Genomic DNA, 140,810 nt, shown 5'->3' on the forward strand with positions numbered 1-140,810 from the left:
GTTGTACCGTAGGTTATTCAACCAGATCTCCTACGGGTGGATGTTTTGTAATTTCCAGCATTCTGCAGTTAAAGTAGTGTTAAAATTGCATAATGTCTGTTGCCGGGGCCAGTGTTTTGTGTGTGATGTGCACCTGCGTATTTCGCACTGTCCAATATTGCACATGTATGGGTGCAGATTTGGACCAGGATGCTTTGGCTGTGGCCCAGCCACTGACTGACTGACTTATCCTTACAAATGCCCCGACTTCTCAGCACCTCGTTTGTGAATGGGGATGAGAAACAGTCCTCTCTCCAGGGGTCACTGTGAGGATCAAATGAGCTAAGGTGCAAAAATGCCCAGAACAGTGCCTGACACGTGGGAAATACTCAGAAGTGCCTGCTGTGTAGACAGTGTTGGGGTGTCCTGCCCCCCGCCGGGCTGGGAGGTGGGCAATAACAGGCTTAAAAAAAAAAAAAAAAAAAAAAAAGCCCTGAAATGTAGCAATTGCCAATTTCCATGGTGTAAATACTCCCACATGTTTGATTTCAAGCTGAATGCATGGTTGTCACTCAACACGGAGTTGGGAAGCTTGGGGCCTGCAGTGTCCGTCCCTGGCGAGCTAGCTAGCCCCCGCATGCTGCGGTGTCCTCCAACCTCCTGCCCCGTTGTGCACACACGGCTGGCGGCTGAGGCTTTGTGTGGGCCTCTCCCCGCTCCCGCCTGGCTCCCCTCCTTTCTCACGCCCCCGCCTCCCCACCCGCACCCCCCGTCCTCCCTGAGAACTTCCCTAATACACCCCTTCACACAGAGCTGTGTCCCAGGGTCTGCTCGCAGGGAGCCCACCCAAGACTGCATCTCGAGATCTTGTTTTCCCTGAAAAGCCTGGAGTTTGAGACAGTTTCCTACACGAGAATACTCAACAGGCTTGCGAGTCCTCTTTTCTCTTAACCGGGCTGGAACGTTCCCCCGGGTTTCGTCTACATCCGTGCCCCAAGGTGTGTCTGTCCGTGGGCCCTGACTCATGGAGCAAGGTCCTCTGTACTGACTCAGCAATGCCATTTCCTGCCCACAACCTTCTAGAACTCTTGCACTTTTGACACAATGGAGACCAGCCCACCCCTGATTCACCAGCTCAGTTTTCTGTCACATCCTGTACTTTCCCCGAGGATTTTTCTGTTCTCCATCTGACCAGGGCCAGCGCCAACCAGCCCACAGCACCAGAGAACAGAAACTCGGCCAGGCCGACTTCAGCATGGTTCAGAAAAATAAAGAGGCAAGCGTGGAAGGTCTGGACGTCCTTGGCCCTTCCCTTGTTGGAATCGACTTTGCCGTGTTGAAGCGGGCATGGTCTCTGAGTTCCCCTCCTGATAGCCCCCAAAAAGGCCATGGACGGGGGGACCAGGTGGCGTTCCATGTGGTAGAAACGTGAAACGATCGCCCGCCAGCGAGTGTAATCGTTCTGGAAACAGTTCAGAATATTCATGTGTTCTGTACTTTTTCCTCAAGTAAATAAGGTGGAAAAGCACCAGAGGAGAGTCAAAGGTTCCTGCAGGAATCCAGACCACAGGGGGGAAATAGTGAGCTGACGTGGCTCAGCCTTACAAACAGCTTGTCCACAAGCCTCGCGTGGACTCCCCTTCAGAGAAGACACCAGAGTACCTGAGACCGGCCTCCATGATGAGCACAATGAGGGGCCGCCCCCAAAGCGACCACCCTCAAATTCCAGAGGAAACAGCTAAGTCAACAAAGGAGAAAGAAGATCCCAAGCGGTCGCACTTTTCTGAGAGCTGTTGCTGAGCGGCCACGTGGCCATCCACGGACACAGGTCCTCTGCTCTGCCTCAGGATCACCCCATGAGTTCCTGATGGATCAGCTGTGGGCACAGACATGGGCTTTGGGGTGAAATTCGATTGTTACTGCTTTTTACAGAGTTCACAAGAGCATATTTTAACATCTAGGCCTAGATGGCATTTCCACGCCAGTCAAGGAGTAGGCAGCCCATCCAGGGGCAGACGGGAGCCGCGGTGTAGACTGCGCATGCAGGTCCCTCCCTGCCGAGCCGCACTGACCACCCGGAACCGTGGTAACCAGAATACTTTGAATCAGAATTCTAAACTTAAATCAACTCTCTTCTATTAGGTAATTTTTAAACAAAACCAAACCAAGAAGCAGAAAGAGAGCAGGAAACAGCAAGATGTTTTCAGATACGACGCCTCCCTTAACAAAAGGCAAACTGCAGGACGAGCCACTGGGAGGTGAGTATGCGCACCTAGAACAGCATGTGTCCAGAGTTCCTCCCCCGTCGGTCTCCTGAGATGCTTACATTCGAGTGGGTAGAAAGGGGATATATTCCAGAGAATCTTCCAGATCTGTGAATGAAATGCAGTGATTAGGAGCACATGCTTTGGACTCAAAGCCTGACTTTAAGTCCTCAGTCTGCTACTTACGGGACATGTGACACGTGTAGAGGGCAAAGCCTTTCCTCTCCCCACGTGGGTCGCGGACCTGACAGGTGCTCCGAGGTGATGGCACACGGGGCATTGAAAGGCGCTTGCCAAGGTGTCGTCTGCCTGCCGAGCGCTCGGCATGGGGGCTGCTCTTATTCTCCTGACTTGCCCCCTATTGGAAATAGATTAGTTATTGAAAACACAGGGTTTGTGTTCTCACAGCTTTGTAATAATGCACAATAATTCTAGACGATGCACACATGCTCACGCACACGTGCTCACACATGTCTTCAGAAGGGTAATTTTCTCCAGACCACACTTTAAGGGCCTGTGTGATTGGGGATTCTCGCTGGTGCTTTCCCAGCAAGAAACGTTGTCTGAATCTGTTTACTCTCAAATTTATATGAAGAGCTTCATTAGCAGCAGCATGGACTGCGTGGCTGCCAGATGGCACAGAGACAGTCTGAGGATGTTGGTTTCCCCAGTTTTGCAGAGTGATTTGTTTTTAATGAATTACGCACAGTGATCATAGGCTCTGCTCAAAGCCTCATTTACTCTGGAAATGCCTGAAATGGCTATTCATTTTTCCAAGTCCTTTTTTTTTTCCCCCTGAAAGTTCACAAACACCCTCTGAAAAAGAAAAGCATTAACGTACATACTTTTGTAGATTAGGAGACGCAGATGATTTGATAGAAAGCAGGTTCGGGGTGAAATATTCCTGATAATGAATCAGCTCTCTGGTGTTCTTTTTTTTAATCTATGGAAAGCCTGACAGCAAAGAAACGTTGATTAAATAAATTCACAGTAGATTCAAGAGTGCTCGAGGACAAGGGTCTGAGACTCCTCTGGATTAGCTCACGGTGCCGATAACATGATGGAGCTCAACAGAGCTGTGCGAATGAATCAATAAAATCACACTTCCAAACAAGCTCTTCAGGAAGTCAAGTGAGGAGCTGACCCTTCTCCTGGGCATCATGCCCGCGGAGCCCGCCTGTCTGAACAGTGCAGACACACTCTGAGAAAGACGGTCTTCCTTTCTGGGGACCAGACAATGGCAGGATTTCTGGATTGTGTCTTCTGCACATTTGCAGCAAGGAGACATGGTGGGTTTGGTGCTAACCAGCATCCACAGAGAAGATGAGAAAAACAGCCCACAGGCCAGGTCCACCCCGGCCTCAAAGACCACAGGCACAGACAGAACCCCAGGGGTGAGCACTAGGCTGGAAACTAAGAACAGCGTGGGTCCAGTCGTCCCATTAATGAGCGTTAATGTAACGAACCACAGTCCAGCGGTCCGGCTTTGAGATGGGGCACAGGATGCAGCCCAGTGTCAACCAGGAGTTTGATGGTTCTAGAACGGCATTCAGGCCGTGGGCATCTGAATCACCGTGGGGGTGCAGCCTCCCTCTGGGACCCTCTCCCCACCAGAACACAAATGCTCACGGACACAACCCGTGGGGCACAGTCTTCAGGGGGCTCAGGGACCCTCCCTGCCCCAAGCTTATCCTTGAGCCACCCCCCCCCCCGACACACCGGAAGAGTCTCTGAGTTCAGGAGAAAGGATATTGCTCCCCTGGTGTGACCTGGGGGCCCTTGGGCAGATCATCCACACGCTGAATGTGAACCGGCGATTTTCACAAGATGGCCATACCAAGCCTCCCTCGGACCGTGGGAGATCCGAAGGAACAGCGTGACTCTCTGGAGCGCCTGCGGGATCTCTTCTCCGGCCGCCACCACCCTGGTCCAAACTGCCCCCTCGCCCCCGAACCATCCCCCGGCATTCTCTCCGTCTCCCGCCCACCGGCTCGCCTGCCGCAACCTGCCCTCCACTGAGCAGAGCAGTGAGGGACTCTACGGTCTGACCAGGTTTCTGTGCGGAACCAGACGGCTCTCTGTCCGTCTTCGTGAGAGTGAGACGTGTGCCCCTGCCCACGAGGCCCGAGTGGGCTCTCCCCTGCTGCCCGCCCAGCCTCCTCCATGGTTGCTCCTCAGCCATGCCAGGCTGCTTCCTGCCTCAGCCCCGAATGTTCTTCACCTGGCCCTGCCTTCCCACCTGCACTTCCCAGCTTGAGCACCCTCAGGAACCTCCCTTCCACAGCTCTCACGACATCCCCTTATTTCCTCCTGTGTGTCTGGCCACACCTTGCCAGTACCGTGAGAGGGACAGAGGCTGCACGGGAAGCCCCCGGACAGAGACCGGGCTGGCTGGCTGGTTGGTGGCAGCATCCCAGCCTGTGCCTACACACAGCAGGTGCTCAATACACACGTGCTAAGTGGGCAGGTGGAGAGATGGAGGGAAGGAGGGCAGCATGTATTAATAAGTAAATAAAGATGCCCAGCACAGCAGGGCTCCCAGAGGGAGCTCCGGAGGCACCTGTTCTGTCAGTCTGCAAATTCCCTCCTGTGGGCCCCAGTCACTGAGAGGAAGCACCAGAACATGAACCACATCTTCTGTCTCGGACGGCCGAAAGCAGGTTTCCCAAGTGCCTAGAACACACAGTAGGTGCTCTGAAAGTCTGTGGAGTAGATGGAATCCCATGTGCGTGGCACCATACACAGTCAAATGTATGCAGTGGGTACCATTTGTAAATTAGGAAGTCAGGCGTATTTATAATAAGCATCCAAATGAGTTATATTCTAGGTAGTGCCTCTCAAAGTGTGGTACATCGACATACGCAGTCCTGAGACTGAAGTACAATGTGCAGTTGTCTGAGTTGGGCACTGAACAAGGCTTTTCTTCTCCACGGAACACCATTTTTTCTTGAAAGAACAAGTGACTGACAAATCATCGTTATTCAGACTTAGATGACTGGCAGGCATCTTCCTGAAAGGAACAAAGCGAGCCCACTGTAACTTCAAGGAAAACAACCTGACCGTTTGCTGCAATGCCAAAATGTAAACTGTCAGGTAAAAATGAGAGTTTTGGGAAATGTGTATTCACCACTGCAAGGTCAACAACTTCCTAATTCTTTAAGACTTCTCTAATGATATCGGTGGTGATGTTGATCAACGTGATAAAATACCATATAATCAAATGCATCCGCCTGTGGAACATCTGAGCCAGCATTTTCTAAGCGACCCAGGCATCCGCTGTTACAAAATTATTCCCGGGTAAGTGGTGTGCTAAGAGTGCCAGACACCCCAAAGGGCTTTTTTGTCACAGAGAATGCACGGTTGTTCTGCATGATTTCAGCTCATGCATTGCAGCAAAGCTTTGAGGCACGGCCGTTTGCTGAATTTTGGTGTAATATCAAAGGGGCAAAGCTCTGATTGTCTGGAAATGCTTACCAGAGTGTTCCTCCCTTCTCCAATTCTGTTCGCCTCTGAGGGGGGCTGATTTTCTGCGTATGCTCCTGTCAAAGCAGGGCGACAGATGGAAGTCAGAAGCAGATGTAAAAACTGACCATCTTCTATGATCCAAGCCACTAAGGAGATTTGCTCAAGTGTAAGACAATGCCAACTCTTCTCACTTATTTTCTTGTTTTGGAACATATTGCTATTTTTCCTTTAAAAATGATTTATTTATGGGCGCCCGTCTGGCTCAGTCACAAGAGCATGAGACTCTTGATCTCGGGGTCGTGAGTACGACCCCTACATGAGGTGTAGAGATGACTTAAATAAATAAAACTTCTTTTTTTTTAAGATTTTATTTATTTGACAGAGACACAGCCAGAGAGGGAACACGAGCAGGGGGAGTGGGAGAGGGAGAAGCAGGCTTCCCGCGGAGCAGGGAGCCCGATGCGGGGCTCGATCCCAGGACCCTGGGATCATGACCTGAGCCGAAGGCATATGCTTAACAACTGAGCCACCCAGGCGCCCCTTAAATAAATAAAACTTAAAAAAAAATTTTTTTTGTTAATGAATTATTTAGGTTATGGATTTATTACTGTCATTTTTAATAAATTAATACACTAAATCTCTGTTTTAAACTCTAATACAGTGGATACTAATAGACATAACCCACCCAGACCAAACTCTGGGGCTCTCAGTAATTTTTAAGATTGGAAGGGGGTTCTGAGACCAGGACCTTTTAGAACCGCCCTTCAAACTATGTGCCTGCTGAGATTTCCCCCCAAGCTAAACTCCATCTAGGAATGGCTCCCAAGAAAGCTGGGTGAGCTTCGGTGAGTGATCACTTAGCCTCTGACTTCCTAGGGGCCTTCTGTAGGATGGCTTTTGCTCCCTGGATCTCTTCCCAAGTGCTGAACAGACTTTCTGAAATCATTTGCAGAGATTTCTGGACCAATAAGAAGGACCACGATAAAATGGGCCCGTTATTCGGGTGGGGACAAAGAGAGGTTGAGATCGTGCCAGAGAGCAGACCCGGCCGGGGTGCAGCCACCCTGCTGTGGGTCGGGGAGGAAGCCAGCCCCCCGAAATTCCAGGAGCCCCAGCGCCGGGTGCAGGGTACAAGAGCCGGCCTTTCTCATGACACATCCATAGTCGGGCCTGCGGTGTCGCTGCAGTCATCCTGGGAATAGCTCGTAGTATTCTGGCCCCTGTGCATTTCCGTCACCACTGAAAGCAGGAATTATCCAAGTGGGTGGAAAAAGAAAATGAGGGGCAATTTAGGAAACACGACATCAGAGGTAAACAAGGGCCTGCCCTCCTCCGAGTCTCTTCTCTGCGAATTTGTTCCCAACGTCGCGTTGCTCGTCTGAGGAGTGAGGGCCACCCCGGCTTGAAACAGCAGGGCGGTTTAAAGGGACGGGCGGGGCCCCTTCCCCACTGTCTGTGAGCTCGGAGCCGACCCGCCCGCCCCAGTGCAGCCCCAGCTCGATTTCCCACACAGGGCTCTGCAAAATGACTCCCAACACCAGACCGCAAGGGGCATTTTATCTCAGCTGTCAGCCTGAAATACATTCAGAACTCAACGCAATTATGGAAACATTTGGGTCTCCTGAACTTCTCTCTGCTGGATTTCCCTCCCAAATAAAATGAAATGAAGCTTAGTTCTTTGGGGATTAATATAAACAAAGATCATAAAGGCATCCAGTGAGCAGGCGTGGGGGCGATCACAGGCTGAGAACGGGCACTCCGCCTCGCATTCAGCACTGGAGCGTTGTGCCTCCGAGGACGCAGGGGTTTGCAGGGAGCCCCTCACCATGAATACGGTTAATTCTTTTAATGAGAGCCCAGGAAAATGTTGTTTCAGCTACCCCCCCACCCCACCTCACTCTGTCAATCCACATCTTGAAGGTCCTGAGTAGTATCAAATGCAAATATCCTTTAAAAAAAGGAGGTGGTCAGAGGGTCTAGAGGGAAGAAGGGATTTTTGAAGTATGCACTAAGTCAACAGACCCGTGAGCAGTGGGACAGTAAAATTTCACAGCCAGGCTTTGATCTGAATTTCAGAAAAATGAAGCCATAAATGTAGAATGTTTTATGAACCCAAAAATAAGAAACTCTTTGTCTTTTATCTAAAATGTCTGCTGAGAAAAATCAGAGGATTATCTAAACTTCGAGCTCATTATATTTTATTTGTGGCAGGGTAAAAAGAGAGCACAAACATATTTACCGAGGTTTATTTTAACTCTAAATAAACTAAATGTCGCTTTAAAATACATACATACATATATTTCGAATGGGTTTCCATGGATAAAACCATCAACCCACAGAGGTAGAAGTGAATGCCTTTAATTGCCGAAACTGAAATTTCCCCTCCGAGTCTGCCATGACCTCAGTGGGAGTTTCATCCTGCAGTCAGCCCCGCAGGTGAAAATCCTCCCTCTACCTTTGCTACCTGCCAGGGACGCTTCCTGGAGACTGCTTCTGGACGCGGGACACCGTGGGTTGCACACTGAGGGCGGCACGGAGGCACTCAGGGCTCCCTTCTGCCTGGAGTTCCTGTGTTCTCGCAAAGAGGTAGTCGGGGAGAGAGAAATTTCTAAATTACATGCCCCCTAAACACGGCTGTCCTCAAAGAAGCAGGGACAGTCCTCACCCAACAAAGATGGGAAGGGGGCTGCCTGCTGGGCCCTGTCTCCCCTGCGCCGGGAGGAGGTCCTCGAGGTCGTTGTCCCCAGCCGGACTTGGGGCTCAGTCTCCTGGGGTGGCCGGAGCTGCCTCACTGCTCCGCACCTGGGCCTGCACCTGCAGAAGGCCGTGCCAAGGTACCCACCTCCAGGCGTCTCCAGGGAGACACTGCCCGTGGCGGCACCTGGCGCGCAGGGGTCCTCCATCAACAACATCCGCTGCCGTCCTCCCACGGGGCCTGGGTCCACAGCGAGGCTCCATCTCAGCCCTCCCTGGGCCCTGTCTGTCCATCCATCCATCCGTCCAGGACGCGAGCCCTCTCTCCTCAGAAAGCACAGCCACTCGTAGGTGAGACTGCTCAGGGAAACCGAGGGGCCCTGACCACGGCTAACCCCGCAAACAGACCCAGGCTCCCACTCACTCGGCTTTCCCACTGAGCAGAGCTACATTCCTGGAGAATGACTCGGTGCCCAGATGTTTTCAGTAGAAATGACCCTGTGATTCGCTGCGGCGCCCCGTGAGCCCCGTGAGGCAGCCGTGGCCACCGGGAGAACCCCACTGAGGGATGTGGAGCAAGCTGCAGGCTGTCCCGCCCCGCTGTCTCAAACACAAACCCCCGCGTCCCAAGGCTCATTGCAAAATCCTCGGTGTTTATTAAGACACTTTCTTTCCCTGAAGTGTGTGATCTCCTCGCTCGTGGAAGGTGACGCCGCTGCCTTCTAAAAGTCTCGCACACATTATGTTTGCTTATTCTGTTTCGGCAAATGGTGGGAAAATGTTTTTAGTTTAACGTAAATACCCTTTCAACATCATGTGAGAATATCAGAAGTTGGGAGAGGTGGTTGTGGGGCTTTTCTTCAATTTTAAGTATTAATGATAAAAAAGAAAAATAATAATAAAAATGAATCCTTGATTAGAATCCTGTCAGCCACTAAATTCTTTGCACGATAGCAACCCTTTTACTACAAAATTTTTACTGCAAAATTCTATTTCTGTCCCTCCTGTTAACTGGAATAATGTCTGATATGTTGCAAGTTAGTCCCCAAATCTCCAAGGAGCTGACGATCTAATGATAAATGACACACACGTGACAGATGACATTACAATCCGAAAACCAGCCAGATGCCCCGTCAGCCCCTTACATACATCATCTCTTTTACACTCTGGGGACCTGGAGCCTGTTTTAGTAGCTGCTCAAAGATCACCAGCCACCTGACTCTTTGTCAGAGGCCAATCCTCGCTGGGCAGGTGCCACTGCACCTCTCCTCCAGGTGAGCAAACCAAGGAGAGACGAGTTTACTTAACTCTCAGGGTCACCCCGCCAGCATGTGGGCTCAAGGGACACGTTCTTTCTTCCTGCACCACCTGTTGCCTGTAAGTTAGCGCGGAAGTGGGGACTAGGGTGTGGGAGCAGCCCCGAGGGAACATGGAAATACCAGTAGAAAGTGGGGGGAACAGCGATCTGGACAGAGCGCCCAGAGGAGGGGGGAATCCGCATTCCAGGTACCTCCCCCCGGACGCACACGAGCTTGAGAGCGTGAAACGGGCCACCCGGGCTCTGAGATTGGAGAGGCACGGCCCCAGACCCTCTGTGGCGCGTACCTGCTGCTGGGGTTGACGTCACTGCCTCTCCCACTGTGAATGCACCTGCATGGAGCCCACCGAGCCCCGGGTCCCCACGGACTCCAGAGACCCCTCAAGTGCCCCCGTGGGCCCTGTGTTGTGCCATTCTGCATTTGTCCGTCCCAACTGCTGGCGTAGGTTGCTTCCTTCCACCTCTCTTCTCAAAGTGCTTTGCCCGTGGGCCACTGAGCAGAGCTCCAGGCCTGCAGGTCATACGGGTCATAACGTGGGTCATGGAGTCAGTGTGATGGTGATAGCCATTTTTTGAAAAAGTGGAACAGGGTAGAAGAGAATAGAATAGAGTAAGAGAGAATAGTGTAGACCAGAGGACATTTCACTTGGGAAGACGAGGCGTTGTTTTTGAAACATCTGTATCTGTGCTGCACGTGTGCATCTGTGTGTGTGTGTGTGTGCGTGCGTGCGCACGTGTGTGTGCATGTATGCATGTGAGTGTGTAACCCCGGGCACGTGCGTCCGGACACGGGCTATGCTGTTGTAATAAAGAGACCCGGATATAGTGTATCAACCAGTGGGATTTTGTCTCCCTCTCCGCACTAGTCCAGCAGTGGGCAGGTGGGCCAGGGTGAGCGGAGGGCTCTGCCCTGTGGGATCATGTAGACACCCCCATTCTTCCCATCTTGTTCCCCATCCCTTGGGGTCACCTCCACCAGCCTGGCCCAGCCGGCTCACAGCCCCAGGGCTGCTACAGCCCAGAGGCGGGGATGACGAGCAAGTAGAAGGCAAGTACTTTCCTCTCTAAGGACAGGAGCAGACGGGCGCTCACACTTTCTCTCACATCCTATCGGCCAGAACTTCGTCTCAAGGTCACACCTACTCGCCCGAGAGACTGACGGAAACTGCAGTCTTCCAGTTCAGCAAGCAGGCCCCCCTGATACTCGGGAGGTTCTATCACTAAAAGAAAGAACGGGGGAACGGGGGCCAGTGCAGTCTCCACCACCCTGGATATAACCAGATCAAGGGCTTCCTATCGGGGCTGTGCACGTCATGTGTGAAAGCTGCTGCCTTATGGCACTTTCCCTTGTCCTTTATGAAACCCCCAGGGTCCTGTGCCCCAGCAGAAAGGCATGATCTGAACTTGAGGGGAGTTGGAGTGCCGTGCTCCTTGGCACCGGCTGACCGCATGCACTCGAGCAGGAACACGGCCTCCTTGCTCCTTGGGGGGCTCTGCAGCAGGACGCGGGGCATGGTACCCATACCCTCATGCACCCGGCTCCTTGGAGTCTGAAGTGAGATCAGGAATGTGAATCGCCTTAGAAAAGTGAAGGGTGCCCTCTGAAAGGAAGACATGATGATTCCCTTCCGACCCTGCTTTGCTGCTGGTCAGCCTGACACACGGCTGCGCTTCTCGCCTCTGGGGTCCCGCCTTCACTCTAACACAAGACGGCCTTGGACTTGGAGGTCTTAACGGTCTGACTATTTTAGAATCTGCTTGTTCTGTCCCTGCCCTGCGTCCTCTCTATGTGGTCCAAAGCTGTTAACTATAAATTTACACAAAGGAGCTGGACTTCTATGGGAATGCCATCGTTTTATCCAGGAGCACCCTGCAGATGAGCGTGTGCAGCATCTGTTGGGTGACGTGGTTGTGTTTCAACGTTATCACAATAAGGCCTGATCTGTGGCTAAGTCTGCTGATGTGGGGTCACTGAGGGGGGAAATGGGAATATTAAAAAAAAAAAAAAAAACAATGACAACAACAAAACTTATTCATTAGGTGACTGTATTTGGGGGACCTTGTGTCTAGCATCTAAACCTCAGCTGGTGCGGGCTGACTTTTTAAACAGAGTGACCGTGTACCGAGAATGCTTTCTTGCCCATGTCTCTCTACCCATTGCCAAGGACACCCATCGAAGTTGGTCCAAGGTCAAGTCACCACAGAGCCACCGACCAACATTTCCAACAAAAGGCTGCGACTTTGGCCCCCGTGCCATATCATTATACCTTGAAATCGAGCTCTTGACATGCTGTGCTTGAAGTGTACAACTTTTAGCTAATTAGAAGGCTAAAAAATGCAACTTAATGAATTCAAGACTTGTTTATGCGAACCTGCCAAGGCGTTTGGCAATGAGAAAGTGTGATTTGGTGAATATCTGATTACAGGCCGTGTGGAATTCCACATGCGGAGAGGCTGGGTTGGATCGGACTTTTATTGAACTGTTGTCTAGAATGTGGACTAATTTCCGACTACCTCATAAGGACTTCTAAGTAGGGTTGACAAAGGATTTATCCCTAATTATTGCTCTGGCTCGGGCCGTGATTATAAATGATACATATGTAAGTTGTGTTTATAAAGTTTCCGAGTCGCAATTAGAACACGCTGTGATTTTTCTCCCCTTCCCCTTTCTTTTCCTGCTCACGGTGACTTCCTTTAAGAACCTTGCCTTTTTTTTTTTCTCCCTCAAATTAATACCTGCCAGAGATTTCCTTTGGACAGAACAGACTCCCAGCACATACCCACACGCATTCCCGAGGAGCTTTTGATCTGCCATTTTCAAGCCCGCCCCCTGAGAAAGCAGTGCAGCTACCAGCACTTTACCTAGCCCTTCTTTTCAGAGCCACAAACTGAAAGTAATTTGCAAATGGAACTCAGCGCTCGATTCTTTTACTTGCTTAGCTCCAAGCAATTTTAAAATCACATAGTACGTCGAAGGCATGTCTAAAAAAGGAACAAAATGGGGTTCGGTGGGGGGAGCGAACAGAAGGCAGCTGGGAAGAAAAGAGAATGTGCCAAGAGTGGGAATGGAAATTTCACCAGAAAATAGGTGCCCTGTGTGTTGGATGTAAAGTTCTACATGCGTCCGCTGGAGCAAACTTAAGTTAGGAGATCATTCAAAACGCCCGCGTATGTGTTACTTTTGTCTCTTTGAGCTCTCAGGATCTAAAAGGGTGCATTTAAAAATCTCCAACTAGCGACACTTGATGATTTACCTAGTTCTCCCCATCACGCAGGCTAGTGTGGATTTATTGGTAGAACCATTATAGAATCAGGTTGCTTTCTTTCTGAGGCAAAAAATAACTTCAGAAGTGACGACCTATGTAAGAAAAAGCAAGGGCCAGAAAGAGAGCGTGGCATGGCCACCGGCGCCATCCCGCACATAGTTACCATTTGTCCTTGGCGGGAAGAACAGTGAAGATCTGGTCTGGCAGCAGCAGTGCCCAAGTGAGGGATACTGTATCAGGAGCTGCAGGCTCCAGCTGTGCCTGGCACCCACCCCCACCTGCTCATCTGATAACTGGGAGTGTGTCCCCTTTGGAACGCCTCCATTGCCATGGGGCTTCTCTGAGCCTCTCGCCTGCAGAGGAGCATTTTGAGTCCCCTGGTGGGAGGGGAACATTCAGCGGTTCTTGCAGACGTGCGTGGGCTTGGAACCCTCTTTACCTGGAGCATCCCTCAGAGGAATTAGTCCTCTTTGGAGAAGGAGCTGCACCTGGAGGCCTGGTGATTGCCCGGTTCAAATCCCAGCTCCATTGCTTCCTGCCTGAGTGACCTGGGCACAGTCCTTTCAACCCTCAGAGCTTCATTTTCCTGCTGTGAGAGCCAACCCCATGGGGCGGCTGTAGGGTGTCCTAGTAAACCATGGGGAGTGTTCGTTACCCTAGCTGCTCTTTCTCCATGATGCTTCACTGGAACTAAGTGTGAAGCTGAGGCTGAATGGCATTGGGGTTTTACATCCAAATTTCTACGCCAAGCCACCTGGGTTCAAGTGTTTGCTTTGCAACGGACTTTTGGCCCCCGAGCTTCATTTTGTCATGGCTTGCAGGGCAATGGCCACAGCCCCCAGCTTACCGGGTTGTTGTTAAAATTCAGTGAGTTAGTGTGTGCGTGTGCCTAACGCGGTGCCGGCACGAGGCTTTACACGACCGGGCACGACTGTGACCAGCGGAACACGGCCGAAGGCGACAAGACCTGCCCCCAGGCTCTCTTCGCTCGGGAAGCTCCCTGAGACCAGGAGCCTCGCCTCCCGCTTTGCAGTCCCTACACCGCGCCCCACGCTGGCCCCAGGCATGTCCTCAGGACAGGCCGCACCACTGGCAGCGCGCTTTCCTGGCTGGGCGCCCCGTCACCCCACCAGTGGACGGACTTCCACCCGCCACACTCCCGCAGCGCTGGTCGTCGAAGACCGAGGCCCCGGAGGAGCTTGGTGAGTGCGCCACACCGTCCTCAGTGCCAACTCAGCCTGGAGCCCCTGGGCTGACCGACCGGGCGAGTCCCCATCACCCGGATGTTGGGGCTGCCAGAGGAGACAGGCCTGACCTTTCCTCCCCGACATCCTGCTGTCCAGGCGAGGCCTGAGAAGCCGGAGGGGCAGCGTGGCGCTCTGGGACCTCGGCACCTGTTGGCACTGGGCCCTGCTTCCGCCGGAAGGACAAGGACAACTGTCAGAAACATGTGAGGTCCGCACAGGAGGCAGGTGGTGCCCTGAGCAGTTAAACAGCCACAAAGTTTCCCTTCCGTTGTGACTGTATCATCCAGCCCTTTCCGGTGGGACTGGGAAGAGTCCAGAACACAGGCATGGAAGGGCTGAACGCAGAGACTTTACCTGGACACTGACAGCCCAGGAGCCCTCAGCCCAGCTGGGGTCGCCGGCAGACAGTCCCTCCCATGCCAAGGGCTTCCTGCATTTCTTGGACCGTCTGAAGATATTTGCAGGATAGGCCAAAGGACCACAGAGCCAATGCCCACAGGAGCACTCCACACGGATCAGGAGATGCGGGACGGTCCCCAGTGTCGGGGTTCCTGAGCGTGCTGTGTTCCGTGCTGCACAGCGTGCCCTCTGGGAAGGGCCTCGGCTGCCTGCAGCGGAGACCACGCGGCGAGGAATCCGTCACTGCCTTTCTCACCTCCCTGTGCCCCCCAGCAGACCGTCTGTGCCATCCACGTGGGGAGGCCCAGACTAAGCTGGGGCTAACGCACAGCCTTGGGACTGTGGGCTCTGCATCCTGAGGTGCTGGTCTGAATGCAAGTGTCCTCTCGGTTCCGAGGGGCCTGTGGCCTCAGGCAGTGACGTTCTTGATCTGCAGTGTGACTATAATCATGGCACCTCCCTCCTAGTGTTGATCTTGGGATCGACTGAGCTTGCTCCTGGGACCAAGAATCTGGAAAATAGGAGAATAACCAGTGACAACAGCCCCCACAACCCCCGCTGAGAAGCTGATGGAGGGAGAAGCCAAAATACACCAGGAGGAGAGCTTATCGATCGTGATATTGATCCCATACCACCGGTGACCACCCTCCGACAGCGCCCTGGGATGCCAGCCGGGGAACCAGACGGACGAGCTGGCCGGCTGGAGTCGGCCGGGGTGGGGGCTAGACTCAGTCAGCCACTGAAAATCCCCCAGAAATGTTCCTCTGACGTGCTTCCTTGTCAGGATGCAGGAGGCACCACGCAGGGGCCATGCGGGGTGAGGCCATGATAAAAGTCACTGAAATAGTCACATTCAATGTGCAAGAGATCAAAACAGGCGTCCTTAGTTGAGCTGTTTGCTCTTTCCGCCCAATGCTCCACTCGGTGGCTCCGTGGCAGCGTGGCCCCTGGGTCCTGCTGTCCACACAGCGAGAACACCTGCCATGGGCCCCGCTCTGATCGGCTGCTTCCCCAGCGTGGCCTCACTGAGCTCCCGGCCGGCGCCGGTGGGTCCATGCGAATGCCTCAGGCAGATGTGGACACCAGGGCTCAGCAACGAACCTCCTACTCCATGGCCACGCGCTGTCTGTTCCCTGATCCCCGCTGCCTTTGTTCTGAACAAATCCTACGGGACCTCCAAGGTGAGGCCCTGCCACCCCACACACGGAGGCCTGGCCGTGACTGCCGGGGAGTCCGCCACAGGACTCACTTCTTCAGTCCTCGGCTTTTGAAGAAAATGCTTTCCTTCTCCTTCAAAACCCAATCCAAACAGCCCGTCCTCTGTGGGCCTTCTGTGGGCCTTTCGAGTACTCTGTGGCTCCCGTGACCCGTCACACTTCCTTCAGCAAAAGCAGGTTCGTCCCCCGGAAGATCACAGTGTCACTCAACAATCAGGAGTCACGTGTGAGCACCCACCCTGGCCATTTACCAGAAACTACGGTGGATAAAAATATGCTCCATCAGCCCCAGCCTTTGAGAGGCCTGCCACCAAAGCCAGGAGCCGAGAGGTGCACTCTTATGGTGCAGGAAAACAGGGCTCTCTACTCCTTTCCTACTCGAACACTCGCACTCAATCTTCAGACACCGCTGAGGCTCCATCCCCTCCCACTGGCCCTCTGACCCTCAGGAAGAGCATCCCTCCCATGTCCCCATCACCCCACCCCGGGATCGTCCCTGATGCTCTCCCCCTCCAGACTAAGATAAACTCCTGCACAGGGACTGTGAGATCGTTAACATAGTTCAGGATGCAAATCGGAGAAACCAAAGACTGTTCTGGCTCGAGCAGATGGGGGGAAGTCGCCCAAAAGACTGTGGCTGCTCGCAGAGCCTGGAGCCTCGGGCAGGAGGGCAGCAGGGCCAGGAGGGCTGGACCTGGGAGTGGGGAGGAGTTAGGACCCCCACGCCGTGTTCCTTCTGTGCCGCTCACCCCCGACCTGTGTGTGGGTCTCTCCTCCCTCGCCCTAGACCTCGGGGTGTGCAAGGCAGAAAGCACATCTTTGTACAGCCTCCAGACGTACCTTATGCAAGTCCAGCAACATGGGGTCTCTTCCCTGGCCCCGAATTCCCAGGCCGAACCAGTGTTCCTGGCAGACCTGTGTCTGACTTCTAGCCCCGCTCCAGCGATCCGTGGAGCTGAGCAAAGCTGCCCTTGGGGAGTCGCGGCAAAGCCCAGAGGGTGCACACGTGTCCCGCTTCCTCTTGGCCACAGATGCAGGTGCCAAGGCAGCAGGTCTTTGCCATCAGCTGTCACTGCCAAGTGTCCCATCGGTGCAGACGCCATGGCCACCTGGCTCAGGCACCCACTGCCACCTCTCCATGAGCCCGAGGCAGCCCTGGGTGCTGCGTGGGGGAGCTTTCTGGCTGTCCTGTCACCTCTTCACCTGCAGACACTACACTCTCCTTAGTGCAAAGCCGCTTGCACAGGGTGGGCCTGGAGAACATGCCATGGTCAGGGGCCCTGCTCCAGTGCCTGCTGCACTGGTTCTGCATCGAAGACCCCCTCCTCTAGTGGGCGGCTGCCCCAGGAGCCCGGGGTCCTGGCAGAGTCTAGCCTCGACCATCTTGCTGCCCCACTGCCCCCACCTCCTCCACTGGGCACTTCCACCATACAAAATTGAAGCGAGGGAGTCGGTTCCACAACCCAGAAGCCTCAGAGGGGACGGTGAGCAAGGTGAGCAGCCAGCTTCGGCCACCTCCAAAGCCCAGAGGTGGGGATGGCAGCAGAAGGAGGACCTCAGAGGATGGGGTGAGCCAGAAGCTCGGAGCAGGCTCAGACAGAGGAAGGCAAGGAGAGCCTCTCCCACCCTCTCCTGCCCCACTGTCCAGATGTCCGTTGGGCAAACCCGTAAGGGAGCCAGGGTGCATGGACCCTGAGAGGTGCATTCCAAGAAGAGCAGGCCATATCCGAGGATGGCCAAAGGCCCTCCTCCCTGATGGCGCCCACCATCACCCCCGGCAGAGGAAAGGAGCAATCCCTTTTCCTCCAGGGGAGTCAGCCCTCTTCCCAGACGCCTTCCCCTCCCTCTCCCTTTCTAGAGATGCTGCCCCGTCAGCCTCCAGGCTCCTCTGCCCCTCCCTCCCTGCAGCAACGCCAGAAACTTCCTCTCTCCCAAGAAAAGAGGAACAGAAGAAGCCACAGACCCGCTCTGTGTGAGAAGACACCTTATCCTATTTCCCTGCGATTAGTCCGCATCCTGCTCAGTCGCTCCCTCCTTGCACGACGTCAGCCGCTCACCAGAAAGACGAAGAAGAGCACTTTAAGCCACCCAGAAATCTATACAGTAGTCCCACGCCCCCCAGATTGTGCTGCAAAGGCCACGCATGGGCCAAAAATGGACCACCACCTACCCAGCAGCCTCGGCGAGCAATCCACTGCGCACAGCCCCTCTTCGCCCACAACTCAACCCCGGTCCCCCTTTTTTGCTCTCCCCTCCTTGCTTCGCTTGGAAGTCGACTGCCCTGGATGGGGTTCAAACATCTCTACAGTTTTATCAGCTTTTTAGAAATGGCCGTTACAGCTCTAAGGGGATTGCTGAGCAGAGATGGAGCGGCTCCAGGGGAGGAAGTAATGTGGGGTGAAGGGGTTCAGTTTCAAAGGCATCTAATGGAACGGCGGAGGAAGCCTGTGTCGGAATACAGCGCAGGTCCTCGGAAAGCCCGCGCTCAGTGTAGCTAGCCGGCCGGGAAAAGAAGGGAAAATGTCAAGTAGGAGAAGAAATTAGGGTGAGCAAGGATTTCATGGTGGAAGGAAATATTTAACTAAGTGCATTATTCATTTTTCATTGACTCAGATGCCAGGGGCTTTAGCTCATAGTGTGGGGTTGGAGAGAACGTCCAGACCCAGCAACGCTATGCAGTTAAACTTTTTTTTTCTCCCTCTTTTGTAATCTTGGGTAAAGAGTTCTGGTCCTTTGGGGTCTTTGGGCTGAGAGCAAATATTCCATCTTCTCTAGGGAGACTCTGCCTTTTTGCTTGACAGAAAAATGGAGAGAGTGGCCCTACTGGCACTCAACTCCCCTGGTCACCAGGACTGGGTGGGCCTTTAATCCCCATGGAGTCACCCAATCTCCCGGGGTCGGCCGGGGGGTCTGTGAGTCAGAGGCTTGCTTCTGACATGGGCCTGCTGTTTCTTGCACTTCCGTCGGGGACTCTGCGAGCCGTTCTGGAAATAGACAGAAATGCCTTACTTGTTCTTTCTGACGGTGACATATAACAGTTGGTTTCTCCTTCTCATTTGACATGTTTCAAAATGTCGCAGTGACTGCAAACTATTTCCCTAATTGATCCGGAATGCAGACTAATTCCCATGCCCCGAATTGGTTCATGTGTTCCAAATTTGGAAATTGTATCATACATTTAAGACAAGCCTCATTAGGACTGCAGTTTAGAGCTGGGTTGGACAAAAAAGACCAAAAAAAAAAAAAAAAAAAGTAAGGGAAGACAATGAACTCTGACCTGATTATAAATTTAAAAAAAAAAATCCTACTGGGGTGCCTGGGTGGCTCAGTCAGTTAAGCGTCTGCTTTCAGCTCAGGTCATGGTCCCAGGGTCCTGGGATCGAGCCCCGCATCGGGCTCCCTGCTCAGCGGGGAGTCTGCTTGTCCCACCGCACTCATGCGCTCTCTCTCTCTCTCTCTCAAATAAATAAATAAAATCTTTTTAAAAAAATCCTACAAACATTTCAATAATAATCTGATAATGCTAACAAAAATAGAGGGAAACATTTATTGAGACATCCACGACCTATCAGGCACCATACTGAGTATCTTACTTACAAAACGCATTGGATTTTCCCAATTCTCTGTGTGAGAGGTATCAGCACTCCCAGATACACCCACAGAGGCTCGTAGGAGTGGTGTGGCTTCGTCAGGCAGGCACAGGCAGGAAGAGGGGAGCCCAGGGCCACGGTCTCTTTGGTTAGGATTCACAGTCTTCTGAGTCGCTCGTGGGTACAGAATTTACCGGCACCCAGAGGAAATGCTTTACACAATACGGATGTCACAGCTTTGACCCCAGGGATGACCCTCCCACAGGCTTCTGGCTGAGTGAAAAGTAAGCACCAGAACCCACTGTCTTTTTTTTGGTAATCTAAAATTTGAGTTGGAGAAGCGGGATGCATATCCATCCAAGAGACCGTGGCTTAGTTCAGACGGTGGAGATGTTACTTCCGTCCATCCCCCACTGGCCAGCAGCTCGTCACATGCTCATGTCTGGGACATGTCATCCTTCCCCTTGGCAGCCACGTGCCTGCTGAAATACCGGGATTCTGTTTCCAAAGGAAAAGGGAACATGGACGCTGACGGCGACAAGCTATGTCGGCCACAGTCTTATTCACATGCTTCCCCAGCTCTCTTCCAGTCTCTGGGACATGAGTCTTGGATAAATAAACTCACAGATCACAGGTTGACAACCTCTGATAAGAACCCCCACCATCGTTCCAAGCTTCTGGAAGACCCAACGTTAAATGTAAAAATTCTCTTATCAGCATAGGTAAGGCAAATGTTGTTCATGTCCATTTACAGCCGAGGGAATAATATCCATGCTCTCGGACTTCCTTATCAGTAGGACCCCAATTTTATCCAGGGTGATAATATAGCCATTCTTCTTCCTTGCAAGAAGAATGTTACAACCTGCATGTAGATGCTCTCCTCTCTGGGAAGTAGAGCTTAACCCCACCTTTGAACATGAGCTGAACCAGGTGCCTTGCTTCCGAAGACAAGAGCACGGAGAGAGAACTTCAGGAAGCTTGCAGTGGAGAAGCCCGGCAGACACCTCTTAGGCAGGGGACAGAGGTGAACATCACCAGGACATTTCATCTCTGTGGTATGCTTCCCCAAACACAAAACTCAGTCTGATCATGACAAAAACCCAGGTTGACAAACCCAAGTTGAGGGACAATCTGCAAAACATCTGAACAGTCCTCTTCAAAACTGTCAAGGTCATGAAAACCAAGGGAAGTCTGAGAGATTGCCGCAGCTCAGCAGAGGCTAAGGAGACACAGAGCCTAAATGCAGGTTGGGATCCCGGAGGAGATCTACAGTCTGGGGTTTGGTTAATAGTGATGTACCAACGTGGATTTCTTACTTTGCAAAATGTGCCGTTGTTATGGAAGATAGAGACACTTGGGGAAACTGGGCGTGGGGTATATGGTCACACTCGGTATAGTCTCGGCAACTTTTCTATGACTCCTAAATCATTCCAAGACAAAACATCTATTGAAATTAAAAATACACAGCATCCCTAAGCAGTTAAGGGTGCCCAAATGACCCTGTCCTGGCCAATGAGATGTGAACAGATGACTGTCCACAGAGTTGGTTTCGGGGAGGGCTTGTGTGTGTGTGTGTGTGTGTGTGTGCGCGTGCTCATGGATGTGTGTGAGCATGCATGTATGCATGTGAGCGTGTATGCATGCACGTGTGTGGGTGTGTGCTTGTGTTTGCACATGTGTGCATGCGTGTTTAATAAAATCTAGACACACACCTCCTTCCCTTCTTCTCACCACCTGCTCTGTGCCTGAGATGCAGCCTTCCTCCATGTACCACGGGCGGGAAGGCAGCACGCTGGAAGGAGACCCAGGTCTTAGCAAGTTCCTTCAGCCGCTACAACGTGCAAGCCCATCTTTGGAATTCTCGTCATACGAGAAAATCAGGCCTCACAGCTCAGCCTCATTTGGTCGAGCACAGTCAAATTCCTGGGCAGCCGAGCCCACCTATCTATACTAATCTATAATACCTAATCTATAACAGGTGGAACCCCAGGAAGTTGTCAGTATGTGATGATCTCTGCCCGCGGCAGAAGCTTGTGATGATCCCAGTTGTTAACTGTTTTATTTCTGTAGCAGGAGTGTTTTTTCTGTGTGGTATTAATATGTATGTGCTTCAGTGGTGGGAAAACGAAAACTCCCAAATCCTCACTTTCTTGAGAGGCTGGTTACGTAGGGCGTCTGTATGGGGGTGCATCTATGTGTGTGTGTGAGACATATTGATTACATGATTTTGAAGGATAATAGTCTGTTGTGTGGATGTGTTTTAACAGCCAAATTAGATGTTTCCATTTGGCAAGGAAGGTAGGATTTCAGACACTCAGGCCTTGACCCGTAGGCTGGAAGATAAGACCAATTGAAGCGTAATGAAATGTGTGTTTCCGTTGCTTCTGTTGTATCCGTCTGGGGTTCATTGTCTTATTCTTTAGTGACTTTTAAAATCTTGTGCCTGAAAGTTTATTTTCCATAATTATGAAGTAGATGTGCATGCTTACATTTATGTAAAATATTTGCTGTGTAAAGGTGTTTTCTTTTTGTTTATTCTCTTTTTTTTAAGATTGTATTTATTTATTTGTCAGAGAGAGAGGGAGAGAGAGCACAAGCAGGGGGAGCGGGAGAGGGAGAAGCAGGCTTCCGGCCGAGCAGGGAGCCCGATGCGGGGCTCGATCCCAGGACCCCGGGATCATGACCTGAGCCGAAGGCCGGCGCTCAATGACTGAGCCACCCAGGCGCCCCATTGTTGTTGTTGTTGTTTTTGAAGTTTTATTTATTTATTTGAGAGAGAGAAAGCGAGAGAGCTGAGAGTAAGCACAGGGAGGGAGAGAGACAAGCTGACTCCCCTCTGAGCATGGAGCCCTATGCGGGGCTCAATCTCCGGACCCTGGAGATGAGCTGAAACCGAGAGTTGGATGCTTAACCAACTGAGCCCCGCAGGAGGCCCTTAACAGGTTTTAAATACCGTATATTACCTGGTGCCCTTGATGCTTCGGGCGAGTCAGTAAGAGACTCCCTCCCTACCTTCAGACTAGAAGCCACCTACTACTGGTGGTTAGAAGAAATTCTTATCTTCCCCACCATTTCGCTCCTACGTGTATCCCCCAAGGCCTGAAAACTGGGACTCAAACTATCCCTTGCACACGGGTATTCATAGCAACACTCTTCACAGCAGCCAAAGGGTGGAAACAGCTCAAGTATCCAGAAACTGATGGATGGATTGACCAAACGCAGTCTATGCATACGCTGGAACATTACTCAGTAGCAAACAGGAACAAGGCGCTGACACGGGTTGAACAAGGCCCTGCAGACATTACACCCCGCGAGAGAAGCCAGCCACAAAGAGTGATTCCTCTTATATCAAATGTGCAGAACAGGGAAATCCACAGGCAGAGTGCAGGTTGGTGGCTGGTGGGAAGCAATTGCTGACAGATACAGAGTTTTCCTTTGGGGCGATGAAAATATTTTAAAACTTGGGATAGAGGTGGTGTTTTCACAACATGGTTAATGTGCTAAGTGCAACTGAATTGTACTTTTAAATGATTCATTTTATGTTTCGTGAATTTCACCCCTACTTTAAAAAACTTCTCTTCAACGTGTTTAAACACGTGATAAAACCAAAATAATCGCCCTACGGCATGACTTATAATTAACATAAATAAAGTAAGGTCAGCTAGCCTGGGGCTGAGAAGCTCCACACACAGTTTGCACCTGCTGTGTGTGGTTATCTGTTGCTGCCTAATAAACCACTCCAAAATGTGGTGGTTTCACACAATGACATTTGCTTTGCTCACACTTCTGCGCAGAGATCAGCAGTAACTACCCACCGCTGCTCCCCGTGGCATCACCCAGGACCCCTCAAGGTGGAGGCTGGGATAGCCTGAGGGGGGTCTGGCACGCTTGGCTGGTGGCTGATGTTGCTGGGGACATCGGACGGGACTGGGAGCAGGACACCTCCGCGTGGCTTTTCCATGGGGCCATTTGGCTTCCTCACAGTGCAATGACTCGGGCCCAAAGCACACCCCGAGGTGCAGGCGGATGCTGCCTCACCTCCCGTGACTTAGTCTCGGCTGCCACACGCCGGGAAGAGCCTTGTTAATAATGTACGAGTAGGAATCTGATGGTAGTTTAGGGTTGATGATGGAGCCGGTTTCTGGGTTTTCACCACAGAACTTAGAGTCATTTCTCTGCACGCCCCAATGTTAAAGAATCACGTGGAATCATCCAGCAAATGTCCCATATACCACTGAACCCCGCGTTCGAACGTTGACACTCTCTGTCATCAGCTGCCTCCCATTTACAGCCACAATGAGCACCCTGTGGGCTGATTCTGGCCCGGACACAGGCGTCGACGCCACACACACTGCAAACTGACTTAAACATTAAACACATCTGTGTTTGCCCAATCGATAACTTTTCTTTTTCCAAAAAGAGAAAAGAAAAAGAAAAGCTATCCAAAGGTGTTTGGGTTAAGTGCCAGCATTTCATCTAGGGATGAAAACCACTTCGTTCTAAAGCCAGACTTCCTTGCAACACACGCTTAGGATCAGCTAGTGAATGTTTGGGGAGGAGAGAGGTACCCCGGCTGCTCAGCCTCACCCCAAAGTTCAACATCCTTCCAAGGTGCCCTGCAGGGTGTGGTAGACTTCCCTCCCTAAGGAGCCCCCAGCTTTCTGTAACCTCACCAGTGGGGTCCCATAAGTTGCTGGGAGCCTGGCTAGGAGAAGAGGTGCAGGACTAGGTGGCACCACCAAGGGGTCTTGCTCCTGTGTCCCCACTTCCCTGTTCACAGCGCCCTGCGGTGAGTGCGGCTCTGTCCCAGCGCATCTCAATCCTAGCAAGGACTGTGTGCCCCCATTGGTACATTTGGTGGGAGGTGGAGGTCACACAGGGCTCTGACCCCCAGGCCACCCTCACCAGCCCCTCTTTCTAGAACTGCAAACGAGAAGCAGCCATGTCCCGCCACGTCAGCGACCACCTAACCAAAATGAAATGGGTAAGCCTGTGCTCCGAGGGAAGGGCCCCTGGCACTCAGCCTGTTGGAGATTATGACCATCGTGGTGGTCCCGCATCTCTACTGGAGAGGCATTTTTCAAATCTGTGAGAACAAACCTCCACCAGCTCTTGAAAGATTGAAAGGCGGGCACACCCAAGCCAGTGGGCAGACTCGGCATCACTGACCCCTCTGCGGGCTGATGGCACATGACCCAGGCGAGAGAGTCCGGCTACTCTGCGTGAAAAGCAGGTTGCTCACTGGCTTTGCCCCTCCTGGCTTTAGTGGCTGACTCATCTGGAAATGCATCCGCAGGCTCAGCCAGCCGACAGCCACCCCTGCGGTGTCTCCCGGCCCCGGTGTCACTATCACCTGTCCTCAGCTGCTGGGCTCATCGGGAGCTGCCCAGGGCTGCAGGTGGAGGGAACAGCAGGAAACGTCTGTCTCTAAGTCACTGAGCCAGTGGGCTCACCTGGAAGATGGAGACTGCACTTACCTGGTCTGTTAGCCCCTTACGCTATCCTCTACCCACGTGAGCTGCAGTGATTCTTTTATTTTTTGACATTTTATTTCTTTTTATTTTTTAATTTAATTTCAAGTTAGTTAACATAAGGTGTATTATTAGTTTAAGAGGTAAGAATTTAGTGATTCATCAGTTGCATATAACACTCAGTGCTCATTCCATCACGTGCCCTCCTTAATGCCCATCACCCTGTTACCCCATCCCCCACCCACCTCCCCTGCAGCAACCCTCAGTTTATTTCCTAGAATTAAGAGTCTCTTATGGTTTGTCTCCCTCTCTGTTTTCATCTTATTTTATTTTTCCCTTCCCCTATGATCATTTGTTTCTTAAATTCCACATATGAGTGAAATTATATGGTATTTGTCTTTCTCTGATTGACTCATTTCACTTAGGATAATACCATCTAGTTCCATCCACATCGTTGCAAATGGCAAGATCTCATTTTTTTTCATTTCATTTCATTTCATTCTTTATCCATTCATCCATCGATGGACATCTGGGCTCTTTCCACAGTTTGGCTATCGTGGACATTGTTGTTATAAACATTGGGGTGCAGGTGCCCCTTTGGATCACTACATTTGTACCCTTTGGATAAATACCCAGTAGTGCAATTGCTGCGTCGTAGGGTAGCTCTATTTTTAAGTTTTTGAGGAACCTCCACACTGTTTTCCAGAGTGGCTGCACCAGCTTGCATTCCCACCAACACTGTAGGAGGGTTCCCCTTTCTCTGCATCCCCGCCAACATCTGTCGTTTCCTGACTTGTTAATCTTAGCCATTCTGACGGGTGTGAGGTGGTATCTCATTGAGGTTTTGATTTGGATTTCCCTGATGCCGAGCGATGTTGAGCACTTTTTCATGTGTCTGTTGGCCATTTGGATGTCTTCTTTGGAAAAATGTCTGTTCCATGTCTTCTGCCCATTTCTTGATTGGATTATTTGTTCTTTGGGTGTTGAGTTTGATAAGTTCTTTGTGATTTTGGATACTAGCCCTTTATCTGATATGGCATTTGCAAATATCTTCTCCCATTCGGTCGGTTGTCTTTTGGTTTTGTGGACTGTTTCTTTTGCTGTGCAAAAGCTTTTTATCTTGATGAAGTCCCAATAGTTCATTTTTGCCCTTGCTTCCCTTGCCTTTGGCGATGTTTCTAGGAAGAAGTTGTTGCAGCTGAGGTCGAAGAGGTTGCTGCCTGTGTTCTCCTTTAGGATTTTGACGGACTACCGTCTCACATTTAGGTCTTTCAACTATTTTGAGGCTATTTTTGTGTGTGGTGTAAGGAAATTTCATTCTTCTGCATGTGGCTGTCCAATTTCCCCAACACCATTTGTTGAAAAGACTGTCTTTTTTCCATGGACATTCTTTCCTGTTTTGTCGAAGATTAGTTTTTGTGCCAGTACCATACCGTCTTGATGATTATAGCTTTGTAATAGAGCTTGAAGTCCAGAATTGTGATGCTTCCGGCTTTGTTTTTCTTTTTCAACATTCCTCAGGCTATCCGGGGTCTATTCTGCTTCCATAAAAATTTTAGAATCGTTTGTTCCATCTCTGTGAAAAATGCTGGTGTTATTTTGATAGGGATTGCATTGAATGTGTAGATGGTTTGGGGTAGTATGAACATTTTAACAATCTTTGTTCTTCTAGTCCATGAGCGTGGAATTGCAGGGATTCTTTTAAAACCTGTCACATGTTGTTCCTCTGCTCAAAACCCTCCAGGGTCTGTACCCTTCACTTTGCATTAAACAGTCTTAGCAGATCCTGCAAACACGGACCACCTTGCTGTTTGTGCACAAAGACACCTGCCTCAGGACCTTGGCACTGGCTGTCCCATTCCCTCTGCCTGGGCGTTCTTCCCCAGAGAGCCTCCTTCCACATGTCCCTCAGAGCTCGCTCAAATGCCACTCCTCCGAGAGGCTGTCCCCATTCACCTGTGTCACATCAGTGCCCACTGCCCCCCCCCCCCACCACTGGCCCTGCTTTATGTGCCTTCCTGGCAATTTTCACCACTTGGTACAGTGTACGTTCTTCTATTTAGTGTTGGTCCCCCTTTGGTTTGTTCATGGCCAGCCCAGCCAGCCCACACCCAGCCTAGGACCTGGCACACATGGGCCCCCAGTGGCCCATGCCTTGTGGGCCCTGAATCAAGGCTGGTCCTAGGCGACCCAGGTGACCACTGAGGCTAGGATGCAAAAGGCCTACAGCTTCTGCCATGGGCTCTCAGAACACCTGCAGCCCTGAGCCACCTCATAGGAAATCCGGCTTCCTCGCAGCCACCATGTTGGAGCGACCTCATCAACAGGCTACATGAAGACAGAGAGATGCCATTCACCCAGTTCAGCTGTCTAGATGAGGCCCCGGCAGCACAGAGCAGAGACCAGTGGTCACCCCGAACCCTGCAGACTCCTAGGCAAAGGAAAAGACCACTTGTTGTGAGCCACGAACTGTTGGGGGTCATCGCTTATGCAGCAGCGTGTGACCAAAACACCTACAGGATGAAGAACTCAAATCTGGACCACAGAGCCAGCATCAGGGGGCCCCACGCTGTCTGCTGTGGGGGTCATGTGGATGATACACGACAGCGTCTACACTGTCCGTGTTATCAGCCTGCCCTGGGAAGCCGCGTGGTCACGGTCAGCACCGCTCCAGCTCAGTGCACCTCACAACATCTGTAAGGGGCCAGAGGGACTGGAGGCAGGGGCGGCGGGGAGGCTGTGGGCGAGGGGAGAAAGTGGCAGGAACCAGGCCTTCACAAGATGCTCTAGGTTTCCCCTGGACCAGAGTCAGTAATGAAAATGTAACCGGATGTACATATTATTCACATGAAATGATGCTTTGCCCAAGGTCACAGCAAATTAAAATCACCTGGCAGGAGGACCCCGGGGCCCTGGGAAGGCGCCTGTCCCGGGACCGTGGACTGCGGCTCCAGCTCAGCCCCAACCCCAGGAGCACGGCCTTACATCAGTGAGCCGCACATGGGGGGGGACCAGGGAGCCCACGCCCGCAAAAGAGGCTGAGAAGCCAGGATTCCGACCCAGAGTGAAAAGAACCGCACACGGAGGTGCGGCCAGGGGCAGAGAGGGACTTGGTTACCTGAAAGGAGGTTCCAGAAGGGGAGGCAAGATCAGAGGAGGCCCCAAAGGACACCCCGGGAGACGCCTGGGAGCGCAGGCCGCGCGCCACGGTGGGATCCCCGCCCAGACCGAGGGCAGCTGAGGGACCTGGAATTTTCCTGCCCCGTACTGAGGAGGCCAGGCCGCGCGGAGGCCGAGGCCGGTGCCCCAAGCCCAGCACGGCCCCAAGCCCACGAGCCACCCTGTTGGACCCCCACCGCACCCTTAGCATCCCAGTCTCCAGAGGAGCAGACCCAGCCCCAGGGGTTCGGGCGACCGCCCCAGGCCTGGCGCTGTCCGAGCGGTCTCTCCAGCCACACCCAGAGCCGTCTGCGAGCAAGGCCCGTTTCTTTCAAGCAACTTTTCCAGGACGTGATTTATGTACAGTAAAAGGCACCCGTCATACGTTGTACAGCCTGGTACATTGGGACGCGCGTGTGCGGTCGGGTAGCCACTGTCCCGGGTGAGATGCAGAACGTCTCCAGCACGTCGGGGAGCTCGAGCTGCCCTCCTCGCCACCGGACCCACCCTCCCCATCCCCGGCCCCGGGCTGTCACTCCTGATGGGTTCTGCCTTGTCTAGAATCTCTTTCCTCCCGAGACCCGGTCTATGCCCCTGGGGGTCTGCCCTCCTTCCTCAGCTCAGTGTTGTGTGAAGCATCCTTCTGGCTGCGCGCTGTCTTCTCTGCTGTATGGATGTGCCCTTCTCTGTCTGTCCGATCACCCGTGCTGGACACTCAGACTCTCCCAGGTGTCGGCCGCTAGCAAGGAGCAAGTCTGTGTATCAGTGTAGCAGTCTCACTGCCCGGGGTGATCCCTGGAGCGAAGCGGCTGGACTCTCTGCGTGTGTATTGAACATCACGGCAGGCTGTCGATCTGCTTTCCGAAGTGGCTGAGCCGTCCTTCCCTCTGATTCTGCTCCAGGGCCGCTTTGAGATGGGACATCCCTCTGCCTCTGGCACCTCTCAGACTCATGGCTTGGTTGGCTTAGTCTCTTAGGGTCTGGCTGCCTTCCTCAGTGAAACGACATGTTTAAACCCTTAGGTCAGAGCTTCAGGTAGCCACGGACGCTTGTAATTCTCTGCCTCCACGGAGCCCAGAACGTTTTGTTCACCAAACGCATCTCCCCATTTCATAAACCCGTGAAGACCTTTGTTTTTATGCAGGGACAGGAATTGGAGAGACAGGGTGTCTGGAACAAAGTGTGCAGATAGGGGAGTTGGCAGGGCCGGGGTTGACATCCCCGCCTTCCCAGCCAGCAGCTCTGTGACCCTGGCCAGGTTGCTTGGCCCCTCTGGGCCTCAGGATGCTCGTATGTAAGTGGAGTGGATGAGCGCAAGTCACACTGTGGAAGAAAAGTGAAAACAGGGAGAGAACTTGGAGCACAGTAGATGCTCAATATGTTGTAGCTGTTGTTGTGGTTGGATTTGCTTTCCTTTCCAATCGACTGTTTCCAGTTAATAAAGAAAATGTGTCTTTAGGTTATCTCTCCAGATGCCAGGGTGGGATGGCGTGGGGGTGGGGGGGTCTTTCGTGCCCATTATTGGCTGCCAAGAGGCGGTGGCTTAATCCTTAGATGGGATCCTGCCACATTGTCCCAGTGCCCTGGACTGGAGGAAAGGCTAAAACCCCTGGAGGTGAAAGGTCGTGCCAGCGGATTGATTGGGGAGGGGTCATGAGCTGACTGCCGCCACCACCCCTCCCCCACCCCACCAGGGCCAGGCACGCTGGCTCTTCCCAAGGGTAAGCCCTGGTTCCGAGGCTAGCCCCTGGGTTACTCCCGGGCTGGGGGCAGAGCCTCAGGGCACACAACACTTCCCCCTCACGGAGGCCCGCAGCTCAGGGCCCACCTGCCTCACGGGGCCGTACCCCACAGAGCAAGGCCCCACTGTGGTAGCGGGATCGGGGGTCCCCAGACGCAGAGTCAGAATCTGGGGTGTGGGCGCTCTCAGGAGACCCCCTGAGGAGGGATGTGTGTAGGGGGTGTGCAGGGGAAAAGCAGAGCAGGGGTGCAGGCTGGGCTGGAGTCAGCCTCAGCCTGGCCCCACAGGAGCTCTGGCGGAGAGCCCGTGGCACGGACGTTGTCCTTGCTCGAGGTGAGGACATGGCTGTGGGCCACAGGCCGCCCTGAGGTTGGGGTGAGCCACACAAGCCCCAGGCCGCTCCAGGTGAAGTGGCTTCAGCCGTTTTGGGGAAGGTGCAGGTGTGTGCCGCCGCTGGAGGAAGGACGTGCCACAGAGTAGAGGCGGGACCCGGGGTCAGGCAGGCCACCGGCCGCGTCCACCCTGTTACAACACCGCAGAGGCAAAGGACCATATTCGTTTCCTCCTGTAAAGGGTTACCACCAGCTTGGTGCTTCAAATGGCACAGATCTGCGACCACACAGTTCTGGAGGTCAGAGGTCTGGCACTGGCTCTCATGGAGCTCCAATTAAGGTGTCCGCAGGCTGCATTCCTTCCAGAGGCTCCAGAGAATAATTCATTTCCTTTTCCTTTCCTTGTCTTTCCTGGGTTCCAGAAGCTGCCTATGGTGGGAGTTGGCAAGTGACAGGCTGAAGGGCTAGGCCGTGGAAACTTTAGCTGGGTATGAGAAAAAGGCAGGGCGGAAGGTGACCGGCAGTGGGGAACAAAGATGAGAAGTCAAGACACAGAGGCCTAAATGAGGGTGAGGAATTCCTGCATCAGGGCTGGGGGAGGTAGAAGAAGAGCCTGTGGTCACAGTGGATGTCGGAACCAGTGATTGCAGACATGGGACCGAACGGTGGTGACGATTCTAGGAAGAGACTTCGGGGATGAGTGGCTTTGGTTGAGTGGAGGCGAAGTCACAGGCCAAGAGCTGAGCAAGGAACCACAAGATCAAGGGTTTGGGTGGGTTTCCCGAGAGGCCGCCCACTGCTCCCAGGCAGGACTCTGTTGGAGGAGTACATGCAAATTCACCCAAGAGTTGCTTCCAGATGTATGGAAGCCTACCTGTTTTCCCCACAACTGGGTCCGGAAAGCGTAGTTCCAGAACTGTGGTTACCGGGAGGTTCTGTACGTGGAAAGGGGTCTTCAGGCTCCAGAGGTTTAGCCACCATGCAGCTTTATTTACCCGGTTCTCGGTGCCAGAGGGGCAGCCAGGAGGTCGGACTTTGTTCGAGCAGGTGGGCAGGGTTTCTGTATCTCCCGCTTCCTGGCTCTGCAGCTTTATGAAAGGCACAGAAGGCTGCTTGTCCCCCGCTTCCTCCCCTCAAAGTCAGGCAGTCAGAGACCCACGGCCGAGGGTGGTCGGGCAGATAGAGAGAGAACGTGTCCTCAAAAGGTCCTTCCGGAACGGGTTTCAGTTCCTGTCTGTAGCACACGCACGATGAGAAACATGCCTTACACCTCACCCCAGAATAACCAAAACCATATTCTTACCCCTTCTGATGTGGTCTGCAAGTCTCTATTCTATTCTAGTCTCTTGTTTATTCTATTCTGTTTCATTAAAACACACACACACACACACACACACACACACACACACACACACACACACACACACACTGCTTCTGAGTCATTCCATCGATTTTACAATCCATTGGCCAGAAGTGTTCCAAAACGATGTCCCCAAAGTTACCATTTTCTTACTGATAAGACTCACTTTTCCCTAAATTCAAATGCCCTGGTCAAGGGCCTGTTCCCCCCAGGTTGGCGGGGAGGAGGGAGGAGGGAGCTAGAGACACCCCAAATCCAGTGAAAGTGGGTGAGAGGCGACAGCCCCAGAAAACGGTCCCTTTGAGTCATGACCCTCATCATACGCTCAATCAACAACTACAAATATTTTCTACACCAAAGGAAGGGTCCTTTACCTCACAAAGACACCGAGGACCACCCATTTACGGAAGCCGAATTTAGCAAGGACCCCGAACTAGGGGCTCTCAGCGTCGCAGCTCAGCAGGGCCACCCCAGGGGTTTGAAACTCTAGACCCCCATCAGACCCCTGACCTGCCCATTAAGTCAGAGCCCGGGGGTGGGGTGGGGGAGGAGCCCTGGTAATTCTTAAGGTTTTCCATGATTCCAGTTTGCAAGACGGTAGGGGAAAACACTGTTTTCAAAACAACTGGGCGGTCGGTTGAAAGTGCAGATTCTGACCAGTCAGAGGGGCTGGGTAGAGCCGGGGGCTCTGCATTTCTAGCAAGCTCCCAGGTGACTCCGCTGGCCCAGAGACCCCAGTCCCTGGCTGAACACAATAATCACCTGGGAAGCTTTTAGACCCCACCGCAGACGAATTGTACCTGAGTTTCTGAGGGTCCAGAGGCATCTCCATTTTTCTGATGCTCGGCAGTTGATTCTAACGTGCTTGAGTCAGGGCTGAGAGCAGCTGTTCCTTTGGAAACAAACACATCCAGAAATTCCTGGCTTTGAATCCCAACCCTGGCCTGGCCGTGGGGCCTCGGGTGAGTTCCTGTGCTCTCTGAGCCTAGTTTCCCCACGGGTAACAGGAGGATGGGGTGTGCGTCCCGGGGCCGTGGCCGGGATTCAGACTCAGTCAGAAGTGCTGGTGGGCAGGTGGCGACCAGCTTTTACTCACTGGATTGAAATACGTGAGGAACGTCCCAAGAGGACTGTGTCCCCGAGGCACTGAGAGCTCAGGCTGGAGAGACAGAAAAGTCGGGGAAACAGGAGGACCCCCTGTGGCCTGGCCCACAGCCTGAGTGGGGCATTGTGGGGGGGTCCCTGTCCCCACAGCACTACGGGGTCCTCCCAGGCTCTGTCCCGGCTCTGCCCCTCACCCACCTCCGGGTGCCTGAGGGCCCTGCCGTCCAGGAAGGAAAGGGGGCTGTTGGACAGTCCATTCCTTCCTAAGTCTGGAGTCAAAACGATGTAGTTTTGGAATATAGGTGAGGTTCGGTGGGGTGAGGTCTGGAGCTGATGACCAAGAAAGAATTCTTGAGACGTCTTGGGTGCAAAATGGTGGTTTGATTAAAGCACCGGGACACGACCCGTGGGCAGAGAGAGAGAGTTGCTGCCCCGGGTTTGTGAGGGGTGGCTGATTACATACTCGGGCGGTGGGGGAGGTAAGGAAAAGGGAGGTTTCAGAGGGATTTTCATACGTTAAAGATTCACAGGATACCGAAGTTCTTGCCATTGTCAGGTTAAGGTTATTTTTCCCTCTAGGAAGGCATGAGCATGAAGACAGTTGGAAGACAGGGGCGCCTGCGTGGCTCCGTCAGTTAAGCGTCTGCCTTTGGCTCAGGTCATGATCCCAGGGTCCTGGGACAGAGCTCCGCATCGGGGAGTCCTTGCTCAGTGGGGAGGCTGCTTCTCCCTCTCCCTCTGCCCCTGCTCTCTCTCTCTCTCTCTCTAATAAATAAATAAAACCTTTTTTTAAAAAAAAAGACAGTTGGAAGTTTCCTGGATGAATGTCATACAGGTCCCGCCCGGGAGTGGGGGCGGGGGAGGTTGCTGGTTGTCAGCTTGTGCTTTGTCCTCAGCTAGCCTTCTGCTCCCTCGTCAAAAAGACTTAGGCTCAAACCCCAGCCCTGCTGTGCGACCTTGGGCAAGGAACTTAACCACTCTGGGCTCCCTTCTTCCTCCACAGAAAACAGGAGCGGTAAGACAGGAAAGTCACCGTGAGGATAAAAGCGGGCCTTCTGTACACACGATAAGTCGAATGGTTAGAATTGTGCGCTTTAATGAAACAGGTATGATGGATGGAACGGGCAGGAGCGGGGCTGGAAGATGGAGAAACTAAAAGAACAACAGTTTTGGGAAGAGCAGCTGACTGCTCCCACGGAAATCTGTTCCCCAGCTGCGACGGTGCCTCCTCCCAGGCTCCCTGTCTCCGTGGGGAGGGCTGCCTTCTCAAGCAATGAGTCCTAAAACCTGCACTCAGGGCTGTCAGTGCCGAAATGGGCTTGCAGCCTCTGGGGAAGAGAGCTCCATCCAGTCTGACCAGACCTGGGGTGTTTTCCTGGGTGCTCAGGATTGTCTAGACGTGGCCTGGCTATGTCCGAGCATGCGAAACGCGGCCATGGGGCCCAACAGCTCCGTTTGGCAGTGGGCTGGGCCGAGTGGCTGGCGCCAGGACGGCAAGGATGACGAAGTGCTGAAACCTCCCCGAGGGCACCGTATCAGATGGTTGGGCTGCCAGCTCTGGGCTCCGAGCTCCACAAGCACATCCTCAGCAACCGATGAGGAGATGGAGACCGGGGTGGATAGGACACCGGGGGCCAAGGCATTATCCCTCCCTGAGTGAGCCAGGTGGGAAATGGGAGGGTCCCCAGTTACATTCATGTCACTGCTCAGGGGGCGAGACCAACAGCCTAGGAATGAAGAGTATGGGGCTGATGTCACGCGTAATGTGTGTGGACCTCACTTGCATCCTGACTTGAATAGATAGATGACTGGCTGGAGATGATGGATGACAGAGAGATAGAGAGATAATAGAGAGAGAGAGATGAATGCGCAGATAGATAATGTCAATATATTGGATGGATGGATGGATGAACAGACAGGTAGAGAGTGTGCATAGACAAAGATAATGAATGCCATCAACATACATGATATAGCTGGTGTAGCTATGGTTGGGGATGATGTAGATAAATATAGGTATGGCAGCTGGAAAATTTTGAGCAGTAACGGGATATTTGATTATTTTGAAGAGTTACTGTTTATTTTTAGGTATACAGAGAGTAGACGTGGACCAGGCCTGGCCAGTCACCATCCTTCAGGGAGCTAATGTGTACAGGCTGAGGAGAGAGGCTCCCACTTAACTCTTGCAAACCCAGGATCTGACCGCATTTGCAGGAAAGAAGCAAGTTAGATAAGATCATCATTTAGTGTAGGTTTGCTGTCTGCCATGCACTCAGCTGGGCATGGGGAAGCAAAGACAAGTAAGGCAAGGGCTTCCAGCCTCGGGACCCACTGCCCAAGAGAGAACCCACCAGTCACATGCAGCTATTTAAATCAAAATCATGAAAACGGGGTGACAATAAAAACTCAGTTCCTCAATCGCACCAGCCACATTTCGAGTGTTCCTATAGTCACATGTGGTGACCACACTGGGCGGTGTGGTTCTAGAACATTCCATGACTGTAGACCTTTCTCCTGGGCGGCACTGTTGTAGGGAGTGAAGGTCTGAGAAGAGATGCAGCTCTTATCAGGGCAATGACCCGCAGTGTCGCAAGGCACAAGTGAGGCTGATGGCCCTGTGCATGCAGCAGGGTGGAGGGGAGGAGGCCCGGGCTGGTCTGGGGCGAGCTGCCCTGCCTCCATTCCCCTCTGGGAGCTCGGGAACAGTCCCTGTGCTCCCGGAACCCACGTCTAGTGGGGAGAGTAGCATTCATTGGCTAACCCGTCCTGTTCTTGTTAAACCAGCCAACCAGGGTGTCACTGTTCGCTAACCCCCGGGGTTAGTCCCTCACTACGTCATGGGTGGCTCCGGGTCTGCGCCTGGCACCTCCCCCTCAGTACTGGCTCCTATGCGGGTCCCAGGGGGCGTCCCTGGAGTTCCATTCTCTGATACCCATCTAGTCATACCCAGCACACAAAGCCACAATGCCCCCGGTTTCCCCTGGGTGGGTGGCACCCATAAATAGCCTGAGCCTACAGCCCAGCTACAGCTCTGCACCGTCAGCTCCAGACCAGAGCCCGACACCCCAACTGCCTGCTGGCTGCTGCATCCAGTTCCCAAACGCTTGGAGCTAAACCATGTCATTCCGACACTTCCGTATTTGCTGGAGACAGGAGCAAACCAAGGCTGGCCCTTTCCAAAAGACCCACAGTGTCACTGGCCCTGAAGCCACTTGTCTTGTGCAGAGGATGGTGCCTCTCTGAGGGAGGGGAGCTTTCTCGCCCAGTGGGGACTCCACGCCCACTTCTCCGATCTCAGGTCATCCCCACATCTTGTCATCTTCGGAGGCTAGAGCACCAGAGAAGAACGTGACACATACCCCCAAATCCCACAACACCTAACATGTTATGTTTATACTTCCAGATTTTCTCTCTTACCAATAGAAATTCATGAACATAAGTTCAGGCATATGTGTTTATGTGTCCTTTTATCTACATAATTATAAAAATGTTCTTTGGGGACTTTTTCCCCCTACCTAATATATCATAATAACTTCTTTGTGTTAGTAAAGATATACGGTGATATCATTCCTTTAGTGGTTCAGCCATGTTCCATTATGTGACTATATCATCATCATTTATTAAAGAGCTGTATACATTAAGAGCGTGTTTGGCTGCAGACAACAGAAAACTCACCACAGTGGCTTTAAAAAATCAGGTGTATTTTCTCACATGACCGGAAGTCTAGAGGAGGCAGCGTGGTCAGTGGTCCAGCACTGTATGTGCACAAATTCCCTGTCTCTATGGTTTTCTCTGCCATGCCTCATGGCACAAGATGACTGCTACAGTTCCAGACATCATATCCACATTCAAGATAAAAAAAAAAGGGTGAAGGGGGAAACTCTGTGAAGAACAGAAAAGCGTCCCATAAATCCCTCCAGAAGACTTCTGCTTTCACATCATGAGCCAAGGATGTGAGGGCGATCTGGCTGCGACATCTGTCACCCCATTGATCGCCAGGGTTGATTCGGCTGATCTGGCTGGCTAGGCGGGTGTCCCCTTCCTCCCTCACCGCTCCAAGTGCGTCCCTCCCGAAGCTGCGCGCTCGGTCGAAGAGGACGACCTTCCCCGATAGAGGAGAGGACCGTTCTTCGGTCAAGGGTATACGAGTAGCTGCGCTCCCCTGCTAGAACCTCCAAACAAGCTCTCACATCATGAGCCAAGATGGGCTCACCCAGCCTCTTGTGACTGCAGGGGGCTGCAAGAGCACCTACTTGATCTGCAGCCTTTATAGCAGGAGATGGAAAGGGGGAGAGGAACCTGAAACAGAGTCCTGCATGGCTCAGGAGGGCATCTCCAGGAGCCCGTCCAGGTTTTCACCCTGAGACTCAAGCTGAAGAGGCAAACCCCGAGACAGCTCAGCTGGGAAAACGCGCACGGGAACTTCTGCCCTTCTCCCCAGGGATGGGGCGTCATGGCGCCTGTGGGAAGCCGGGGCCATGGCAGTGAGGCCAGGCGGAGTGTGGACACACAGGCGAAGGGAGGCCCAGGGCTTGGGCAGAGAGAGAGAACCCGCACGGCATGAGCAAAGGCATCGAGGCAGGGTTGTGGGAAGCCTCCTAGAACCCAAGCCATGGAAGGTCAAGATGGTCCTTTTTCCTGGTTTTCAGGAAAGCAATACAGCAACTCCAAAAGTAGTTTGCAGAGCCTTCTCATGGGGGACTTCTCACCATCCAGGAAAAGGAAGTGTTCTCCGGGGTCTTATCATCCCACGAATGTTAGAACGAGACCGTGTGTGTCCCAAGTGTTGAACAGGAAGGGGGACCACCAAGTTCCAGCTGTACCAACAGGAGAGGCGGGAGCCCTCTGGCTGTCCTGCCAGCACGTGGGCGCTCAGCAAGGCTGAGCACGTCCGCCGCATGTGCTCAGGTTGTGAGTTCAGGATCACCAGTGGGACCGGGAGCTGCTGGAGGCGGTGGTGAATGTGGCGTGTGCTAGCTCTGAAGTAGCGTCTCCTAGGAAAGGGACTGGGACTTTACTTGCCCCGTAATGACAATAGCAGTGAAAGGTCGTTGGACACAGCCAAGAGTTTTGTTCTAAAAAAAAACAAAACAAAACAGCTGTGAATGTAGGTACCTGTAGAAGTGAACGCGGTAGGGGTGGGGATAAGGAAACCCGTTTGGTAGCGCCAGCTGACCGACACAAACTTTGTGCGGGGCGTACCATCATATCCAGTACAGATTTTTTAAGGAGGCACCTATCCTTTGACTTAAAATTCTTCTTCAAGAAATTTATCCCACTCTCATAAATGTGCCAAAATAACAGCACAAGGATTTTCACTGTGGTGCCATTTGTCAGAGCAAATCACTGGAAACAGCCCAAATGTTCACCAGTAGGGGATTGGTTAAATAAACTACAACCCCAAAGAAAACCTTACAGCCATTAAAGAGTGAAAGATCCACGTGCATAAGCATGGAGAATGCCCAAAGTTGCTCATTACATGAAAAAGAGGTAATAAAACAGAGAGTAAGGTCCATTCCCATTTTTTATTAAAAAGAAATAAAAATAACGTGTCCCGGGCGTGCACACAAATAGGCTCCAAAGTCTCTTAACATGGTTATCCTGAAAGCAGGAACTGGCACTCCCTACATTATAAATTTAATATTATTTTTTAAAAAAGTAATAATTAGGTCACTTATTTATTTAAGAACATGTTTAAATAAAATAGAAGTAGATGAAAATAATTAGCATAAAATTACAGTTTAAAAGTGACTTGAATGAACGTTTTAAAAAGTAAAATCTGCTATACATCTGTAATGCTCGAACTTTTCACAAATACGTATTAATTTTGCTGTTGAGGTGGAGGGAAGTATTTTAAATAAAGTAAACTACCAAAAGAGTTTTTTGAAACTCAGCTCCTAGCTCTGTGTAAACCTTTGGAGAGTTTATTTTGTTATTATTAAACGTTTATTTTACTATTATTCTCCTGGATGCAGTTTCCCTCTCTGCTAACAATAAGGCATAGTAAATATTTGCATTCTCTCCACTTTGCAGAGAGCAGAAAGAACATTCCAGATGCTCTCTATAAGTGCTTTGAATCCAATTTAAGTAAAGAAGTGCACCAAATATTATCCGAGTTGATAACCTATGCGCTACTTTGATTTCTAATGATTTTTATGAAAAATGATTAAGCAGCTCTGGCAGGAGCCTGTTCTGGGTTGCAGCTGGACACTTTCTTGCTGTGTCCTCATAGGGCAGAAGGGGCTGGGAGCTTTGTGTGGTCTCTTTCCTAAAATCACTAATCCCATTCCTGAGGGCTCCATCCTCACCACCCAATCACCCCCCCAGAGGCCCCACCTCCTAAAACCCATCACCTTTGAGAATGGGGATTTCAACATTGCGAGTTTGGGACGACACATCCTTCACACCATAACCCCATCTTTTACCTCTGCTTTCCTGTCTATTGGCTCCTTTTTTTTTTTTTTTTAGAACAAAACTCTTGGCTGTGTCCAATGACCTTTCGCTGCCATTGTCATTATGAGGCAAGTAAAGTCCCAGAAACTGCCCTTGTGGAGGCAGCCTGGCTGCCTAAGCTCCTGCCTTGCATCCTATCTCCCTGAGCTCCCCATCCAAACAGAGAAATTCCCTTCCCAGTGGTCCATGACCACTGGGTCTCTTTGATTTAAATGCGTTCATATCCGTCCCTGGCCCCAATACTCTGGCTCGGGCATGGGAGATAATCACCTAGTTGTGAAGCCTGAATCCCCAGGCCACTTCTGGATGCAAGGGTAAAGTACCCGACCCAAACTGAAGGGATGGGCTGTGGGGGAGCGGTGGCGCCCATGGAAAATCCCAGCGCTGTTGCCAAGGAGATAGGAATACAGATACTGAACGGGCAAAACCACAGATGTCAGTCTTGTCCTTGAGGAAGGGCCCCACCACGCTGCACCCCCTCCGATCTCTGGGCACGCGGTCACCCTCCAGCGGTGTTGGACGTGTTTGCGAGATGTTGCCTGGGGGCAGTCAACATCCTCTCCACCTCCTGTACCCTAGGGCGGGAGGACAGAGCTACCCTGGCCTCCGGAGTTCTCGAGGCAGTATACGTGCTGCCAATGGGGAGCTCTCGCGTGACCTTTGGAAGGCAAAAGCCACTCTGGCTTCTCTGGCGGCCTCAGGGGATGTGTGGGCTCTGGCCAATATAAGTTTTCGTGACCGCCTCTGTGTTCCCCTGCCAGCCCCCCAGCTCGGGGCAGCCCGACGAGCCCTGCTTTCTATAGCTCTATGACCTCTGGGCAGCAACAGTCCCAACGTGTTGAGTCTTTGAATTGCTCGATGAACCTGAACGTGGGGTACAGCCTCTCCTGATTTCATGCCCCGGGACTTTCTGAAGGCTTTGAAAACACCCCGTTCCCTGCACCCAGTCTCTCTTTGAAATACCTAGTGTGGCTTGTTTCCCTAACCGGATTCTGACTATAACATTGCACTTTGGTGGAAAATCTTAAGAAGCCTTATCTACCCCAAGTTCTCTTTTTCTGATGAGAAAAGCGAGGCCCATGGGGGAAAACGGCCTGCCATGTCCACCAGTTTGCAGACTCTCTCCAAGTTGGCCAGTACTGCGGCCGCTAGCCCCATGGAGCCAACTTCCATTTCAGTGAACTAAATTGTATCATTTTTAAAGCTCAGTTCCTCACTTGCTCTGGCGCCTGGAGCCACCTGCAGCTGGTAGCTGCCCAGCAGGGGAGCGCGCACGTGGCGTGTTATAGAACGTGTTCTAGACCGCCTCCATTGTCATGCAAAGCCCTACCAGACAGCGCTGTTCTGGGTAATCAGAGTGTCCCTCTCTGCCCCATCGACGTTAATCCTCTTCTCGTTCAAGAGTAGCTCTAGAAGGATGACTTAGTTCAGACCATTTGCGTTACAAATGGAGAAGTAGAGGCCAGGTTCAAATGGGGACTCGAGGTCTCCAGAGGCCCAGCCAGCCCAGATCCACCTTCCCTCCTCTGATTTGAGTCACCTAGTAGTCCAGCTCAAAAAGGTACACATTCATGTCAAATGCGACACTAATCTTTAAAGGAGTCATAAGAGGAAAGGAAAGCAAGCAGGTAGTTATTCTTACAAATAACCCATTAACATTGATTTTGTGATGCAATCAAGCAACTGCTTTTTAGATAATACGGTGCTAGGTTGGTTTTGGTTTAATCCCCAAATTAGACCACATTGTACGCTGGATTCTAAATAGAATGTTAAAGTGATTGGTGTTGATTTGTTCTCTAAGAGGCGAGTGATCACAACCAGCGTTCATCCCAGGAATCACAGAACACATCTGTTTTCTACAAGTTGGCCACTCAGGGGATAATATCCCTTTCTGATAAAAAGGACTCACTGGGAGGATTTTTCTCAAATCTCTGTGGGAACATGTTTTCTTGCAAAGAACCACGAGTATTTTAGAGGCAAGAGAAGTTACTTCTTAGAACACGTTTTCTTCTTTCTCTCTCCCTGGCAAGAACGCACAGGCTCTGACCACCTGGGTGTCCAGGGCGCGCCCCACTTGGAGGCGGCAGAGAGTATCAAGAGACACCGTGTCTGCGGTGTCTGAAATGAAGGATGCCAAACGAGAGAGCACGCTGGACAAAAGCAATGTGCTTTTCTTCAACACAAGATTTCCTCCCCCAAAACAGCATCAGACTGTCGGAAGCTGGGCATCGTTCCAAAGGTTAGAGACGGGGCCAAAACATATCATTTTAGCTTTTTCAGATGGCCATTTCTGTCTCTGAAATGTTAAATACCGTCTCACCACAGTTGCAGACGTCCGTCCCTTGAACACAGCCCGGTGAGGCAGCTCTTAGCACTTTGGTTTCCAGACACCGGAGACTGAGAGACGAGAACACCCATCAGGCTAAGTGCCTCCCAAGCCGAAAGGTCTGCCCTGGTGCTGCCTGTGGCCTCATAGAGAAGGCTTTGCTTCCAGACACCCACCAGCTCTGGTCCCCAAACTCCCAGACGACTGGGAAGCGAGATGTTCAAGGAGCCTTGGGGGGTGCGGGTTGGGGGTCCACTCGCACGCGCCGACTCCAACCAGGCAGGCTCTCGGAGTTTCAGGGGAAGTGTACTGGCTGGGGGATTCGAGAGCAGAGGGGCTCATGGGCCCCCATTTGCCAGCCCTGGTTTCGACACCCTCTGCAGTCTTTCCGGTATTTTAGGATTTGGTCTCTTACTTGTGCAGTAAATCCTGCCCATCCCTCATAGTCATCAGTAGGACCACACGCCTGCCCATCCAGAGGGAGCAGAAGCATGGTGGCAGAAGGGACCTGACCTGGGGGGAGTTTGGAACCAAGCACACTCGTTCTCCAGCCTCTGGAGTGGAGGGGCTTCCTGGCAGGGCTTGGGGACCACCTGTGCCGTAGCCAAGGTTGCCAATGCCCCACCCGTGGGCCCTCACTGTGTCCAGGAAGCTCAACCCCCACTCACCCCAGAGCAGCCCACAGCCAATGGTGAACCAGAACCAGGGGGTGAATACCCCAGTGTCCTCACCCTTTGATGATCCTGAGGCATGTTCTAGGATCTCCCGAGTCCCCCAGTGTTGCTGAGCCCAGTGCCCTCTGAAGTCACCTCCTCATTAATGCACATCTGCTGCGCCCATCCCTTCCCTGACTCACTTCCCCACTCCCCTGCCTGTGCTTCCCGGGACTACCTCCCAGGTAAACTCCCTGCACCCAATCCTTGTCTCAGGCTCTGCTTCTGGGAAACCTAAGTTCAGGCATATATCTTATGATTGAAGGAGTGTTGGGCAGGTTCCTTCTTCCCTACAGTATCTGCTGTCACAGGCCCATCACTTAGTACTGAGTTCTGTCACAAGAGAGTCATGCCTATGGGGTTTAAAGACTGAGGTCTGGTCATCTGATCCAGCAATTCCACTTCTGGGTATACCCAAAAGAATTGAAAGCAGGGTCTCAAAGAGATATTTTCACGTCCATGTTCATAGGAACGTTATTCACAACAGCCAAGAAGTGGAAGCAACCCAGGTGTCCACTGACAGATGGATAAACAGAATGTGGTCTCTCCTGACGATGGAATACTATTTAGCCTTACAGAGGACGGGAATTCTGACACCTGCTACCACGTGGATGGACCTTGAGGACACTATGCTGGGTGTCCAAATAAGCCAGCCACAGAAGGACAAAGACTCTATGGTCTCACTCAGATGAGGTTCCCAGAGACAGACAGAAAGTGAACGGTGGCTGGGGGCCAGGGGCTGGGGTGGGGAGGATGGGGAGTTAGTGTTTAATGGGAACAGAGCTTCCGTTTGGGACAACGGAAAAGCTCTGGGGATAGATGGTGGGGACGGCTGCACAACAACGTGAATGGACTTAGTACACTTAAAAAAGGCCAAGATGGCACATTTGATGTTCTGTGACTCTTACCAAAATTTTTTAAAGTCTAAGAAACTAAGACTGAGGTCTGGAAATAGGCAAACCACAGTGGACACATCACATCAGCACGAAGAATGTGGTGGCAAGGGGCATGTCCCGGTAGCTTGTCATAAAGGCGCCAGCCGTGGGTGACATCTATGGCTCCCTCGTCTTCCTCACCCAAGGCCGTGGGTGACATCTATGGCTCCCTCGTCTTCCTCACCCAAGGCCGTGGGTGACATCTATGGCTCCCTCGTCTTCCTCACCCAAGGCACCCATCACAAAGCCCCACTTGTCCCCCGTCACCTGCATCCGCCCCGCTCTGGAGCCCCTTGAGAGACCACTGCTGCTGCAGGGGCTGCAGGGGCCCACTCAGGCCTGCCTGCCCCGCCCACACTTTCCCACAGCTCCCGAGAGCCCTGGGCCGAGGCCCCGCATCGCGGGGGTTCCTGTGTGGCCTCCAGCAGCCGCCCCCCCCAGTCAGCACCACTGCAGGCTGTCTGCGCGCTCTGACAGTCACACCCACCCTGCGCCCTTACACACTGCATCTCCTCTAAATGGACTCACCTTCATTGGACAAGTCTCCTTTATAAGAAACCTCACGTCCCTAGTATAAATGGAAAACCCATAGTGGGGCCATCAGAAGAAGGCATGATGGTGGAAATAAATACCACAGAAACCAAACACTGGTTCCCAGCCCTCACCGGACGCTCCAGCCGCCCAGGCCTCTGAGCTGAAGCTCATCTGTCTTTGTTACACATGGAGGTCAGGAGCGTTGAGAGAGGGGTACAGACAGAGCGGGGTCACTCGAGAGGCGTCCTATCACAGAGACGGGCCAGCAGTGAGGAGGGGCAGGAAATACCTTTCTGTGTTGCTCATTCACATGCACTTAGCATGAGGCCTGATGTCGCAGCTCAGCCACCTTCAGAACTCCCCGGAGAACGTGCCTCACATCTTGGAAGATGCTGATCTTTGGCAAGGAGTGCGCACAGGCTCTAACTTGCACGCCAACTCCAGTCCGCTGCTGATGGCTGCCTGGGCCATATCATGAGGATCCCACAGGAATGTGCCCCGTGAGATTCCATTTCCAGCCGCAGCAGGGAAACACTGTGATCAATTAGCAAAGTCGGCCAAGGGCACAGGATGGGGAGGTGACAGAACCTGGGCTGGGCGCTTGGCATCGCCAAGCCGAGACGTCCCGAATCCTCCACCGGCTCCTGTGATCTGGCCCAGCCTCCTTCTCAGAGCTCCTATTGGGCGCCCTCTTCCTATCTCAAAACATTCACTCTGGCAACTTGTTTGAAATCGTGTGTTGCACACTCCTCGGGACAACCCTGGGGGCAAGGTTGATGACCGGCCCGGGGTCACACAGCTGAGAAACGACAGATCTGTGGCTGCTGCTGGCCCCAAATCCAGGGCTCTGCTCAGCCAGAACCCCAGAGGGGAGTGACCCTGCGGCCTCGTGAACCTGGTCCCCATGGCCTACAACACATAGTAGCAACCAAGGAAGCTGGCGTGCGTCCTTCAGTCAGTCAGCTGCCTCGTCCTAGGGCACGGCTGTGCCATCTGAGTAGACACAACAAACTTTTAAGAACTCTACGCAACTCTAAACCAGAAGTGTATTTTTACTCCTGTGAGTCAGCCATTTATTTGTCAATAGAGGCCAGTAAAGGAAAAGGCCCAGGGGCCATTTATAAACAGACTGTAGCCCCTGGAGACATCCCAGGGGAAGCCAAACTGTCTAGAAATGAGCTTGTCGCTGAAAACCATTCCGCTGGAACAGAAGGGCTGGGGGGGGCCGTCTGGCAGCGGGCTTACTGGGGGTGCCAAAGGCTTCGGGGTGCTTCGGGGTGGGTGGGCTAATGACCGAGCGCCTGGGCCTAAGGAACGTCTGTGTCCCAGCTCCACCCCTTCAGCATCATGGGGACCAAGCCATTGCTCCACTGAGCCTCAGCTTTGCCCTCTGCAAAGTGGGCATGGTGATGCCAGCCTCACCAAGCTCTGGGAGGACTGGAGGAGGCCCAGGCCAGAATGAGCAGTGTGCGGGGGCGCCTGGGTGGCTCTGTCAGTTAAGTGTCCGACTCTCAATCTCGGCTCAGGTCCTGAGATCGAGCTCTGCCTTGGGCTCCGTGCTCAGCCTGGAGCCTGCTTAACATTCTCTCTTCTTCTCCCTCTGCTCCTCCCCCTCACCTACCTCTCCACCCCCACTCACGCTCACGCACTCTCTCTCTCTCTCTCCAAAAAAAGGAAAGAAAAAAGACGGAGCAGTGTGCAGATGCCATGTGTGCCAGCGGGTGGGTGCCGGCAGTGGCTGGGACGAGGGTGTGGCGGACAGGGGGTCGGGCAGGGCCCCTCCCCAAGCATGAGCTGCGTTAGCTCAACACGCCGTGTGTGCCAGGTGCTTACAGTGTGGTGAGCCAAGAGGAGGAGGCAGCCCCTCTGAAGGAGTGAGAAATGGAGGTCGGGAGCCCTGCCTCACCAAGACGCTGTCTGGCAGACTTAGCAAAGCGCACAGTAGGCCCCCACGACCACCCTGTGGTCCTTTGGAGCACATCCCCAACAGAAACGAGGGCTTAGGCTTATGTCCTTCAAAAAGACGTGTGAGAGAATGCGCATAGCAGCCATACTCGCGCTAGAACTGCCAACAACCCAAGCACCTATTACAATGCCATAGATAAATAGATTGTGGGATATCTGTGCAGGGGAGGCACCACAGTCCGCTTGGGCAGGGGGAGGGACTGCAGTACACTCTTGCCAGGGAGGGGAGACTGCAGTGTGCTCGTATGGGGGAGAGATTGCAGTATACTCATGCAGAGGGAGAGACTGCGGTGTGCTCGTGCCAGGGAGGGGAGACTGTGGTGCGCTGTATAGGGGGAGAGACTGCAGTATACTCATGCAGGGGTAGGGACTGCGGTACGCCCATGCAGGGGGAGGGACTGCAGTACACTCAAGCAGGGGGAGAGACTGTGGTGTGCTCGTGCCTGGGAGGGGAGACTGCGATGTGCTCATATAGGGGGAGAGACTGCAGTATACCCGTGCCGGGGTAGGGACTGCAGTACGCTCGTGCAGGGGGAGGGGAGACTGTGGTACGCTCATGCAGGGGGAGAGACTGCAGTATACCCGTGCAGGGGTAGGGACTGCAGTACGCTCGTGCAGGGGGAGGGACTGTGGTACACTCATGCAGGGGGAGAGACTGCGGGACACTCTTGCAGGAGGAGGGACTGCGGTGCACTTGTGCAGGAAGAGAGACTACAGTATACTCGTGCAGGGGGAGGGACTGCGGTACACTTGTGCAGGGGGAGGGACTGCGGTGCGCTTGTGCAGGAAGAGAGACTACAGTATACTCGTGCAGGGGGAGGGACTGCGGTACACTCGTGCAGGGGTGGAGACCGCGGTACACTCACATACGGGAACAGCACACTGCGGGGGGAAAGGAACAAACCAGGGAGCACAACTCCCTGCTGCAGGAGGCACATCACAACCTGCGAAAGGGAAGCTGGACACAGATGAGTCCATGCTGTGTGATTCCAGAGCGAGGAAATGACGGTCAAGAGTAAATAAAACTAACGCCAGCAGAAGCCACAATAGCGCTTACCTGCAGGGTGGGGGCCTGACTGGGGAAGGGCTCCAGGGAACTTCTGGGGTGATGGAAAGAGTCTAGAATAGCCTGAGCGGAGATAGGAAGATGTGCACCTGTGTACAAGTGTGCATATGCTGTCCCTACACAGACACAGAATCGTTGCCCTGTTGAGCCTGCAAAGTGTGTAGGAGGCACACTGCGATCCAGGGGTGGCAAATTCGGCAGGGGCCAGCTGTAAGGTACAGACACTAGGCTGCTCAGATTGCTACCAAGAATAAGATCTCCAAGATACAGCGTGCTTTGAAATATTGGTGAACCAAAGAAAACAGCCCACACTTGCCTGGCCTGGGCAGAGGGCTGCAAATCTGCGCCCTCCAGGCGGGTCTCACGCTACACACGCAACACAAAAGGACCTGCCCACGGTGGCACAGCCAAGTGATGGACAGCAGGCCCAGAGAAGTAGCCGAAGGTGAGCTTTTGTCCAACACCGCAAAGGGGGCATCAGGCTTCAGTGGAAGGACCTGGTCTGGGAAGTTAAAGGATGTGTTCTGACTCCTGGCTCCGTCTGAAAGCCCTGACCCCTCGGGATAGCCACTTAGCCTCCGGGCCTCAGTTTACTTATCATATGGCTGGTGGTTATGGAGTGTCACCTACTTGGGTACAAAAACTCCAGCTCGCTAACATCTGCGCAGTCCCCCAAGAGGCCCCGCACAAGGCAGGCGCCCAGCAAAGGATGCTTGGTCAAATTAATTATTCAGTCCTTCCCGGCCACACCAAGGGGATGCTCTGAGGAAGAAATGATAAATATGAAAACACTTAGCAAGTTGAGTGAAGCGGTGAGGCTGGTCAAAAATCTTCGAAGAACACATTATGGGAAAACGAGGGAAATTAGTCACCGATGTGATATTGCATGAAATTCAGGAATTTACTGTCAATTTGTGATCACGGTATTCTGGATTTTTTAAGAGCCCTTCCTTATATTTTGGAGATATAGGCCAAAATATTTAACATTGAAATGATGTGAAGTCCAGGATTCATTTCAAAATCGAGACTGGCACCGAGCTGATAATTGGTAAAGTCCGCTGGGGGTGCGGGAGGTGTGCATTCTCTACTCTCCTACACGTCTTAACCCTTCTCTGCATAAAAAAGTTTAAAATAATTCAGACTCTGTCAGCTCTACTGCAATTAAAAAAATAATTCAGACTTTATAAAGAGGTTAGCAGTCACTCCTAAGTTACATTCCCCTAAATGTGGGGAGACTGTTCCTCGGAGTATCTTCCAAGCATTCCCCCTCCTCTGGGCAGAGTCAAGGTGGTAGGCTCAGTGGGCTCCGTCACCCCCACCGCTCCCCAGCCAGTGACCACCAAGCAGGCTCCCGGACAGATGCCAAGGCTGCAGGATACAGATCCTGCCTCGAGGAGTGGGGACCTGCCGGGTCTTCAGAGGAGGGAAGTTTTGCCCACTTCACAGCCCGCTGAGAATTCGCAGTCTCCAACTGTGAACCAAACAGGAACCTTTTTTTCAGCTGGTGAGCTCATTTATGCTTGGCAAAAGGCAACATCTCATTTCAAAGCCGGGAAGGGGAGACTTTGAAAAGATTTAAAGCCCAGCTCCAAAAGCTCCTTGGACATCAAATAGCTTTTTTGAAACAAGGTTTTGATGAGTTAAGAGCAAATGACTCAGAAACACATGGATTAAATTCCCCTTAAAATCCACATGGGTTTAAAAATGGAGGGGAAGGGGTGTGGCAAATATCTTCTCAGTTTTATGAAACCCCAAGCATTTTTAAAACCGGGTGAGATGGTCAGCAAATCCAAAATGCCTCCGAATTCAATTCCAAGAGCAGGCCCAAGGAAAAGACCCCCCGAATGCAGGAGGCGCGCCAGGCCAGGGTGGGCACTAGCTTCGCCCCCTCCATCCTGCATCCAACAAGCCCCCTTCCCTTCCTCGAGCCAGGAGGCCGTGCGCTGGAAGCTCCCGCTAATGTGGCCAGAGAGTGATTCTGGCCTTTGCAGTCACCTGTTCTTTCTGGTAACTGCTTTCAAGGAAATTCAAGGAAATTGCAAAAGTCAGCATTTCCACTTTGTTCAGGTCCCCAGCCCTAATCAGAGATGCTCTCCGAACTCCCCCCGACAGCCATCTATGGGCAATGAACACAGTTCCCACAAAAGGAAGTAATTTGGTCACTGCTCTGTATGTCTGAGACAGGGCACCTGCCTCAGGCTCTGAACAAAATCAAAGTGCGGGTCCTTTGAGAGTCAGTCTGGACCCTAGAAGGAGCGTCTGTGGTCAGGCACGTGCGACGGGGGCCCCTCCCAACTCCGATGGCAGAGACCCAGGGTGCGTTACAACACAGCAGTCCTCAGCCCTCCCGGGAACCCGCTGCCTTGTCATACAGGAAAGCGAGTCCAGAGAGCACACGGCCCTGCTGGGGGTCACCCGCTGAGATCCACGGCAGTGGTGCCGGGGGTGGGGTCCAAGGCCCGATTCCCAAGCACACAGAGGCAGCCTGTCTAGATCAGGTGTTGCCCACCTGGAGGACAACATTCTAGAACCTAACTCTGCGAGTCCTCCGGGTTGGGGGGCGGGGTGTCCTTGGAGCGGCACAAGAAATGCGTCGCGGTCAGCAGACGTCCAGAAGGAGCACCGACTCTCAGCCTCGCCCCGACAGTGCACTCTAAAGGGTAGCACCATGCCCTCCGTACTCACTGAGGGTCTGCTAAAGAGAGAGTTGAGAACAGACTCCAGAGCCCGACCGCCTGGCTTTGTCTCCCTGCTCTCCCACTGGGAGCTGTGCCGTGCTGGGCAAGCTACCGAACCTCTCCGCAGAATGAGGGCAGAAGAGCCCCATCCGGGAGTGCAGCTGGAGGAAATGCCCGAGCCTCGCATCTCTACAGGTCAGGTTCTGGCTTGGCTGGGAGTCGGTGCTCAGGCGATGCCCGCCGCGGGGATTATCATGCACGCCAGTCTCTGCAGATAAATGACCTCATCCCATTCAATCCTCACTACCGCCTTGATGTTATTACCCCATTTGAGGGGTGAGAAATCTGAGTCTTGAAGAGGCTGCGTAACTTGCTAACGAGTAGTAAAGCCAGATTTCCAATCCAGATAGCTCAATCCTGAGCCACCTTCTCTGAGGCACACAGCTCAGCAGCAGGCAGAGGGCGTCCTGCTTTTCCGCCTCGACTCAGCCTCCCGGCCAGGTCCACGTAGTAAACAAGCTGCACAACCATCACCATGACCCTGCCCTGTCTGAATCCAGAGCCATCCATTCAGGTATGAGTGGAGAGAGAAGGACACGAGCCTCCCCCACGCCAGCCCCCAGGTTGAGCCCTCTCCAATCCCAGCCGAGCAGCAACTTGGTTCAAATTAATTCACCGAGCTTCAATCTGCTCATCTGTGAAATGGGCACAACATCACTACTTACATCTCACAGGCCTGGGAAAAATAAGTGACAGAACACCCGTGATGCTCTCACTTGGCAGGGTTCCCAGTGCAGGCTAATTGCTTGATGATTGTGAATGCTCGAACCCATGTTGTCACGGCCGATGTCCCCACCTCCACCTCCAGAAATACCAACCGTCTCCACAACACAGAGTCAGTCAGACACGGTTTCCTTCCCACAGCTCATCTCCTGGGTACTGGGCACACCCTGCTCACCAGAGTCCTGTCCAGGGTTGAGGTGCAGGAACGCAAAGTGCCAGGGCTCCCATCATCTGACATCTTGGGGTTTGCCTTCCTGAGTGAGCCAGCTGTATGGTGGCCGTTTTGCCCGTGAATGTGCAGATGGCTGCATCTGGTCCTGTTTCGGGACCCGACTCAAAACAAATCCCTGCAGTTCTAAGATGTCACGAAAGGCGGGGTCATCTATGGGTCACGTTTTGGGCCCATATGACGGACGAAGACTGAGATTTCCTCAACTCCAGTTTTTTATCTGCAAGACGGAGCCAAGATTACCTGCTTCTGAAGGGTGGTATTCCCACCATTGCAGACTCGACTCCAATCCCCAACTCGGCTTTATACTAAAAGCCAAGGAAACTGTAGATTCAAACCATAAGCAATAGGCAAAGGGATGAGTCCGTCCCCCGAGCTCGCTTGAGATGAAAAGATTTGCTCCGCTACATCAGGATCACAAACCTATTACACTTTTAAAACCCCAAAGGAGGCCCAGGCCCTTTGAAGCCAACGTAAATACAACTGTTTAACAGCTTATTTGAACTATCCAACGGGATCGGAGTTGCTTAAATGGATTCACGTTGCCAGCAATCTCTTTTTGCGACATGGTATTTGTTAGAAATCAGGATTTCACTTAACCAAATGTCCTGCGGTCGCCTCCGCTTTGTTTCTTAACAGGGCTGTCTTTATGTGAGTTTTCTTTGGCTTCCCAATAGAAGAGAACAGATTCCTTTTGAAGTTTTTCATTGATGAATGAGCCGCTATAAATAACCCTTCGTGGCAGCCGCCCGATCTCTGAAGTTTACTCTGGAATAATAGTAGCAGTGGGAACGAAGGGCAATTTACGGCAGCGTGTCATGAAATAGTTTAATGGGCTTCATACTGTTTAACTTAATCTTTACAGATGTAAAAACAGAAATACAATTATTTTAACAACTATTATTACATATTGCTTTGCTAATGAAAACAAAGGCTCGGGAAGCTCTCTGAGGACTGAAGGATGGCCATGGGACTCAGAGGGGAGGAAGTGCTGGGTGCTGGCAGGGTCCCCCCCCAAACTAGGGATGGAGGAAGGGGCACCGGTGGACAGTCTTGTCCCCCCAAAGCCTCTTTTTGCCACATACACGTGCATACACACGCACACGCACACGCACATGCACACGCACACGTATCGTAGTCAGTGGTCATACCAAGTGCAGCTTCTCTGAGCTGATTTCAAGCTCGGCTCTGCGGCATGAATTATGGGGCCCATGGAGAATTTCTGTTGCTGGGAAAGACAACTGCCTGCTCTTAATGGAGCTCCAAGGACTTTTCCTGTTTCTCACAGTCCGCAGCTGCTGCCCCGCCTTCTTGTTCCTCTCCCACCCCCATCCCCACAACTCTAGCTTCCCGGGAGCATCCTTCTCACCAGAGGGGAGAGGACACAACTCACTTGAAAACCTATAAATCCAGAGGTCGCGTCTGCAGTTTGAACGGTCTCCCTGCCCCTCTGGAAGCTGTGGAGATTAAACACGGAACCCTGGGTCTCTTCCACGGTGCTCCGAGGACCGCACTCCCTTTGATTCTTCGGGGAGGTTCTCGCCTGCAGGGGCGCGTCCAGAGTGAGAAGAGTGACTCTGGCTAGCATTTTTCTCATGCGCTGCAGCCTGACCCCCGCCCTGCAGACTGGGAGCTGGGAGCCCCCTGCGACCCTGCACTATATAATTTTGTGCCTCGGGGAGTTCACACCTCCTCCTTGCCCCTTGGTGGGGTTCTCATCAGGAAAACGGGGGATCTGCCTGAATTCTGAACCATTTGGGAAATGATGGGGATTGGGCCAAAAGATGTCAACACATTTACTTTAAAGGCTCGGTCGGAGAATGAGGCTTATAGCCATGGGGAGCAATAGACTTGCCCACCAGTCTGGGCAGCTGTGGACCACCTCTGCCCCCACCCCCAGACCCTCGAGAGTAAACAGAATGAGTGCCTCCCGAAGGTAGCTCACTCCCAAGGGAAAAAGCCAGACTGGGCCCCCAGCGCCCAGTTAATTCTATCCACGTTCACCTGTCAGCTAAGCCCTACCGCCGGCTCCTGGAAAAAGACACCCGAGTGGGGGCCTGGGCCTTTGTAAGACCATCCGTCTGACAAATACTGGCTTTCATGCGCCAAGTGCTTGCTTATCATAAGCTGAGGGATATTCGCTCCAGCAGGGGAGTCAGGCACCAAGGAAAACGCAAGCCTGTGACGTTTTTGGATGCCTACTGTGTGGCAGGCACTAGGCTAGCGCTTACAGAAAAACAGGAACACGACAAAAATGATACCACCTTCGCCGGGATAGAGCTTACGCAGCATGGGGAGAGACCCGCGCAGCTCTTACGACCTGCCTGCCGTGGGGACAAGGACCCTAAGGAACGGCAGGCTTCCAGAGGGGCGTGTGGAGGGGCAAGGAAAGAGAACCTGGAGCCGCCCCTGCCCGTGGGCGACGGCCGGATTCGCACCGCCTCGGAGCGCCTGCAGCGTGGCCGGCTCCGCAGAGAGGTGCCCCAAGCGCCCAACACACGCCGGGTTTCCAAGACTTAGTACCACATAAAGAAATGCTAAATACCTCAATACGTGCTGGTGTTCAGTGACTTGCTGAAATGGTCATATTTCAGATGAGTGGGTTTAAATAAAATATATTGCTAAAATTCACTGCACCTGTTTTCTTTTTCAGTTTTTTGTTTGTTTGTTTGTTTTAATGTGGCTACTAAGCATCGTGAAATTGCTTTCTTGGCTCACCAGTCTGGGAGGTTAAGAGGCCCATTAGCTTGAAAATCCAAGAGAGATGAGAAGATGAGAGAAATGTGGCTTACACCACCAGCTCGTTCTTGGTTGTGGGGGTCTCACAGAGATGCACTGTGCGGGGTTTTGGTGAGCCCTGGGGCTATCAACATGTTGAGTCAGATAACCTTGCTGCTCGGGGCTGCTCTCGGCGTGTCCATTTGCTTCCTCAGTTCCCCCCCCCGCCCCGCCCTGCACACAAAACCCTCGAGGACAAGATGTGGGCCCAGTCCACTTTTAAGCCCCTAAGGAGTGTCTGAGGCCCGGCTGTGAGTGGGCACGCCGCTGTTGGTTAGCTGAAGAGCAGCGAGCAATTCTGATTACAGAAGCCGCTTGGTACAAGCCACATTCCTGATGGTGAGAAATGTAAACCTCCCGCCGCTCTCTGCACATCCCTAAATGCACGTGCTTCCTCCACCCCACGCCGGCACACTGCTGTGTGTGGCCGCATTGAGAAGGTGTGAAGGAGGGGGAGCTTCAGGAATGGCTGGCCTCCGGTTCGGACTCAGGTTCTCCATGACTAGGTGCTCCTGGTCAGCTTCCCTTCCCACCAACCTCGATTTCTGTCGTCCATCAAGCGGGAAGACTCTAGGCAAGCTCACAGGGTTGTTGAAATGATCCAGCGGGATGATGTGTGGCAAAGATGGTGTACTCAATACCTTCTCCCTGGAGGGCGTGCAAGGAGTGATGGAGCCTTGAGTAACATCAACAGCTGGTCCGCTTCATTCAGCCCCAAACCTACTTTTTCGTGTCTTCGTGCCAAGTGGTTTTTCTGAATAATCGGGGCACTTGACCTCAGACCATCCCTTACTGATATTGAAACCACTGGTTCCTGAACTCAGCTGCACACTAGGACCATCTGGAAAGGTTTCTGACATACCATCAGAGCTTGTGACCCCACCATCAGTATTTTGTAAAGCTCCCTGGTGATTCTAGGGCTCAGTCCAGGTAGAGACCCACTGAGCACAGCGGACAACAGAGGTCCCATTGTTCACCGGCAGGTACTTCCGTAACAGCTGGGAGAATAGGAAAGCGCACGAAAGTGAAACTTGGGGTCTGGTGTGGTTCGGACACAGAAGTCAGTGTGGCCAGGAGGGAGGAGACGTTAGGGTCACTGAGCAGATCTGTCAACCGGCCATCACTTGGTGGGGGTCTCTGTCCCCAATCCCTAGTGCCAGAAATGAAAATTAGATTGCAGAATGACTTAAGAATTCTTGTACAAAATAAGTGTCTCTCACCTCCCTGGACATTTCTTTGTTCCTTCCTGTGAATCTGTAATTATTTCAGAACGAAAGGTTTTAGTAAGTAAGTAAGCAAATCTCATTTCTCCTCATCTCCCTCTGTTGCTGGGCTGTCAGAGGTCTCTGTCCCCAGCACTGCGCGTGGCCCCACACAGAGAATACAGAGCAGCTCTCCGATGACCGGGAGATGACAATGAGGGTGGTGGCAGTGATGAAGTAAAAGGCAATGTATACACATGTGTGCGTGTGCGTGTACCTCGCCTCTGTCCATCCAGAGGGACCTACCAGAATAGCCTTGAAGTGCCAGCCTTCTAGAATCTCCTGGACGTGGGATTGTTACAGGTGGTCGGGGATTACAGATTGGCTCCTTTCTCAACACTTTCCTGCATAGCCCGCACTTCTCCCGTGAACACGTAAGCCGTAACGTCTGCGTTAGTGCAGGGCACCGCGACCCAGAGTACAGAAGGACAGTGGAGGTCGTGGAGAGGAGCCAAGAATCTACTCCCATCACCTAGAAACCGAGTACACTATGACAGGTGAGAAGAAAGGATGGGCTGGTCCTTTGAGCCCCACAGACGGCCATGCCCCTCACCGGCGTGGCTCTTACTTCTGGCTGCCGAGCAGACACCCCTGAGCAGCCTTTAGAGGTGCCCCGTCCGGTCCCACCACAGGCCGACCCGATGGGGGTCCCTGGGGATGGGACACTGGCCCTACAAGGAGCCAGAGCGGCTGGCTGTCCTACAACAGAGAGAGCGGGCATCACCGCCCCCAGGATCCTTCTCCTCTTGCGTGGAAGTCCAGCGAACACCCAGAACAAGACAAGATGAGCCATGAAATGTGCTAGAAATAGATTTATTCCTCTTTAATCCTCACTTCGTCAGGTCACTGGGTGGCCCTTCCTCAGATGCCGGGGTGCCCTTAACCTGACAGTGTCTCCCACCCACGCCCGGTGGAGGGAAGGAGAAGTCACTGCCAGGGGACTCGGGCACCAGCCGGAGCCCCAACGTGAATTATTCATCACCACCCCCGACCACCACCACCACCATCAGGCTCCCAAGATGGAGCCCACAGTGCCGACTCAAAGTCCAAAAATGTGGGAAAGTTTATTTATTTCTTCAAAACATTCCTGATTTGTAATGTGCTTTCTAAAAATGTTCTAGCTGACCAAGCCCTTGCTATATTTAGCCACAGCATTTAAAGAAATGTCCCTTACACTTTATAAGGCGGGCTATGAAACACAAGAGTTTAAGGAACACTGCTCCTTGGTCCGGTCCCATTCTCCCCAGGAGAGGGCTGGGGCCTCTCCTTGACCTGCAGGAGCAGCCCTGGTGCTGAGGGCAGAAATAAAGGCTTGCATTCATTCCCAGGGCCCTTGGGTTCACAATGACTAGACAGCGGCCCTGGGAACCCCTCTAGGCTCCGGTGTGAAGCGAGGAAACGCCAAAGGGACCTCGCTCTCTTTGGCCTACGGGATTGGCTCTCCTGTGGTTTTCCTAGGATCCCCCGCCATGCATCGCTGCTTATTTTGCTTTTGGTTTCATGTTCAAAGGGTTGGATCATCTCAAGAGACGTAACAGGGCAATAAAGAGATGAAAATGCATCCCAGCCTACCCAGAGAAGTCAAACCCCAGAAGCCTTCTGCCACCTCCAGAATTACATAACATGAGCAGAGCTATTGGGTCATGATGTCGTTGCATAACTAGGAAGGCACAAAAGGGCCCATAAAACCAAAGTGTTTAGATGAGCGGCTCTGTCTGTATACAGACCTCCCATTTACTGAGCACTTTCTGCAGGAGGCATCATGGTGATTGCCATTTTGAGATGGGGACCAGGGCAGGCATTGTTTTATGAACTTATACCCATCATTTTACTTGACTCCTCAGGATGGATCTGTGAGGCCTTTGCTGATGCTATGCCCGTTTGTACAGATGAGCAAGTTAAGGCACAGAAGTGTTAGGTCACCTTGCTGATGTCACACAACACAAAAGGGCAGAGCTGGGTAATTCGCTTCTGCCTGGTGGGCACCAAGGACACACTCTTCACCAGGTTAACGTACCCCTCCCTACCCCCACCTCAACTCAACCTACTGAATGAGTAACAACTCATTAAGACAGTAATGGGAGGAATTCTTCCCCACTGGTAGGTGTGTCTAGAAACACCTGGAAAAATACGAAGTAGTACACGGTGACCAGCTACTTGGGAAAGTAGTGATGCCAGGATGCCAGAAAGGCGTGGCATTTCTAATATTTTACATTGCACATTGTGAGGACCAGAGTCATGCTTCAACTTAGTGTTGTCCAAGGTGACGCGGTCCTGTGGACACCGGAACATCCTTCCACCCTTCCCAGAGGGCTTGACCTAGATTGCTGTCCTGGGGCCCAAACACTTCATATGTGTCCCACTTCCTCTGCCCTTGGGTCAGAAGTGCCCTCCCAGCATGAGGCCCACACACCCTACAAGGGAGAGATGGCCCCAGCCGTATTCAGGACACTTTTAGTGAAAGGTGGTTTTGTTTTAGATTCTCAGTGAACTGAAAGATACCCGTGTAGCGTCATTCACAGCCCCCAGCAACTCAGGCTCGAAGCTGTGAAGGCAGAGACTGCATGGCCGGGGACAGGGCCCCCGAGAGTGAAGTCCAGACCCAGGCCGTGCCTCCCTAAGTGGGTCTCAGATGGCTCTAGAGTCACCTCTCTTGGAAGCTTGGCAAGTGGGAGAGTCAGATCTCCTGGAAGGCCAGCGGTAGCTGCCAGTACTGTCCAGGACATCCTATAGTCCTGGCTCTTGGCCCAACAGTGTGGTCAGGACAGGTGCCACCGACTGACCCTGAAGGAAGGCCCCCCCACCCCGACCGTGCTGGGCACAGTCTGTCTGCCCCGTCCCCACCCCCGTGCATTCTCAGCCCCTCTTGGCCTTGCAGGTTGCCCCTTATGTATTGCATTACCTGGGCTCCCTTGCAGGCTGGACTTCTAGCGGGGTCAGCCAATCAGAGGTATCCACATGAGGCTGGAAGGCAGGAGAGGAGAGAGGTTGGGGTATTTCTCCTCGGCTCCTGCCTGCAGAAGCTGCAACCACACTCACTCTTGCTCCCCATGGAGCTGCCCTTCCCCTGGCCCTCCCCCACATAAGCAATCCCTCTACCCTGGTCTTTTCCATCGGCCCATGTAAGTGGGCTTCTCTTTCTGGAACCCTGATTCTCATGCCCAATGGGAAAAGGTTAAGACCAAATCTCTGCCCCACCACCTCCCTTCCACTCTCCCCGCTCACCGCCAAGGTAAATAAAGACAACGGTGTTGACGATGTAGACACCCCTCAGGACCTAGGACGTGTGCTCGGGTTACCCCCTTTCCTTACAGCCACCTTCCAGGGTCAGAACTGAATCTTGTACTCACTCTCATCTGCCCACCATGCTATAGACCCTGGGCTTCAATACACATCGGGCCTATGTGCCCTTCACATGGTCTGCCCAGTAAAATTGGCATTTGGATGTCATTGGACGAGGCAAAGCCCTCAGCTCTGCCCAGGCTCCACCACCTCCTAGTGCTCACCACTAGGATGCTGCACACAGGTATGGTGTCTGCCCGGCCCTAGAGAACCCATGAGGACAAGTGTAGTAGAGAACTTGCCATTTAGCTATTCAGACATATCTTTAAAAACGGCTTGAAATGTGGATCCAGAGAATTTTATCTTTCCAACAAACTCATGCTCTTTATTTTTAAACAATGAACTTTGCTTATTATCATGTGCATTTTTTTACTCTATGGAACAAACTCTGCTTCCTGCAAACAAGATGTTTCCAGCTACCATGAAGATGGGAAGTGCACAAAGCTTCATCGAGAGCTGCCGGCTACTGGAAACATCACCCACGTCTCTGATGTTAACAGTTGCTTTCAGCTGCAACAGTAACATCATGTGTGGCTAGTTCTTTAACCCACACGTGGATACACGCTGAACCACTCTTCATGAGATGGTAGAGACCACATGTGGACTCCTTCACAGAGAGATGCGATTAGAGATCCGAAATGGCGAATCACAACCTGTTCAGGTTCCGGAAAACCTTCGGAGGCATTTGAGACCCAGCAGGGTCATTAGCTGCTACAAGAGCCAATGAACAACCAAAACCAAAGCAAAAGGCCTTTACAAAGTTCTCTTATCCTTGCACAGGTCGAAGAAGTAAAGGTCTCAACGTCGGTGTGTCTTCCAAGATTCTTTAATGAAATCTTTGTTAGTTTCATCAGAATAGTGCAAAACCCAAATTTTCAACCCTGGCTTGAACTATATCAGAAAAGAAAATCTTTCTGAAAGTATCAATACTTGGATTAATTTGAAAGGATTCAGCACTTGATCTGAGCCCATCTGTCCCACTTATATGCAAAAAAAGATGAACTTCTGCACACTCGTGTGTACAGAACATACACACACACACATACACAAATGCATGTGTGCATATCCATACCCATGCGTACATATGTACCCACTTCTGTCCTTAGTGTTGTACACGGTACCCCCGCTCCATCCCCATTATGATCGGTGTATTCATCAGTGTGTGTACGTGTGTGTGTACACTAAGCTTGAACCACAGACCCTTGTCAGAAAAACAGAATCTATTCCCTTTGTTTAGAAGGGAACACAGAGGTGTACCTTCAGATTGCCTAAGAGTAGAAAGATAAGGTTCTTCTGGTTTGCCCTAAATACAGAGGAGAGTTTGCTTTAAATAAGAGTAGAAACTTTTTTTTTTTTTTTTTTTGTCTTAGTGACCCTACAACTTGGAGCCCGTGATTAAATCCGGAGCACTGGCACAGCCGTGTGGATTGCTAAGACAGACAGGTCCTCTTTTTCTTCAGTAGGAAGGAATCTTCACGGGACCGTACCAATTCGATAGCTTCCATCACGTACCGTCCGTTCCCCTCAGCCCTCCCAAACCAGATGAATGCGGGGGTTAGTTAACAGAATGCCTCCTTGTGTCTGTATAAACACTCTTACAAAGCAGATACATACTCCTGACTTTTTTTTTCTGAGACACAAAAACATTGTTTATATTATACTTCTTGGAATTGTAACTCTAAAATGCATCTTTTTAAAATGGCAGTATTAGATTATTAGTTTCTCCAGAAGACAGCCATCGTAAATTAACAAAACACATGAGATAGCAAATCAAACACAAAAGGAAAAATTAAAAACATAACCTACACCATGGAGTTTCCATGATGTTCCGGCAGCACCCACTGGCTCCAGGCTTCTCTGCTCCTGAGATGCTGACAGGGCTCCCACATATAATCCCTGACTCCTCTCTCCTATTACACTGTTTGCTTATTCCCCCCAGTAATCCACTGAACCAGTCACGGAGAGGTTAATGAAAAAACAACTTTATTCACAGAGGCTGAGACTTTGGGATAACAAAATATCCATGACAGCCCTTCCACCACATTGTAGGTTAATCACAGTGAGCCTGGATCTCAACAATGGGATCTCATCAAAGTTCTTAAAATCAAGGACACTGTGCAGCTCACCAAAACATTCCCACCCACCTGGGCAGAATGTGCTCAAGGAAACTTACGGGTCAGTAGCACATGGCTTTAAGAATAAATTCTCAGGAAGTCAGTTCTGTGCTTACTAATTATTAAATCATTATACTTGTCTGGAATGTCCTTTCGGATATATTAACCGATAGGCTCTCTTGCTGTAAAGTTTGTGTTCATCTTTAGCTAAGTCCTGGAAATTAAAAGTTATTTGGAAGATCTATTGCAGCCTACCTCCAGAACTCTCATGACTTACTGAGTCTTTCCCACATCAGATAAAAGTAAAATAGCCTAGAGGTTCAGGAAATTCAGTTTCCCACCCAAGGCAACCCAAAGAGAAATACTGTAAGGGGTTAGATGCACTTCCCAAAAGTTCCAAGCTGAACTGGGCTGTAAAAATCTCCATCGTCTTAACCAGATCTTTGTTGCAGAGCCCTCCCCCCGCCCCCCTCCCGATCTTCCTGCTCCCCACCCCCCAGATTTCCAGTCACCTCCATAAGGTGTTTATTTAGCTGCTGGCTCTAGGCCCGCCCACCCGGGGAAGGGGCTTGGAGGGAAGAGCTGGGTGCGGGCTGGGATGCCATCAGCTGGGAATGTCTGAAAGAATCCTCTGGCTGAGCTTCCTGTTCTTTGGGGTCCAGAGAGACACCCTCCAGCAGATATCAGAAGATTCCCTTTCTCTGCCCAGCATGACCCATCTCTCTCCCAGTATCTGCCTTTTGTGTTTGTTTCATCCAACTTTTTGGATTAAAGGTGGTCCTTTACTACACAATTCTGGAAAATGTAGCAAAAATCAAACCTAGATCTTGAAAAAACATGCAAATGGAAAATCTTCTGAGTCTAAGACACCTTCCCTCCCCCTCACACACTTCCGGTGTCCTCTGCTATCTTTTGATCCCTTAAAAACAAAAGCAACAAGACAGGACGGCTGCTAATGTTGGTAACACGTCTTGGAGATCATGGGTACTGACTATCGGGCTATCATAATGCAACAAAATGCTATTATATAGAGTGTACTTTCTTAATAGAGGTTGTTACTGTAGACATTTTCACAGGGCAATCGTTGTAGTAAAAAGAGTCAAGCATCTAGCCAAAGAACATAGCATATTCCTTTTACTGTCTAGAAAGAAAAAAGAGAGAAATTCTCTATTTAAAATAAAAGTGTGGTTTCTTAGCTTCCACCTGGACATTTGTTGTAAATCCTCACCAGGCCCTAGATCTCCCAAAGAACCTGAAACACAGGGGTCACTGCCAGTGTCCCCACAACTGGACTTCAAGGACAAACCCAGCTGTGAACACCCACCACCCCGTGGACTCAGAGCCAAGGCCTGAGCCACAGTGACAACCCACGACTGAGCTGACCACAGTCAGAATGTGGCTCTGTTTGAAAGCACCCCACCATGTCCTTCGCGGTCCTGCTCCCTGGTTGTCTGGGCCCTTGCTGCTCTGGACATGAAGGACCTGTGCTGGGCATGGAAGACCACACCCTTAGACTGACCTAAGGTCAAGGAATTCTCCTGCTCTGGCGGTAGGAGGTCTGAGATGCCCAAGTCCTAGCCAGGCAAGGTCTTTTAAATCTCCGGAGGTGCTCCGGGTTCTGGGAAAGTCCGCCTCACCTCGGAGGAGGCAGGAGACCCTGCCCACCTGCGTGCAAAAGTTGGTAACACTTCCCAGGATCCACACGTTGCAGAAGAAAAGATCATTCAAAAACAAAAACAAAAACAAAACAAAAACGTGCCTCCTTCCCCCAGCGATTAGGCCCCTGGTCGCTCACAAGGTCAGCCCAGGGTAGGGGAAGGACCCCGTCACTGTTTGCTTTACTGGAAGTGAAGCACCGTGTCGGGAAGCTGCAGAGGGAAATAGGAGAGGAAAGGGATCCCGAGCTGGTAAAAGCGGCCCTGGACGTGCGGGTCGAGCATCAGGGAAGCGTTGAAAGGCGGACGGAGGCTTGAGGGGGTGGCCAGAAGCGAGGCACCCATACAGCTGCCGGGCCCTGGCTTGGCGCCCCCCAGGAGCTCGACCCCTCCGGCGGGCTTCTGACCCTGCCGTCCTGCCAGGATGCTGTCTATGCTGAAGCCCTTGGATTTGTCGGAGCTCTTCGGAGAGCCGTGGGAAGCAGGACGCGGAGGGGACCCCGGGCCATCCACTGTGCGCGCTGGCTGGCCTACGGCCAAGGCCGCTGCGCCCTGGACAGCGTCGCCTGCGTCCTCCTCCGGGGACGCGGGCCCAGGCCAGTGGAGGGGCGCCGGCGGAGAGGAGCCGTCCAGCAGGGGCGAGGGGCGCGCGGGCGCTCCCTCCTGGCGGGGGGTCGCGGGGCCGCCGCGGCGCCCTGCGGGAGGCTGCGCCTCGGAGCCGCGCTCCTGCGTCTCAGCGCGGGCCCGCTTGGCCTCCGGGGCCCCTGGGCCTGGCTTGGGCTTCCTCTTCCGGCGCCGGTAGTTGCCATTCTCGAACATATCCAGGCAGCGAGGGTCCAGCGTCCAGTAGCTGCCCTTGCCTGGCCGCCCCTTCTCGCGGGGCACCTTGACGAAGCAGTCGTTGAGCGAGAGGTTGTGGCGGATGCTGTTCTGCCAGCCCTGCCGGTTGTCGTGGTAGAAAGGGAAGCGGTCCATGATGAACTGGTAGATGCCGTTCAGCGTGACTCTCTGCTCGGGCGCGTCCTGGATGGCCATGGCTATGAGCGCGATGTAGCTGTAGGGCGGCTTCTGGGGGGGCTCCGCCCGGCCCGAGGCGGCCAGAGCGGCCGCGGGGGCGAAGGCCAGCGGTAGCCCGGGTCTCTCGGGGCCGTACAGATAGAGCATGGGTGAGGCGGCCAGAGCAGGCAGCCGGGGACCGAAGAAGTGGCTCATGGCGAGCCGGAGCCCAGCGCTGCGCTCCCCGCGACGCAGGCGACCCAGCGGCTTAGGGACTGCGCCCCGCGCCGCGAGGGCCCTCCGGGGGAGCCCGCGGTGCGTCTGCCTCCCGCTCTAACGCTCTCCCTGGCCGCTCCGTGCTCTGTCCCTTCATGGCTTTAAAAATGTTAAATAATTGTTGTAAGTTTGCTATTATATGTTGACTTAGCGCTGGAAAATAAATTGTCTATGATAAACAGTCGTTGTGTGCTCAGCCCACCCACATTAATTAAAATTTCATTGCTGAAAAACTCCAAGCTTTTCCCTCCACGTGTCTTTTTGATACCAGCCAATCGGTTTCAGGGCTATTCCTTCATTTGTTTATAGAATTAGTCTGTTGATAAGTCCGCCCACCCAAGTTGAATCAAGCTGTGTTTATTTGGAAAAATTTCCGGGCACCCAATATATAAACGCACTGATCTGATGTTTGAAATATCACGTCCACCCCTTGACGCTGTAAGCACACACAGTCAGTGAGGCAGGATGTGGACCACGGTGGCTGGGAGCGGGGTCTGCCGGGCCAGGAAGGAGAGGTGGGGATGGGGTGGGGGCGCAGGGGGGAGTTTCACCGCTGGCCTGGGGGAGCCCAGTTATCCTGAGCCTCCCACAAAAGGTCTTTTCTTCTCTCAGCCTTCATAGATGTGGAGATGGAACCATCTCATAGAATGCCTCCTGAGGTCTTTGAAAGCATTTAGATATTTGGGTGGGGGGAGCGGCGTGTCTATTTAAGAGGTCTGGGAGTCTTGGGAGAAGAGGTGGCAGCCCTCCTTGGAGAAACTATCGGGATGCCCTGCAGGAACTGGAGGCGCTCACCCGCGGGGCCTGGTATCCCGGAGTGGGCCAGCCTCTACCTCCAGGGGCTCCCTGGGGACCCAGAAGAGGCCTCCAGGAGCCCAGCTTCTCCGGAAGCCAAGGCACAGGGTCCTGGGGAGCTAGAGAGGGCGGGGGTACCTGGGCCACGGCTTGGTTGAGGGTAGTTCCAAAATAAACCCATTTGGAGAGGTCAGGGGGGAGAAGCTGAGGTCTTTCTGATGGGACTGAGGTTGCAAGCAAGGAACACCATAAAAGGGGAATTTGGCAGCTGTCGCCGGAGAGCTGGTATTTGTGAATGCGGGTCTCTTGCTTTATATTCTACGCTTTCCTGTTTATAACAAGGAGGGGGTTATAACAACTTTACAAGTGCACGCAGCTGGCCCGTGATTACATTAAGCATTTGGGAAGCCTGCTTGCTCTCCACCCACCCCCCCACCCACTCACCCTGGGGTGTAAGCACCCCCACCCTGTCTCATTTTACATTCAGCTACGTCATGCTTTGAATCAAAAACCCTGAATGATGCCGATTGAGGAGGAGCGGGCTTCTGTCCCACCGAGGCAGTGGGTGTGGGGGCGGGGGGGCTAATGCACCACTAGTTCCTGTTTATGATCTCTGCTGAATATTTTTTAAAAGAAAAAAAAAACACACTTGGGTTAATTGAATTAGCGTTTCATTGAGTAAACCGTGTGGGGATGCCAAAGAAGAGAGGGAGGGGTGAGGGCGGCAGGTGGGCATAGGAATGGCCCAGGGCCCTGCTCCGCAGGGAAGGGAACGAGAGGCACTATGGTGCATGGGGCGGGGCATGTCAGCAGCGAGAGGACATCTGCTTGCTAAAGGCCAGGTCACCCCTGGACAAGGGAAAGCCAGGACAATCCCACTCCAAAATGGGGAATCCATAGAGTAACCCCTATGTTCAGGGGTTCCAGATAGCAGGGAAGTGGGTAAGTTTGACACAGGCCATAGGAAGTCAAAATCAGGGTGGAAAAACCAGTTTGGGTGCAGGTGTAGCTTGAGGGAGCGCCAGGCCAGGCGCTGGGGCACCTCTGGGCCTCCCTCCCAGGTGCTGCTTTTCTAACTTAGGCCAACCGACCAGCCCAGCCTGGCTCTGGCCTAGGTGTTGAGGATGGCCCTCTAGCCAGGAGGGGGCGGGGCGCTGTCCTCTCTCTGGATCTCTAGATCTCACCAGAGCACCCCTTTCAACCCTGGGGTGGGGGGGGACACCTCAGTGCCCGAGCGGATGCAACCCGCAGTTCCCTAGTCCCCGGGGTCACCCAACCTCTCCAGACCAGCGCGCCCCCGGCAAGTTCAAACTTGGATCGAGTTCGATGTCCAACCTCAGCTCCCGCTCTAACAGACCCAGAGGAGGAGACAAATGGGTGTCACTACGCACCAACCCCTCCGCACTCGGAGCCCTCCCTGGAGCTTGCCCGGCACCCGAAGTCCAGCAGGCGCATCCCTGCCTCTCCCGAAAGGCGCGCCTCCGCTGCACTACTTCTAAACTCCAAGGCAAATCCGAGCTTGAATTCATACAATAATAAACACCGCCCAATTTGGGCATGGGCCGGACGCAGGCGGAGACCGGGAGGCTGGTGGGCGGGGCACTGATAGTAAAGACAGAAAGAAAGGGGAAAAAAAAAAAAAAAAAAAAAAAAAAAACCAGCTTCTAGTCGCGGTCTGGAGAGGCAAGTCCAGCCCCTCGCGTTTGCAGATTTGCAGCATCTCCGGGAGGCTCCTTCCAGCAGTAGAACTGCGTGGCGCCCCAACCCGGCTCCTGCGTGGGGTCGAATCCTGGGCTCCCAGTTCTAGGAGTTTGTAACTTGAGCCTAGGAGGAGCCCGCTGTAGGGAGGAGCCCCGCGCAGGGGCATATTTCCGGGGAGTGGATGGCACAAGCCTCTGGCGGCCGAGTGCGGATGCGCCCTCGTGCGGAAGCTCGGTGTGTTGAGGCCCTATCTGAGGCCTGCTGGGGGTGAGGGGGCGCCCAAGAGCCTGGGAGACAGCCAGGACAACTGGGTATCCGAGAGAGCCAGATGGGGACACTGAAAGTTCTCCCTAGGCTCGTAGTCTTCCGATCGCCCCAAACATGCATTCTTCTCTGCAGTCAGTGCCCGCACATCTCCCAGCCCACAGCAAAGCCCTGAGATTTCCAGCCTGCCCGGATGCTCCTGCAAGGACCGCGAGGGGTTCCTACTCTGGGGTCAGCGTGGGATGAGGGCAGAGAGTACAGTTCCCAGCCCCCAGGGAGAAAGCCAGCTCCTTGGGCGGGCTGGGCAGAGGCCAGGCACCCGGCAGGACCAAGAGGGAGGCCTCAGAGAAAAAGGCTGAGGGCAGGGGAGAGACAGGAGGTCTTCCTATACCCCACCCGCCCGGAGGCATCTACCCTTCCTCTGCTCCTCAAGTCAACTGAAAAGCAAATACTCAAGGATGATTTGTGTCACCTCCCAAATATTGGCATCACTTTTCTCCGAGCGAAGACAGTTGACAAGGTATATATACACGAAGGAACGATCTCCCATGCTTGCAGTGGGTGTGAGGAGACGGTGGGAAGATACAGGACCCACTCAGCCAGTTCACCTTACTGACACCGTAAACACATTGGAGATGGTGATGACCAGGACAATAGCAATAACTAAGATGTCTTGAACGCTCCTATGTGCTGGTACCCTCCTAAGATGTCCCTTGGATTAAGTCACTTCTCCTCTCAGCTCTAAGAAACAGGAGTCTTCATCATTCCCATTCTGTGGACCAGGACACCGAGGCCAGGAAGTTAACACGAGGAAGTGTTGCAAAAACAAGAGAACCATCCCCTTATAATAGGACTACTGTGTGTGGATGCCAGGGGCCCCGTGGAAGCTCTCTCTCAAGAACCCTCACAACATCTATGAAAGACAGTGGTGATGGATTCGCCCATTTTACGAATGAGATTTGGAATGGGCAGGGAACACCCCAGACAGTGGAGGCCATAAGTAGCCGAACAGGGTGTTGGAACACACAAGGTTTCCTGCAAAGGTGGATTCTCTGAGGTCTGACATCCTCAGGTGTCCGCAGAGGCTCCGGGAGGTGTGTCTGGAGCACGGTCTTCTGCTGCTTCTCTTGGGGGAAGTGAGCCATGAATGTAACACTCAGCCAGTCGGCTGAAGCCCGGAGAGCAGGGCAGGATTCTCCAAATTACAGATTTCTTGAGAGCTCATCTTGTTCCAGAAGTAATTTAAAAGGTCTAAAACAGGGGTGGTTAGGGCATATCAGCAAGCAGCCTGACACACACAGTCACCTGAGACCAAAGAATCAGGGTTCTCCTGGTGTTGGGGTGAATCCCGACAGCTCACAGGGAGTCCTCCCTGTGGCCAGGGCACTAGCAAAGGACTTCCCTGACATGTGTTGGGTTCATACATACATTTGATGATCCCATCACTTCTCAGTTGAGAAATGGGCCCAGGGAGCTTGAGGGAGCGTGGCCGAGGTCATGCAAACCCTCCGTTGGCCTGTGAGGAGGCCCTGAGTTGGTGCATGTGGATTCGGCTTAGAAGCTCGGTTGAAGGGGCGGCCTGTAAAAACAACAGGCAGGCAGAGAGAGAGCCCCCATGGGGCCATTGGGAAAGGTAAGACCCAGGGCCCAGGGCCACTAAGCCAGGGGTCAAAGGGGCCTCTCTGGCCTCTGTGACCTCCAGCCTGGGTGGGCAGACAGACTGAGCACAAAGCTGTCCCCCAGGCTGGGGCAGCCTTCCCCAAGCTCCCCAACCCCATCTCCTTAAAGGGAGCTGTGTGGCCAGGGAGCTAGTCCATCTGCCAGCCCACCCCCGTTGCTTCACGCCAGCTTTTCACACACAAACACATGCACACGCACACATGCACACGCAGGCACACGCGCACCCACGCACGCACACACGCATGCACACAGTCGCGCGCACACCCACCAGTCTACCACTAGCACAACCACCTCAGCGCCAGAGCTACACATTTGAGAATCACACTCTACACGGGCTACGTCCTTCTGTGTTCGCCGTGAAGCAGGGATGTCACCAAAGCCCGGAACAGGCTGGCACAAATCAAGACAGGGACGTCCATTCGGACGCAGTGGCTGTCCTCACTGCAAACTCGCCGAAACATCCCACCCCCTTCCCTACATGCCTCTGTCAAAAAGCAAACATTTCAAATGCCTTGGCGAGCCGAGGCCATGCAAAAACGAGGCAGCAGGGAATGCTCAGAGTTTGGGAAAGCATTTCGAGTATGTGGTGCCGAAAGGCCCTCTCTGGTGGCCCTGGCCCTGTGGGTCCCGCTCACCTAGAGTCGGACCCCCCAGCCATCCCTGGCCTAGCTGCACCCAAGGTGAGACCTAAGGTCTCTCTCCATGTCCACCACACCCTGAGAGTCAGGAGTGTCCCCACGGGGACGACACAGGTACCCATGCCACCCTGAGGCACCAGGCACAGGTTCCAAGACCCCAGCACATTTTGAGAAACTTGGTTCTGCCCGTTAATTAACGGGTCTCTTCTCGGGTCGGCTGTCTCCGCCCACCTCAGGTTTATGGTTATCAACAAATTCCAATCACACCAACACTGGCCAACACCCTGTTCAGCGTTTTGGATTTGGGGTAGGGGTGAGGAGTGACAAGGCAAGTGCTTGGGTACCAGGGCTAGTTTCCACGGGGGATCTGGGAACTCTGCTCTCTCGGCTTTGGATGCAGCTCACAAGCCTCTCCCAGGCCCAAAGGCAACCCCACGCAGTCTTGGGGTAAAGGAGAGGAGACGGACCCCGAAAGATTAATGAGCCAAGCACCAAAGTTCCCAGGACCCCACGTTTGCTCCTCCCTCCCACTTCTGACCTTCATTTCTTGCCAGCCAGGTAGGGGAGCGGGGATAAGTGAGGGCCCACCATGAGAGCGTGGCTCTGCCAAAAAGGAAAGTGCTGGGCTGCCCCAAATGCCCTTACACGCACCTGGTCATTTTACAGATGAGAAGACTGAGACCAGGGAGGGAAGTTGTTTGTTCTCACAGTATCACCTGGTCTTCCAGTTCCTAGCCCGGTGCGCCAGCAGTTAGAGGACACAGGTCACCACCGATTTTGGTGTGGGTGGGGACAGGCTATTGAGCCAGGGGATGAAGACCACCTGGCCGCAGACTCAAGTCCGGTCTGGGGAGAGAGGCCTGGGCTGGGCCACATACAACGGTCCCTCTCCAGGAAAGCTGTGAGCTTGGGGCATGTCTTGGAGTCTTACAAGAAGCAGGCTCCGTGGGGCTGGGAACGTGCGGGATTCTCAGAAACCACGGAGTCTTTCCCAGCGGCCCATGTCTGTCCAAACAGGACCCTGGTTAGAAACAGTCGCAGCCAAGGCCATTAGAGGGCAGGCAGGGTTAACTCTACTGGCAGTGGTCTCTCCCGCGGTGGTGGGGTTGCTTGCATTTTATTTGCAGTATCTTTGAGACCTGCCGAGCGAGCTCCGTGTTACTGGATCAGGAAGGAACGCGATTATTGGACGTGCCTTCGTGCAAATTGCGCCTGGCAGACTGGACCGCAGAGCAGCTCGGCCAGGAGTCCTGGCCGCCTGCGACCAACACTCTGGCCCTTCCATCCCCGACCTCCTTTCCCCTTTTCCTAATCGGCCCTGGGCCTCCCGAGAGCCGAGCGGCCCAAGCGACGGGAGACGAGCGAATACGTGGAGCAAGGACAGTCTACGCCCTGAGCGCAGTCTTTGCGCGCGCGGGGCGACAGACACGCAGGGGCGGCGGCCACCCGCAACGCGGCCCGGATCGCCTCCGCCCCGCGATGCTCAGCTTCGCGCTGCTGGACGCCCCAACCCCGCGGGGGAGCAACCGACGCCCTGAGGCCGCTCAGTCCTTAGGCCTGAAGTCCGAATGACTGTGGGGGTGCTGAGCCCAGGGAGCTCTGAGCGCAGCGCCTAGCACACAGGGCCGGCCTTCTGGCGGAGCCTACCGGCACCTACCCTGGCCCCCGGGGCCTCAGACTCAGGAAGCTTTCCGGGCAGGGGCGTCCCAGCGCGCCCAGGCCTTACACACCCCTCCCCTCTGCCGCCTCCAGAGGCCTGGATAAAGCCCAAACGCCATCCCTCGAGCTGCCCACGTTCCTAGGGAAATGGAAGGACCCCTGGCCATGGCCTCTATGGGTGGGAGGGGGGCCCTCCTTGAGCTACTCACTTGGGTGACTGGCCCGCATACAGGGATTTCTTTCGGAGGCCACCCCAAAGATAGAAGATCCCAGTGTGGCTTCAGCGGCAGCCTGGATCTCTAACCCAATTCTTTCCCACTTTATTTCCCGTGTGTCTCTCAGACCTCATCTGAATTCCGAATCTTGAGATGAGGGCAAGCTTTCAGGGCGGACTCTTAGGAAAACTCTGGGGAAGGAGAAAGCCAGCCAGACTACTCTCCTCTAATCCCGCGGCAAACATCATCTTAAGAACAGGAGCAAAATAGAACCAGAGTACCGAGCTGGGCAAGGAGGGTTGACCTCTTCTGCCGCGGGATAGGGGACTGTCTGTCTCCCTCTTTTTCCTAGCTGGCTGGTCGAGCTCACTCAACCAAAGCAAGGGGGCCTGGGGGCCTGCTGGAGGTCAAGCAGCAAGCACAGGGGCTCCCCGATCCTGAGCACTAGGAAAAGGAATAAAATGCTGCATTTATGTCTTACCCGCCAGCCACCTCTGGGGCTACACATCGAAAAGAATCTGTGTTGCACATATGGGGAAATGTATTATACTCACACGTCCCCCAGTTCCATATCAGCCTGACTTACAGACAAACTGCCATGGTTAAAACAACAACCCAAACCCAGGTTATGTTCAGTGCCACTGCATCAAGGAAAATCACTTTTTGGAAAACTCATCGTCACCTGAAATGTTAAGTTCACAAGGAGCTTCACTCTTAGCAAAGTACAGCTCACCTACTTGGGTGGGAAACTCGTTCCCAACTTGGAGCTCTGGCCTCAAAGTTCACACGCAGAGACCAGCAGGGGAGTTGTGCGTTTGGGCCAGTGAAACAGATAATAAAACCATCCCCCTGCCCCAGGCATACCTCACAATGGTTTCATCGCTATTAAAAATTTTTTAAAGACAAGATCTCAAAATTGGAAAGGCAAATAATCTCCGTATTACTTAAAGTCCTGAGAGTTGATAAATTTAGAACTCTAAAAGCACTACCAATTATTCTTGAAGGCCAATGAGCCTTTACAATTTTTCACTGCACTAGGGTAAGGATTAAGAAATCAAATCAAGAAGTAAAGAGGTTCTGAAATCCAACTCTGATCTAGCCACTGCCAGGAATGGTCATTAAATGCTCCAGAATCAATCTTCTTTGGACCTTCTCCTGCCCACTTCAGATTCTTTTCTGGAACACCATTACGATGGGGAAGGAAGTCCGCATTTTAGGAAATGCAGGGAAAGCAGGACTCCCTGGTTCTTAGGAGTTAGCTAATGGAACACACTTATCTTTCTCCTCCTTTGCCTCCTCTTTTGGGGATGTCTGGACAATGAGGTGTGATGGTACTCTTTGTTTTGACAATCGGCATGTTTTGTTGCATTTAGCAAAAAGCAGTCACAGCAAATGACGGGACTGCACCCAGTCCTTCAGGCAGCCACATCCAACCAGGGCTGTTTCTCCTCTGCCTAGGCCAGGGTGGGCTCTAAATTAATCGAAAGTCTTTTTCATCACTAACAAGACAATAGGGGGGTGCCCCCATTCCTCTGTGATCCTCTGTATACCTCTATGAGTTTACCCACCTGTGTAACAAAAATAATCAAAACAGGTGGATTTGCAAACGCACCTTGTTTTTTAAAAAGGCGAGAACACAAACACACTGTCCGGACTTTGGGCAGAGAAACAACATGGGTTTATTTTAAGGTAAGTACAACAATTAAGACCACATAAGACAAACACAGGTGAAGTTAAATTTTTAAAGTTTTTTTTTTTTCTTTTAGGAATGCTCGGGGAGGAATCTACTATACAAAACCATCACACTTTGTAAATAAAAAGTATCAGATACTTGACTTCTTTATCCGCCAACAACAAAAAAAATAAATTATTTCCTTGTTTTGTAAAAGACCTACCACCGGGGGAAAAAATTATATCTCGTAAGTGTACAGGGGGTAAAAACCCCACATAGGTTTCTTGAATTTTCATTTTGGCAGTTAGAAATGGTTGGGCAAGATGAAAAAAATTATCCAGTGAACTCAACTTTAAATATTATATTAATGGCTCTGAACAACAACAAAATAGCCTGATTACAAATCCACACATTTGTACAGCACGGTTAGAGAAATTTAAAATTACACACAGCACAAACGGAATCTATAGAGGCCCCCATAGACCTATGGGGGTCTCTACAGAGAGTCATTACTGGGTCTCTATGGGATTTGGTCCGTAACTTAATTTTTGAAACCCCAGCTGGAGCAGTGAGCACAACCATCCTGGTAGGGGAGGGGGGTTTAAAATCAATATTCATTTCGCTGGGCTGCGTCCCTTTACCGGGGCTTCTTAGGATCTCGGAAACCGGGCAGCGAATTAAAGTTACCTGCAGCTTCACAGAGGGCTGAGGCTGGCGCGCGCTCTCTCTGCTCCTGGGTCTGAGAAAAAGCTGGTGGGCATGTTTTGGTTCTTTTTGCGTCTCTGCAGCCTGAACTGTCTGAGAGGTCCGGGTGTGGGAGGCGAAGCCGGAGCGGGCCAGGCAGGTCAGTATTTCGTGCAGTCATAGGAATAGGGGGCGGCGTGGCGGTAGAGAGACGGCGTGGATCTGTAGGGCAGCTGACAGCTCGCGTTGGTGCTCACCTGCGGTTCCCCGAGGGTCGAGTTCTCCATCCCCAGCCGGTGGGAATTGAACATCTCCCGGACGTTGGGGAAAGTCTGCTGCTGGGCCGCGAACGTGTGGCCCGGGAGGTGGTTCAGGTCCCCGCTGTGGTTGAGATACCAGGAGGCCGCCTGAGCCGCGGCGGCCCCGGGCTGTGGCGCCGGCTGGGGCTGGGGAGCCGGCGGGGGCGGCGGCGCCTGCGGGTGGTGGTGGCCGTGATGCTGGTGGTGGTGGTGGCCCGCGGCGGCGAGCGCGCCCTCCTGGCCGGCGGCGAGGTTGAGGGCGCTCAGGGGCGACGTGGGGCCGCTCGGGTGGTCCGAGAGGGCCTCGTCCAGCGCGGGCGGGACGCACATGTGCGCGGGCCGCTCGGCACCGGTGTACAGGCTCATGGCGCGCATGCTGCACTGGTAGCCCCCGGCGCCCCCGGCCTCCAGGCCCTGCGTGCACGGCTGGCCGTAGGCGGCGGGCGGCGCGGTGGCGTAGGACAGCGCCAGTGGCGGCACCACCAGGCCCGCGCGCCCCGACGCGGGGCTCAGCTCGCCTCCCGGCGGCGACGTTCGCAGCGTCATGATGTTCTCCACGCTGAAGCCGGGCAGCCCGTTGGGCGCGCCAGCGTGGTGCTCGGGTAGCGAGCCGTCGGGGGAACCGGCGGGCGTGGAGGCCGGGCTGCGCGGGCTGCCCTGCAGCGCGCTTTCGGGGCTCAGCGTCTCCACCTTGGTGATGACCGGCAGCGCCGGCGACGCCGCCTCGCTCTTGATCACCACCTTCTTCTCGACCTCCTTGGGGGCGTCCGCTAGAGGGGGCCCGGCCGGGGCGCCCTTGCCCGCCGCCGGGGGCGGCTCCTTGAGGTGGGCCCGCTCCTCCTTCTCCTTGGGCACGTCCTTTTTCTTGAAGCGCCGGCGGCGCCGCAGGAAGCTGCCGTTCTCGAACATGTTGTAGGAGTCCGGGTCCAGCGTCCAGTAGCTGCCCTTGCCAGGTTTCTTGTCGTCGCGGGGCACCTTGACAAAGCATTCGTTGAGCGAGAGGTTGTGGCGGATGCTGTTCTGCCAGCCCTGCTTGTTCTCCCGGTAGAAGGGGAAACGGTCCATGATGAACTGGTAGATGCCGTTCAGGGTGATCTTCTTCTCGGGCGCGTTCTGGATCGCCATGGTTATGAGCGCGATGTAGCTGTAGGGCGGCTTTACGAGGTCCTTGGGCGCCGCGGGCTGGTGGTGGTGGTAGGGCGCGTAGGAGCGGCCCATGCTCGCGCCGTACTGCTCCGGGTGGCCGGAGTAGACGCCCATGGGGCTGGCCATGCCGCCGTAGCTGCCCGCCGCCCGGTAGTAATTTTGCTCGCTCAAGTAGGGCACCACTCCCAAGGCGTTGGGGTCGGACACCGAGTAGCGCGCCTGCATGCTGCGTCCGAGACGGCTTGCCGCCGCCTGCGCGCACGCACCGTGAGGAAGGCCCTGCGAGAGCGCGAGAGAGCGAGGGAGCGAGAGAGCGAGAGGAAGGGAGCCGGCGGGGGGAGCCCCAGGCGCCGGGAAGCCTTGGGGGCGAGGTGGGGGAGGCTCCGGCACTCGGCGCGCGCCTGAGCGCGGAGAAGGGACGCTCGTTGTCAGCGGACCGGGCGGATCGGCATCCTGGAGGGCGCGCCCCGGCGAGCGCAGCGCCGGCCCCTGCTCGATCGCTTGCTCTCGGGACCGGCTGGTGGCAGCCGGAGCTGGCGGCCGGGGACGCAGTGGAGACGCCACGCGCGCAGTGGACCGAGGCCGGCCGCTCTGTCCGCGCCGGGAGGGGGAAGGCGGTTCTCCTAGCCCCCCAGCAAAGAGGCAGCCCTGAGGGTCAGCGAGCCGGGGTCCAGAGTGGCTGCCCTGCCGAGCCCGGAAAAAGAGGCAAAGTCCCTTTTAGGGATTGGGAAAAGTTTCCAAAAGTCTTCTTGCTGAAAGCAAGTTTTTACTTTCCTCCGGCCACGCCCCCTCCGGGAACTTCGGACCAATAACCCGGCAGCTGTGGGGAGTTGGCACCAATCAGGGCGAGGAGCGCCGGAATCCGTCGGCTCTAAGACCCCGCTGCTCAGAACCAGACTTTTCTGCAGTTTGTCTTAACTTGAAAAGATTTTTTAAAAAGATTGATATCTTATTAAGATTTATTCTATTATCACATTTTGGTTCATGGACCCACATGCCCAGAGCAAACAAAACAAAACAAAACAAAACAAAACAAAAACCCAACAAAACCAAAACCCCATGCTCCTTTGCAGGTAAAAGTTAGTTTGAAATATAAAATCGAATTGATTAATGTAGTCGATATCTCCCCAAAGACCCTGTGAGTAGCAAAGACCCTGGGACTATTTTTCTTATTAATGAGTGATGAGGCGAATAATTAGATTTCCTAATTATCGGGGCCAAGGTGTAATGGATTCAAAGCAAGTGTGCTGGATTGGTATGGAAGGGGCCTCCCCTGGATGTTGTCATCATTTAAGCAAAAGAAAAAAAAAATCATTAATTTTCAACAGAGGGTTTCCAGGTTCAGGGCCGTCAAGAATAACCTAAAAGCTTTTAGAGGCAAATTATAAAAACTGAATGAATGTCCCTCACCTCCACAGGGGGAGGCAGGCCGTGGCGTCTATAGGGGAAAGGCGGAGTGAGGAAAGCAGCAGTATCTTTAGAATTTAATCCTCAAGTGCGCTGTAGATTCGGTAAATCGTCCGCGTCACCGTGAGCAGTTTTGTGGGGTTTGGAGAAAGAGAGTGGAATAGTTCCGCTAATTTCTCCCATTCCCCTCCCGCGTAGATGCTTGCAGCCCACCTTCTCCAGCTTTGCAGTGCCTTTCCCTTTTCCCAGAGATAAATCCCCTTTGACAAACTGACTCCCGCGCTCCCCAAAGACGGGAACAATGCAGCCAGCCACCCGGCCCAGGCAGAGCCGGGGCTCCTCTGCCCGCGAGGAGAAACCCAAGCCTGCTTTCCGCGGGGGCTGCGCCCCAAGACGCGCGTCCGTGGCGCCGGCACAGGGCGGGCTCCGGGCGAGGAAGCTGCCCCCAGCCCCGTCCGCTGGATCGCCAACCTCGGGGCGCAGTCCCCACCTCCCGCTCCCGGCAAAGCCCCCTAGGGACTCTCCAAGTTGACTTTCAGTCCGTCGTCCTTTTTGTTTGGTTGGTGTTTGATAAAGTGTTTTGGGCACCAGGGCTCCGTGGGAGGACGGGGTAAGTGATCGCAAACGGTTAAGACACCTCCAGAAGGTTATGCAGTCGGGATATTGACCTGGAGTGACTCGAAGTCTTCGCCCTTCAAAGCTCTCCCCTCTCCTCCGGGTACCCCGGAAAGTTAGTTTATTTGTGGACTGAGTATTCCTCCAGCACCTCGAACCCTCCGCTCACCCTTCCCCGCTTCCCCTTGAAGGGGGAAGGACACTCATGAGAAGGGCTGAAGACTGGTCAGAATTCTTCTGGAAGTTGTCCCTCGGTTGGGTAGGGAAGGCCAAAGATAAAAGTCTTGTATTTATCTACCCCCACCTCTCCCCTCTTCCATCGGTTGCTCACTTGATTCCCAGGAAAAGGGTGTGAGACAATCCACCCGCACTCAACTTTGGGAGGTGAAGAGAAGGCACTGGAGACATCTCATTCATTTTCAATAAAGGAACAAAAGAAATAAATATGCACGTGCATTATCTATGAATGGTATTATCTCCTGGCAAATTCTAAATCAGAGTGCGAATACAAACCCGGTTCCTAGTACCCTGAATATTCTGCTTTTGAAACGCTATTTTTTTATGGGTGCTCTGAGTCTTTCTCTAACTTGATTTTTTTTTTTTTGCAACGAAATAAAATCAAGCTTCCCAGTCCTCAGCTCACAGATGAACGGTCTGAGTGTTCCTCCACCCCACTACGACTTTATTATTTTTTAATATGTTCAGATCCATCTTTTTTTTTTTTTAATGCCTTCCTCCTGGACTGCGTGACAGGCACCTTGAGTTCTTACGATTTTACTGGAAATGCAAACTATTGATCAAGAAACACTCCTAGGTCTGTAGGCTTCCTGGAGAAATATTATTCACTCTGCTTTTATGAGGTGCTTAAAAAAAAAGTTTTATCACAGCACAGGGCAAAACCCAAAAATACTGAGGACCATGGCAAATACATTCCAAAATGGCAGTGTCCGTCTGAGTTTGTATTTACAAAGGTGTCCAGGTTTAAAATAATGTCATCTGAAAAGCACTAGGTGGAGTGGCCAAAATTATTACCCCCCCCCCAAAAAAACAGCGGTGTTGGGAGGAAAGAAATCCTTATAATCTAGATAGAAAAGGTGAGAGAGACATTTTCCTTTGCCCCTGGAATTAGGTTTCTTCTCCACTCAGTGGCACTCCGGGAGAGATGTTTGCACAGGTTATTATAACAACACCTTCCGCACACCTGGACTTTGCACAAACCGTATTTCCGATCTTTTCTTTAACCTGACAGGGTATTTTGGACGGGGGGCTTCTAATTCATTAATGATTTCTTCCCCTCCTGATCTTGTGGTCACGGAGCCGAGAGCGGAATCGGGCCCCAGAGGGTCCTGTGTGTTACTGGAATCATGAGCGATGGTGAAGGCAGGAGAAATTAGAGGCCCTACCCCCGCCGCGGTCCCTCCACACCCCCACCGCGCAGCCTCCTGGCCCCGGCGCCGCGGGCTCTTGCACCTGGACGCGGCTCGGGCGGGCCTGTGGTGTTGGCGCCATCTGAAGGCCAACCGGGGAACTGCTCCAAAAAAGGGGGGAAAAAAAAAAAAAAGAAAAAAAAAAAAAGGAACCCGGCCGTTCTTGTCGCAAGGAAGGTGCTGACACCGCATGGAAGCACTTTGGCATTGCACGGCAGGAATACCGCCTTGGAAAACCTCTAAGCCAGAAAAGCTAAATAAACTGAGTGCAGCGCGTCGATTAAGAAAAAGCAAAACATTTTCCATAGCTATGTAGTGTGTCAAGACCATGATCTGTTGGACAACAGAAATGTCTTTGAAACTTCTCAGGAGCAAGGAATCCTCTCTAGGGAGATTCGCTGAGGTGCTGAGCAAATAAAATCTGTGCCTCTTAGGTGGCTAGAAATCTAGGCATCCCTGCCCCCCCCAACTTCACCCCTGCGGTGAACAGATTGCTTATCCCTCTGTGTCTTCCCACGCCTGCCGTCCTTCTGCCCAAGGTGTGGTGTGGGTCTCAGGAGATTCATCAGAAAAACGTTTGCGCGGGATGTGTGTGTATGGCATCAGTTTGAACGAGAGTGAGAGTTTTAAACAAGTCTGCAGCCCCTTCTGCTTTTGAGGCACAACAGAGAATTCAAAGAGGCCACAAGCAAAAGGAGACTGTGTCTTCTCTCACTGTTTCCAAGACATTTGTCCCAAGGCCCTTTCAGCATCTCCTTCTGGGCTCAGAAGATGCCTTGGGTTTTAGGGAAAGGGACCGGGGAGAAGAGCAGTCCCAGGCTTCCAAAATCTACTGGGTATCGATGAACCCTTGGGATGAACAGAATCAATGCTGCTGTGCAAAAATCCATCGCAACCTGGCTCCTAGCAATGATCTTTATCCAGGACAACAAGCGTGTCCCTGATGAAAACTGTCCGAGCCCCCCGTACCAAGCATGGCCTTCCCCAGGAGTTAAAGCTGATTCGGCACTGTTCACAGATGGCGATGCCAGAAATGACCTAATAACAGGGGAGAGGACTGTCCTTGCTCGAAAGACGAAAGGAACGTAATAACTAAATGCAATACTTGATCCTGAGTGGGGGAAATTTAAAAGGCGAATAAAGGACAGTTTTGAGAGTACCTGGGAACATTTGAATCTGAAGTGCATATTAGATAATAATCTTGTATCGGGGTTAAAATTCCTGAGTGTAATCACTCTATGTGGTCAAGCAAGAACACGTCCTTGTTTCAGGAAGGTACACGTCACCATGTTTAGGGCTGGTATTAGCCCTGCAACTTCTAAAAAGATTCCACTGCAGGTGGGGGTGGGGGAAAAGGGAGAAGGAGTGACATGTCTGAAATGTCAAATGAGAACAAATCGCTGAGCCTGAGGTGTGTGGGCATTCGCTGTGCACCGTTCTTGCAACTTTCCTGTAAGCTTGAATTTTTTTTAAAGACTTTATTTATTTTAAAGATGTTATTTATTTATTTGTCCAAAAGAGAGAGACAGAGCATAAGCAGGGGGAGCAGCAGGCAGAGGGAGAAGCAGGTTCCCCACTGAGCAGGGAGCCCGATGCAGGGCTCGATCCCAGGACCCCGGGATCAGGACCTGAGCCGAAGGCAGACACTTAACCGGCTGAGCCACCCAGGCGCCCCTTGAAATTTTTCAAAATTAAAAAAAAAGATGGGAGAAAAACACCTCTGTTACTCTGAAAAATTTAAAAAGGGATGTGACACAAAGCAAACATCCTTCCATGGAAGGAGTTGCAAGACCTAATGTGAGGGCCAACTTGGCCCTGGCATCCCTTCTGCTTGTGTTCTGGACGTTCCTGAAAAATAATCATCAACAGCTAGGCGCTTTATCATATTAACTTGTGGTTGTTAAAGTAAAAAAAAAAAAAAAAAAAAAAAAAAAGCTGATTCTCTAAGGAGCTTTTCTGTCTTGTAACTCAAATATTGCCATAATTAATACAAAGACACAAGAAATCCGGTAGAGTGGTGTAGATGTTTTCCAAACAGAATGTTAAAGATAGGTATACGTTTCTTCTTAAAGAGAGTTGGTTACATGAGTTGCCCTCAGCCAGATGGCTGTGGAAGTGATTTGTCTACTCAGTGTATCGGGCCATTGAGGCTGGTGTACCCCGAAGTGAGAGACACCGCAAGTCTCCATGGCTTCCTGCTGAGCCAGTCCCAGCTCGGCAGGGGTTCTGCTCCTCCAAGTCCCTCAGGAGCCCGAGTTTTCAAGGGCTATCTCTCCTGCCATGTTGGCAGGGACAAGAGAAGGAGATCCTGCCCTGGGAAGTAAGTGGTCCCGCCTTCTAGTGCCATGTTTCACTCTCATTCAACACTCATTGGCCAGAGCCAGTCACATGGCCCCAACACGCCCAGGGAACAGGTCGTTCTGTCCGCCCTGTGCCCAGGCAGATGGGTGAGCCAACATCTGTTAGCAGCAACCACTCACTCACCCACTTCTTCCTTTCTAAGCACGTAGCGACTGCCTTATTTCTCTCTGCAGTCCCAGTGCTTGCGTGATACCTTGGCACATAATAGGTGCACAAGAATGTTGAATGAATGTATGACTTTTCCAAGACTTTTCTCCCTGATGTATAAGAGAAAGTGTAATGTGTGCGTACTACGTGCCAAGTGCTGTGCTAGATGATCTGCCCCTGACAGCTCCTTTCATCCTCTTTTGGGGTAGGTACTGTTAATATCACCACTATACAGGTGGGGTTTAAGCCCCGTCTGGAGGCCTTAAATAACTGACCCACGTCTTGCAGCTGCCACGTGACCGAACTGGGTCTCTTAACCCATCACTTTGGAATTAGGGTCAGGACCTTGGAAATTAGAGGAGACTTAAAAAGTTAAAATAGAAACTTCTATATACATAGTCTAAATGGAAACATATAGATATATAATTTTATAACTATATATACACAGTGAATAGTGTATGCACGCAGGCATGACTTCTGAACACACATGACTCAATGTCTGTGAAATTTTAGCTTTCTATATCACCAACTGGAAACCCTGTAATTAACCCTGTGGGGTAAATAGACTCATTATCGGAGCCAGTGAAAAGCAGACTATTCCCTGGGAGGTGCAGACAGGGCTCTGATTGTGTGGACAAGGGCAGGGGGAGAAAGAGGGGAGGGGGTGTGGGATGGGTGTTCTGAGCCCCAGGGAATAAGCCAGACTTGGAATCACAGTCCAGGGGCAGGTTTGAGCAGTGCCTCTAAGTGACGGCAGGGTCTCACAGTGGCAGTAATCTAGGGAGGCCCCAGGGGGACCTCCAAAGGGCTGAAGGGAGTTAGGAGTGCAGAGCAGCTCCCCCAAAGGAGTCGGACCACGGTGGGCACTGGATGCTCTTCACCCTTTCGGAATCCCATGAAAGCAAAGACCGTTCCCCTGCTGGACCCCAGCCTTTGCACATGAGTGTGCACACTGGGGGCTTCTAACGCTAGACCAGCCTGGACCCTCCACAGGGCCTTTGCATGCGCTGTTCCTTTTGCCTAGGTCCCTGGTCCTCAATTCCTTGCCGCCTTGCCACCGCCTCCGAGACCTCGCCTCCCATCTGCTTCCTCCTGCCCTTCACCCCACCCCCATCCTGATTCATTATCACTCTCTCTGAGATGATCCTGTTAGTCTGTGGTCGGCCTCGCCCCCCAGGATAGAAGTAGCAGGAAAGCAGGCAGGACCTGGTCTGCCTTGTTTAGCCACTGCACACCACACCCCACTGCTCTGCTTGGCACAGACTCCATGCTCCAAACTCAAAGAATGGATGTCACCTGGGGCTTCAGAAACACCCTGTCCCTCCATAACCACAGGCCTCATCCCCAACTCAGTGGTTGAAACCCAGGATTCAGTTCAGACATTTACTGGTACTTATTTTAGGCAGAGGCTGCCCAGGGAATGGGGAAGCATTGTCAAATGCTCCAAGGCTGTCCTGGAAGGGCTCACGGCTGAAACTTTTATTCTGGCAAAACACATACAGACCTTTTTCTTTATTAGCTTATTAAACAATTCCACATCTATTAAGTATTAGATGCGGCTCCAAATAACCAGGTATCTTTAAAGTTCACAGTTCAAGGGAGCATAACAGGAGAAGGTCTTTACTTGGCTCTGTGACAGATAGGAGAGGTGTCAATGGATTGCTCGTGGCTCAAAATATGAAAGAAGTTATACTGATTTTTTTTAAAAGAATGAGCGCCATACACTACATGGTTAAAAATCCCAAGAGCACAGAAGACTTTAAAACCAAAGGAGCATCTTCTCGACACCCTCCCCCCCCCCCACTCACAGAGACCGTGAACCCCTCCCACTGCTTCTACATATCTCGCTACCCAACATATCTCAATACAACAGGCTTTGCTGCTATTTCTCCTTGGTGAGGATGACTGTGATCCTCTGCCTGCCTGCTCTGTGTTTAAAGATGGCCATACATTTCCTTAGAAGAAACTGGCTGGTTCCCGTGTGCAAGGGGATGTTTTAAAACGTGACCCAAATGGCGCCCGGTTGTCCCTGTTGCATAACTGCAGTACACTGTGTATATTTTAAATTAGCATTTGGGTTCACCCGAGGATGCCAGAGCTCTGTGCGGCACTGCTCCGCCCTCCCTCCGCCTCCCTCCAGCTCCCGGAGGAGGTGTGTTTGGACCCAGCGCAGGTCCTCTTTGTGCCTCGAAGTAATGCCTCTTCAAGTCCATCCCCGCTTTGTTAGAGTAGCTTCTTGGCCCCCCACCCTTCCCTGCTGCTCGCCACCAGGCCAATTTGGGGTGCGGGAGGGCCTTTCTGGGATGGGAAAAACACCAACAAAAGCAGGAGAGAGAAGGGCAAAGTCGAACTGATAGAGACAAGGTTTGGCTGAGAGAGGGGGCTGAGTGTGCGAGTTGGTGGCCCCGAAAGGCGGGACAGCTGCTGAGAAGTGTGTGCTCTACGAGGTGGGAGGCCGTGGGGAGCCGGGAGGTCACAGCGGGAAGATATGCAGGGGGGATGCGGGTGGGCAGAGGGCAAGCAGGGGAGGAGGGGGAGGAAGGAGGAAGAAGGGAGGAGGGTGGGAGGAGGCAGTGCCTGGGAGCGGACGGAATTGGGAGACAGGATGGGGCGCCTGGGTGGCTCAGTCAGTTAAGCGTCTGCCTTCGGCTCAGGTCATGATCTCGGGGTCCTGGGATCGAGCCCCGCATCGGGCTCCCTGCTCAGCAGACAGCCTGCTTCTCCCTCTCCCTCTACCACTCCCCCTGCTTGGGCTCACTCACTCTCTCTGTCAAGTAAATAAATAAAATCTTTTAAAAAAAAGAAAGAATGGGGAGACAGGAGACGGTTGCTGCCCCAAGCGTGGTGACACACCCTTGGCCTGGGTGGTGTCAGCAGGAAGAGGGAGCCGACACTGTGACACTCGGGGCATCCGCCTCTTGCTAGAGTAGAATCTCCAATGACGTGCCAGGTGCTGACGGAGGGCCTCACCTGATCCCAGGATGGGTGAAGGCACATAACTCAAGAGCAAAGCCAGATGACAGAGGAAAGCCTGAAGGGAGGAGGGAACCTTCTAGCTCCTCAGGAACCAGTCTTGGCTGTTATAAAAATTATTTGTGTGTGTGTTTTTCTTTTTAGCACTCTAGGAGTTGTGTGTGTGTGTTGTCTGTGTGTGTGTGTGTATATATGATGCAGGGGGAGTCGGGGAGCAGAAAGCAAAAGGTGGCATTTGCTATGTTAAGTCTGTACCTGCAGTTTAAGGGCTGGAAGCGTTGGCGTTTCAGAAGCACACGCGGGGCGAGGCCTGGCTGTCAGCACCCCAGCACCTCGGGTGAATCACTGGACCTCATCTCTCAACACCTTCTCGTCTGTCTAACAGGATGGCGATGGGACGATGACAGCATGCTTGCTGCGGGCTGGGTGTGCTCAGACTCCCCGTGGACCAGCCCGCTCTGTCCTCTCACCGATGCTAATGGACGAATCACTTCCCCACTTTGTACAGAAAAGGGAACAGAAGCCCAGAGAGTTGGGGTTAATTACCCAATGTCACACGGCTTGGAGATCCATGACCAAGCTCTTCATGCTCTTGCCTTTTTCACGATGTGTTCCTTCTGGCTAGGCTCAAAGGGGTTGTGAGAACTCACAAGGCAATGTTGTGACAAGCTGTGAAACCCTCAAGTGAACCTAAACATGGTGTCCCAGCAGCTTGTTCGTCATCGCCAGACCCTGGGGGCCACCAAGGTGTCCTTCCATAGGTGATGAATAAACTGTGGTCCATCCAGACAATGGACTGTTATTCAGCACTAAAAAGAAAAGAGCTACCAAGCCCTGAAAAGATATGGAAGAGGCATATCACTAAGTGAAATAAGGCGATCTGAAAGGCTCCATCCTGTGCAACTCCAACTCTATGACATCCTGGAAAAGACAGAAATATGGAGATAGTAAAATATCAGTGGTTTCCAGGGACTAAGGGGGGGTGGTGAATAGGAGAAGCAGAGGACGTTTAGGGCAGTGAGACCATTCTGTCCAAACCCATAGAATGTCCACCACCAAGAGCGACCCCTACTGTAAACTCTGGACTTGGGGTGTCCACTTTGGTGTCCTTAGTCAGGTCAGGCTGCTATGACAAAATACTGTATACCGGGCAACTTAAACAAACATTTCTTTCTCACAGTTCTGGAGGCTGGCAAGTCCAAGGTCAAGGGTGGTAGCAGATTTTGTGTCTGGTGAGAACCCATGTCCTGGTTCATGGATGCCTGTCTCCTTTTTATGTCCTCCCATGGTGGAAGGGGCAGGGTGAGGGAGCTCTCTGGAGTCCCCTCTATACGGGCAAGAATCGCACTGTGGAGGCTCTGCCCTCATGACCTGTCACCTCCCAAAGACTCCACCTACTAAAGCCACCACATTGGGCATTAGGCTTCAACATATGAAGGGGGTGGGGGACACCAACATTCAGTCCATGGTGATAATGATGTGTCAGAGGTGATGGTGACAAAGGTACTGCTGTGGTGTGGGATGCTGATCCTGGGGGAAGCTGTGCCAGGTAGGGGGGCCTAGTGGCGGTGTATGGGAACTCTGTGTACCTTCGGCTCAATTGTGCTGTGAACCTAAAATGGCTCTATTAAAACTCTTTTAAAAAAACTCTTAAGTGACCCAAGGGCAAATTTACATATAGGATTGAGTTTGAAGCATTTGGGTCAAAGTTCTAGAACATCTTTTTGCAGGAGAGCCAACTCATTTCTTCTTAAGGGGTCTCTCTTTCATAATTATTCTTTTAAGTGTCTGGGCTTTGGGAGCACTTCTAATTTGGCAACAGGGAATGAAAGGGCCCAAGGGAATGTCCTGGGGAGTGCCCTCTGCTTTCTGACGTTTGCCAGGAAGGGAGTTTGTCCCCAGTGGGTGGCTTTGTTACTCTCTGGGGGACGCACCAGCCTGTCTGCCTGAGGGACTTGGGTTGGTTAGCACCCTGGGCGCTGCTCTGAGCACAGCTGGCCAACAGTGAGTCCCGCACACATTTCTGCTGCTGCGGCCAGGTCCGTTTGCATAAAATATTCTCCACAGATCCACTGTGTTTTCCCAAAAGTGGGAAAGGACACCAACCTCCCTGAGAGATTTTATTTGATAACCTTCTATTGCCCAAAGCAAACTTTGCACTCCTTTTTGCCAGCCTGTAAGAGACATGGCCCCCCTCTTGTGGAATGAAGGCCTGTTAATGTCTTTATGTATTAACGCCATGAATACCACCCAGGAATGTAGAGCTGAGACCGGGAGCCATGAGATTTATGATTAAGCACAGGCGCTGCCCTTTCCCAGTCGGGCTGCTCTGGGCAAGGCTCGCTAATATCCCGAGCCTCTGTTCCCTCCCCTGTAGAATGCCAGTCACATCTGCTGCTCACGGCTGTTGTGAGGACTGTATTTAGGTATGATTTCTAAGGCCCTTAGCCTGGTGCCTGGCACAGTTGTAGCAGTATTTCTTACTGCACTGATAATGTTCTATCTGATAAAGACAAAGGGTATAGCATTAGTTCTGAAGGGAGCTTCGATAAGTCGCTGCAACACCCAGAACCTTGTTTCCCCACCTTTGTCTTGAAGCTGGTACTAAAATGCTGCGTCTGTTTCACAAGTTTGTTGCGGGGACCTTATCAAGTATTGGATATATAATTTTGAACAGTAGCTGGCACTTCTTGCATGCTTACGATGCACGAGGTACACTGCTAAGGGTGTGCATTACTCATTAGGAGGTGGTTACTGGTGACTTGGGTTTGCCACGGCCTCATTTTGGGAGGAGGGGTCATCTTCCTAAAGCGTGAATGCACCTCCTTCTCTCTCCCGCTGGAGTGGAGCCCAGAGAGGACTCCAGCTGGGCTGGGCTGTTCAGCCCCATCTCCCGAGCCACCTCCTGGCCCTTAGATTGACACACCCTACGCCTTGAAGGAATGATACAAGCCAACAAAGGCAGGCTGCCACGTTCTTCCAGTCCCTAGGAGATACAGAGGCCACGGTAAAATCAAGAGGTGTTTCTCAACTCACCCAGCACCCAGGCCGGTCACCATCCCACCTGCAGTGAACCCCACTCCAGCAACCGGACATTTTATTTTACTTTTTTTATTTAAAAGATTCTATTTATTTATTTGAGAGAGGGCAGGAGGGAGAGGGAGACTCTGAAGCAGACTCCATGCTGAGTGCAGAGCCCGACGCGGGGCTCCATCCGACGACCATCAGCTCATGACCTGAACTGAAAACAAGAGTCCGAGGCTGAACGAACTGAGCCACCCAGGCGCCCCTACAACCTGACATTTTAAAGTGTCCACAGCTGAGGCAGACGCACACCCAGGTGTGAGCACTTGGGTGTCTTTCTCAGAGAATTGGAATCACATCCTGGAGGAGCAATCAAGGCTGGCTTCCAGGAGGAGGGGGCCTCTGGGGAAACAGAAAAGGAGACGGGGTATGTTGGAATTTGCGGTGGGCTCAGAAAGGCCAGGGGCTTCTTCGCCTCGGTAGCCCCAGCGCCGCACAAACGCTCCTGGGAACAGGCGCTCAACACAGTTGCTCCGCGAACAAATGACAGCCCAGGAACCACGCCGGCCTCCCCCGCACGTCCCTCCACCCTGCCCGCGGAGGCGCACGCGCATGCCCGCCCGGGGCTGTTCCCTCCAGGCCTCGACGGTGACGCCACCGCCCCCCCTCGCTGTCAGCGCGCAGGCGCGGGGAGAGCGCGCGAGCGGGTGACGTCACTCCGCGCCGGATTCGGCTTCTGGAGGCGTCGCGTAGTGACTGCGTCGTCATGGAGCTGAAGACGGGTAAGGACCCGCGGGAGAGGCGGGTGGGGACCTACCCAAGGACTAGGCGGGTGAGGGGCCGCGAGGGACCCACCTGAGGGGCAGGCGGGGGGCGGCGGGTGAGGGGCCGCCGGGATCCGACGGGCGGGACCACCGGACAGGCGGGAGGGGACGCGGAGGGCACTGAGCGGGGCTCGGGGGTCCAACCGGCGCCGGTCTCGGACCCTGATGCCCGACCCTGTCGGTGGAGTGAAGAGAATGGGGAGAAGAGAGAGAGGACTACTTGCCGTGCGCATGGTGGTGTCCGTGGCCCCGTGCCGATCGATCGTAACCACCACCTGTGAGATCCGCAGTAGCATACCCACGGTGCAGCGCGGGGACCACGGCTCACAGCTGGTGGCAGAGCAGGACTGGAAACCAACCTAACTTAGCCGCCGGGCCGCTTAATCGCTGTCCTCTGAAATGCTTTCCGAGGCCTCGCTGTGCCAGGCTCTGCCCAGGCGCTGGGAACACTTGCTTCGTTGCCCCTGGGCTTTAGGAGGTCACCGTCTGTGGAGAAGAGCTTTGGTGATTGTTGCGGGATTGCTTGGCAAAGACAGCCCCCAGTGCTGAAGCCCACGGCGAGCCAGAGCCTGTTAAAGCCAGGTTCCACAACTGGGAATAAGTAAACTGCCCTTACCAAGTGTGCAGCATGTAAACAGCTCGGTACAGAGATTCTGCTAATTCAGATGCCTGTCAGATGCCTGCCAAATGCCAGGACTGAACTCCGAGCGAGAGGTGGAAGGGTGAGTGAGACCCTAGTTGACCTGACAGAGCCACAACCTGTTGAGGGAAGTAAATAGGCAATTACACAACAGGGCTCAGGCATTTCAGCCAAATATATGTCGCCTTTTATTATCCTAATCATTTCCCATGTTTTTGTAACTCGTCCAAGGGCAGGGACCTGCCCTTTCACTCTAGCTGCTCCTCCCAATCACCATTATTGCTTTCTAAGTGGGAGTCACTCAGATGTTTGTGATTAATTGATTCCCCAGAGCAAGGGTCACAATTTGTTATGTTTCTTGTGTCCCACACAGTATACTGCAAGGTGTTGGGAATATTGTAGCACCTATGGGTTGTTAGTGAAAGTGATAAATATGTTAACCTTATAGTTGTATCAACATAATTGTGTTTGGAAAAAACAGGGCGCTCTGGGTTCCTAAAGGAGGGATAGCTGCCTGTAACTGAGCTCTCTGAATACCTCCAGGGGGATGTGGTGTGTCAGGCAGACCTGAAGGGAGAGCAGGTACCAAGGTGTGAAAGGCACAAAGAGATGGGCAGGTGTGTGGGAGCAGGGACCAGTTATGCTTGAGCCACATTTTAAATCCACAGCGAGGAGTGATGGGAGGTGAGGCTGAAGTGGGCAGCAGGGCATTGTAGGCTAGAGCTCCCTGTGACCCTGTGACAGAGGGATCCCCAGGCAGTGGAGCAGAAACGGGGGGGGGGGGGTAGTTCCTGGAGGTGGTGCTGAAGCCGAGCCTTGAAGAGTGAGGGTTTATCGAAGGGACAGAGAGCTGAGCAGATTTGGCAGCGGACACCTTCAGTGCACAGCTCCCAGGAGGAAAGAACAAGCCAAGTGCTGGAAACTGCCTGTGTCAGCCTACTCAGGCTGTGTCATACAGATGTGTGTTCCCTAAGCACGCCCAAATCTGCAGTTTTGATATCTGGAATGGCTTTAAAGCACAGCTAGGGGCAGGAGGCCCAAAAAGCGTTTGTAGTGGGCTCCAAGAGGCTCTGGGACTGGGCTGCATGCTATGCTGAGGAAATCTAGGCCTAGCCAGAGGGCGTAAGCAGTGGAAGCCTTCAGCTCTTGGCCCTTATGCCTTAGACTACACGTGGAGGGTTAACAAATTGAGGTAAAATGGGCGGGCAGCAAAGTGTACCTTGGTGACAAGATTGGAAACCACCTGTTGTCCTTCAGAAGGGGACTTCCTGAGTAAATTTTGGCCTGTCCCTACAATGGAATACCATGCAACCTCACAAAAGAACGGAGGTACTCTTGTATACCATGTGGCCTGATCTGCAAGATATTTGGCAAGAGTACCAATGTGCAGGGCATTGTGTGCTGTGTAGTGTGCCACATTAGCGAAAGGACATGACAGGGAGTGTCTTCTGTGTGGGCCAGAGGTACCTGGGGGAAAATTCATGAGGAAAAAAGGGCGCACTGATTGCCCTGGGGGAAGAGAGCTGGTACCCAGCAGGCAGCGAGGAGAGAGGCTTGTCAATATAGTTCCCTCTGCATGTTTTCGAAGTCCATTTATGAAAAATAAAATGTTAGAATATAATTGATTCACATGATTCAAAGCCACCATTTCAGAGGAGAGAAGCCAGCTGCCAGCCCAACTGCACCAGCCATCCAGGTGATTCCCAGCAGTCTCTGGCCCTGGGCTGCTCCCATGGGTCGCTTTTCAATATCCTGCACTCATTGAAGGGAGACTGAGGACCTGTGGGGTTGTATCTGCCCCTCCTTCCTACTCAGGTGATGAGAGGTGCCCCAGTCACACAGAGTACATGCAGAACCTCACATCTTGCCGTAGTGCACATTGGGTTCTCTGAAGAGGTTGTCTTTCACCACCAGCTTCGGAGATGCACATTCCCTAAGCCCTGTGCGTGTGTGTCCTACGGGGACTTCCAGATGGTGCAGGGTAGGTAGCACTCCTCTTCACCAGCGGTTAGGGCACGTTGGTGTTGAGAATTTACCAGTCAATGAGATGACCTCATGAGGAGTTCCTTGCCTCATGATTCTCAGTGCTGGCCGCATGACAAATTGTTATGAAAACAGCTCAGGTAGGTAAAGTGATTTGAAACAGACTTCTGTACAAGTACGAGGATATCCTTTAGAACCAACAGAAATGAAAATTCAGTGAATATTTTAAAAATGTGTCTTTGTGAAGTTGCTGGTTTTATGTTTTTCCACCTAACTGGAAACTGCTTTTTATAGTTCTCCACTCCAAGAGGAACACATGATTAATGCAAATTTTATTAAAACTGCTCCAATCAAATTAAAGAATATTTGTTGACAAAAAATGCACTTCCGAAGTTGGGTATAGAATAAGAAATTGCTATACTAATAAAGGGGATTATAATGGGTAATCCAAAATAATAGGTGGTTTACAAAGTGCTTAGGTTTAAGGCAGGCTTTCTGGGTTTACAGTCTGCATGCACTAATCATAACTATGTCAAAACTAATTAGACCAAGGATTGCAGTGCGTTGACTGATCAGAGTGTGCGTTTCCAAGCAAGGACCCGAGGAAAGCTTGGGTACCTGGCTCGCTTTGCATTTTGTTCTGCTGCTCCTATAGCTCAGTAGAGCTGGGTTAAACACCTGGGTTGTCTTGAATTTACTCTGTTTTTGGACTTTAGCAATTGTTGTGAGTTTATCACTAACCCTGATTTTTCGCCATAGAGCTGAGACGCCCTGGATTGGTCTGGCGTGACGGAGTGCTGAGGGCGCCGCTCGAGCAAGCACCCAGCAGCGCCTGTGGCCTGCACATGTGGCAGGACTCCTTTCTGCCACGTTAACTAGTCCCACTCCTTGTTGCCATAGGTGTTTCCAAACAGGACATTCGTGAACAGATTTGGGACTACATGGAATCACAAAATTTAGCTGATTTTCCCCGGCCTGTTCATCACAGGATTCCCAACTTCAAGGTACTGAAGCATTCCTGGAGCATTCAAAAGGAAAACAGGCTATTCCTAAACGAGAGAGTTAGTAATGCCGTTAACTGTCCTGCTTCATGGTGGATCCGAGCTGGGTGAACAGTGAGTAGTAGTGCAGAATCCACACCACTGGCCCGCGTGTCCTTTGTATTTTGAGATGTCCCTCATTTGTGTTCCTTAACCTTCATTACAGCCTCTTGCCTTTCTGTGCAGGGTTGGTGGGTTGGTCATGTTTTGCCACTTGACATGGAGTAAGATATTTGTCCTGGCTGGAAGCATGTTATTGTCGTGGTCCCTTTTCTCAAAATTGGCTCCCTTAAGAACAGCAAGGAGTGATGCCCTCTGAGAGGAGGCCCGGGCCAGCATCTTTGGACAGAGGAAGGCCTCGCTGGTCCCTGATGGATGACTCCAGGCCTCAGTCTCCCCACTGTTCAGAATAGAAGATAATCAAAGATGTCTGTTTATGACACTGTTCATAGGAAACAAGTTTGCTTGAACAAGCGAACATACACAGCTCATAATTTCAGCATGCATGTTTTCCACAAGGAAAACAAAAGTGCTTTTTGAAATTACACTGGTTGCTCTATCCGGCCCAAAGGGTGTGTGGCTTATTTACTTGCCATCACCCCCCATTTGGGCTGGACTTTATCTTCCCATTCATGGCTTCTTGGAAACAAGCTCCCACCCTTCTCTGGTCCTCAGCTGAGCTGGGTCTGAGGCCATCCTGGACCTTTGAAAAACTGTTATTTTTGTACGTTTTTGTTGCTACTTTGTTTTGCTTTAGTGCTTGTTATCCCAGGGAGAGAAATATACATGAAGTACAGGAAAAAGAGAAAGATGCACAGAATCAGTAAAAAATGTTTAAAAAGGAACCAACTTGGAGAGGGATGGGAATTCCAGGTTAGTGGTAACATACTCCTGTTTTAGGCAGTTATTACACAGCTATGTTCGTTTTGTGAAAATCCATAGAACTATACACTTTCTACACCTTTTTAGAATATGTTTTATTTTGGTTAAAATTAAATCGGTGCTCGCTTTCTCAGCCCCTTTCTACCCTGACTGCTTTCCCAGACTTCTTTGGGCAACTCCTAGATCTTGTCTCAGACTTAGTGCACCCCACCTGTCTGAATGAGATGCTAGACCAATCTGCTCCTGCATGCAGTAGGCCCAGAATCATGCTGTCCTGTCAGTAATGTGCAATTGCATTCGAAAACAGGGTGCTTCCCATGCTGCTGAGCATTTCCCACGTTTGCAGGCGTTCAAAATGGCCAGAACCATTAAAGTCAACCCTGACGCTCCCCAGACAAATGCTCGCTTCTTCGTCCTCGACGTAAGTGCAACTCTGTCTGTTTGCCTAACTAGGGCTCTTATCTGGCTTGCCAAAACATCAGAGATCTAGAAGTTTTTGCCAGAATGCAGGAAGTTAAAGTGGACCCCGATAAACCACTGGAAGGTGTTCGGCTGCTGGCGCTGCAGGTAATCCCATTTTCCTGGGCCAGAGCCCGGGCCACTGATAAAATGCATCCTCCAGGTGGCTGGCAAATGTGTTTAATTCATATATTTAGAAGGATGGTGCTTCTGACTCCCTCCCACACAGAATATACCCTCGGAGTTGTTTTTTCCAGGAAGAGTCCAGAAGTCTTTAATTTGTCAGAAGTCATGAATCTTCCTGAATTCAAAGATAAAGGACATTCACAACGATGACCTTGAGGCACTCTTTAATCTAATGTGCTTCATCAGAAGGGAAAGGTTATGTTTATTTCCTTCTGCTACTTTTATATTATAATTCTTTGATACTTGATAACCCATGAGTGAGAAATCTGATGGAGTCCCCAAAATCTATAAATCAGAACAGTGTTTCTTAACTTACATACTTAGGCCCCTGTTCAAGGAGAAAAAAAAAAAAAAGCTCCCCGAGGGTTGCTTTAAATTCACTAAGTTTAATAAGTATAAACAGAAAACTTGGTATAAATTTAAATGTTCATAGCTCTTATGCAGCTGTAAAACCACAATAAACCTGTAAGTTAAATACAAACAAAAGTGTACAAGCAGGAACATCCATATATCAGCACTGATTTAACCTAACAGCTGCTGCTGCTTTGTTGAGACAAGTTACTGTTGATGATATGAATCCAGATCTTCAGAGTTCCTCCTTAGGCGACCAACCACTCCTTGTGGGGCCGCTCCACTCTCCCACAGCTCATGGGGGGCCTTGGTCACGCAGTGCACCTTGCAGCCTGTGTGGAGAAGGGAATGCCAGAAAGTGATTTTTATAGGGAACGAGGAGGGTGTAGGGATCCTCCTCTGGTTCTTTCAAGGATTGCACGTAGGGGATTTTGTTTGCCGGTTGTTTGCTGATTGCTGTTCAGCCCCAGTAGGAGCCTCCCAGTCGGGCCCTTCTGGAAGCATTCTTTCTTGCCAGCCATATTTTCCCAGTCAGTAATTCACTTTAATGAACTAGAGGAAATAATAGCAGAGAAGAGCCCGAAGTGAGTGGTTGCCTTGTGTGAGGACAAAGCTCTGTCAAAACACTGCACTATATTACCTCATTTAATTCAGCCAACAGCCCTGTAGGAGTGATCTCTTTTGCCATATGACATGGAATAAGCTAGACACGGAGAGGTTAAATGACTTGCCCAAGTCCCCCATTTGGTAATGGTGGAGCTGGGATTCCGACCCACACTGTGACTCCAGAGCCAGTTCTCTGCATGTATGAGGTCCTTACCTGTCAGCCCATCAGAGCACAAATCAAAGCCTTGAGTGTGTCGGAGATTAGTCAGGACATCCTGTGGGAGGAGTGCAGCCAGGTAGCAGGTGGAATAGGGTCCTCGCTGTCCGTTTATTCAGGGGAAAGAAAGCCAGGCTTTGAGAGTCTGTTGTATTCCAGGCTTTCTGCTGGGCACAGGGATATAGTGGTGAAAAAGACATGAAGACGTGTGTGGTCCTTGGGCTGTAGGGCTACAGAATCCTCTCTGTTTCTGGAAATGGAAACTTTAGTGGTTTGAGAATCACTTGGGAAGCAGGTAAACCTGCATGCTCCACGGCACACCTAAGTATAGGCAGGGAACCCGATGTGCATGGCCACGGTCCATGCCTGGGGACATGGTGGCCTGTGCTTAGGGATACACAGTTTCTCAGGCTCAACCCCAGACCTTCAGTAGGTTTCTAAAGTCTGGTTTTTTTTTTTTTTTAAAGATTTTATTGGGGGTTTTTGTTTTTTTGCTTTTTTTTTTTTTTTTTTTGAGAGCACACACAAGTTGTGAGTGGGGGGCAGGAGGAAGAGGGAGAAGCAGATTCCCTGCTGAGCAGGAATCCTGATGCAGGGCTTGATCCCGGCATCATGACCTGAGCCTAAGGCAGAGGTTTAATCAACTGAGCCACCCAGGCGCCCCTAGAGTCTTTTTAATAAACACCCCTGATGGTTCCTTTAAGAACCACTGGCCAGGCCAGCATTTGCCAACCCTGGCTGCATGTTAGCACCACCCAGGGAACTTTGAAAATTATCTATTGCTGGTGTCAGGTTCTGAATCAGATGCTCTGAGTGGGTCTGCACACCCACTGCCCAGGTGATCTAAAGTACAAGCAGCTTCCAGAAAAGAGGGAGTAACCATCATAATGTGCAGTACACCGGAATCTTCAGACTGTGAATGAACCCAAACCTCTTTCACACTCCAAAGGAAAAGAGCACATGGTCATGACTTGTGTTGAAATATTTCTCTCGTGGCTTTAAGTAAGCCAACCTGTGATTTTACAGGTCTTATATTGGTCTCAGGCTGTCATCTCCTGCACAAAAACTAAAATATACTCTTTTTACACCGAAAATTTTAAAATTTTACAATTGCCTCATGGCCTGCCCCGGCATAGTCTGCAGAGATGCCTGTAGCAGTGGTTCTGGAACTTTCCTGGGCATCAGAATCACCTGGCAGGCTTGTGAAAGCAGATTGCTGTGCCTGCCCCCAAGCTTCTGGTCATTTCTCACAGGTGTCCAGGGGCTGCACCTGCTGGCCAGGGGTGTGCACTTTGCGAATCCGGGCTCTGGGACTCACAACAAGGTGTTTGGGAACTAAATAGAGGAAAAGGGGCCTGTGGACTCAGGTCAATACAAAATAGCAATTATAATGAGTATTAATCTCCGAGACTGGAACTTATTGAATAGCAAACTGGTTATGAAGGCTTGAGATGATGCAATGCAGGTTTCAAACGAAAGCATTTTGGGCGCCTGGGTGGCTCAGTCAGTTGAGCTTCTGCCTTTGGCTCGAGTCATGATCCCGGGGTCCTGGGATCGAGCCCCGCGTCGGGCTCCTTGCCCAGTGGGCAGTCTTCTCCTCCCTCTCCCTCAGTCCCTCCCCCTGTTCCTGCTCTCCCTCAAATAAATAAAAAAAAAATCTTAAAAAAAGCAAGCGTTGTAACTGTAGTATGTGATGCTGGGAGGGGAGGCCACAGGAAAGTTCTGGTTGGAATTCTAATGAGAACAGACCTTCATTTGGATTTACATTGTCATTTTGTATCTGTAGTGATTTTGAGTGGCAAGTAAAATAGAATTTAGGAGTTTGACAACTCACTGCCTCTTCATCCTAAGTGGGGTGGAGTAGTGGCCCCAAGTAAGATTGACCACCGTGCGTTGTGTAATTGGGTTTGCAAAGAAGTCATTTCCTTGGCGCACACCAAAAGATGCCAATAATAGTCACTTGCTTCTGCCCCTGAAATGCTAATATACACAAGAAGTTTTCTATGTTTAATTTTGTAATTTATTGATTGTGTTTTTTTAAAAGAGCAAAAAAACATTGTTGGTCCCAACACCACGACTGAGAACGGGGTTATTTAATAAGATCACACCACCTCCTGGGGCAACTAAAGACATCTTGAGGAAATGTGCTACCTCTCAGGTAAGTGCAGGAGGCCGCATCGCCCGCAAGGAGAGCGCTGTTCTCAGCCGATACTTCTGGTGAGTTAGAATGCGTACAATACACCACAAAATTGAAATTCATTTTTCACAAAGCCAAATGAGTGGAGATGGCAAAGTATTCAGCAGTCCTATTAGTAAAGGAGCCAAGTAGAAAAACCATGGATGCATGTATTCCATTTGAGTCACCTGGTTTCTATTTTGCACCAACTTGGCAGATTGTAAATTCCCTATTCAAAATGAAGAAAAAATGAGTTATCGGGTGGTCTGGCACCCGACTGGTGTTAACGTGTGCCATAGTCTGGTGGCCCATAGCATTTTTTAAGTGCCACCAGAGCAACTGAGAACTCAGGAATTTCCAAAATAGTTGGATTGGAAATTGCCTCACCAGTTCTGAATGATGGTTTTAGTAATTCAGTGATGTGGTTTTCTTGAGTGTTTACAATGTAGTAAAACTTAAGTTTATAAATACTACATCGTGGTGCCCTGTGGTGGCATTTGTCTTGTATTTTGCAGATAAAGAAATAGAATTTGGTGATTTTTTTCAGAGTCCTAGAATAGATCGTAGGTCATTTGATTCCTAATCTATTGGGAATAAAAAATAGGGCATCAAGATAGGGCATTAATCTTTTTAAAAAAGATTTTCCACTTAAGTCTGATACTGAAAAATTGAATTTTTATTGTTACTTATTGATAGTCTTCTTCCAAAAATAGAATTTGGTATAGCTTTCAAAAGTACATGTAATAAAGTAAAACAATAAAATATATGTAGAAAAAACTGCAAAGGGAAAATTAGAAAAATAAGAGACATTCATGGTTCTGGTCGGTGTTCAAAAACGCAAACTGTGTGACCGTCTGCAGTTGGCAGACGCGGGCTGCAGACAGGAGCTCACATTTCCCAGAGCCGGCCAGGAGTGTGATCAGCGGTTCTGGAGTTGTGGGTTTGGGACGGTACCAGCAGTTCTCTTTCTGGGGTTGAGGTCCAGGTCAAATGTATCTGAGGGTCCATCACAGGGGCCTGTGGTGGTTGCAGTGGTCTGTGTCGCCCTTAACAGCATCCCCTCCCCTCTGAAAGGTGACTGCCACGTTGTGTGTTGGCAAAAGTTCCCTGTGATGCGCCGGCACTGGCTGGTGCCTTACACGTGCCCCTCAAAGTGTGGCTGGGCCCAGGGTAGAGCCGGACCAGCTCTCGTGACTGAACTTCACTAGAGATTGAGCAGCAGAGTTCGGGCTCTGTCAGCACACGAGACACTGGAACCTGAAAAGGACGTTTCCGTTTTCTTGATGGCACAGGGGAGAGAGGCTTTTAGGGCCTCTGTGTGCAGATGCCGGTCATGGTGCAGTCATTATTTACGCTGCCAGAGCTTAGTGGCAGAGATACTGCCCCCATGTGGGTCAACTCTAGGAGACTCAGATGTGGCCTTGCTTTTTGGCAGAGAAGTTTCTGAATTTGTCCCTTAACACCTCTGCCACCAGTACGTCCCAGCCACCTGTATCATCTCGGTGTCTTTTTTTTCTCTAACTCAGGAGTCTTCCAGTAACCACCTCTGTGGGCACACAGAAATGTTTGTCACCTGAGGTTTTGTTGAATCAAACAGGACCTTGGAGAATCAGGGAGACTCCTGGTTGCTCACACTCTGTCTGGCCAACAGAGCAGGTGAAGCTGACCGAGGGAGGGAGGCGGAAGTCTGATGGATCGAGTTTCAACACAGGTGTCTGCTCACCGAGGCTGCCAGGCACCAAGCCCATTAAAACAGGGCTGAGGATGTGGGCCGTGGGTGTGAGATGCCAGCTGCCATGGCCATTGTGAGATTAAGCAAAACAGGCCTTCCCACCATGGGGCACAGTGGGCCTGTGACTGTGGTCTGACTGCTGAGAGCCCCCAAACCAACCCCCTGTACCGATGCCATAAGTGACTTGTCATGTACTTGTAGACGAGGCATGATACCACATGCTGTGACCCTCCAGTGCCGGGCACTGGTCTGTACAGTGTCCTAATTTGGCTCTTAGATTGACCTGTAGCCCTTGTTATCTGAGACTCATGACCATATCAGCCTCCGTACTCTGTAAATACAAGCCTCAGTTAGTGTAAACGTGTGTACTTTCAGTGCATTTTGGTTGAACAAGTAATTTTTCAGAAGTGAAGATGCTACACGTGAAGGTAACAGCCCCAGTGTTTTATACATTATCTGTCCCACACTTTTCCTGACCACGTCTTAATGTGCTAAATGCACTACCTCCATGATCTTCCCTTCCAGCACCAGTCCGGCAAGGCAGTGGGTGGCACCTCTGTCTTAGAGGTGAAGAAACTGAAGGTCAGCTTTCCTCCTCTTGAGGTCACGGGGCTAAGAGGGATCTGGACCTGGTTCTGTGTGACTCCTGAGCCTGTGGTTTAACCACCGTGCTCTTCTGCCTCATGGGAAGAAATGATTTGCTCAGTATTGTGAACTTAACATCTTACTCATTTGTGCTGTCAGTTCCAAGGGGCATCTTCCCTGGGGAAGAAACTGTGGGAAATTATCCTAAGATGGTTTCTGAGCCATGGTTTTCCTAAAATGCCATTTCCACAATGCTGCGTGTTCGTGGTAGGGCATGGGTTTGCCTCATGCAGGAGGTTGATTCAGACCCTGAGTGCTGCTCGCCTTGGAACTGTGAGGTGCGGCCGCCGCTCGCTGCCCAAGAAGCATTCAGGCACACGTCTGTGTTCACAGGGCGTGAGGAACTACAGCACTCCTGTGGGCTTGGATTCCAGGGTTCTTGTGGACTTAGTTGTGGTGGGGTCCGTTGCTGTTTCTGAAAAAGGTAAGATTAAAATCAGAAATTCCTGGATGTGACCTGCAGGTTGACCTTCCTCGGTCTGTTCATCTTTTAAACACTGAAGGTAAGTAATCTCAGTTTTCCGGACACACGTCTGTCCTCTGAAACCACTCTATCTCTCATTCGTTTTGAAGAATGAACACAGTCCCTCACACTCAATACCTTCATAGTATTTTCATTTTTCTTAGGAAAAATAAAGTGAGATCATCTTTCTTCAGGTGGTGAAAGATATTTCCTCTATTCTTAAACTACCTGGAACTGGAGCTGGATTTATTTGTAGTATGTCAGTAAATAGTTGGTTTTGGAGAATCTCCAGGGAATGGAAAAACGTTAGGTTCTAAAGCTTGTTTCTGGTAGGCAGCAGCAGCCTCTGGGCAACACAGGGTGTCCTGAGCCTGCCTGGGGAGGCCTGGTGCTGTGCTGTTCAGGCAGGTGAGGGGGGAGGGTGTCCCACGCTGCTCTCTGCCCTCTGCCAAGCCGCCTGCAGGACTTGGGCCCCTGTGGTTCCCCTGGGACCTCTTCCCCCTCCGCTGCTCTATTCCAGGCCTGGCTTGACTCTTCGGAGACGATCTGGTTATACTGCTGCTTATACTGCCACAGGCTCGGTGGGTTCTCCGAGAGGCCAGCCTGTCGCAGACTGGCGCCTGCACAGTGTGGTTTGGGCCCCCTGCTAGGAAAGCATTCTCTCTCCTCTTTCCCCCGCAAGAGGAAAAAGACCGTTCTAAAATGCCTATCCTTAAAACTGTCCCTTTGGAAATTAACCAGCCAAAGCCAAGATCTTCCTTCAAGAGAGGTTTCTGGTTTCCAACAAATGGTTGGTGAGAGATGCTCTTAAGTCATTCATTCCAAACCCCGAGCGTCGTGTTTTTAAATGCTGACCTTCATATCTTCAGCTGGAGTACACAGTGTTTGCCAGCTCTTTGCACTAGTACGGGAGACGCTGGAGTGCTTCGTTCTTTGCTTTCTCTGTATTCCCAGTTACAGCGCTTTATCTGTGTTATCAGGGAGGGGTTCCCATGAGCACATGTTTCCTGGGTGCCTGCTGTGCGCCAGGTGTCCGGCCAGCCCTGGGTGGTCACTGCCTTGGGCCCCCAGTGAGCTGGAAGAGCAGACGGCAGCTGTACTCCGGCACGGTGTGCTCGCTGCTCCACACACGTCAGAACCGACGGTGGTGGGGTCCCAAGAGCCGCCCTCAGGCCCTGAGCAGGGCAGCGTCTCAGAAGTGACCTCAGGCTTAGGTGTTTTGGAGAGAGGTGGAGCAGGAGAGGACTTTCGGACAGAAGTGGCAATGTGTTCACGTAGGATGGTCCTTCAGTAGGTTGGGGTTGGCTTTCCAGAGACTGGGAGGCCAGAGGACGGGATTGGGGTTATACTCTTTTGGCAGTGGGAAGTTAACAAAGAGGTCTTCTTTTGAAAAGATCAGGAGTTTTCTTTCTTAGTTGAGGGTATATGAAGAAGAAAACAGTATTCTATAAATGTCATCATTCAGATAACCCCCAATTAACACAACAGAAGTCATCATGCACACATGTAGAAAATTGGAATAGCACAGAAAACACCACCTGTGCTCTTCCGAGATGCCCACTGTTGGCGGTTCCTTGTGTTGACACACAGCGATGGCCCATGAGTCCGCGCCTGTCCGCCCATGCCTTGCATTCTCTGTGCAGGTTACGTTTGTCCTCGTTGTTTTCCCAGAAGGGGCAGCAGCGCATACACCACTTTGTGTCCTGCTAGATGGTGTCTGGCCAGGGTCTTTGCCCATCCTTGCAGACTGGTGAGCACTTAAGAGGTCACCAGGGTTTGGTTTTGGCTTTTCCCTTACAGATCACACTAAAGTGAGGTGTAGTCTTGTGGTAGAGTTTCTTTGTGCCTTCGAGGGCCATCCGTGGGATAACTCCAGCAGAGGAATTGTTGAACCGAAGGGTGGACTTGAAATCCTGGTGGCTGTTGCCAAATAACCCACTAGAAAGGTTGCCTACCTCACATCCCCAGTACCGTACACCTCACGTCTCTCCCTATTCCCTCGTCAATAACTAGAATCATCAGACTTCCATGTTTACCAATCCGGTATTGAACAGTGGTGGTTCATGTGCCATCTGATTGGCCTTTAATGGTGAGGGAAGGCGGTCATTGCTCACGTTTGCCGCTCACCTGCCTGCGTCTGTCTGTGAACTGTTCTATCCTTTGCCGTTTCTCCTCTGCACTGTCTTTCTCACGTTTATTTGCTCACATGGTTGGAGGTTGGTAATTGTAAAAGGAGCATGACAGATGAGAATCTCAGAAGGATGCATGGGCAGTGATGCCCTTGGTGAGGATGCTGATGCTGATGTTAAGCAGAAGTTAGAATTTCTGCAGCGTCACAGCCTTCCTGATGGCGGAATACATTGGTTCTTGTGGGAGCCAGAAGCATGGTCATGTTTTCCGTTTTGCTGCGTTCTTATGTGCTCTGTGGCTTCTCATGCAGCTTCAGCTACAACTTCCGCGGGTCCCACCTAGGAGTACACAGTATGGGACTAGCTCTGCCAGACCCAGCCCTCTTCCAGGGACTGCTGGACTTCTCAGAAGACAAGGCGATGTCATCTTAAATCACGTATTCCTGATTTTAATTTTTATTTCCCCTCCAAGAGAAATTGACTAAAAAGATTTTGGTTTTAGTAGGAATTTTTTCTTAGTGTTTTTGAAAACTACTCTTTCATTGCTTTTAAATGTGAGTTCTGCTCACATAAACACAGGTTCTGTTTCTTTTTGTAACACATCTGAGAGGCTCAGGCTTCACACAGCGTGTGCTGACCCCTGTATGTAGCAGCCGTCGGCATGCCCCTGAACCCCACTGTTGAGGGCTGCCTGTGGGCTCACTGTGGAAGTTTCTGAGGAGGTGCCAGGGATATTGAGTCCAAGTTTCTGCTTCCGCTGTGACCTAATGAAACATTTCCTTCTGAGATACTGATGCTCTGCATGTCTCTTAGGCTGGAGAATTGGGAAGGGAGAAGGTTACGCTGATCTGGAATATGCCATGATGGTGTCAATGGGAGCGGTCAGCCAGGGGACGCCCGTGGTCACCATCGTCCATGACTGCCAGGTGCTGCCCATGAACGGGCCAAGCAGAGGCTACTGCCACACCCCCCTGAGAGAGTGGGCGGGGAGGGAAGGAGACAAAGTGGTCTCTGCCTTCATTCCACGTCTGCTGTGAGTGGTGATCAGCCAGAGCTGGATCTGTGTGGCAGTGAGGCCTTATCCCCATGGGTCTGGTGAGCCCTTGGCTTCTACTGTGCAGTGCTTTGAGCGCAGGAGCCGCATTCCCTGTCAGCCCCCTCACCCACTTCTGTTTGACCAGGTCATCGACATACCTGAAGCGCTGCTTGAAGACCACGACCTAACAGTGGACTACATTCTCACTCCGACGAGAGTCATTGCCACGGGGTGCGAGCGCCCAAAACCAACGGGAATCTTGTGGTGCAAGGTGGGTCCTGTGGCCAGCAATGGCCTGTAGTTCAGAGGCATCCCCTCTTGTGTGGTATTCTTTGGCATGGCAGCTCTCCCTAGGCCCAGCATGTTTGTGCATTAGAATCATCCGTAAGCTTTTGAAAATTCAGCTCCTGCATCACGGTCTCCAGCCATGGGCCCAAGAATCTCCTTTGCAAACCTGTGGGATTCTGATAAGCAACCAGGTTCAAGATCTTCTGCTGCAAGACACCAGTTCTAGATGACAGAAGGAACAGTCCACTCAGAGGGCCAATGCCTTGACACCCTGTTTGCCAGCGGGTTTCATCTCTGAGAGCTGTGTCCCACCATCCTGGCCACAACAACGTACTGTCTCATCAGCTTTTCTGTTCTAAGTCCAGCTTGTCTTGCTGTGACCTGGGTCTCCAAGCAGTACCCACAGCTTTCATTAGCTGATGCCTTTGTGACCTCTATCTGCAGAATAGTCAGGGGCACACATTACAATAGTCTGCAGAAGGAGTTCGATCCCAGAGGCCAGCCTATAGGTTATGATCCTGCCGTGCTGGCAAGCAGCCAGAGTTACTGAGGAAACAGGGAGAGTTGTGCTTCGTTTGGATTGAAGCCGTTGTTCCATGTCTTCCGTTCCTTAAACGTGAATCATCAGAGTTGGATAGCAGCCTTCCCTTGGGCCTGGAAAACCAATAACATCCAACTCCAAGGTTGACACCAAAATGGAACACTGCGGCACAGTGGGCCTTTCCCACAAACACCACAGCCAGGCGGTTTGGGCCCCCTGGGGCCTGTGCTCCTCCTAGGTTAGTCCCGGGAAAAGCAGAGAGGAGGGGCACGCATGACCCAGAAGCAAGCGGATGGGTCTCTCCGGTGCAGGCCCAGTGCCATGGGGAAGGCATTGGCATCCTTTTTGAATATTCAAATGTCCCTTGGTGTCTTTCGTAAGAGCTTGGGTTTACCTTGGAAGTCGGGTCCACAGCTTCTCCTTAAGTGAATGCTGCTACGTGGGTCACAGGAGCGAGGTGGCATTTGCTCACAGCTGAGGGGATGGGCCTGGGGAGGCTGCACAAGGGGCTGGTCACAGTGAGGCCTCAGGTCCTCCGGAGGCCAGCACTTCATAGCCAAGGGCCGACTGCAGCCCACCTTAGGAAGATTCCAGGTGGTCTCTCCAGGAAGAGGGAGAAAGGGTGTGGCTTTGGGGAGTAGTCAGTTACCTCCCGCTAATTTTAATAAAAATACAAAAATAGCAACAGATGATGTTATTGGTCATGTGAGGTGAAGAGACTCCCTCTATGTGGAAGGAGCCACAGCAGCCAGAGTCGCCAGCAACACGGCTGGCCATACCGTGTGCAGCCCGTCGGGGCCAGTGCTGTTCGTTGACATCCCAGCCGACTCGCCCTCTTCCTGGAACATCCCATCGCTAGTGAGGCCTGGGCAAGAATCACAGACTTTGAAAATGCCATTTCTTATCTTGGGGCCCTGTGTTCTTTGTTCTTCCACATCTGGGCCTCCCTTTGCATGAATCATTTGAAAGCAGCGACTTTCTCCAGCCCCTGGGGCTTTTGTTCTGGCCTCGCTACTTATGCAACCAGAGTGAATTTTCGTCCGCATTGGGGAAACCGTCCCTGACTTCCACTGAAGATTTGGGGAGGGGTGGGGGACGTTCAGTGCTAGGGTATGGTATTATTTCACATGGACTCCTTGATACACGTTGGCATATCCTGTGATTTTTCTACCCACAGACTTACTATCGTGTAGGTAGTAGAATCCCAGAATTTGCCTCGTGTATTTTGTTGGAACATATGGAATCACAGTTCCTTCTAAACACTGTAGACCTCTCAGATGAAGGTTATGAAATACATACAGAATGTATTAACTCGTTCTTACCGCACAAAGATTGTGCAGCATTTGACTCCCTGGCCTTTGTCCCACCTTCTCAGAGATGTGCGTGGTGTCCCCGCCAGGGGACCAGGCTGCTGCGGACTCAGCTGTCCACCTATAGCTACTTCCTCAGCCCCCCTGCTTTTCTCTGCCTGTGCCTTGTGGTTTTAAAGACAGGAGACCAGATGGGGCAGTGGTTTATTTATTTATTTTTAAAGATTTTAATTATTCATCTGACAGAGACAGACACAGTGAGAGAGGGAACACAAGCAGGGGGAGTGGGAGAGGGAGAAGCAGGCTTCCTGCAGAGCAGGGAGCCTGGTGCGGGGCTCAATCCCAGGACCCTGGGACCATGACCTGAGCCAAAGGCAGACGCTCAACGACTGAGCCACCCCAGAGCCCCGGGGCAGTGTTTTAGAATGAGCTTAGAAGCTGCAGCAGCACGTCTCAGTCGCTCTATCTGTGACCTTGGTGCACCCTCTGCAAGCCCCCCATTTGTTTATCTGTAAAGTGGGGTGCTGTCAGTGCTGACCTCACAGGCAGTACACGCGAAGTGTCTGCTGAGCTTGGCCATTGTCACCGTTGTGGCTGTCACAGGTGTGAAACGCAAGTCAGTAATTGTGAGAAATGTACCTGGACGCCGTCGCTTCGGGCAGAATCCTTACAGTTATCCTCTGAGTGGTTTACTGAGCCAAGACGGGGCCTTGTCTGTGTCTCTCTGTGGCATTGTTATCACCGTGTGCCCTTTACTGCCTCTCAGTGGAAGAGAAAGAGACATTCCTTCCAGAAGGTGCGTCTGCTGTGTTCACGTGGGGTCCTCCTTTCCCTCAGGGCAGCCTCTCACCTGGTGTGCACCTGATGACCTGTAGAACTCTGGGGGACTTAGCCATGTCTGAGCTACAAGGTGCCGTGACTGCCCCACTTCATCCACAAGCTGCCTCCCCTGAGAACCTAGAACTCCCAGAGCCCCCCCTAACCCAGCAGGTCTACCCTGTTGGTGAAAGGACGTGCTTTCCCCAGGATCTCTGCCTGGCTGGTGCGTGGTGTAAGAGACCTGGCCACTGAGGCGTGTCCTAAACCTCTGGGCTGCGCTTTCAGCTCAGGTGGTGGTTCAGTCTCTGGGACAGTAATCCAGATGTCCCTGCCTGTGGACATCTGTGTGTGAGGTGATCTGCAGTGGCTCAGGAGCCATTTGCCTGCATCCCTTAGCTCTGGCAGGAGTACATTGATGGTGGCCAAAGTCCCCAGCAGCTAGCTTTCGGCAGCTCCCCCACAGCACAGTCAGTTCCCAGGGCTGCAAGGTGTCGGGTGAGTCACGACAGGGCAGTGAAGCATCCTCTCGGGAGCCTGGCTGCCTGCTGGACCCACGTGAGCGCCTGGAAAGCAGCAGCAGAATGGAGCCCTCTGCTCGGGGAAGGCGAAGGCTTCGGGCTTTCCCGAACACACACAGCCCCACTGGGCTGAGCCTCTGGACAGCCGAGACCCATACCTCTTTTATTACTTTCTGCTGAGCTAGAATGAGGCCGAGGGAAGGTGAAATACTTATTTTAAGAATGCCCTGGAGACATGGTCAGGCAGCGGGGTGTGGCTGCAGCCCCAGAGAGACCCAGGGCACCCATGAGACTGCTCCTTGCCACCAGAGCCACACATCAAAGGTCTGCTTCCTGACCCCCTTGCTCCCCACAGCAACTGTGGGAAAGGTGCCATCACTGATTACAGAGGAGAGCAGTGTGACACCATTGACCCAAATCTGGATGTCTGCCTGTCTGAATTATCTTCTTGCTAAGGGATGGGATCCTGCCCGGGTTATTCTTTGTATATAGACTCAAAGAAGCAAGTTTGTAGCGTCCACAGCTGTTTGGGAAGGTTGTCCCCAGATGGTCACCATGCCCTGTTGATTTACTTGCTGAGAATGACAGATGCCCTGAGAAAAAGGGTTTGGGAAAAGGACTTCTGTGAGAAACAGCCATTCTGGGACGTTGACACTCGCTTTCCAACCCCATATATCAGCGTTGTCTGGAAGTGACAGCCAAATGTGATCTGACACCTACCCACAACTGGGCCAGCAAGTTAGAAAGGCTGATAACTTCCATAGAGATTCACTATATTTGACCCAATACTTGAACTTCTAGGAATCTGTCCTAGAAAAATACTTAACAAATTTAGATAGAGATGCATGTGTATCCAGTATAATGTAGTGCCTTAAAGTGTTGCAACCCTGTAATTTAAGTGCATACAGCCTTTTTAAAGAGTATTTAATGGCATGAGAAAATGTTTATGGTGTAATCAATATTAAGTGGAAAAAACAGTATAAATTTATACATGTTTGGTATATCATTTTGTATTCATTATGCTGAAACGTGCATAGAAAAAAGATGGAGGGGTGCCTGGGTGGCTCAGTCGGTTAAGCATCGCCTCCTTCTTTGGGCTCAGGTCATGACCGCAGGGTCGTGGGATCGACCCTCCCTTTGGGCTCTATGCTGGGGGGTGGAGCCTGCGGTCTGGATTCTCTGTCTCCTTCTCTCTCTACCCCCTCCCCCCCCCCAAAAAAAGGTGGAAGTGTATCTGAATATTAACAGTAGTTATCTCTGCAAGCTGGGAATTCAGATTTCTTTTCATTGTTTTCTAAATTTCCCACAGAAAATATACACTTTTTATAGTCAACACTATTCAGTAGAGAAAACAGGACATTTGAAACCATTTTCCAAGGGCAGCCTTCTGCCCAGGTGTGTTTGCCTCCAGTTCCACAAGGAGCCTCCATTCTCTGCACACTCCTAAGTGGTAAAAACGAGAATCCAAGATGCAAGATAGTTAAATGTGTGCCAGTTCTTAGAAGTCATGTGCTTGTGCATGGCAGTGACACTGGACTGTTCAAGTTGCTTGTGCAAAGCATATGTCTGTATGTGAGGCGGGCCACATGGGCCACTCGTCCCCATGTGGCAGACACTTGGGTGTGGAACTGAGCCTAGAGCTGCCGGGCATGAACTCGTCCCACACTCAGCTCTGAACTGGCCCAGCAGGAGGGGACCTCACTGCTCTTGTGGGCCTGTCTGTTACGCTGCCCCCCCTCCCCCTGAAGAGCATAGGATAGGCAGGAGCTGTGGTTTGCAGATGGAAGCTGGCATCTTGTTGTGGCAAAGGTTTTAAGATGATCATGTATACCAGAAAATAAATAGTTTTTCTTAGTGACTTCCATGGCCACTCCCAAATAGCACCATCTGCTTGACTGTTGGCGTGGTCTGAAGCAGTGATGGTGTGTGGTCGTTGCCCTGCTGGTCCTTCAGCACCCACAGTAAAAGCATAATTGTAAAGGACTAACGCTATGGGGGCTTTTGTATTAGTAAGTGACACTTTTGATCAGCTCTGTGCAAGAAGATGTCTTAAATGAGCCCTCTTATCCTTAAGAGACACTAATTGGAAAGCAAACAAATCCTGCAAGACATGAATGACATCTGGAAGACCGTGCATTCACTGACTCTCCCGTATCCTTGCATGCTTACTCGATCGAATGATTTCGCCTTGGTCATTGGAAAGTGCCGTATCTAAAAGTATTTTCGATCAGTGAATGATATACATTCGTCTCATGCAAGACAACTGGTAATTTCTGTGGAAGTTGTGTTTCACGTTAGAAATACTGACGGTGTTCCTGTTTGTTTGTCAGCAGCTGCCCAAACGTGTCCTGGCATTGTAGAATGAGAGGGATTCTAAAGACCATCCCTCCCAGTCTCTGTTTCTTCCGGGCAGGTAAAGTGAGAGCCAGGAAAAGCAACAAAGCCAGTGGGTAGTGGAGGCAAGATTAGAACTGGGGTCTCTTCCTGGGTTGGCCACAGGTGCCTTGAGAGTGAGATTACTGATCTGTATTGGGTTTAGCATGTATTTCTAGGGGATAGGATTTTTCATTTAATCTTTACAGAGAATGTATATTTATAAGTGACATCTGTACACATCAGAGAAGAGTGGTTGTAGCGCATAAAAGAAAATCAAATTTGCTCTATACTATTTAATGGAATGGTTAGAGAAAAGCAGAAATATTTTTTTATGTTTGATTAACGGGCAAAATCTTTCATTTCACATGGCACTCTTACAGACATAACAAATGTTCCTAATTGCTAGCCAGGAAAAACAGCATAGCCCTGCCGCGAACTGTCCTGAGTGTGAAGCCAGCCTGTCCAGCTGGTGCACAGAGGCCTCTGTGTGGCTGTGGGACCGCCATCAGCCCAAGCCACTCCGCAAGGAGCACAGAAATGGCAAACAGCTGAGAAAGTGTAGACAGGGAGGTTTTTCCATTTAGAACTTGAGGGTGCAGAAGCATGAGATGACATTAAGCTTTGTCTTTCCTTACCCAAAAAAACATCCTGCTCTTGAGATGAGCAATTTTATGTAAAAGTGACGCATTTGGCCATTTCCATTTCTAAAGATCCGTGTGTGTGTGTGTATGTGTGTGTCAGTCAGTGTGATGGTGCTGTAGACTTGGTTCATAATCTGTACATGGTTAAAACATTCTTGTTATTCAGCTGATTATAGTTTGTCCATGTGCCAGCTCAGGATAAAGTAGCTCCCTGTGATGTGCAGAGAAGGATGTATTTTTGCTTCACGTGACATGTTTTAAATGGATTTTAAAGTGTGGAGCCTTGCCCTGTGGACTGGGTTTCCTGAGAACACTTGCTTTGGCCTGAGGACACCCTGTGGTTCTACCAGGCGGAAGCACATGGGAGTTTTAGTACTTGGGGTGGTCCCCCAGCCAAGACAGCTCCGAGCGGGAGCTGGAGGAAGTGTGATGTGTTTACCAGGGAGTTTGTCCTCACTGCTCCTGTCTGCTGGTGTCGCAAGGGGATGACATTCAGTTCTTCCATAAAAGAATGTAGTCACATGGTTCCTCTGATTGTAATTACAATTTTAAATCTGATCGTCCTTTCTAAGTACTAGATGTAGTAATTTAAGATATCCTTAAGAGTCTAATTATGACCGTTTTAGGGGCACCTGGGTGGCTTAGTTAAGCATCCCACCCTTGGTCTCAGTGCAGGTTGTGATCTCAGGGTTGTGAGTTTGAGCCCCGAGTTGGGCTCCACGCTGGGCATGGAGCCTACTTAAAACAAAAATAATCTAATTATGACCAGTTTAAATCTGTTTTGAAATACTCTGGAAGGACACAAGAATCTGAACTCTTTGAGAAGGTGGAATGGGGGTGTGGGAAGGAGTTGGTTGGCTTCTTAGATCATCTTCAGGATTCTTTGGGACCAGAGCCTCTTAGGGTACTGGCCCATGAGCTTAGTCATCTTTGGATGAATCAGTTCGGAAGAACTGCAGAGGGTCAAGTGGAAGAAAACTTCCTTTTGATTAGAAGAGTAGCTACATCTCCTACATATCTCCAGAGCACAGACATGGTTTTTGTTTGTTTCTCTGCGTCTCAATAATGGGAAACATTAGAAGGAGCAGGTCTTTCTTTAAGAAGTCTATGGCAGCCAGGCATTTGTGTGCTACTCTGAAGACCCCAGTAGACAAGTGCCACCTGCAGAGGATTCTGATGTGGCTGTGCTTGGGAGCAAGGGTACTGTCCATTTGGAGAGGGCTCTGACCCAGTGGAAAGGCTGTGCCAAGGTGGAGAGTATTGTCCACTTAGTGCTAGGAGAGAGAACCAGGTACTAAATTAATGAGGGGGAGTGCCTGGGTGGCTCAGTTATTAAGCATCTGCCTTCCACTCAGGTCATGATCCCAGGGTCCTGGGATCGAGCCCCGCATCGGGCTCCCTGCTCGGCGGGAAGCCTGCTTCTCCCTCTGCCCCTGCTTGTGTTCCCTCTCTCGCTATGTCTCTCTCTGTCAAAAAAAAAAAAAAAAAAAAAAAATCTTCAAATTAATGAGAGTCAGGAGCCTTAAAGTTTGTGAGAAGGTACTCGAATCGACTGTTCTTAGGTGTTTGAGTTTCTTTGAATCTTCCTCTGAATCACTGATCCGTAACCTGGGGCCTGTGTACCTCTCGTGGTTTGGAGATCTGTGAATAGAGTTTGGGAAATTGCACACAAAATTGCTGGGGACTCGTCCTGGGAAGGAAACCCAGCTTTTCTCAAAGGTCTCTGACACCCTGGCAAGGATAAGAACCATTACTTTAGTTACATAGGATTCTGAATACAACGAGAACATTGTTACTAGTTGAGCTATTTATTTTTAGAGGGAAGTTTTACCTAACTCCTATGCTGATCTTTATTCTGATTTACCCATGTTTGTGGGAAGTCCCATGTTTGGACCATTGCCTGCCTTTTGGTAATTGACCAGTTTCAGGCTTTGTGCCCTAAAGAAGGACGGAAAGCATCTCTAAAGAATGAGGATCGCTAAGAAGGACTTAAACAGTGTGTTTCTGTATCTTTTCTGCCGTGTGATTCCTCAAGTGACAGAAGACCGGTTCTGCCCTGGGCTGCGCTGTCCAGGTCCAGCCTAACCCACAGGGCTGCACCGTGTGCGGCGGCCACACCGGGCCGGGACCATCAGCCTCCACACTGCAAGCTGGATCGAGGCAGCTCCTGTGCATGCATGCAGGCCCCGCTTGTCAATCCCAGTTCTCGAGGACCGGAAACCACCTCATGTATTGGGGTTCTTCTACTGCCTCCTTTGTTGTGCCGGTTCCCAAAAAGCCAAACATGTCCTTTGTATAGGAATCCTGTTCATTGAGACTTAACGTTATAAATAGTGTTACCTTGTAGCTTGGTGACCTGTTGCTAGAAATTGTTTTTCAAAAGTAGTGCTCTTTCAGATTTGCCTTGTTTCTGCATTTTCAGTGACACCTTGAAAGATTTGGTCCCTGAGAAATGCACCTCCAGTGAAGATGGGGAGAAGGAGGCGGCCCAGGTGGCCCTGTTAAAGATCCCATCCCACCCAAAGGCATAAGTCGGGAGACGGGGGCAGGCATAGAGGCAGAAAACCCAATTATTCTGGAGGTTACCAGGGGCATTGCCACTTGTGACCATGTAACCCTCCTTCCAGTAACCGTACTTACTACTGTCCTTTCTGCATAGGAGGCCTTTGGTTTTCTGCTTCCTGGGCCTCTAGGAGTGTAGAGAAAACCGTTCCCTTCCTGCCAGCTGCCATGGCATGTCAGGCACAGTCCAGAGGTGACAATCCAGAGTGGCTCTGGGGATCCCATATTCATTTAAGCTGGGGCAGCATGGGGGCTGGGTCAGAGTAACTGATCAAGGCAGAGGGGTCCTCCTTCTCAAAGGGCTTAGGTTGGACCACTGGGGCAGCTCGGCAGAGAGACTACTTACCTGAGTGGAGGCAGAGGCCCCTGTGCGACTCTGATTTCTCTTCCCTTCTGACCAAGTTTGGACACCTGGAGAATAGCTGGAACTGCTTTCCTTTTTCAGATCAGCTGTGAGGTGATGGGGAAAATCCCAATACTCAGAAGCCTTCGTTACCGAGAGAGGCAGGCTGGGAAAGATGTCTCCCTTCAGGATGAGCCCCGGCACCTTCTGGGAACCGGCAGCCAGCAGCCACCTCCCCTGAGCACTGTCAGAAGACCCCAAGACCCACACCAGCCCGAATCCTGTTCGGGGCAGGGGGAGGATGGGCCTTCTAACACTGTTTACATTGGCAACCTTCCCCGGGACGCCCGAGTGAGTGAGCTGAAGAAAGCCCTCCGAGAACTGGGTGCAGTCCCTCAGAGGCTCACGTGGCAGGGGCCAAAGCGCAGGGCCTTCCTTCACTACAAGGCCCCCACCTCAGCCCAGCAGGCTGTCTCCTGCTTGCAGGGCTTGCGCCTGGGTGCTGCCACCTTGAAGGTGGCACTGGCCAGGCAGCAGAAGGCCGGCGACGAGACAGGCGGCCGTGCAGACGAGCCGTACCCTGACTGTCACTCGGCTGTCTCAGACCTGTGATGATGTGTGCTGCTCTGGTCCCTGTGGAACTTAAGGGGCCTGTACTCGGGACTCAGCGGAGTGTTGCTGCATGAGCTGCTTTGGGCCCAGTCCTTTCCAGGATGTCCCAGCCTCTGTCACTGCCTGGGACCTCCTGATGAGTAGGAAGCTAGCCATTAGTGCACTGCTGGCACATCCAGGCCCTGCTCTGTCTGGGTCCGTCAGCCTGCTTGCTGGGCGTTACAGCCCTGCTGGTTTCTCTGTGGTAGTACAGAGGCTGTGGGGAACCGAGCGGGTGATGAACAAGTGGGAGTAAATGGTGACAGCGGTTAGGAGCGCGCCTGTGCTCTGGAATTGGGAGGAGGGCAGATTAGTGGGGAGAGGCCCTAGCAGGGATCAGATGCCAAGCACACCCTGCTGTTCTTGGATCCTTGGTCTGGTGTGACTGCAGGGGGAGAGCTATGTTCACATCACAGAAGCCAAGTCCCCTGGCTGCAGACTGCTTGTCGCAGCTCCGTGCTAGTGTCAGCGCTGGAGGGCCAATCTGATGTGCGGGCAGTGTGCATCTCACTTCTGTGCCTTCCTTGCCTTTCCAGCCTCTCCCCATCTCTGGCTGAACACCCTGCACTCCTCGCTGTCTTGTAGGAGGTACTGGTCGTGGAGAAGGCAGTCCCAGCCTACATCAGACAGTGACAGAGATGCTCACACGGATTTGCCCAATGCCTGATGTTTCTTGGGTTTTTCCTCCATTTCTCTGTTCCTAAAAAACAAAACTGGATTTTGGCTGAACTATGCTTTCTTAAACAGAAGTGCTTTTGCAGTTGATCCTGGGCAAAAAGTCAAAGTAAGCACAAGTGGAGATTCTATTTTTTTTTTTAATGTATATGTGTTCAAAATTTTAATTTTTTCACCAGAGGGTCTTACTGAGCATGTTTTAAGCACACGATCGTACTTCAAGAGGGTACGCCTTGCAGGTACTTTGAATAAAACCTTGAGGCACTATCTCCCTTTGCAAAAGCATTTTGTCCTTGGTTTTATAATGAAAATACTGTGGATATGTCAAAAAGTCAGTCTGCCCTTAGGTTGCTCATTAAGTGCAGGCTCCTTTCCCCAGCCGTCATGAGTAAAACGAAGGGCAAAAATACCTGAAAAACAGTCCAGCTCCTCTCCTTTGGGCTTCTGGGCCCACTCTTCTCCCCCTGAACCATCTACCCCATCCACGTGGCTGGTTACATTTTATCTCCTGGCGCCGAATCTGGTCATCTAACTCCTTACATTTTTAGGGTTTTTTTCTGGGGGCGGGGGGGGGGGGGGGGGGAACGGTGCCTTGTTTACTTGTTGTTTTCTTTTTTTTCCATAATATTTTCCTGTATTTGACATATTCTTGTTTAGTCGTTGACTTTTTTATCATTGATCTTTCATCATTAGAGTAGTACTCCAGGAGATCAGGAAATGAGTCTGTGGCTGTCTTGTTCACCCTGCCCTGCGCCCCAGCTGCAAGGGTACCTGGCAGATACACAGCAGCCCAGGAAAAACGGGCGACGTGGATGGATGCATCAGAGCCAAGAGAGGGAGGAGCACGCCTGATCACAGCACTGGCAGCGTGTCCTGTGCCCGACACCAGCCTGCCTGGGGCTATTGAGTCATCCCCTCCCAGTCGGGCCAGCTTGCTCGGCTTTGCTGTCCTTCCAGATATGTTGATAAACAGATCATCTGAACGAACTCATCATTTTTCTATTTGTGGGAAGTAGTTTAGTATAAGCAAAACCCAAGATCCAAGTGCCTGAAATGTAAGTATCCCAAACGTACCGGCCTACACGCCTTTTCTCCTTCTCCTGTCGCGGACAGCCTGGGAGTGACAGTCTCTCCGGGCCTCACAGGACGAGTGCTCACAGTATAAGGCAGGTGCTCGGTGATCTAGCTTTTTGTTCCCAAGACTTTGGGTACCAGTGTTGGTGGCAGTGGCCCTGGAGCCACTTCCCAGGTGACGGATTGTCACAGATGCTGAGATCAGTGGAAGTGGGCAGGGGAGGTAGCAGCACTGAGCCTGCTGAAGAGCATGTTTGTGAGGGGTTTCTGTTGGGCACACCCTCTAGAAAGGCCCGGGAGAAGAACCATTTCTGCCTCGGGGCAGCCCTGGTGTGGTGTGGTCTGGCCCTGGCATATGGGCTTCTCCCGGGACAGAGGAAGCACGCACAACCTATGTTCCCCGGCCTGAGAACCCATGGTTGGGCCCCTCCCCAGTCCCCAGATGACTAGATTGTTGAGCTGGGAGCAGTCTGTCCTGTTTGAGATCGGAAAGTCTATGACCGCACAGTGAGAAGGCAGAACCTGAGGAGAAACCATTCGGCCAGTTTCTGGAAAACAGTCCACATACTGGTGAGTGAACAGAAAGCAGAACAACACAGGGCCTGTGAAAGACTGTCTCAGTATAGAGAGACCTGATACGTGAGGTGTGAAGGAAACGCATGTATGAAAAGGATTTCGTGAAACAAGCAAGTTCCAGGCTGCATCTGCTCGGTACTCCTGAAAAATTTCAGAAATCAGTTTCCATGTTTCTATGAAAAGGTTGAGTAAATTTTTGTCCTTTTCTGCTCGGATCTCAAATGGAATAGGTAAAGATATTTCTTAAATGTACAAATACATGGTGTAACATTGACGTTCACACCAGAAGATATGACGTAGAGAAGAGAGAAGGAAGTCCTCCAGCAAGAAGACGAGAGAACGAGAAGTGAGGCCCTGGCCGGCCGCTCGGAGCCCGGTCTGCGGTAAGCCGCGTTGTGCCCTCTCGGGGAGGGGCGCCTCTGCAGACGGGGGCGCGTGCCGGAGTCCCCAGTCGTCTGAGGACAGGCAGCATCTCGGAACAGTATCCACCCCTTGTTGAAATACCAGTACGGGAATCCGAAGGTGATTCAAAGGCCATCTCCTCTGTTAAAAAGAGAATAAACCGGTAAGGAAAACACTCAGTTTTTAGAAATGAAACCCGTCATAAACTTAGTCCAGCTGAAGACAAAATAGATGCACATACAGTGAGCTGGAAGGCGAAGGTACATGATTCTGCCTGACATCAGTGCAAAGGAGAAAGAGAGGTATGAAACCGTAGAGGAAATAATCAAATTAAAACTTTGTTTAGCTAAAGAAAAAATTTGACTTTGTGATGAAAAAGTCTTCGAAAGTCCAAACCAACGGAAGCATATAAATCCGTGGCATTCCCCAACAGTGTCAGTGACTTATAAAACTTTTTAACACAGTAGCAACAAAAACTATTAAGTATTTGGGAATACACCGAATGAGCTGTCCAGGACTCGAATGGATAAAATTATAAAACTTTGCTGAAAAAAACGGGGGAAAGAGCTGAATAAAAGGACATGTTGTGTTCTAGCTGGAGGAGCTCAGTGTTCTAGTAGTTCTCCCTGTAGTTAGACATTGTATCCCTGACAGCGGTACTTCCATGGGGCTCGTATGAGTGGGCAGTGATAAATGGTCAGGAGCGAGGGAAGGGGCTTTGTCCTTGGACGCCAGAATCTAAAGCAGCCTGGTATCCGTGAGTCCTTGAAGCAGTGAGGCAGAACAGAAAGTTCTGAAGCAGGTGGAAATCTGGAACAAAAGAGGAATTGCAGAGGAAGCAAGGATTTGTGGAAGAGGGAATGAGACCTACCGTCTACTCTTTCAAAAGGTGCCTACAGCAACTCAGATTTCTAAATCCTATTGCACATAAAAGTAAATTTCAGGCCAGTTGGATATGTAAACATGAAATATGAAAGAATTTGGGGATAATACCAGAGAATGTATTATCCCATCTATAGTGTCGGGATAGGGAATAGCATCATAAAAAACAAACAAACAAACAAAAACCAACCCTGAATTTAAGGAGGAATTTATTCCTTTGCTTCCCCTTGGAATGTCAGATTTGGGTTGGGACGGAATCCCTAGGAACCTCCACAGGGAGCTCTCTGAAGAATATTCCGATTAGCAAGAGTAACCAGTGCGTTTTATGCAGTTATGTAAGTAGTATTTTTTTAATGCTGCCAAATGTAACAAGTAGCCTGCTAAACGTTAGGTTATATGAAAATCCGGCCCAGCTGCCCCGGACCATGGGTCGGCCCTCCCGCTCGAGCCTCTCAGTAGTTCTCTTCCAGTGGTCCCGCGCTTCACCCCCGACACCACGTAAGGGGAAGGAAACTCATGCCAACGCGGGACCGCAGGTAAGAATGCGGAGAACAGCCAGCACAGTGGAAGCTGCAGAAGCTGGTGTTGGGCAATAGGATGCTGGAGAGGGCGAGGCGTCGGCGGAGCAGCAGAGAGAAGCAGCAACCAGGTCTTGGGGCTGTAAACCTGAGGCTTGCATGCCACCCCCTCTGCTCCAGCCCCGCAGTGGACCTCGGCCATCAGGAGGCTTTCCCATTGCACTTGCGGAACCAGGGTCAGATGGTCTGACGGTGCATGAGATGATGGAACTTTCTGCCTTGTTGCTGAAGGGGCAAATAATTCCCTTCACCACCTCTAATCTTCCTGGGGAGCATTGCCCCATATTCTCGTCTGCCCTACCCCATAGCCCCCTGGAAGCACCTGGCTTGCAGAGGTCTGTGTTTCCAAAATGGCAGTTCTGGGTCTACATCCCCTATCCTGCCGCCTGCAGAAATAAATGGGGGTTGCTAAACTTCCCCTTTAACCAGGTTGAATCCAACCAGTGTTCCAAATAGGACAAATATTCCTGAAACTTAAGGACCATGGACTCTAGTCATTCTCAAAAACAAATTTTGAAGTGGGGCGGAGGGGGGGGGGGTGTCCCAGGGGAGCCTTCAAAATAAATCTTAAGCAGAACCTAATGCATAAAAGCAGGAGGGAGAGGCTGTTGTGTAGGTGAAGTCACAATCACTTCCCAGCGTTGTTCTTTACTGGGTGCAGCCCACCTGACCACCCCTCCCCAGCTGCTGAGGGAGGGAATAGCATCCTCAGCTACACTGGCTTGTGTTGTCTGCTGACACTTTCCTCCTGATGACAGCTCAGATTTATTGAGTTTTTTTTTTTTATTTTTTAAAAGCAATCTGCCCCCAATTTGGGGCGTGAATTCACAACCCTGAGGTTGAGAGTCCAGTGCCCCCTACTGAGCTGTTTTAAATGCTGTGGAAGTTGGAAAACGTGGCCTGAAAGTTTTTTTTGACACACCTTCTGTGGAGAGGAGTCTGTGCCCACCCCCTCAACTCTGGGCTCTGGGACAGCCTGGTTAGGGTTAAGTGGCACTGGTGGCTTATAGGAAGAAGCTAAGACACTGGCCACTGCGGCCTCCTCTTAGGACACTGGTTTGAGGAGCCCAGCCAAGCACAGCATGAGGAAGCCCATGCTGCCCAGGCCCACGCGGAGAGGGACTGACATCAGCGCCTCACCAGCCTTGTGGGTGTGCCGCCTTGGAAGTGGGTCCTCTAGCCCCACTTGGGCCATCTCAGAGGATGCCCCCTGGGGCAGAGAGGGGCTCTTTCCACAGAGCCCTGCCCAGACTGTTGTCAGGAGCGAAATGGATGACTTTTGCTGCTTTAAATTTGGACGGTTGTTTTTCATTAATCAGATGCCTAATTGTGTTTATATCGTAATGTAGATAAATGATGTGTATTTATACGTATTAATGAAGATAAAATCTAGAAACACAAATTATGTACATAGATAAGCAAGTGCGTAATTTCACCTAATCCTCAATCCCTTTTGGGGGACATCCGTATTCACAGAACTGATAGCAAGGTACAGAGAGAGGAATCCACTTGCCCTTAGCCCCCAGCGGACTGAGGCTGAGTCAGATTGTCGCAGATCACAGACTAGGCCGGAGCCGTCTGTGTGCCTTCTGTGCCTGTGGATTGTCTTCACCTTGTCACCTGAGGTGGAGGGAGGCAGGCAACACCAGGGGCGTTTTCTAGAAGAGAAATGGGGGAGGTGTGGTTTTCCCAAGGCCCACGGCACACCAGAGGCACAGTGGCGCTTGGGCTCAGGCCTGCTCACTTCAGAAGTCTGCGGGCGGTCCTTGGCTGCGGGCCCCTGGGTGCTGCCCACTCTGTGCCGTCTCTTCCTGATGCCCTCGCTTCTGACGTGTGCGTCACTAAGTAGCTGCCCGTGGTGTGATGGGTGCTGAGCCAGCGTGGCCTCTGTTGCTGGATGTAGCCCGTGTCCCACGGCATTCGTAGGTGAGGAACCAGAGGCAGCGAGGCGTGGTGGCTTACTCCCGGTGTGCGGCGCAGCCCTCTGGACGCCCGCCCCCGTCCCCAGTGGGCCCCGACCACTTTGCCAGGCCTTGTCATCATCCCAGGTTCTCACCAGAGACTGCCTGGGCGATCTTTCAAACAGGCTCACACTCCTGTTCCTCTGACAGGGCAGGATTCCTTCCTGTGAATGGAACCCTTTATTTTCAACATCCATAAATCACGAAGATGAAAATGGGAGCTGACATGTGACCATGTAAAGTGGACGTTTTGCACTTTGGCTGGTTTGGAAGCAATAAACTCGGGCCCTGAAGTGCTGAGTTATGAGCAAACCAAACATCCCTACCCACCTCAGAGGGCGGATTAACTCATTCACCCCTCAGAAGAATGTACTATTACACTCCTCTTCCCCAGGTGAGGAAGATGGAACAGGGGAGAAGCCTGTCCGCTGGAGAAATGCTGGTGGACCATCTGTTGGCAACCGGCAGGGCCTCAGGGGTAACTGGAAGCCACAGTGGCTTGTGGGGGACACCAAAGAGATGACATAATGGTTGAGGAATGTGGTGGTGAAGCTGTGCTCACCAGGATTTGCAGTGAATCCGGCTCTGGTGTGTCCTCGCTGTGTGTTCTCAAGTAAAATGCTTTCCCTCTCTGTGCCTTGGTTTCTTCACCGGTAAGCCCTTTGTAGGCTTCAAGTTCACTTAAGCTGCACAAGAGTGCTTTGAGAGATGGACTCCTACCATCACCTCCACTTCACAGATGGGGAAGCCGAGGCACAGGGAGGAGAAGTACCTGCGTGAGCCTACAAAGGAAATTAGGCCCTCTGACTCCTGCTCTGTCAACTAGAACCTTTGCTCTCTGCCTCTCAGGAGCCCTGGGGTCTGTGTGTACAGGGACATCTTTTGGGACCAGCACAGCTGTATCGAGACAGGGTTTGAAGTGATGTTTGCTTCCCTCTTTTCACTTTTCCAAGGTTTATTTTAAATAAGCAGTATCGCTTGTGTAATTAGGGAAAGACCAAATTGATTTAGTCTTTACCCTGCCCCCCCCCCAAAGCCAGGTGCCCCTTAACAAAGATCAGAAGGCCTGGATCATCAAAATTAGGTTCATCCGTGCACATCTGTCCACGTTCTGGTGAAACCTGTTTTCCTTGGGTTTCCTGGGAAGTCGGCTGTTGTCCCAACAGTAACTGCACGGTGGACAGCAGGTGGCGCTGCCGCCTCATGGAGAAGCCACAGGGGTGCTCTTTCTGGGGTGGGTCAGATGCGTGGGCTGCCTCTCCTCTTCTCTCTCCACTCACATATCCTGAGTGCCTTCCAGCCAGATGTGGGCCAGTGGGAGGCCCCTCTCCCCAGGGAAGGCATCTTGGTGCAGACCCCTGGAGAGTTGATTAGCACCCACTGCCCATGCCTGCTGACCATGCCCAGGCCTCGGACCATTTGCACAGACAGCGCAGTGCTCCCTGTGTCACGTGAGCTGTGGCCACGCCAAGGTGTAGAACCCAGAAACACGTGTGCCGATCTGTGGCTGGCTCTGGGGGCATTTCCCAAATACAGAAACAGTTTACCCTTTTTCAGGGGACGTCTGAGGACCTGGTGCACTTCCCTGGGGCCATTAACCCTAGACACAGTGGGACGCATGGCCCGTGCTCCCTCCATGGTGTGAGAGTTAAGATGCTTGGAGAGGCTTGTCACCGTTTCTTCTCCCCAGACCACTGTTCCAAAGCCACAGGGTATGGCCTGCACCTTTTCTGCATCTCCCGCCCCACCCCACCCCCGGAAAACCTACCCTGTAAGAGTTGGAGGGAGCCTCTCGCTGATCATGCTCACGCTGGGGGCTTTCTGCCTCTGCTCGGGGCCCGGGGTTGCCCTGGCCTTGGTGATGTCTCTTTAGCGTGTCAACACGACCCCAGGGGTCCTGGTGCTGGAAACAGTACCCTGGTCTGTCAACCCATGATCACCAGGGTATATGTGCCACTGAATCTAGCCCCTTGCAGTGGCAGACACATGGAGGTGCTCAGTGTCCATGGGCCGTTATTCCTCTCTCACACTCAGAGACGTCCCCTGCCCATCCCCAGAGCACATGCGTCAACACTGAGAAAGGCCTGTGATTTGTCTCGGTCCTAAAATCCATCTGTGTACCCTCATGAGTGGATATGGCTTGTCTGCTGGAGATGCCCAGCAAAGGCCTCTCTTCTTGAAACAGCCCAGAGTTCTGACATGATGCCCAGAAGATTCCAGAAGCAGAACAGGGAAGCACAGCCCCATGTGCTACCCTAGTTGGCCTCTGTTGCCTTGAGTTTCAACTTTCATTTTAGCTTCCCTCCTCTGGACTAAGGGGGCCAAAGGAAGCGAAGGGGGCTTTCACGGGGGGCCAGGGTGGAAGCCCATGAAGTCTAAGTCCATTGTGCCAGAGGACGTGGATGTCAGGGGTGTGAGCTCGGGCTGCTGGGCCAGTCTCCCCACCCCATCAGCGTGACCACACCGCCAGCTCCCAGGCAGACGTGCTGAGAGAGGCCCTGTGTTGAGAGACCCCAGCAGAAGTGGTCTCGTGGGCCACACTTCAGTTGCCCTTTTCACTGGGCCTGGTGGCTGGAGGAAAGTGGGTGACCAGGAGCCATGGAGCACAGTGCTTTAGGGACGTGGGCTTTGGGTCTGAGTCCAAATTCCAGCTCTTATTAGCAGTGTCTGGAGCAAGCCCCCTGACTGTCCATGCTCGGTTTCTGCCTCTGGAAGGCAGGGGTAGTCCTAGGACCTCCCTAAGAGAATCCCAAGAAGGGCCAAGGGGTGTGTGGGAAGAGGACTTGCCATGGCCAGCGCGCAGCAATGCCTTGTGAACATGAACGTCCGCTGCGTGTCTGCTTGCCTGGACTCGGAGCCGTTGCGGCAGCGGGGCGGGAGGGGGCAGCAGAGGCTGAGCCTCCTTCACCAGGGCTTTTCCCAGGAGCCCAGAGAACTCTGGGGGGAGAGACTTCAAACTCAAGCAGTCACCAGGACCCCTGGAAATCTGTGAAGACTGGAATCCTGGGTCCCACCTCCAGAGAGTTGAATCACGTAGCTCTCAGGGCCACCCTCCCCCAATCTGCAGTTTCAACAGACACCCCAACTGTTTCAGATGAGGGCAGTTCGACACTGAGGATCACCATCAGAAATGAAGTCATTGGGCTCAGGGGTCTTCTGGCCTGGAGGTTAGGAGGTCCTCCCTGGGAAGGGAGCAGAGTCTGCTCAGGTGCAGCATGCCAGAAGATGGGGAGCTCAGTGGCTCCCAAACTTGAGTGCTCATTGGAAACCCCTGAGTCTAGGACCTTGTAAAGTACAGAATCTTGCATCTTGTATGGCACCCACACACACCCTCGGACAGACTGGCAGATCTCTAGGGAAGCAGGGCGAGACATGCGTGGGTCTTGTGGCCACCCCTGTCTGGATGCCACAGAGCTCCTAAGGATATTAGCCACTGCCCTTCATAGGTTGTGAGGACAGTATTGTTAGGGATAAGGAAACTGAGGCTCACAGGTGATAGGGCTTGCCCAGGCTTGGTGGTGACAGAGCAGGGACTGTAGCTTCATCTCTCTACTTCCTCTGGAATGGCTGCCGGCTAGTGGGGGCTTGGAAGGCAGGGAGCCAGGCCGTCATGCACCCCTATGCCTCTCCTTGTCCCCAGCTCTCCAGCCCCAGAGGGAGAAGAAAACTGGGACCGATGGGCTTTGATGGGCCAGGCACCTTCCCATCAGAAACACATACCCTGAGTGCCTTCCAGCCAGATGGGGACGAGAGGTGGGCGCGAGGGAGGGAGGGAGCTCCATGGTGTGAGGGCTGGCTGCGCCTTCAGTTCCTTCCCGCCTGGGACTGGGCCGCCAGGAGAATGCCAGGGCACTTCTGCTGCTGGGTCTGCGATGGGTCAGAGGCTAGGGTGCGCCCAGGACGTCAGCCCCCTCCCCCGCCTAGAACCCTGGAGTCCCTGGAATGTGTAATCCACCAATTGTATGGCATAGCCTTTGCCACTTCCCCCTTCCAGGCGTTTTATTACTGGAGGAGGGATTCATACACTTAGAGCAGCTTGACTGCATTGTTCTAAGACAGCCCCCCACTGAGGTATGCTCACAGGTTTTTGAATTAATTCTACCTAGGATGCCCCTGTGGTAGAATGATACCCATTTATGCACACAGCACGCATGGTTTTGCACCAAACTCAGAAATGCCTTTACATTTCAAAGATTGCAACTTGTATATATGCACAGCACGCTTTTGTGGGGCTGCGCCGGTAGTCGCAGCGCACCGGGGTCGGAGCTCGCCCGTGGGTGACCAGGAGCCATGGAGCACAGTGCTTTAGGGACATGGGCTTTGGGTCTGAGTCCAGATTCCAGCTCTTGTTAGCAGTGTCGTGGCCCCTGTGCGCATTAGGGATGAAACGGGCCCCGGGGGAAGATACAGCCCAAGCGAGCGGGTTTCCGAGAGGTGCCAGCAGCCGCTGCAGCAGCGTCCTGCAATCTCAAACATGGGTCCGGATTCAGCCCCTTTCCGAGCCAAGCTTTCCTCGCGGGGAAGGCTTTTCTCTCATCCCCAGGCCCTGGGTCAGACCGGGAGACAGAGGCCAGGCCCAGCCTGGAGCTCCCTGGCCAGTTTTCCTGCACAGGCCCCTCTGCGTGCCTCCCACGCAGCCTGGCCGGGATGTGGGAGCAGTGGGAGAGCCCGCTGAGACGCAGGGTGCCGCTGGGGAGATTGAGCAGGAAGCCGGGGCTCACCTCCGCCCCAGACTCTGGTCCAGCAGCACTGAAGCCAAGCACAGTCAGAACGCACTAGATCTCTGGTGGACGGGGTTGGCGGGGGGGGGAGCAAAAGAGCGGGTGCAGAGGCTGGAGACGTTGCTGGAGACTGGGGAGCTTGCTGGTTGGGCTGGCATTGGGTTTCTCCTAATCAACCCCGCTTCCCGGAGCCTAGGTCCTAATTGGGGCTCAGTCTCCGTGGTGCAGGAGGGACGAAGCCCACTCTCGCCTGCAGTCCTTGCCTGGATGCAAGCGCAGCGCTAAGTTTCTGCTCTGGAGGCCCCGGGGAATTTTCTCTGGCCTTGTTTTCCTGGGCACCGATGGGATGCTGTGGTGGCCTCCACCCCAGGAGGACAGTGCCTTCTCTGCTCGCTGCAAACGTGCTCCCGGAGTGCAGGGCCAGGCGCGTGCGGGCAACAGCGGACTGCGCAGGGAGACCGCGGCCCCGCCGCTTCGGCCCACCAGAGACCCCGGGGATGGAGTCCCCGGACTTTTCCTGTACCCTTTATCTCAGTTTTATAGACAGCGGTTAGTTTGGGACATTAATTGCTTGGGCGAGTTTGATAATTTTGATGTAACAGAGCACTGGAGAAATTACTCTCAAGTCCAAAATGTCAAATTTGAGAAGAACCAGGTTCAGAGGCTTGCGACCCCACGACGGGCAGAAACTGCGGTGGGTCCTGAATGGCCGCACGGACAATGTGATCTAACTGTTTGTTTTCTTAGGTAAGCGGGAATTGGAATAGAAAGAGGGTGGTCGGCTGGAGACACAGGTTTTAAACAGTGTTTTCCCCCCACAATGACTTTGGGGAAGATGTTACTGAATGGAAATGTTTTTGTCACCTTGCTCTCCCACCAATGGTCCTTTTCTTGCTTAAATTTCACTCACTTCTCAGTTGGGGAAAACCAAGTGTAGAGCACCAAAACCAAAAAACCCTCCAAAAACAAAAAGACAAAAACTGTACAAAAAAATTTAAGTTCTTTCATAATTTATAGCAGCTAGGATATGGTAACATTAAGCCTGAAACTCCAAGTAAAACTGATTGGTGGCAAAAAAAAAAAAAAAAAAAAGTTAAAAGTTAAAAAAAAAATCACATATATACTTATATCTATATGGTTTTCCCTGGGGAAAGGAGGAGCACGGTTTTTCTTTCAACATCTGATTATATCTTTAAAACAAGAAATGACACTTAGGGGGGCAGAGGGCTCTTCTTAAAAAACAGAAGCCAAGAAAAATAGTTACTCATGTCCAGATTTCACTTCGGTGGGAAGTGAAGGAGGAGGAGGGGGGGGAGAGAAGAGAAAAAGAAGAAAGTATTCAGCATCACCCGTATTTTACATATACAACAAACAAGTCTAGAGAGATCCCAAACTGGCTTCTGTGTATATTTTGGGGTTTGGAAGATATTCTGCAATCCCAATCCCAATAAAATACTCATGTGATTTTATTTCTAGTTGATACAATGTTAACGGCAATGTACAAATGTTATACATTTTTATTTTTGTTCTTTTTTTAGGAAAAAATACACAAAAGGCAAAACATCCTCAAATTGTCATTTTATACAGTGCAGAAGGAAATTTAAAATACGTGTCACAAACGCTGCACCCCAGCAGCCAAATACTAAAAAAAGGGGGTAGTCCTTCATTTTATATATATATTTATATAAACATATGGAAATTTGTTTTTACACAGATCGGACTTTGTTTCAAATTTACAATGGATCTCTAAAAAAAAATTCTACGCGGCAAATATTGCCAACAAAGTTACACCATTAATACTGATAAACGGAGGAGCCTATGCGGTGTTTCGATTATTAGGGAAAGAAAGTAGAATAAATAACAGGATGAGCCTTGCTATAGTTTAAAAAAGTGCCTTAACCTTTCTGCGTCGCCGCAATCCTGAATTCGCGCGCTCACCGGCCTTCCCTGTCCCCGCGCCGCGCTGTGACCCCCTTGCTCTCACACCAGCACGTTTTTTACAGTAGAGATCGGGAGACAGTCGGGTCTTGTGAGAAAAACACCCGCCAAAAAAGTCAAAATGCAACTGGAAACAAACCAAAAGGACTGTAGAGAAGGCAGAGGAGGGCTGAGGGGAGGGCAGAGGCCCCGGGAGCCCCTGCTTCTGGGCTCCTTCTGGTTTCCTTTTGTAAGACGAACAGTGGCTTCAGAAACGCAAGTCCGCACAAAGATCCACCTGTGGTTGCTGGAGGGCTTCTGAGATGGGGAGGGAGACGTGATTTCTTGCCCCCCCCTTCCCTGCAAAACACGGCTCTAAGAGGAGACTTGCGCATTCCAAGACATTCTTTCCAAAAAAAAAAAAAAAAAATTAAAAATTAAAAGATAAATACTCAACCAAAAAATAAAAGTATTTGATAATGATGGTCTCACATGTTTGCCTTTCTTCTGAAAACCTTCCCCCACTTTTGCCATTGGAGGGAAGGTGGGGAGAGGCCTCAGCAGAATTCTTGTTTAGATGTTGAGGTTTCTGCCAATACAGCACCTTCTCAGCGGGCTTCAACTGGATCAAAAATAGATACTTTATTTACCAACAGCTGCAGTCAGACCAGGCCCCACAGCCACCATTTGTTAATTTTTTGAAGGAGTGGGGGAGGAGATTCTGACCACCATGCTGGGTCTTGGCCTTGGGGATTCCTTTCCAAATAATCCGGGTGGGTAGGGGTCAAACCCTTGTCTTCTGCCTACGGTTATACCTCAAGAATAAAGCAGTTTCTTGCGATGGGTTCCGGGTCCCTGCGCCAGGCCGCCCGTGCCTGGAGGGTCCCGCCAGCGGCGGCCTCACATCACGCAGGGCTTGATATCTTGGTAGGTGACCTGCTGGTGGTAGTAGGAGCCACTGCCGGCCGAGTGCATGGACGAGGACGCCATGGTGTTGAAGGAGAAGACGAACTCCTTGCGGTCACACATGCCGGGGGACTGGGAGTGATACCTCGGGATGCCTGCAGAGGAGGCAACAGGAGGGCAGGGAGCAGAGTTAGGGTCGGGGCCCAGGGCTCCAGGCGGAGAAGCCGCGCCACCCGGCTCTAGCGCACAGCCCTGCTGCCTCCCTACGCCCCACCGAGGTGCCAGACTCCCAGAGGCCCGGCCTCAGGCGGGTCCAGGCAGCCCCGGGTTTCAGGCCCTAGGCTCTGTGCTCCAGCAGAAGATCCCAGGACCCCAGCAATGACCCCTGCTCCCTGGATGCCCGCTGTGTGGGCCTCTCCCGCCCCGGACACCAGAGCTCTGGGCTGGGGCTTCCTGAGGCTGAAGGGGAAGGGGTGAGGGGGCTGCCATGGACCAGCAGACCTCAAGGGGAGTCTGGCCTCCACCTCCACGGCCAGCCCAAGGCCTGTGCCTGGTGCTGGGGCACCCACTTCCCAACCCCAAAGCCTGCAGAGGCCCTGGTGTGGCTGGAGGCTTCTCCAGGGGAAGGGCCCCTCGGACAACAGCCCCCTCCCCCAAGGGGTGGAGAGGCAGCAAAGGCAGGGAGTTTGAAGCAGCCCAAGCAGGGAGATCCCCGTGAAGAGGCGGCCCTCTAAACTCCAGGCCGGCTCCTGCCTCCCTCGGGTGGCTGACAGCTGAGCCCTGATAGGCCCTGCTTAGCTCCTCCGTGCCCTTTCCAGAAGCAGGCCCAGAGAGGCTGGTGGGGGCGGAAAGGAGAGTGCCGGAGGGGAGACTCTTCTGCGTCTCCTTCTCAGAGGCGGGGAGTATACCTGAGAGGGACCGAAAGCCTGGATCCTCAGAAACAAAAGAGTCTGTGGAGCCTGCACCTCTAACTCTTGCTCTGGGCCTGGCCACAGCCCCTCTCTGCCTCTGTCATCACAAAATGTCCCCCAACTCGACCTTCCCACAGCCAGGCCTGGTTCCCTGGGAGGTGTGGGTGCTGGGCCTCTGAGCCCCCAGCCCAGGCAGCTTTGGGCCTAACTCTCCCTTTCTGCCCCGGCAGCTTTCCGGTGCCCATTACGGAGGAGGCCCAGCCAGCTGGCCAGGACTGGGCTTGGGCTCCATCCTGGGAGCTTGCTGTGAGGTGGGAGGGGGCTGAGGACTCCAAGAGATGTAGAATATTGGGCTCTTGAGTCTTTTTGGTGAGGAAGGGGCCTACTTGGCCAGGCTAGGGACTACCAGCAGCTGGGAGTTGGAACCAAAAAGGAGAAACAACACTTATCTTGGCCTAAATTGCCCCCCCCCCCCAGCTGCACTCACCCTTCAAAGGGCGGCATACAAGGCTGAGAGATACTCTGGAGAGCTGATGCCTCCCCAAGCAGTGGGGTTCGCACCCCACGGAAGTGGCATCGAGCTCTCGCCCAGGGCGGTCAGCGGTTTGGGGGCTGGGTTCAGCGCACTGACAGATGTCGGAGTCCCCCAGGACCAGGGCAGCCCTGGTCTCCCCACTCACCTTGCAACTCCGCTGGGGCGTTGTGACTGTTCTGGTGTAGATACGGCTGGTCCAGGGAGTGTGTGGAGAGACTGCCAGACAGGGGGTTGGCCGCGGGGTTGCAGGGGGACAGGGGCTGCTGCTTGATGTAGGAGGCGCCGCTGTTGAGGGCTGCGGAGGCCGAGGGCGGCCAGGCGGCCGTGGAGCCCGAGTAGACTGCGTGCGGCTCCATGACCCCACTGGCGGCCGCAGGCAGCAGCGGGGAGGCAGGCACCGAGCTGTCGTGGTGCGGGTACTCACCGGCCGCAGCACCGCCACAGCTGCCCATGTACGAGTGGCCACCGTTGGTGGGCAGGTGTGGCACCGAGTGACTGGGCAAAGCCATGCCGTCCACGTTGCCCGGCAAGTGGCCGTTCATCATGCCCAGGCCACCCTCCAGCGCCAGGCTGTTGGGCGGGCACGAGAGGCCGCCGGCGGAGCTCTGGAAGCCGTAGGTGTCCGGGAGGTGGTTGAAGCCGAGCCCGTTCATCATGCTGTACATGGGCTTGAGCGCCTGGCATTTCCTTCGGAAGCCGCGCGGCCGCCGCCGAAAAGAGCCCTCCTCGAACATGAACTCGCTGGCCGGGTCGATGGTCCAGTAGTGGCCCTTGCCAGGCCGCCCGAGGCCCTTGGGCAGCTTGATGAAGCACTCGTTGAGTGAGAGGTTGTGGCGCACGGAGTTCTTCCAGCCCTGGTAGGAGCCGCGGAAGAAAGGGAAGCGGCTCTGCAGGAACTGGTAGATCTCGCTGAGCGTCAGGCGCTTGGTGGGCGAGCTCTGGATGGCCATGACGATGAGCGCGATGTACGAGTAGGGCGGCTTCTCGGGGCGCCGGATGCCGGCGTTGGTCTTCTTGGCCTTGGACGGGCCGGACGACGCGGGGTCCATGGCCGCGCCGCCTCCCCCGCCGCCGCCGCCGCCGCCGCCGCCGTGCGGTGGCTGCTGCTTCTCGGGCGCCGAAGACATCGGGTGGCTGCTGCCGCCGCCGCTGCCGCCGCTGCTCTGCGCCGCCGACGAGCCGGGAGGAGGAGGAGGAGGAGGAAGAGGAGGGGGGGCAGGAGGGCGAGGGGGAGGGGGCTGCGCGCGCGGGGCTGGCTGCACCTCTGCCGTCATCCGCGGCCACTTCTCCGGAGCGGGCCTCGGCGCGCCCTCCCCCGCCCGCCCGCCCGCCTGTCCTCCCCGAGGAGCTGCTGGATCCGCCGGCGGTTGGCGCGGAGCCCCCCTCTCCCCAGCTCCCTCCTCCCCCACCTCTCTCTCCTCCCTCTTTCCCTCTCGCCCTCCCACTAGGGAAGGAGCCGAGCGGAGGCTGAGGGCAGCCTCTTTGCAGCCCCGGCAGAGGCCGCGAGGAAGCCCCCCCTCGCCGGTTTTTTGGGGAAGGCACCACCTCCGGGGCCTGCGGCCGTGCGCCCCCGCGGGGAGCAGCACTTGGCCCCCGCCACCCGTGGCGTTCGGCTCCACGACTCCAGCCAGGCCGACCTCACTGCATCTTCTCTCTGCGGCGTCTCGCGGGCCGGCCTAAGACCCTCCAGGAGTTCCCTCCCCTCCCTGCCCCCCTCCGGCCCCGCGTTGGTGGGCGCTTTAAAGGGCCCCCACCCTCGCCGCCCGGCGGCCGCCTGCAAAACCGCCCCGCCTCCACCAACCTGGCGAGCAAGTGTTAATGCGCCCTCCGCCCGCGGTTCGGCCCCGCTCTGCGCAGGCCCCCCTCCTTCCCCGCCCGGAGCCGCGGGCACCCGGGGCCTTTTCCGACGCGCACAGCCCGGTGGCGGATCGCAACTGCAGCGGCGGCAGCGGACACCGGGCTGTGGCCACGGCGGGCACAGCCGGTTCGGCCACGGGTCCCCGCGGCCAGCGGGCGTACGTTCCCGTGAGGGACCGCCTACCCACTCTCCCCGCCCCGGGAAGGACTGCGCTGCGCCCGGGACTTTTTGGACTCGCCCAGAAGCGCGCGAACAGGCGGGTAGCCGCGGGTGCCGAGCCCGGGCGGAAAACGAAAGCTCAGGGCGGGTCGCTGCCGCTTTGTCTCGGGCTCCGCGGGCCGGCCGGGAGCAAGTGAGAACCGCTGGCCCTCTGGGGCCCAAAATCATGCAAGTCTCCTGGAACAAGCGGCCCCGCTCATTCGCTCATTCACGCACACGCATGCATGCATTGGTGCACGTGCAAACCCGGTAAATTACGAAGAGTCAGAAGTGCAGACTCACACTCATGCGAGCCTTCCCACTCAGGCACACACCTCGCTCAGGCACGTATGCCCCAAGTAATGCGCTCACTCACTTGCACACAATAGGCCCACAGGAGCTTCCATCCTCACCTACTCTCATTCACGTGTACACTAGCCACGTTCGGATCTGAACCCACATGCTGCCCAGGGTCCCCCCCCAACACACACGCACACAATGAAAATCCGCCCATTTGGCCCCGAAGCTCCGGTGTCCCCACTTTCCAAGAACAGGTTCCGATTTCTCATAGATGGTAAAGGCCCTGGCAGGAAGTTTATACGGCTCAACGTAAACACGTTCTGGGGGATTCTTTAATAATAATAATAGAGAATTCCGCGTGCGCGGGGGGAGTTGGCCTAATGCCCCTGTGGGCTCGGCCTGCCGCTGCCGCGGGGCCTCTGACACTGAGCGCCAGGCCAGGTTCCGGAAAGCCGTCTGCGCGGGCGGGGAGCACAGGCCCCGGCGGCCCTCTCGCGCCAGGCTGTCCGCAGCAGGGGGCTCGCACGCACGCCTTCCCTCGCAGTACCGGGGTGCGGGCTAGGGCTGGGTGGGAGGGGACAGCGGCGCCGAGCGCGGGACCGCGCAGGAGCTGGGCGCGACACAGCAAGCAGGGACCCAGGTGAGTGCTGTTCGCGCGCTGACTGCAGGACACCGAGCCCAGCCTCTCTGGCCCCGGCCCTGGGTCGAGTGTAGGGAGGAGAGGGAAGTTTTCAAGGGCCGTCGGGAGGAGCCTAGATGCCTTGCCCTGGCGGGAGCCTGGACGACACACAGATGCCAGGAGTGCCGGGAGGTTCGGAGTGCGCCCGTCCTGCCGCGCTTTTCAAAGCCCACCGTCCTCTCGGGTTCTTCTGGCTTCCTTGTCCCCTGCTGTCGCCCCTCCTCGCTCAGACGCCTTCAGCCACGGCGGTAGACGCCTCGTCGCCTTTGGGGCGCCTGGCACGTCTGTGCTAGGAGCTGGGGGGCTTGAAGGCGTAAGGTGCCCAGCGGTCGCTGCCTTCCCAGGCCGAGTGGCGCTCGCGGGAGCCGAGAGAGTCTCCTTCTCCGCACTGCGCTTCCACTGGGCTCCCCTGCCTAGGGGAAGGGTTTGTGGAACGTTTGTGTGTGGTTGTATCTTCGCACAGGTGGGCGCACGCCCGCACACCCATCCCCATTTCACACAGCCCAGCCGCGTCCACTGACCACTGAGACCCTGAGCACCGCGCACAGCCTCCGATACATCTTCTCAGTGAACACCCCTCACACAGCTTAGGAGCCTTGCTCCAAAGCACAGGCCTGCCCACCACAGAGGACGCGCTTTCGGTGAAGTGCACACACTCCTGCACTGTGCGTTCGCCCACGCACAGCCCCTCCATTCGCGCGTACACATGTCTATGCTCGCATGCATTCTTACATTCTCTCCATCACTTTTTTTTTTTTTTTTTTTGGCCAAACGGCAGCTGCAGGCTAGGAGGCCCTGGCGGTGCCGGGAGGGAAGTTCCCGAGAAGGGGTCGCTACTGCCAACTGCTGGGAGCACATCTGGTATTTAGTAGAGAGGCCCGTGGGGGAGGCTGCCCCACTCCCCAGCCTGCTAAGGGTGCAGCCCTACCCTGCGGCTCCCAGAAATCGGGAGGACAAATGCCTCCATTTCTCTGACAGGGTGCCTTCAAAGTGAGGGAGCTCTATAGGACTTGCAATTGGGGGAGGCTTTTTTCCAGTAGCCCTTTCCCTCTTGGGTCCTCTCCATTTGGGAGGGGGCTGCAGATGCCATCTTTGGCTAAACCCCCAGATCATTTCCTCCCTCCAGCACATGGTGGTCTTTCACTGGCTCCCCTGGGGGCTCCGGTGTGTTTTGGGGTAGGGGAGCTTCTGCCTTCCTGGGGAGGAAGTGTGGAGTTGGGGCCCCACCTGGCCTCCACTTACCCCTCAGGCTCTGACAGCAAACCAGACTTTGCAGGGAAGGGGCAGCAGTTACCTTGCCCAGGGACAGGGGGCCGAGTGGCCCAGATTCTTAGCGATGAAGCAGATGGAAGCTCTTTCCAACCCCTATCTCCACCTAGGAGGGAGGCAAAGGTGGGAGCGTGAGAAGATGGGGAAGGGAAATGAGCTCCCAGCTCTGTAATTTGGAGGGGACCCACTCCAATTATAGGGAAAACCACATCCATAGCAAGGAGGGCTTTTCTGTATGCCCAGAAAGGAGGCTCTCAGCTCTTAAGTTGCCCAGAGAAGTCTCACTTGATCTTACATTTTGAAGTGGGGAAACTGAGGCCCACCCAGGACCTGGCCTGGGTCAGCCAGCGCTGCCCAGCGAACACCTCTCCATCTTTTTTCTCTACCCCCAAGGACAGACCCTCCCCCAGAAGCTTCAGTGCAGGTGGAGGGTGGAGAGAGTGAGTTTAGAGAAGCTTCTGTGGCCCTCCCTGCGAGCCCCTGGCTTCCTGGGTACACAGGCGCAGAGAGACCTTTTGGAGAGCAGGTGATAAAATAGAAATAGCTGTCACAGACACAGTGCCAGTAATAGGACTTCTCAAGCTCAACCGCTGGCTGCGCCAGGTGCTGATCGCAGCCTTATCAACACCCCTTGGATGTTCTTAACCTTTCCATGGGGTGTGAATCCCTTTGACAGACCACTGAAAACTAGATCCTCTCCGCCCTCCCACCCCCAGAAGGCGCATACGCGCAACATTCATAGAGTGGTTTTCAAGGTCTCACCAAACACCTGGAGCCTGTCCACGAAGCCATACCTCCCATCTATGTACCCAGGACCCAGGTTAAATGCCCCAAAGATACTTGTTTAATCTTCACAGAAGCCTTGAGGAGGTCAATATTATCCTTCCCTTTACAGATGGTCCCCAGCCCAAGTTATCGTACCCTGGGGCTTCCTGCAGAGCCAGGATGCAAATCCGGATCTGACCACAGAACCAGGAGTTAAGCCACAGGGGAGTGAGGGTCTGCAGTGGAAAAGGCAGAGACCCTCTGCCTGCATGCTGGGGATTGTCGTGGTCCAGATTTGAATCCAGCATTCACCATGTAGGGATGTTACATAAGCTATTAGTGCCTTAGTTTATTTTGGTGAGGGGAGATGGTTGTTGGTTGATTTTTTTAACAGCTTTATTGTGATATAATGGATACATAACATTGTGTAAATTTAAAATGTACAGGGTGTTGATTGAATACATTTATGTTTTGCAAAATGATCGCCACCACGCATTCCTCCCTCCTCCGTGCCACCTCTATCCCGACGACGCGTGGTTACCATTTCTTTTGTGTGTGAGAGCATTTAAGATCTACTTTCTTAGCAACATTCAAGCATACGATATGGTATTATTAACTGTAGTCATCATGCTGTGTACCTTAGGTTTCTCATCTAAAAAGGGGACAAATAACGGCACTTATTCTCAGGGCCGTTGTGAGCATTGAGCAAGCGAGTGCAGAGAAAGACTTAGGCTATCCTAGAGACAGAAACAAACAAAACCCCCGGGGCCCAGCTCATGGAGCAGGCGGAGAAAATACAGACAGGGATGTGGGCAGCTTTTTCTTCTTAGCTTAAAGAGATCCATAAAGACACCCCTCCCATCCCAAATCAAATCTGCGCCCCAGCTTTAGCCCCAGGAATCCTAAATTGGGGTGGGGGGGTGTAAAAACAGACACGCCTGCCATGTCTCCTACTCCCCGAGCCCAAGGTATTTTTACTGGCTAATTACTTAAGTGAAGCCGCCCCGGCGGAGAGTGCGCCGTAACCCGAGCAGGGAACCAGATCCAGCTTGGATTGTGCCCGGCCGGCCGGCCCAGCAGGAGGGGGCGGGGGTGAAGGCAGCAGCCGACCACCCACCGAGAGGGCAGCCGCCTTGTCCCCCACTATCCCTGCTCTGCATTAACGCGGGGCCTGAGCGTCCCTTGTCCCTGCTCCCTCCAACCCCTTTCCAGCGATGTCCCAAGGCGTCACAAGGTAGGGCAGGCGGGGCCCCAGACCTGAGGTGGGCGCTGGGCAGTTAGGGAAGCCGCCTGGCCTGGCAGGGTCAGTAGGGAGGCCCGGGGTGGTGGGGTGGTGGGGGGGTATCTGTGGGTGAAAATGTGGCCCTGGGGACAGGAGACTGTGTGGAGAAGTCAGGGTCAGGAGACAGGGCAGCCCCCCTTCCCTGGGTTATAGGATGATTTGTGCACAAAATACGTGGAACGTTTCTCTGCGGGTGCCAGATGTGTGCACATATGCACGCCAATGTGTAGAATATCGGCCCAGGGAGGCAGACACTGCAGGACATGGGGGCGCCTGGCTGCCTTTTGATCTTGGAGTTGTGAGTTCGAGCCCCACATTGGGCAGTTTACTTTAAAAAAATGAGAGAGAGAAAGAAACCTGCAACAAATAGAGAGGCCCGGAGTAGGGTAAGATGCGGTCCGTGCCGGCATGTTGTGGGCACTACGGCATCGGGCAGGTGTGCCACACGAGGTCCGTGTGCACAGAATAGCGTGAGGTGTGCACATCTAACTCGTTTCCCTGCTGAGGCTCCCAGGAGGGGAGTGCGGTGCGGTAGCTTCCCGTGGAACTAATGTTGTCAGATTCAGTCAGTAGAACTCGTTATGTGTGTAGAATATGGGAGTACACTCTGAGGTGTTCCATATACAGACGATTGTAGAATGTGTAGAGCATAGCACATCACACACACAGAACAGTCCCAGGGCGTGTACAACGTAACGGCTTCCCGACACAGAACATTATAGGCTCTTCGGACCATATGATACAGAATTACATAGACTGCTGTAGGGGCGCGTGTGCTCTCGTGGGTTATGCACACGAACATTGTAAAAAGCGTGCCCTTTGATGCCTGTGGGCACAGACCATCGTGTGGGAGAGGCACTAGGGCACCACGCATCCTGGGTGCAGCGCAGCACAAGGAGACCCAGCGCCAGGGTTCGCGCAGAGCGCAAATAGGTGAGCGGACAGATGTCGGGGGACTCGAGTGTGATCTGACACACGGAATATTCCTGCAGGGGTCACACCACTAATGCTGTGGGCTTGTGTGCCCTGGCCGGTCACTAGCTCACAAAACCGTAACCCTGGAAGGCGTTTCTCTCTTCGTCTCAGGCCCCAGAGAAGGGAAGTGACTCTCCTACTTTACTTTTCTGGCAACGGAGTCACTTTTATGCACTCGTCATGCTGGCAAGGGTGGGTGATTCTCGGAGCGGACTGGAGATGTGGGGACAAGGTGCTTCTGTGTCCGTCACAGAGAGGCCGTGAGCTCAGGACCATGTGGAATGAGCCCTGGAAGGGCTCATTGTGGAGAGCCCCAGTGCCTGGGCGTGCTGCGGCCATCAGGAAAGCTGATCTGCAGCGCACTCCTCATTTTGGGGGGCTGCCCCTACCTGTACTCGCCACCACCCAACCAAACTGCAAACCCCAGTGGCCCTGTTCTGCCCTCTTGTCAGCAGCAAGCCAGACTCTGGCCCCCGCCTCCGAGGCTCTTCACGGGTGACCCCAGGGTGTGGAGAGAGTGCCAGCGCCCTCTGTGCAGATGGGGCTTGGAAACCCCACCTCTGGGCACCCCCCACCCCCCCACCCCCGCCACGTCGGGGGAGCAGCTGAGGGGAGAGTCAGCCACACCCCAACCCTGGCAGATAGTCTTCCCCAGTCAGCGGCATATTAGAGACACTTTCACATTTTGGTCAAGGAAAAAAAAAAAAAGTCTCGTGTTTGGGCTCTTGCAGCCCTGAGTTTGCCCCTCTATTCGGGCACTTTACCCAAAAGCACACATTTTCCATGACGTTCTTCAATGAAATATTTGACAACACTGCAGCCTAGGAATTTACAGCTCTCTTCCCTGCGAGATTTTTGGGAGTTTTCTGGCATTAGCAGTGCCTGAGACTGCTCCCGGGACACTGAGTGCCCTGGGGCTCCCGTTCCAGATGCCTGGGCCGTCTGCGGCTCTCCTTCCCACAGAGGCATCCCAGTATATTTTTACTCTTGCTGCTTGGACAGCTGTGCTCAGAAAGATGGGGCAGAGATGTCCCCTCTCCCACGGGCGTGTGTGCGTCTGTGAGGATGTGTTGTGTGTGGGGGAGAGGGGTGTCTCCCAGATTTACCTTTCCAACAAAGGATCCACACGGAAGGAGAGAGAACTGATGCCCAGAAGGTGCAGGCGGACCAAAGGGGCTCTGGCCCCGGGCTTACTCAGAGGGTGGGGCGCCCAGTAGAAATAAATCCTGAGGTGGGAGGGGCAGTGCCCAGGGAAGATGCAAATGAATTTTGTGTGAGGTTCCAAAAAGAAACAAACCAAAAGGCAAATATAAATTAAATTTCAAGGGCTAGGTATTTTGTGTTTCTCAGAGTTGAGGGAGAGTAAAACACACACAGACCATGGGGAAGACGGTGTTGGAACAGAGTGAGGTCAGGGAACTGGGGGCCAGGCAAGGTGGGGAGATGAAAGGGGGGGCTCAGATTTGTTCCTTAATCAAAAGTATCAGTTCGCTCCCAGAAAGCTGCCCGTGTGTGCAGTCGAAATGTGCCTGTTGGTCTCCATTTATAGCTGGTGGTGCTCTGTCTATTCCCATCCAGGGGGCATTGAAAATGATGAAAGTAAGTGTTATTTTTAGGGAGAAAACAAAATCTGCCCAGCTGTGGCACAGCTTGGGAAGGAAGGGATGGACAGAGGAAGGGGCTTTACCTGCCTGAGGGTTCAGGCCCATAGGTCAGGGTTTGCCGAGAAAATGGAGGTGACACCCTCTTCCCACTCATTCCCCGCGGTCTGGCTGGGCCCTTTTGTCCCAGCCGGGTTGTAACTCGGCTGCCGCAGGGACCCTGGAAAGATCTGTGTGTGGGCGCATGAGGACTTGCATAGCTCTGCTGGGCCTGTTTCTTGCACGTTTGATTGGGGGGGGCAGCTCTAGTGTGTGCATGACAGGGGGAAGGTGGCACAGCTCCTGGGAAGTCAGAGCCGGGTGGGGTGCTGGGCATTATGGCACAGATGCCCGGGAGACGTGGACCCCCTCCCCTCCTCAGAGAAGAACCCAGGATATTTGGTCATTAGAACCCAGAGACATCTAGAGTCAGAGACACAGAGAGCAAGACCTCAAGAAGCACATTCAGATTGTGGGAGAATCAGTTCACACACCAGGAAGAGAGAGGAACAGAAAAGAGCAAAGCCAAGCCTGCGCTAGAGAAACAGAACTCACACGGATGGATGGGTTCTGCTTGGGAAGGAGGGCATCTAGACACTAGCGGCCTTCAAGGGGGTCAGGCAGGCAGGGAGCTCCAGACTGGAGTGAGGAATGTGTGTAAGAAGGAGAGAGGGAGCATGGGGGGGTGGGGGGAGACCGGGAGGGAGACAGTGAGGGGGGGAGGGATAGAGAGGGTGAGAGGGGTCTGGAGGTGCATTCTCAGCTAGGCACACACAGGACACATTTCTCTCCGGGGCTCCTGGCACTTAGTCAGTGGCCACTCTGACAAGGACATTTCCCTGCGGACAGTATTCCTGGAAGTAGTTCACAGACCTCATTCCCTTTAGCCCTGGAGTGGGGCTTTCCCAGGAGAGTGGGGAAGGGTGTTTGGGGGCCCTTCTGGTGTCCCTGGGCCTTAGGAGGAGGCCATGGGCAGAACAAAACAAAGAGAGCCTCTGCAAATGATTTAATCTCTGGGTGCCTCAGTTTCTTCGTTTTGAAACGGGGATAAGGTCAGTACCCATCTACAGAGCTGGCCTGAGGACCAGATGAGAAATGCTGGAAGTGCCCCCAAGCAGGGTCTGGGAGGGATGCTGAGGTGAGGGGGCGGGCCCTGAATGTGAACCAAGGCAGAGAGAGCTTTTGGGAGTGCAAGTCCTGCCTGTTTGAGACTTGGGTGACTGGGGCTGGTGGCCTTACCTCTCTGTGTCTCGGTGTTCTCATCTGCAGAACAAGCACAGTGACAGTGCCTCCTTCTGGGTAGTGAAAAGATTGGATACATGAGTAATTGTGAACCGTGGTTGCTCTTATTGGGCGTGCTCCCTCATCCGTGGTGTTTGGGGGTCTGGGGGTTCAGAGTTCTTGTCTCTTTCTCCTGGAGGTTCCAAAAGCCTATGGAGCCCCAGCCTAGGGACTTCGTTTGACAGGACCAGAGATTTGATGGAATGAACGCAAATTGGGGAATCAGCCCACATGACTTTGGACAAGTCCCTTCTTCTGTGGGCTCTGTTTTGCCATCAGTGAAATGGGCTACTCTGGGCAGGATGAATGTGAAGGTGGCGCAGAATCATGGCACCAACCTGAGGGAGAAGAGTGTCGGCTTGGAGGGGACCTGCCTCTGGCCCGGACCTGACTCTCTGATGCAGAATGATGATGAGGTCTCAGTTGTGCCCCTCCTTAACCCCCCGCTCCCCGCCGCCGGCCATGCCTCGTCCCCCGTCCGTCCCCCCGTCCCCCTCTGCAGTCCCTACCCTCATGCGGTGGCCGCCTGGAGCAGGTTGCCTGGTGGGCCAAAGACCTGGGTTAGAGTCCCACCTCCCTGCCAGGCCAAGTGTGTGACCTCTGGGAAGCTTCTTAAATTCTCTGGGCCCCCTTTCACACTTGCACGATGGTGAAAATAAAGGTTATCTCCCCAGGGGACACTCAGTGAGAAACCAGCACTGTGGTTTGAGAAGCACTGAGCGCCTGCTGTGCACCAGCACCGTGCCAAGTAAGGGGTTGCTATCGCGGAGCCCGTTTCACAGCCGGGAAAGCAAGGCACAGCACAGGCAGCGAGAGCCCGATAAATGTGGGATCAATTAAGAGACACCTCCTTCCCTCCCCTGAGGGCAATATGGGGTCCCAATTCTGGGCTCCATTGGCCAGTCCGGAAGAAGAGGGGAGACTGTCTCTGCCCCCACTTTCCACCACCCATAACGGCAGGATAACAGCTCTGTAACTGCCTCCCCCCAAGCAAGGAGGGGCAAGTCCAAGGCCTCCCCCGCGGAGGCCCTGCCAACCCCCATCCCACTTCCCGGCACTGCTCCTCTGGTCTGAGCGCTCTGCCAGGGTGTCCGTGTTGCTGGGGGGGGGGGGGCCTCCTTTAGCCCCTAGACTGCTCCCTCCCAGGGTGCTGAGGCACAAACTCAGGGCAGAGGACTTGGAGCAAGGCAGACATTGGAGCAGCCCTGGCTCAGCTCTTTGGGGGCCAAAGGGGTCCGAGCTCCGCAGGAGCGGACTTCCTGGGGATTCTGGGAGGGGGCTCCTGAGCGGCCCAGGCACCAGGTCTCTCCCTGGGGAGATTGCATAGCTCTTTCTCTCCTCCAGCCGCCGCTCCCCATGCCTCACGACAGCAGAGCTCCTTCCTTTGAAATGTGCTGTGTCCCTTTTTTACTACTATTCCGTCTGCCTCTCAATGCTCAACTTGTTCCCAAGGGACAGCTTTTACCCTGTTACAGAATTTAAAAATCCAACAGAGGAAAAAAAACCAAAGTAGCCACTCAAACTTTCTAGTCCTTTTATTTGAAACATATTTTCTCAATGTTTGAAATACTCCAAGTCTTTGAAGAACTCTGTCGGTCCGGGGATCCTAGCCCCTGGCTGGTCCTTGCCTTGGGGCAGCAGGCTTTCACCATGCCTGTCTAGTCTCTGCCTGGTCGCCAAATAATCCTTACCCCGGGTGGTTTTTTTTCCTTAATAATTAGCAATTACTTACGAAAATTCTATCCCTGACATGGGAAGATGTATAAGACCTGCTGTGTTTAAAAGCATCAACCTGAAAGTATTTTAAACATTTTGTCGTATACCCAGGGTCAAAGTCGCTGCTTTCATCTCGCTCCTCCTCCCACCTGCCTTTTCTCTGTGGAAGTTTGAGAATAGGTTGGGTCCACGTGGCCGGGGGTCACCCCCGCCCCCCCCCCCCCCGCATTGGGCTAGGACCCATTTAATTCGCCATGAAAAGTAACTCAATTAGGAATCAAATTTGCTCTTTTTAAAGAGACCAGTTATGGATGTCCTAACCGCCCCCCGCCCACCCTGCCGGCCACCGCCCCCACGTTTTTCTCTGCGTTTTTGCAAAGTAGCATTTTCTAAAGGACTTCGCTTCAGGGTAGCTGCCCTTCACCACCGCCTACATGCCCCTAACCTCTGTCTCTGTCTCTGTCTCTCTGTCTCTCTCCTTTGAAGCTGCCCAGACTCACTCTGGTTTGGCGAGTCTGACTGGAGCATTCTTTACCTCGCCACCCAGAAAAGAATCGCCGAGGGCTGGCGTTCGGCCGAGGCGGTGCGCCCGACTCGCAGCAACCACCGTGCACAGGTTTCTCTCTAGCGGACCCAGGCCCCGCGGGGCCCCGGGTGTGCGCCCCCCGCTCCGAGTCCGGGGCTGGCCAGGCTGAGAGGCGGCTCCGCGTGCACTGAGGCCCCGGGGGCGGCAGCGGCGGCAGGGTCCTGGGCAGCCCCGGCTGGTTACTGCTGTTCTTGTTCTGCGACGAAGCAATTATTTTAACCTTGGTTTGGGCAAATGATGGGTTCTGCTTGCGTGAACGCGGTGTTTATTTTACCTCGACCATCCCGGGGGAGGGGGTGCGCGTCTGGACGCCGGCGAGGGACGCTGGAGTGGCAAATTGAAAACTCTCCAGCCCGGGAAGGGTCGGGGTGGGTACGGGCAGGGGCAGGGACAGTGAGGACCTCTTTCTCACTTGCTTGGCCCGATTCAGCCTTCCGCTGCCGGCGCGTCTGAGGGGAGAGGCTGGGGTCTCGGGGCACCGGGGAGCCCCGGGGACTCGCACTTGTGGAGCGGCGCCTTCTGGAAACCAATTCCTCTCTCGTCTCCGGGCCCGGCGCCCCGCTTTGGCCGTGGCGGGACTGCCCAGTCCCGGATCCTGCGACGGCCCCGGGCGTACGAAGGGAGAGGGGCGGAGGGGAAGGGTCTCAGCGCTGGACTCTGGATGCAACATAGGTCGCCGCTAGAGGGGGACGCCTAGACCGGAACTAAGGTCCGTGCAATGGGGTGTCTCGAATGGGGCTTTTGTTCCCCCTGCAAAAACCGGGAAATGCACTTAAATTGCAAGATTGCTTGGGACATGTCTATAGGGTGATGGAAAATAGCAGGATACCAAAGATTATGCAGTAACGTAAGGAGAAAAAGCACATCAAAGGTCTACTACGTGGACCATTCTGGCTACCTTGTTTGGAGCCAGAATTACCCGAGAAACTAGCTCTGTGCTCCGTCTGCCTCTGCCCGTATAGACCGAGCCTAGAGCCAATCACTGGGGAGCCAGGCTGATTGCGGTCTCCAAAACCCTCCCGATTTTTAATTCGGGCTGGAGCAGGGTCGAACTTGTGTGTTGGGGGGGGGGGGGGAGTGGAAGAAGGCGAAGTGCAGACCCAGGACTCAGACGGACTCTGGTACGCTCTGATTTTGGAGGAGATTCCCGCGGGGGCCCAAGGAACACGCACACATGCTCACATGCATGTTCTGGAGGTTGCGAACCCGGGATCCCGACTGTGTGAACAGAGACGCTCGAGCACCAGCGAGAACTGCCAGGTGGTCGCCGGAACCACTTAAGTGGACGGCGGAGACCCCACCCCTGTTACTGTTCTTCCTCCACCAGAAGCCCACCCCAGCAAGAGTGGGCCTTCAACCCCAGGACGGAGGCCCCAGGCGGCGTGTCCCCTGGCCCCCCAGCTCCTTCCTCCGCCTCGCCTGGCGTCTAGCTGAGCGGACACCGCGCTGCTTCCCACTCAATTAGCTCGCTGCCTGGGTCGCCGGCGACCAGCTCCTACTGCAATTAGGGCCGCGCCGGTGAGGGCGAGGCTGGGGGTGGGGAGGGGGGAGCAGGTAAAGAGGAACCAATTTGCCCCCAGGCTTTATCAACAAGAGGCTTAACTAGGAATTTAGGTTGACAACTCAGCACCTCTGTGGGGCACCGGCGGCGGCGGCCGGCCGGTGAAGAGCTGAACTGTGGGGGGCGGCTCGAGAGCCTGGAGGCCTGAGGCGTCAAAGCCGTCCAAATGCGGCCTGGGCTGGCCCGCACAACGTGGACTGCGTGGCCCGGGGTGCGCCGCTAGGGCGGGGGCCCTGCGGGTGGGCGAGCGCGGGCCGGTGGGCGCTGGGCCGTCTCTCCTGGCGAAGTAGGTGGCCGTGTATATTTTTGTTCAAGTGGTGTTTATGTTAATGAAAAAAGGATGGAATTACAAACAGCCCGCCGATCGCGCGGCGGCCCGCGGGGCACTTGCGGTGCTGGAGTCCCAAGCCCAATCAAAGGGTGTGCGCAGGCCCCCTTCCCCAGAGCCGCCAGGACCCCCCCCCCTGTTCCAGGGGTGAAATTGTCGTGCCTCCTCCCCCGCCACCCGCCCGTAATCTGGAACTCTCCATTTGCAATCACGCCCCCCAAAACCCGCAGTAGCACAATCAGGTTTTTGGGTTAAGGAAAACCCTAATTTGAGTCCCTCGGTGCCTTTTTTAAAGGGCACCCAGATAACTCTTTTAGGACACTGCGGTGGGGATAAATTCAGTCTCCCTTCTGTCTTCAGCACCTGGCTTTCCCGTGCCTCTTCTTTATTTTATAAAAATG

At 52.7% G+C, this 140,810-nt stretch overlaps 4 protein-coding genes across 10 annotated transcripts; 1 reads left to right on the forward strand and 3 right to left on the reverse strand.

Annotated features, from left to right (window-relative positions):
* Positions 1-60,282: 60,282 nt before the first annotated feature.
* On the reverse strand, positions 60,283-62,795 carry FOXL1 (forkhead box L1). The gene has a single exon (XM_027619429.1). The coding sequence runs from the start codon at positions 62,646-62,648 to the stop codon at positions 61,620-61,622; it is 1,029 nt and encodes a 342-aa protein (XP_027475230.1). The 5' UTR covers positions 62,649-62,795; the 3' UTR covers positions 60,283-61,619.
* Positions 62,796-71,328: 8,533 nt separating this feature from the next.
* Positions 71,329-74,130, reverse strand: FOXC2 (forkhead box C2). The gene has a single exon (XM_027619430.2). It carries the CDS (start codon positions 73,684-73,686, stop codon positions 72,178-72,180), a length of 1,509 nt encoding a protein of 502 aa, XP_027475231.1. The 5' UTR covers positions 73,687-74,130; the 3' UTR covers positions 71,329-72,177.
* A 12,002-nt stretch (positions 74,131-86,132) lies between these two features.
* MTHFSD (methenyltetrahydrofolate synthetase domain containing) lies at positions 86,133-112,339 on the forward strand. 7 transcript variants are annotated; one of them, XR_003524240.2, is made up of 9 exons: positions 86,133-86,197; positions 89,763-89,866; positions 91,238-91,351; positions 94,648-94,761; positions 97,490-97,580; positions 100,562-100,674; positions 100,930-101,055; positions 110,285-111,617; positions 112,202-112,339. XR_003524240.2 is itself a non-coding variant. In XM_027619433.2 (8 exons), the coding sequence occupies exons 1-8, from the start codon at positions 86,182-86,184 to the stop codon at positions 110,792-110,794; spliced, it is 1,188 nt and encodes a 395-aa protein (XP_027475234.2). In that variant the 5' UTR covers positions 86,133-86,181; the 3' UTR covers positions 110,795-112,061. The 7 variants fall into 7 exon arrangements, 6 of the variants coding, with proteins under 6 accessions (XP_027475234.2, XP_027475237.2, XP_027475235.2 ...); XM_027619433.2 differs by lacking the exon at positions 112,202-112,339 and having other exon boundaries at positions 110,285-112,061; XM_027619434.2 differs by lacking the exon at positions 112,202-112,339 and having other exon boundaries at positions 86,180-86,197; positions 89,622-89,866; positions 110,285-112,061.
* Positions 112,340-122,293: 9,954 nt separating this feature from the next.
* Positions 122,294-127,991, reverse strand: FOXF1 (forkhead box F1). The gene is made up of 2 exons (XM_027619431.2): positions 126,117-127,991; positions 122,294-124,680 (listed from the first exon to the last, which is right to left on the reverse strand). Exons 1-2 carry the CDS (start codon positions 127,243-127,245, stop codon positions 124,520-124,522), a joined length of 1,290 nt encoding a protein of 429 aa, XP_027475232.1. The 5' UTR covers positions 127,246-127,991; the 3' UTR covers positions 122,294-124,519.
* Positions 127,992-140,810: the final 12,819 nt, after the last annotated feature.

Source organism: Zalophus californianus, chromosome 17, assembly GCF_009762305.2.
Source record: "Zalophus californianus isolate mZalCal1 chromosome 17, mZalCal1.pri.v2, whole genome shotgun sequence".
Lineage (NCBI taxonomy): Eukaryota > Metazoa > Chordata > Mammalia > Carnivora > Otariidae > Zalophus > Zalophus californianus.

Coding starts and splice junctions, on each gene's coding strand:
- FOXC2 (XM_027619430.2), bottom strand. CDS start 73,686: ATGCAGGCGCGCTACTCGGTGTCCGACCCCAACGCCTTGGGAGTGGTG.
- FOXL1 (XM_027619429.1), bottom strand. CDS start 62,648: ATGAGCCACTTCTTCGGTCCCCGGCTGCCTGCTCTGGCCGCCTCACCC.
- FOXF1 (XM_027619431.2), bottom strand. CDS start 127,245: ATGACGGCAGAGGTGCAGCCAGCCCCGCGCGCGCAGCCCCCTCCCCCT. Junction 124,681..126,116: donor CGCCCCAGCGGAGTTGCAAG/GTGAGTGGGGAG, acceptor CCTCCTCTGCAG/GCATCCCGAGGTATCACTCC.
- MTHFSD (XM_027619433.2), top strand. Junction 91,352..94,647: donor TTCGGCTGCTGGCGCTGCAG/GTAATCCCATTT, acceptor TTTTTTTAAAAG/AGCAAAAAAACATTGTTGGT. Junction 97,581..100,561: donor CGTTGCTGTTTCTGAAAAAG/GTAAGATTAAAA, acceptor CATGTCTCTTAG/GCTGGAGAATTGGGAAGGGA.